This window comes from Helianthus annuus, chromosome 5 (assembly GCF_002127325.2).
Source record: "Helianthus annuus cultivar XRQ/B chromosome 5, HanXRQr2.0-SUNRISE, whole genome shotgun sequence".
Lineage (NCBI taxonomy): Eukaryota > Viridiplantae > Streptophyta > Magnoliopsida > Asterales > Asteraceae > Helianthus > Helianthus annuus.
Genome location: NC_035437.2, coordinates 157,139,912 through 157,284,090, shown reverse-complemented (window position 1 = coordinate 157,284,090; position 144,179 = coordinate 157,139,912). Strand labels below are relative to the sequence as shown.

General features: G+C 36.2%; 3 protein-coding genes and 1 long non-coding RNA gene across 4 annotated transcripts; 3 read left to right on the top strand and 1 right to left on the bottom strand.

The window, feature by feature from the left end:
• The first annotated feature begins 39,282 nt into the window (after positions 1-39,282).
• LOC118492195 (11-beta-hydroxysteroid dehydrogenase-like 2) lies at positions 39,283-83,625 on the top strand. Its single transcript, XM_035990029.1, has 6 exons — positions 39,283-39,553; positions 39,654-39,846; positions 53,626-53,711; positions 77,048-77,179; positions 83,222-83,350; positions 83,422-83,625. Exons 1-6 carry the CDS (start codon positions 39,308-39,310, stop codon positions 83,623-83,625), a joined length of 990 nt encoding a protein of 329 aa, XP_035845922.1. The 5' UTR covers positions 39,283-39,307.
• Positions 83,626-89,721: 6,096 nt separating this feature from the next.
• On the top strand, positions 89,722-93,023 carry LOC110939301 (11-beta-hydroxysteroid dehydrogenase-like 2). Its single transcript, XM_022181011.2, has 6 exons — positions 89,722-89,971; positions 90,071-90,263; positions 90,421-90,506; positions 92,068-92,199; positions 92,376-92,504; positions 92,572-93,023. Exons 1-6 carry the CDS (start codon positions 89,795-89,797, stop codon positions 92,809-92,811), a joined length of 957 nt encoding a protein of 318 aa, XP_022036703.1. The 5' UTR covers positions 89,722-89,794; the 3' UTR covers positions 92,812-93,023.
• Positions 93,024-98,091: 5,068 nt separating this feature from the next.
• LOC110941611 lies at positions 98,092-109,199 on the bottom strand. Its single transcript, XR_002594198.2, has 3 exons — positions 108,884-109,199; positions 98,702-98,796; positions 98,092-98,391 (listed from the first exon to the last, which is right to left on the bottom strand). It is a non-coding gene; the product is annotated as an uncharacterized LOC110941611 (long non-coding RNA).
• Positions 109,200-124,914: 15,715 nt separating this feature from the next.
• Positions 124,915-125,810, top strand: LOC118492194. Its single transcript, XM_035990028.1, has 2 exons — positions 124,915-125,698; positions 125,806-125,810. Exons 1-2 carry the CDS (start codon positions 124,915-124,917, stop codon positions 125,808-125,810), a joined length of 789 nt encoding a protein of 262 aa, XP_035845921.1.
• Positions 125,811-144,179: the final 18,369 nt, after the last annotated feature.

The following is a 144,179-nucleotide window of genomic DNA, read 5'->3' as shown; positions in this document are numbered from 1 at the left end:
TGATATATGGTTTAAAAAGAGTTCTAAACATGTTATGATTGAACTCCATAGGAAAGGACGCCGGAGCGTCAAGTGGGCAAACAAGTGGCGATCTGCGTTTGAAGGGCTTACTTTGAAGGTATGTAACTTGACCCGTTACATTAAGCGAATTGTGTTAAATTATGTGTATTTACATTGTAGGATGGTTATGGTGTTGATTGTAGCGACCATGATCGTTACTTGAATTAATAGACACGAGAGTGATAGGAAACTGTTTGGTAGTCATCACATTGGAGGATTCCGTAAGATGAGCCAACGGGTCGAATAATAGCGTAAATTGTAGTATTAGTATTCTAATTTGTTAGCTATGGCAAGAATAATCACAAGAGAATTTAACCATGAGATTGGTAAAAAATGCGGGTGATAATAAACCCCGGATGTTTGGGCATAGGGTGCCATAGGCTTATTAGTATAATGGTAATAAAATGAGTAATGTTAGAATGGGTCAAATAAATGCATAGCGACATTTAATCGTTTGGCCCGTAAAAAAATTTTCGGTATCATAATTGTAATAGGCATGTCGGTAACGAATTTACAGACATATAGGAAAAAGAATCACCTAAAACGGACTTACGAGTCAAAAGTTATGGCCAAACGAAGTTAAAAATCTGGATTTTCGGAGCTGGCAACAAATGCAGGTCATAAATCTGGACCTGCTGGAAAACCGACTCCCCCGAGCCACGCGAAGGGAGCACAAGGCTTTGGCGCGACAGGCGGGGCCTCCCGTGCCACGCGAGGACCTGTCGCGACACGCGACAGGGTGACTTTTATTTATTTTTTTTATTTTTGCATGCTTAAATGCTTGGAATCGTTTATACCCTTCAATTAAATGTCAAAACTAACATTTTTGGTGGTTTTGATCTTAGGTGACTACGGTGAACATACGGATGGCGGTCAAGCAAATGTCGAAGAACCAAACACACTTTTGAAGCTTCCGCGATATCTAAATTTTAATAGACTATGTTATGGGATGTAAACAAATTGTTAAACAACTTACAAATGTTTTGAATTAGTCGTTAGTTGACTAATGTTTTGCCACTTATGAACCATATCTATGGAACTTATGTTATAATTTAGACATCTTTTATTTAAAATGGTATTATTATTATTAAATTCTAGTAAAAAAAATTAAACGGGTGTCACACGCGCCCCACGACAGCCTAATAAATTTTGTTTTTATTTGTTTTTCGATGTTTTAACGCATTTTGGGCTCGGTTTTCGCATACGGGGTATATTTTAAGACATATTGGGATATTTTAATATATTTTTAGGGTGTCGAAAATATTTCGAGGGTGTCGGTTTATTTTAGGGTTGTTATATGATGCCTCCTCACTTTTAATAATAATATTACATATTAATTTTTTAAACATAAAATATTATAATATTAATTAATATAGTTAGAGATAAACGTATAAATTCGAATTTAATTAATAATTATTATCTATAACTAATATAAATGTATCAAATAATATAATATAATATAGTATAATACCGAACTATTAATAAAAGATTTCAAATAATGTCATATGATATTCTCTCCGTTAGTTTAGTAATAAATATTTTTAATATTATTGATTAATAATAATAATAAATAATATTTTAGGTATTAATAATAATAATAATATATAATATAGTGGTGGCTTAATCAAGTTTAAATGAATGTGGGGAAATCAAGATAATTTACATAAGTAAATTTAGATTAGGAAATTTGTTTGTGTGATTTATTAATATTATATTAATTTATATATTTTATTTTTTATATTTAAAAGTTCCAGCATCACATTTATTTATTTATTTTTCCTCTTGTAACTTTAGAACAACTTTAACGAAATTTTGAGTATAGTGTTGTAACATATTTATTTTAATCTATGTTCAATATAAGTTTTATTAAAAATTTTATTGTTAATTACACGGATTATAAACTTGTGTATTACACGGGTTTTAGGATTAAAATTATATAATTTAATAATGTATGCACAAATTTACATAACTAAATTAATCTCAACCATGCAACTTGAGGGGCCATGGAGGTAGCAAATTATGTAACTTTATTTCTGGTCGTGACTTCATCTAAAAAAGTTACAATAATATGTAAAAGTTATATATAACGAAAATATAACAAGAATCAAATCAAATCATAACAAAGCCAAACTATGTAAAAAATAGTAGTAGTAACATAAAGCAAACGTGTATCTACATTGGCTTAGCAACTCCATAATAGACTGGAGAGTAACATGAGAACATAATTATTATATTATGGACGACTTATTAAAAATGATTAGATATAGTTATAAGAATGTTGTGTGAGCTAAAAAATTAGAAACATGCAAAATAGTTTAGAAAAGCCAATAAAATCACGTAATTAAGAAAATGAAATGATTACCATAGTAAATATGGTATGGTTAGCATATATTTGCGATATTTGATTAAAAAAGTAAATATGACACCTATATCGGTCGTGTATATGAGCATATTGCTAAAAAATATCGTGTATCATTATTAAGTTATATAATTTTTATCCTCAAACCCGTGTAATACACAGGTCTATAATCTAGTTATATAATATAAGTATGAGTAAATTACAAAAATCGTTTTTTATGTTTACACTAGATTGTAAAGTGTGCCATTTCTTTTCAAAAAGTACAAAAAATGTACTCGATTTTGCAAACCCTTGCATGTTGTGTCCTTTAGCCCTTACTCAGTTAGTTTTTATGGTTAAATCAGGGTAGGTTTGTAATTTTACTCATATATTTAAAATCTATTTAATAAATAAAAAAAAGAATTTTGAAATATTAAAAATATATATAAACAATAAATATATTAGTCTTGTCTCTCTCTAGTTTATGTTACCACCAGCACCACCACTATAAACCACCCTCCCTCAACTCACCTATGTCTCTGTCTACCGGTGGGATTAATCTACAAAGGATCTCAAGGTTTATTAAAATTAATTTAGTTTGACTTTCAATTTTCATTATCGCAAAGCATGTCAGAGAACCAAATAACATTTCTTTTATTCCTTTTTGAGAAATCACAAACAAATACCTTTGTAACTCTCTATTTCTTATTTCTGATTTGCAACAACTCAGATCGAAGAACAAAACTAACCTCACCTATCATTCCCTCCAGCCACAATTAAAATCAGAGATCATTGAGATTTATTTCTTCATCTTTCACTCTCACTGGTTAATTAATCTCAAACTCGCCATTAATTCATCTTGTACTATCTCCGATCGAACACACAGCTACAACCAGAGGTCTTGCGAAAATATTTTTGCTTCAGATCTGAATGAACACTGAGCTTCAACCAGAGATCTCCAGCCGGCCACTCTCAGAACGGGTCTACCACTTCTCCATAACCGCCAACCGACCACCACCGCCGGCCACCGCCACCCGAGAACCACTAGCTGATGTCGCAACCCCCGACCCCTACCTCGGGAGCGGGCAGCCAAGAGAACAGTATCAGTGGTATCGGTGTTTATTAATTTGGCAGCGGAATACATCAGGACCGTAGTTAGGAAATAGTTTATCATAGTTAAAACACCACACTTTTTATAAATAATAAATACATGGGAAAAACCCAAGTTTCCATTACAACATGTTTATAGGGATAAACCCTAATTTATTGAAATAAAACTTCTTCTTTATTTAGGTAACTTTTATAACCATTTTTTTCAAGCCTTCAGTGCTCTCCAGCTGGCTTCTATTTGGCTTTCACATTTTGTACCTGATACGCGTTTTAAAAAGTTTTATCAGCAAGAATTATTGACGAGTGCATCCCAGTTTAATCAAAACAATATTTTATATCTTTACGGTATTGAGAGCGATTACAATGTTTTTATCTATCCAATTACCACCCACGGTACTGTCAATCCTGATTTGTGGTCATGTTACTACTCACAGTGTAGTAACAAGTAATGTATACAAAACCCAAACATACGGACAGTAATTGTAGATTACATAGACTCAATCACTGCTAAATATACTTTAAAACAATTGAGGTTTTGGTAAAACAGTTTGGTAGAAAAAGAGAATCACTCACTTTGCTATTTTAGGTAATACTACTGCTTTCTGGTGATTTCCTGGTTATAATCTATTAAAATTAAACAATGCACACGTGTTAGTAAGATAACCCAATTTACATTAGCTATACTCCTGAGACAGAACTCCAACGACTAAGTCAGGTAGAGCCTTGACATGCGTTACGGAGCTCTAGATCAATCGGACAGAGTAACTAATACGTAATCGGAGGTTATAATACTTACAACGAGGCAGAGTTTCGCTTTTTAGGGGTATTATATCGAGCAATACTATTGCTATTATAGGGGCTTTAGAGAAGAAAAGAATTGAACGAGAATGAATGAGGTGGAGGCCTCCTTATATAGGTCTGGTCGGGGTTCTCTCGCGCCCCGCAAGAGTTACAAGGCTAGGCCTTCGCGGCCCCCGAGACCACTAGGCTAGGGCCTAGCTTGGTCGAGTCAATGTCTATCCTCAACACGCGTTGGGCTACGTGGCGGTCTGGGGTGCCGCCTGGTGGCACTGGGTCGCGGCCCGCGACTCTTCGGCTTAACTGGGTCGCGCCTCGCGAGAGCCCTAAAATGTTGGTTTTATTTGATTTTTGTTAATATAAAGATATTTTAAGCTCGTTTTCCGCATACGGGGTGTATTTTAGGGCGTATAGGAGTATTTTAATGATTTTGGGAGAGTTGTTATATCCTCCCCACCTTGTTTTAGATCTCGTCCTCGAGGTCTACTGGAACAGGTGTGGATATTTCCTCTGCATCTCTGACTCGAGCTCCCAAGTGTATTCTGGTCCTCTCTTGGAATCCCATTTCACTTTGACTAGAACTAATCTCTTGTGTTTGAGATTCTTGATCTTTTGGTCTTCAATCTGTAGGGGTCTCTCTACAAATTTAAGTTTCTCATTTACCTCTATGTCCTTAAGAGGTACCATTGAGGATTCATCTACTAAGCACTTCTTGAGATTTCATACATGAAATACATCATGTATTCCTGCCATTTCCTCTGGCAGTTGTAGCTGGTAAGCTACTGTCCTATTCTTTTAATAATCTTAAAAGGTCCAATATACATGGGGCTTAGCTTCCCCCTCTTTATGAATCTAACCACTCCTTTCCAAGGAGATAATAACATCTTATCTCCTACTTGAAATTCCAACGGTTTTCGCCTGTTATCAGCATAACTCTTTTGGCGATCGCGTGCTGCTTTTAGTCTTTCCTTGACTTGAATAATCTTGTCTGTTGTCTGGTCCAAATATCTGCTTTTCACCAATTTCTGCCCAACAGACTGGAGTTTGCCACTTTCGTCTAGGGATGAGCAAAAAGGACCCGATACCGGTACCGAACCGGGTACCTTTTCGGTACCGATTCGGTACTGAATTTTGACATTTTCGGTACCGGTTCGGTACCGGTCTGGTACGGTACCGGTTCGGTACCGGTATTTACCGGTTTTTACCCTTAAATACCGGTACCGTACCGGTACCGAACCGTACCGTACCGGGCATATTCGGTGCCGGTACCGGTGCCCACTTTTGAGGATTTTCGGTACCGGTACTTTCGGTTCCGGTACCGGTTCGGTACCGGACGGTACCGAGCTCATCCCTACTTTCGTCCATAAAACGCTTCAAATGGTACAACATTGATACTGGTATGATAGCTGTTATTGTAGGAAAATTCTATTAATGGTAAATGATTGTCCCAATTTCTTTCGAAATCAATTACACAAGCTCTAAGCATATCCTCCAATGTCTGAATTGTCCTTTCGCTTTGTCCGCCCGTTTGAGGATGATAAGCAGTGCTTAGATTTAACTTGGTTCCCATTGCTTTTTGGAAACTAGTCCAAAAATGAGAAGTAAAACGGCTATCTCTATCAGAAACAATAGATAAAGGAATTCCATGTAATGAAACTATTTCATTTACATATAATTTGGCTAACTGTTCCATACTGAAAGTTTCCTTCATCGGTAAGAAATGAGCAGACTTGGTTAATCTGTCTACAATCCCCAGATTATATCATTTCCTTTTCGTGTCTTGGGTAATTTGGTAACAAAGTCCATTGTTATCAATTCCCATTTCCATATAGGCATTTCTAGTTGCTGCAATAAACCGAAGGGTTTCTGATGTTCGGCTTTAACCTGTGAACAGGTTAGACACTTGGCAACATAGGTTGCTATATCCTTTTTCATTCCTATCCACCAGAAATTCTTTCTTAAGTCTTGATACATTTTATCATTACCACGATGTATCGTATACTTAGACTTATGAGCTTCTTCTAAAATCCGGTGGCGTAGGTTTCCTTGTTTAGGTATCCAGATTCTTTTCTTATGGAATCTCCAAATTCCATCTGTTCCTTGTTCTAATTCCTTAATCATTCCTTTTAATTTTTCAGTATCATCCTTGATTACTGATTTCTGTATTTCTCTAATTTGCTCGTTTAAATCTATCTGCAGATTTAATTTGAGAGAACGTACTCTCCTTGGCTTTTCGTGATACTTTCAACTTAAAGCATCAGCTACTACATTAGCCTTTCCTGCATGATACTGAATATTACAATCATAATCACTAAGAATTTCCATCTAGCGTCTCTGTCTCATATTTAACTCCTTTTGCCCGAAAATGTATCTTAAACTCTTATGATCGGTGAAGACAACAAATTTATTTCCATATAAATAGTGTCTCCAAATCTTAAGGGCAAAAATTATGGCTCCTAATTCTAAATCATGGGTCGTATAATTCTCTTCATGATTCTTAAGTTGTCTAGAGGCATAGGCTATAACCTTTTGACGTTGCATCAACACATATCCATAACCTAACTTAGAAGCGTCACAATAGACTATAAAGTCTTCAGCTCCTTCTGGTAACGCGAGTATGGGTGCGTTGGTTAACCTTTGCTTAAGAATCCTAAAGGCTTCTTCCTATTTTGGTCCCCATTCAAACTTAACTGATTTGCAAGTCAGAAGTGTAAACAAATGCTCTGCATGATTTTCTTTACTCTTAGAGTAAATTAGAATATCATCTATAAAGACAATAATGAATTTATCCAGATATGGTTTACATATTTTGTTCATCATGTCCATAAATGCGGTTGGGGCATTGGTTAAACCATATGGCATTACTGTACATTAATAATGACCATACCTTGTTCTGAAAGCAGTTTTAGGAATGTCCTCTTCCTGTACTTTCAATTGATGATATCCTGACCATAAATCGATCTTAGAAAAGAATCGAGCTCCTTGAAGTTGATCAAACAGATCATCGATTGTCGGTAGTGGGTATCGATTTGTAATCGTGAACTTGTTCAATTCTCGGTAATCAATGCACATATAGGCATCGATCCGTCCTTCTTCTTGACAAACAAGATTGGTGCTCCCATGGCGATGAACTAGGCTGTATGAAACCTTTCTCCAGAAGTTCATCCAACTGCTTCTTTAGTTCTTGCATTTCCGCTGGTGCTAAACAGTAAGGAGCCTTGGCAATCGGTGTTGTCCCTGGTAGTAGGTGAATTCTGAATTCAACCTCTCTATCTGGTAGTAGTCCAGGTAGCTCTTCTGGGAAAACATCTGAGAATTTAGATACTACAGGAATATCTTTTAATTCTTTTCCTTTAGTGTTAATGATTATGGAAATCATATACACTAGTGATCCTTTCCTTGCATAGCTTGCCGTTTTCATCACAGAGATGAATTTTATGGACCTAGTTGGCTTATCTCCTTTAATTGTGATCTTTTCACCCTTTGGTGAACTTACTCGTATTGACTTTTGATCACATGGAATACTGGCATGATTGGCTACTAACCAATCCATTCCTAATACGATATCAAATCCAGCCAGATTAATTGGGTAAAGGTTAGCAATAAAACTATGGTTTAAAATTTCTATTCTTGCTCCCTGCAAGATTTCAGTGATCTTAAAGGATTCTCCATTTGCTGTTTCTACTAGACATTCTTGTTGAAGTTTAGTTAATGGTTGATTGATAAGTTTACAGAACGAAGTATTAATAAAACTTTGGTTCGCACCAGAGTCAAATAATACTTTAGCAAAAATATCATTAACTAAAAACGTACCGGCAATCACATCTGGAATCAACTTGGCTTCTTCAGCTGTCAGAACAAATGCTCTGGCATTCTTGGTAGTCTTTTTGTTTGTTGCTGGAGTTAGTTTTGGACAGTTCGGTTTGATATGCCCAGTCTCTCCACAGTTGAAGCATAGCTTATTACTGGGTTTTCTCCTACAGTCTTCTTCTTTGTGTCCAGACATCTTGCAGGGCTTACTTTGAAGGTATGTAACTTGAACCGTTACATTAAGCGAATTGTGTTAAATTATGTGTATTTACATTGTAGGATGGTTATGGTGTTGATTGTAGCGACCATGATCGTTACTTGAATTAATAGACACGAGAGTGATAGGAAACCGTTTGGTAGTCATCACATTGGAGGATTCCGTAAGATGAGCCAACGGGTCGAATAATAGCGTAAATTGTAGTATTAGTATTCTAATTTGTTAGCTATGGCGAGAATAATCACAAGAGAATTTAACCATGAGATTGGTAAAAAATGCGGGTGATAATAAACCCCGGATGTTTGGGCATAGGGTGCCATAGGCTTATTAGTATAATGGTAATAAAATGAGTAATGTTAGAATGGGTCAAATAAATGCATAGCGACATTTAATCGTTTGGCCCGTAAAACAAATTTTCGGTATCATAATTGTAATAGGCATGTCGGTAATGAATTTAAAGACATATAGGAAAAAGAATCACCTAAAACGGACTTACGAGTCAAAAGTTATGGCCAAACGAAGTTAAAAATCTGGATTTTCGGAGCTGGCAACAAATGCAGGTCATAAATCTGGACCTGCTGGAAAACCGACTCCCCCGAGCCACGCGAAGGGAGCACAAGGCTTTGGCGCGACAGGCGGGGCCTCCCGTGCCACGCGAGGACCTGTCGCGACACGCGACAGGGTGACTTTTATATTTTTTTTATTTTTGCATGCTTAAATGCTTGGAATCGTTTATACCCTTCAATTAAATGTCAAAACTAACATTTTTGGTGGTTTTGACCTTGGGTGACTACGGTGAACATACGGATGGCGGTCAAGCAAATGTCGAAGAACCAAACACACTTTTGAAGCTTCCGCGATATCTAAATTTTAATAGACTATGTTATGGGATGTAAACAAATTGTTAAACAACTTACGAATGCTTCGAATTAGTCGTTAGTTGACTAATGTTTTGCCACTTATGAACCATATCTATGGAACTTATGTTATAATTTAGACATCTTTTATTTAAAATGGTATTATTATTATTAAATTCTAGTAAAAAAATTAAACGGGTGTCACACGCGCCCCACGACAGCCTAATAAATTTTGTTTTTATTTGTTTTTCGATGTTTTAACGCATTTTGGGCTCGGTTTTCGCATACGGGGTATATTTTAAGACATATTTGGATATTTTAATATATTTTTAGGGTGTCGAAAATATTTCGAGGGTGTCGGTTTATTTTAGGGTTGTTATATGGTGCCTCCTCACTTTTAATAATAATATTACATATTAATTTTTTAAACATAAAATATTATAATATTAATTAATATAGTTAGAGATAAACGTATAAATTCAAATCTAATTAATAATTATTATCTATAACTAATATAAATGTATCAAATAATATAATATAATATAGTATAATACCGAACTATTAATAAAAGATTTCAAATAATGTCATATGATATTCTCTCCGTTAGTTTAGTAATAAATATTGTTAATATTATTGATTAATAATAATAATAAATAATATTTTAGGTATTAATAATAATAATATATAATATATTAGTTTAATCTAATATATTATATATTTATATAAATTAATAATATAGTGGTGGCTTAATCGAGTTTAAATGAATGTGGGGAAATCAAGATAATTTACATAAGTAAATTTAGATTAGGAAATTTGTTTGTGTGATTTATTAATATTATATTAATTTATATATTTTATTTTTTATATTTAAAAGTTCCAAGATCACATTTATTTATTTATTTTTCCTCTTATAACTTTAGAACAACTTTAACGAAATTTTGAGTATAGTGTTGTAACATATTTATTTTAATCTATGTTCAATATAAGTTTTATTAAAAATTTTACTGTTAATTACACGGATTATAAACTTGTGTATTACACGGGTTTTAGGATTAAAATTATATAATTTAATAATGTATGCACAAATTTACATAACTAAATTAATCTCAACCATGCAACTTGAGGGGCCATGGAGGTAGCAAATTATGTAACTTTATTTCTGGTCGTGACTTCATCTAAAAAATGGTTAATTACAATTTCATAATTAACCACTTTGATGTTATGGTTTTTATATCTGAGAGAAAAATAAAATATATTTATAAAAAAGTTACAATAATATGTAAAAGTTATATATAACGAAAATATAACAAGAATCAAATCAAATCATAACAAAGCCAAACTATGTAAAAAATAGTAGTAGTAACATAAAGCAAACGTGTATCTACATTGGCTTGGCAACTCCATAATAGACTGGAGAGTAACATGAGAACATAATTATTATATTATGGACGACTTATTAAAAATGATTAGATATAGTTATAAGAATGTTGTGTGAGCTAAAAAATTAGAAACATGCAAAATAGTTTAGAAAAGCCAATAAAATCACGTAATTAAGAAAATGAAATGATTACCATAGTAAATATGGTATGGTTAGCATATATTTGCGATATTTGATTAAAAAAGTAAATATGACACCTATATCGGTCGTGTATATGAGCATATTGCTAAAAAATATCGTGTATCATTATTAAGTTATATAATTTTTATCCTAAAACCCGTGTAATACACAGGTCTATAATCTAGTTATATAATATAAGTATGAGTAAATTACAAAAATCGTTTTTTATGTTTACACTTGATTGTAAAGTGTGCCATTTCTTTTCAAAAAGTACAAAAAATGTACTCGATTTTGCAAACCCTTGCATGTTGTGTCCTTTAGCCCTTACTCAGTTAATTTTTATGGTTAAATCAGGGTAGGTTTGTAATTTTACTCATATATTTAAAATCTATTTAATAAATAAAAAAAAGAATTTTGAAATATTAAAAATATATATAAACAATAAATATATCAGTCCTGTCTCTCTCTAGTTTATGTTACCACCAGCACCACCACTATAAACCACCCTCCCTCAACTCACCTATGTCTCTGTCTACCGGTGGGATTAATCTACAAAGGATCTCAAGGTTTATTAAAATTAATTTAGTTTGACTTTCAATTTTCATTATCGCAAAGCATGTCAGAGAACCAAATAACATTTCTTTTATTCCTTTAAGAGAAATCACAAACAAATACCTTTGTAACTCTCTATTTCTTATTTCTGATTTGCAACAACTCAGATCGAAGAACAAAACTAACCTCACCTATCATTCCCTCCAGCCACAATTAAAATCAGAGATCATTGAGATTTATTTCTTCATCTTTCACTCTCACTGGTTAATTAATCTCAAACTCGCCATTAATTCATCTTGTACTATCTCCGATCGAACACACAGCTACAACCAGAGGTATTGCGAAAATATTTTTGCTTCAGATCTGAACGAACACTGAGCTTCAACCAGAGATCTCCAGCCGGCCACTCTCAGAACGGGTCTACCACTTCTCCATAACCACCAACCGACCACCACCGCCCGGCCACCGCCACCCGAGAACCACTAGCTGATGTCGCAACCCCCGACCCCTACCTCGGGAGCGGGCGGCCAGGAGAACAGTATCAGTGGTATCGGTGTTTATTAATTTGGCAGCGGAATACATCAGGACCGTAGTTAGGAAATAGTTTATCATAGTTAAAACACCACACTTTTTATAAATAATAAATACATGGGAAAAACCCAAGTTTCCATTACAACATGTTTATAGGGATAAACCCTAATTTATTGAAATAAAACTTCTTCTTTATTTAGTTAACTTTTATAACCACTTTTTTAAAGCCTTCAGTGCTCTCCAGCTGGCTTCTATTTGGCTTTCACATTTTGTTACCTGATACGCGTTTTAAAAAGTTTTATCAGCAAGAATTATTGGCGAGTGCATCCCAGTTTAATCAAAACAATATTTTATATCTTTACAGTATTGAGTGCGATTACAATGTTTTTATCTATCCAATTACCACCCACGGTACTGTCAATCCTGATTTGTGGTCATGTTACTACTCACAGTGTAGTAACAAGTAATGTATACAAAACCCAAACATACGGACAGTAATTGTAGATTACATAGACTCAATCACTGCTAAATATACTTTAAAACAATTGAGGTTTTGGTAAAACAGTTTGGTAGAAAAAGAGAATCACTCACTTTGCTATTTTAGGTAATACTACTGCTTTCTGGTGATTTCCTGGTTATAATCTATTAAAATTAAACAATGCACACGTGTTAGTAAGATAACCTAATTTACATTAGCTATACTCCTGAGACAGAACTCCAACGACTAAGTCAGGCAGAGCCTTGACATGCGTTACGGAGCTCTAGATCAATCGGACAGAGTAACTAATACGTAATCGGAGGTTATAATACTTACAACGAGGCAGAGTTTCGCTTTTTAGGGGTATTATATCGAGCAATACTATTGCTATTATAGGGGCTTTAGAGAAGAAAAGAATTGAACGAGAATGAATGAGGCAGAGGCCTCCTTATATAGGTCTGGTCGGGGTTCTCTCGCGCCCCGCAAGAGTTACAAGGCTAGGCCTTCGCGGCCCCCGAGACCACTAGGCTAGGGCCTAGCTTGGTCGAGTCAACGTCTATCCTCAACACGCGTTGGGCTACGTGGCGGTATGGGGTGCCGCCTGGCGGCACTGGGTCGCGGCCCGCGACTCTTCGGCTTAACTGGGTCGCGCCTCGCGAGAGCCCTAAAATTTTGGTTTTATTTGATTTTTGTTAATATAAAGGTATTTTAAGCTCGTTTTCCGCATACGGGGTGTATTTTAGGGCGTATAGGAGTATTTTAATGATTTTGGGAGAGTTGTTATATCCTCCCCACCTTGTTTTAGATCTCGTCCTCGAGGTCTACTGGAACAGGTGTGGATATTTCCTCTGCATCTCTGACTCGAGCTCCCAAGTGTATTCTGGTCCTCTCTTGGAATCCCATTTCACTTTGACTAGAACTAATCTCTTGTGTTTGAGATTCTTGATCTTTTGGTCTTCAATCTGTAGGGGTCTCTCTACAAATGTAAGTTTCTCATTTACCTCTATGTCCTTAAGAGGTACCATTGAGGATTCATCTACTAAGCACTTCTTGAGATTACATACATGAAATACATCATGTATTCCTGCCATTTCCTCTGGCAGTTGTAGCTGGTAAGCTACTGTCCTATTCTTTTAATAATCTTAAACGGTCCAATATAGATGGGGCTTAGCTTCCCCCTCTTTATGAATCTAACCACTCCTTTCCATGGAGATAATAACATCTTATCTCCTACTTGAAATTCCAACGGTTTTCGCCTGTTATCAGCATAACTCTTTTGGCGATCACGTGCTGCTTTTAGTCTTTCCTTGACTTGAATAATCTTGTCTGTTGTCTGGTCCAAATATCTGCTTTTCACCAATTTCTGCCCAACAGACTGGAGTTTGCCACTTTCGTCTAGGGATGAGCAAAATGGACCGGGTACCGGTACCGAACCGGTACCGGTACCGAATTTACCGAACCGGGTAACTTTTCTGTACCGATTCGGTACCGACTTTTGACATTTTCGGTACCGGTCCGGTACGGTACCGGTTCGGTACCGGTATTTACCGGTTTTTACCCTTAAATACCGGTACCGTACCGGTACCGAACCGTACCGTACCGGGTATATTCGGTACCGGTACCGGTACCCACTTTTGAGGATTTTCGGTACCGGTACTTTCGGTTCCGGTACCGGTTCGGTACCGGACGGTACCGAGCTCATCCCTACTTTCGTCCATAAAGCGCTTCAAATGGTACAACATTGATACTGGTATGATAGCTGTTATTGTAGGAAAATTCTATTAATGGTAAATGATTGTCCCAATTTCTTCCGAAATCAATTACACAAGCTCTAAGCATATCCTCCAATGTCTGAATTTCCTTTCGCTTTGTCCGCCCATTTGAGGATGATAAGCAGTGCTTAGATTTAACTTGGTTCCCATTGCTTTTTGAAAACTAGTCCAAAAATGAGAAGTAAAACGGCTATCTCTGTCAGAAACAATAGATAAAGGAATTCCATGTAATGAAACTATTTCATTTACATATAATTTGGCTAATTGTTCCATACTGAAAGTTTCCTTCATCGGTAAGAAATGAGCAGACTTGGTTAATCTGTCTACAATCACCCAGATTGTATCATTTCCTTTTCGTGTCTTGGGTAATTTGGTAACAAAGTCCATTGTTATCAATTCCCATTTCCATATAGGCATTTCTAGTTGCTGCAATAAACCGGAGGGTTTCTGATGTTCGGCTTTAACCTGTGAACAGGTTAGACACTTGGCAACATAGGTTGCTATATCCTTTTTCATTCCTATCCACCAGAAATTCTTTCTTAAGTCTTGATACATTTTATCATTACCACGATGTATCGTATACTTAGACTTATGAGCTTCTTCTAAAATCCGGTGGCGTAGGTTTCCTTGTTTGGGTATCCAGATTCTTTTCTTATGGAATCTCCAAATTCCATCTGTTCCTTGTTCTAATTCCTTAATCATTCCTTTTAATTTTTCAGTATCATCCTTGATTACTGATTTCTGTATTTCTCTAATTTGCTCGTTTAAATCTATCTGCATATTTAATTTGAGAGAACGTACTCTCCTTGGCTTTTCGTGATACTTTCGACTTAAAGCATCAGCTACTACATTAGCCTTTCCTGCATGATACTGAATATTACAATCATAATCACTAAGAATTTCCATCTAGCGTCTCTGTCTCATATTTAACTCCTTTTGCCCGAAAATGTATCTTAAACTCTTATGATCGGTGAAGACAACAAATTTATTTCCATATAAATAGTGTCTCCAAATCTTAAGGGCAAAAATTATGGCTCCTAATTCTAAATCATGGGTCGTATAATTCTCTTCATGATTCTTAAGTTGTCTAGAGGCATAGGCTATAACCTTTTGACGTTGCATCAACACATATCCATAACCTAACTTAGAAGCGTCACAATAGACTATAAAGTCTTCAGCTCCTTCTGGTAACGCGAGTATGGGTGCGTTGGTTAACCTTTGCTTAAGAATCCTAAAGGCTTCTTCCTATTTTGGTCCCCATTCAAACTTAACTGATTTGCAAGTCAGAAGTGTAAACAAATGCTCTGCATGATTTTCTTTACTCTTAGAGTAAATTAGAATATCATCTATAAAGACAATAATGAATTTATCCAGATATGGTTTACATATTTTGTTCATCATGTCCATAAATGCGGTTGGGGCATTGGTTAAACCATATGGCATTACTGTACATTAATAATGACCATACCTTGTTCTGAAAGCAGTTTTAGGAATGTCCTCTTCCTGTACTTTCAATTGATGATATCCTGACCATAAATCGATCTTAGAAAAGAATCGAGCTCCTTGAAGTTGATCAAACAGATCATCGATTGTCGGTAGTGGGTATCGATTTGTAATCGTGAACTTGTTCAATTCTCGGTAATCAATGCATATATAGGCATCGATCCGTCCTTCTTCTTGACAAACAAGATTGGTGCTCCCATGGCGATGAACTAGGCTGTATGAAACCTTTCTCCAGAAGTTCATCCAACTGCTTCTTTAGTTCTTGCATTTCCGCTGGTGCTAAACAGTAAGGAGCCTTGGCAATCGGTGTTGTCCCTGGTAGTAGGTGAATTCTGAATTCAACCTCTCTATCTGGTAGTAGTCCAGGTAGCTCTTCTGGGAAAACATCTGAGAATTTAGATACTACAGGAATATCTTTTAATTCTTTTCCTTTAGTGTTAATGATTATGGAAATCATATACACTAGTGATCCTTTCCTTGCATAGCTTGCCGTTTTCATCACAGAGATGAATTTTATGGACCTAGTTGGCTTATCTCCTTTAATTGTGATCTTTTCACCCTTTGGTGAACTTACTCGTATTGACTTTTGATCACATGGAATACTGGCATGATTGGCTACTAACCAATCCATTCCTAATACGATATCAAATCCAGCCAGATTAATTGGGTAAAGGTTAGCAATAAAACTATGGTTTAAAATTTCTATTCTTGCTCCCTGCAAGATTTCAGTGATCTTAAAGGATTCTCCATTTGCTGTTTCTACTAGACATTCTTGTTGAAGTTTAGTTAATGGTTGATTGATAAGTTTACAGAACGAAGTATTAATAAAACTTTGGTTCGCACCAGAGTCAAATAATACTTTAGCAAAAATATCATTAACTAAAAACGTACCGGCAATCACATCTGGAATCAACTTGGCTTCTTCAGCTGTCAGAACAAATGCTCTGGCATTCTTGGTAGTCTTTTTGTTTGTTGCTGGAGTTAGTTTTGGACAGTTCGGTTTGATATGCCCAGTCTCTCCACAGTTGAAGCATAGCTTATTACTGGGTTTTCTCCTACAGTCTTCTTCTTTGTGTCCAGACATTTTGCAGAAGTTACAGTATATGGAACATCTTCCCGAATGCTTCTTCTTGCAGTACTTACAGTAAGGTGAAGAAGTAGAACCTGTACCTTTCCCACGGTTGGAATTACCGTAGCGAAATTCCTGGGTAAGTTTTTGGGCTAGGTTCTTTCTCTAGTTTTCTTCTTGCGTACGTATTAATTCATCAGTCAAGGTATTGGCTAGTTCTACGGCTTCTTCTTTGGTTTGTGGTCTAGCTGCCTTGACTACATGTCTGATTTCACTAATTAATCCCCATATGTAACGGGAGATTAATACTGGTTCAAGTGAGGCTAGGGTTGGCACTATTCTAGCATATTCGAAGAATACGGTAGTGTAACCCTTGCAGTCTATTCCAGTCATTCTAAGATTTAAGAACTTATTAGCGATTTGTTCTTTTTCATGAGGAGGACAAAATTTCCTTTCAACTATTTTCTTAAAATCAATCCATTCTATATTATAAACTTTGTCACTTCCTCTAGACTGAAGAATAGTATTCCACCATTCTAAGGCTGCATTCTTAAAAAGATTAGAAGCAAACATAGTCTTATATTTGATGTGTGTAAAATGCAACATATAAATCACATCAATTAAGGCATAAAACTAACCCTTTTTAAGTACTAATGTTGGAAAAAGAGTGTTTTTGTCTTCCTTTTGTATTTTCAGGATGAAATGAGCTCAAATTCACAAAAGAAGCAAAAAGACAACTAATTCTAGCGTAAATACAAGGAAAGGAATAAAAGTATGCTGCCCGGACCCTCAACGGCATACTCCAAAGCAAAGAAGAGAAAGCAGAAGTCTGAACACGCCCCGTGCTCAGCCAGCACGGGGCCGTGCCCAAGAAGCAGCATAAAATACAAACTTATAGAAGCTTCCATTGCCCACCACGGGGCCGTGTCCAGCGGGCACGGGGGCGTGGTGAAAGTACAGCAGGCGCATTAATTGTAATTGCGAATTACAATTAATGAGGAGAGAGAGTGTCAGACGGGCACGGGGGCGTGTCCAGCGGACACGGGGCCGTGCCCAGCCTTCTGTTCAGCCTATAAATAGGGGTGCTTGGTTTCATTCCATCTCATCCCTTGGCACACCACCTCTCTCACACTTCATCCACCACCCACCACCACCATAACACCATCATCCACCACCATCATCCATTGTCCATCGTAGAGTGTGTGAGTCGTCTCGGGATCCAAGATTGATAGTAAGAGTTCTTGACAATCAAGGTCATGTTTGCCTAAGTCTCTTACATCACTTGGTGAAGACAAGTGTTTAGTATAATACTTTTTATTTTTAATCTTTTGCACTTTTTATTTGGTTTTGTATTAATGACTTTAATAACTAGTTACTTATGTTGAAGGTGATCTTTCCTTATCGTTTGTCCGTGGTGTCTTGGCATTATTTTACTGTCTATATAAAATAAAAGATTTTCACCATTCATATCTCCACGGTCTATATAGGGGTATGTTGGCTACCTGGTCGGGGGTTAAGGGAACGGTTTGGTAAGGGTCTTGCCCTTGTTCAGCGTTTAGAGGTCCTGCTTGGGACCTGGGTCAAATTTAGTAGGATCTCCTTCAATGCCCATATGTATTGGATGGCGGGGATCCAAACTCTTTGACCCCCTCATAAGTTAACTACTATTAATACTATAACCCGGCTATTTAGGACTGTATCCCTGCTGACTCAGACTACTTAGCCGAGGGTAACGTCACCGCCGAAAGCGGGGCCTACCACAATTTGCATTAATAACTTAATTCATTATCTTTCAATAATCCGACCCTTTAGGATTGTATCCTTGCTGACTCAAACTACTGGGTTGAGGGTAACGTCGCCTTCAAAAGAGGGGCCTACTACAATAACTAAGATAATCTCTTAAACAAGTGCAAAGTGCGAAAATAATCAAAGGTTATACTAATACACGTGTCGGATCCAAGTGATTCATCTTGTCTATCTGTTTTTATTTTATTTTATTTTTCAGCATTTAGTTAGTTTTTATTTTTCTTAGTTTAAAACATTTTTCTCACTTTTTGATTTGATTAGACGTTGAGGATAAACCGGTATTAAAAGCTCTTGTGTCCTTGGACGACCTCGGTATCTTACCAACACTATACTACGTCCACGATGGGTGCACTTGCCCATATGTGTGTTTAGTGTTAGTGAATATCGTGTTTTATAAATTTAAAACTTGGCTAAAGGTGTAAAAAGGGCTTAATTATACATTAAAAATATATTACACTACACACGCATCATCTTCCTCTGCACATTTGCTTATTTTTAAGACTGCTTCGGTTTTTTCTATCCAACGTAGAGCTGCAATGGCTCCTTCATTGCCAGAGAATTCTATTGGTTTGCAAGACCAGAATTCTTTGTAAGACCAACCATATGACATGGTTCTTCTTCTTTTTGGGATAGGTAATTTGAGTAGCGGTCCATTATTCACGCTATGGCTGGATTCAGTAGTAGGTCGTTTACTTCCACTGTTAGTTTTATTATTTTCTGCTTCTTTAACAGTCTTGATAATATATGGCATAGCGTCTACAATTCCTTGTGCTACTATGTGTTGGATGACACTGTTATCTATTTGGTTTCCATTATTATCATTATTCTGGTTTTCCTGATTTACTTCATCGTCCATCTGGATTACAAACATTTATCAGGTATTAATATCACAGAATAAGATTTAATGCAAACAATCATGCAAACAATTTGATCAAAATCGTCGAGCATTGCGACTTTTATTCTTTTTTCATATATATATATATATATATATATATATATATATATATATATATATATATATATATATCTATTACAATCTACAACGGGAATTTAAACACACTACTAGTTATGCATCTATAGATATTAGGTCACCGATTTTAGTTGATTTGATATTTTTTTCAAACTACACACATTTATATATATATATATATATATATATATATTACTATTATTATTATGGGTCATTCATCCAGAATTGCATTTCTCGCTCGTCGTATTTCCGCACGAGCTTTTCTCCTATTTGTTTTATCCTCTCTCCTTCTTCCACTAATTCCTCACCAAATGTGCGGAGTTCTTGCACATTCTCTTCACTCATGGATGGCAGTGGTGCGGGTACTAGGTCAGGGTACTGAGGTATAGGTTCTCCATATGGGTACGGGTTGTCTAGTATCTCCTGAACATACTAATCGGCACTCCAATATGGATCTAAAGGATTAAGGTTGGTATACTGCGCTATGGGGTTTGGTATCGGTTATCCCTGTGGATAGAGTTCCTGATATCCCCTATGGTCATCTTCCCATGGATCATATGCTAGAGGATTAGGTGCTGGGATTCTAGGTATCTCATTAGGGTCAAATGCTGGTATGGGAATTTGGTTTTCTTGGTTAAGTTCTATCTCCATTGGTTGGGTTGGAAATAGTGGCAATGGCTGTGGTGCCATTATCTGATCTAGGTTTGGGTCTGCTGCAGTGGTGGCTAGTATATGAAAGTTTACCAACCGTCTATTTACTATTTCTTGTGTCTGAGTGTTCATTTCCCTATTGGCTGCTGCAAACGCTCTTTGTTGTTGCAATTTTGTTATTCGCTTTCTCCTCTCATGTGCTCCCCGACTGAACCATCCTCTTTTTTTCGAAGGGAGTGGTTCTTCGGATTGCGCCTTAAAGATGAAGATTTCTTCTTCTGTATCAGCAGAATACCCCGAAGGAGTAGGCTGTGATGAAGTTCCTTCACTTTTTGGAGAACTAGCTAGGTGACGATAGGCGTCAGACGTACCTTGCTCACTCATGCTGTAAACTAACAGATTGTCAAATAACACAAAACAATAATATACATGTATACACATAATCACATAGATTATTTCCTAACATAACTGATAAAATCGTGGTGTCAGCAGAACACTTCTGTGGTTAAAACCAGTGGCTGTAGCTCTGATACCACTCTCTGTCGCAACCCCCGACCCCTACCTCGGGAGCGGGCGGCCGCGAGAACAGTATCAGTGGTATCGGTGTTTATTAATTTGGCAGCGGAATACATCAGGACCATAGTTAGGAAATAGTTTATCAGAGTTTGAAACACCACACTTTTTATAAATAATAAATACATGGGAAAACCCCAAGTTTCCATTACAACATGTTTATAGGGATAAACCCTAATTTATTGAAATAAAACTTCTTCTCTATTTAGGTAACTTTTATAGCCACTTTTCCAAGCCTTCAGTGCTCTCCAGCTGGCTTCTATTTGGCTTTCACATTTTTTACCTGAAACGCGTTTTAAAAAGTTTTATCAGCAAAAAATACTGGCAAGTGCATCACAGTTTAATCAAAACAATATTTATATCTTTACAGTATTGAGAGCGATTACAATGTTTTTATCTATCCAATTACCACCTACGGTACTGTCAATCCTGACTTGTGGTCATACTGACATAACTGTAGATTACATAGACTCAATCACTGCTAAATATACTTTAAAACAATTGAGGTTTTGGTAAAACAGTTTGGTAGAAAAAGAGAATGAGTCACTTTGCTATTTTAAGTAATACTACTGCTTTCTGGTGATTTCCTGGTAATAATCTATTAAAATTAAACAATGCACACGTGTTAGTAAGATAACCCAATTTACATTAGCTATACTCCCGACACAGAACTCCAACGACTAAGTCAGGCAGAGCCTTGACATGCGTTACGGAGCTCTAGATCAATCAGGCAGAGTAACTAATACGTAACCGGGGGTTATAATACTTACAACGAGGCAGAGTTTCGCTTTTTAGGGGTATTATATCGAGCAATACTATTACTATTATAGGGGCTTCAGAGAAGAAAAGAATTGAACGAGAATGAATGAGGCAGAGGCCTCCTTATATAGGTCTGATGGGGGTTCTCTCGCGCCCCGCGAGAGTTACAAGGCTAGGCCTTCGCGGCCCCCGAGACCACTAGGCTAGGGCCTAGCTTGGTCGAGTCAACGTCTAGCCTCAACACGCGTTGGGCCACGTGGCGGGCTGGGGTGCCGCCTGGTGGCACCGGGTCGCGGCCCGCGACTCTTGGGCTTAACTGGGTCGCGCCCCACGAGAGCCCTAAAATTTTGTTTTTACTTGATTTTAGTTAATATAAAGGTATTTTAAGCTCGTTTTTCGCATACGAGGTGTATTTTAGGACGCATAGGAGTATTTTAATGATTTTGGGAGAGTTGTTATGGCCGACCATCTCCACCGAGAATGTCATACCCCCAAAATACCACATGCAGTAACCCCGCTAGGCGTGAGACGTACCAGGATCTAGCGATCAATCACATTGAACTAACCTTAAGTAGAACATTCATAAAACATATTCCAAGTTAAATAGTGTCAGCGGAAGCAAATAGTAAAACATTGTTCAAATGTTTCAAAAACCAATGTATGCGAAATCAGGAAACAAGTCCTGTAAATCCAAGCGACACGAACCATGACCACTCCAGCCATCCAGATAGCAAGTTCCCCATCCAAAGTACCTACGACCTGCGAGCATGCAACAAATGTGTCAGACAACGCTGGCGAGTTCATAGTTTTACGAAAACGTTAGTTACCAAATGTTTAGTTCAGTTCATTGATTACAATGTTGATAATACCCCGAATACAAGATGGCTCCAGATTTATTTTGCCCGTTCCCCAATGCTCCTATCAAAGCATTGGGCATGACTGAGTTATTAGTTCACACCCATCCTCTCAGGTATGGGGTGAGGGTGCCAAACCTAGATAGCGCTACCAACTAATACTCCGTTACCTCTTAGGTAACAAACAAGATGGGACTTAAGGGTGATTGGATGAGTGTATTATCCAACATTCCCGATTTTACCCAACAAGACATATTCCTCTCAGGAATACCCAACTGATTTACCCAAACCTATCCCTCTCAGGGATACCCAATGACTGTCCCAACCACCGGGACGCATGCTCAAGAGAAATGAACTCACCTTTGATTTGCTCGGTATGTTAAGTTACCCGTCCAAGTTGGTCAATCCAAACCCTACCGTGGTTATCAAACCATATCAGTTTCACAATCATTCAAATCACACGTTTACACATAGTAAGTCACATAATTGTACACAGTTTGCATCTATCACAAGATACCATAAATCATATATCAACACTGCGTTCTACCCATGCGCACATCTCATGTGAGATAACATTTCACAAATCCCAAGTATACAATATCACAATGATACATTTCGCAATCACACGTGTACAATATCACAATAATACATTTCACAATCATTCTAGCTGTTCACTGTTCAGACCAACTACCTTCTCGGTGAAAAACCCTATCGACGAATTACCTATCTTTCGTCGAGATCACATGTGACGAATCACCTATCTTTCGCTGAGATCATATGTGACGAATCACCTATCTTTCATCGACGTCTGGGGTGACGAATCACCTATCTTTCGTCGACATCATAGGTGACGAAACACCATAGAGATTTGTCAAGATCACAAAGTAACTGCTAACATGTTTTCAACGGGGTTTACGGATCAAAAGTCGGTTTCTTTACAAGTTCCACAACTCTAACTACTGTTCAATCAACAACTAATAATCCCACAACCTTAATATCGAAATACAACACCACGGATTACACAAGTCTTGATTACATGGTTCCAATCCAACTAATAACATTCCATTCACAAACAAATTAGATTGTCAGTTTCATGGCTATTAACGTGTTTAGACCATCAATCATCATCATGCAATTTCTAGATTTAGATGCTATTCAAGAACCTAATCTTACACAAATCACAACAACATAATTTCATCGAATAACAATATTAAACACTAACCGATATGAAAAATAGCACGAGGGATCTTGAGGATCAGGGAGAGATGTTCGAACGATCGAGAGCTTCACAGGGGATCAAGTTTGCCGTCGAACAGGAAGGAAAGGAGTACTCTAGGGTTTTTAGTTTACGTAACAGTTTTTAAACAACTAGAATATGGGCCGCAAACTATCCTGGGCCGAAGCCCCTTAACGGAGAAAGACCCCTTTGATGAAAGACCAAGTTTCGTCAAGGGTGCTGGTGACGAAAGACTGGTTTTTCGTCAGGACTAAAGATGATGAAGAACTTTATATTAAATCTTAATTAAACTGCATTTAATAATACTAACACCACACATACAACCACCAAACATAACACATAACACATAAACTGTTAATCATTCACATAACTACACTTGACACCACATGAATCAAATTGTAAAACAGGATTATGAAATCAGTGATGTGTATGGGAAAGACCTTGAAATCTCGGGTTGTCACATCATCCCCAACTTGAAAGAAATTTCGCCCCAAAATTTGACAAGTAATCCAAAGCGGCAAGATGTTAACTCAGGATGACTGTGGATTTTCCGTAGGTGCCACATCATCCCCAACTTAAAAGGGAATTTCGCCCCGAAATTCACCAGTTGTATCAGATTTAGATTGATCAATTGGGAATAAGTGAGGGTACTTGAGCTTCATCTGATCCTCGCGTTCCCATGTGAACTCCGGTCCACGTCTTGAATTCCAATGAACTCTCACAATTGGAATCCGACTATGCTTATGGACCTGAACCGCCCGGTCCATGATTTTGATTGGTTCCTCGACAAACTGCAATTTGTCGTCGATCTTTAGCTCTTGGGGGGGGGGTACCACAAGTGTTTCATCGGACAAACACTTCTTTAATTGCGAAACATGGAATGCATCATAGACGTTACCCAACTCAGCAGGTAACTCGAGCTTGTAGGCCACTTTACCAATACGCTCCAAAACTTTGAATGGACCAACATATCGTGGATTAAGCTTGTCGCGCTTCCTAAAGCGCACCACACCCTTCCAGGGTGAGACTTTCAACATAACACGATCGCCTACAGCGAATTCCAAGGGTTTCCTACGCTTGTCAGCGTAGCTTTTCTGACGGTCTCGTGCTGCCGCCATACGGTTTCTGATTTGGACAATCTTTTCTGAAGTTTCAAGAACAAGTTCCAGACCTGTGACTTGGCTATCACCCACCTCAGCCCAACAAAGGGGAGAACGACATTTCCGGCCGTACAACGCTTCAAATGGAGCCGCCTGAATGCTAGTGTGGTAACTGTTGTTGTAGGAGAACTCTATCAACGGGAGGTGTTTCTCCTAACCCTTGCCAAAATCAATCACGCACGCTCGCAGCATGTCTTCGAGTGTTTGGATGGTTCGTTCACTTTGAACATCCATCTGTGGCTGATAAGCAGTGCTCATGTCGAGATGTGAGCCGAACAATTTATGCATCGACTGCCATAAGTCAGATATGAAACGCGGATCACGATCAGAGATAATAGAGGTTGGCACCCCGTGCCTAGAAACCACTTCTTTCAGATAAACAGCAGCGAGTTGAGAGAACTTATCTGATTCCTTGATCGCAAGGAAGTGCGCAGATTTCATGAGGCGGTCAACGATCACCCAGATGGTATCATTTCCATTTTGAGTCCTTGGCAAACCAGTGACGAAATCCATAGCAATTTGCTCCCATTTCCACATGGGTATTTCTGGTTGTTGAAGCAGGCCTAAGGCTTTCTGATACTCTACCTTGACTTTTGCACAAGTCAAACACTTGCTCATATACGTCGTGATGTTAGCCTTCATCTTCGGCCACCAATACAAAACCTTGAGGTCCTGATACATCTTGTCTGAACCCGGATGAACAGAGTATCGAGACTTGTGCGCTTCGTCCATCACAAGATCTCTAAGGTTACCAAATAAACGGATCCATATTCGTTCCATAAAATAACAAATGCCGTCTGATTTCTTCTCAAGTCATTTCTCCATGCCCCATAAGTATTCAGCTTCCAAGTTTTCTTCCTTCAATGCTTCAGTCTGAGCCGAACGGATCTGATCAGGAAGATTTGAGTGAATAGTGAGCTGTAAGGCTCGCACACGCTTAGGTTTCGTCTCCTTTCGACTAAGGGCATCAGCTACAACGTTAGCTTTGCCGGGATGATATTTAACAGCACAGTCGTAGTCGTTCAAGATTTCTACCCAGCGACGTTGTCGCATATTCAATTCCTTCTGGTCGAAAATATGCTGGAGGCTCCTGTGATCGGTGTAGATAGTGCATTTGGTACCGTACAGATAATGCCTCCAGATTTTCAACGCGAAAACCACGGCCCCCAACTCTAAGTCGTGAGTCGTGTAATTCTTCTCATGAACCTTCAGTTGTCGAGAAGCATAAGCTATCACCTTCTCGCGTTGCATCAGCACGCAACCGAGACCCTGGATGGAAGCATCACAATATACCACAAAATCCTCGGTACCTTCAGGTAAAGACAAGATTGGTGCACTGCAGAGTTTCTGTTTCAAAAGTTGAAAGCATCTTCCTGCTTCGTCCCCTAAGAGTATACAACGCAATTCTGTGTCAACGAGGTAAGAGATTATGCGATCTTCGAGAAATCCTTTATAAATCTTTGATAATACCCAGCGAGACCCAAAATTTGTCGCACCTCTGAAGGATTCTTCGGTGCCGCCCAATTTCTGATAGCGTCAATCTTAGCAGGATCCACGTGTATTCCCGATTCATTCACAATGTGACCAAGGAAGTGCACTTCTCGAATCCAGAAGTCACACTTAGAGAATTTCGCATAGAGTTGCTCCTTCCTCAGAAGCTCCAAAATAAGACGTAGATGCCGCTCGTGATCCTCCTTGCTCTTAGAGTAGATCAGAATGTCGTCGATGAACAAAATAACGAAATCCTCAAGGTACGGCTTCCATGCACGATTCATGAGGTCCATGAATACCGTCGGTGCATTTGTCAACCCAAATGGCATAACTAAAAACTCATAGTGGCCATATCGTGTTCGAAAGGCTGTCTTAGGGACATCCTCCTCTCGGACTCTCATCTGATGATAGCCCGATCTTCAATTAATCTTCGAGTAAAAACTTGACCCTTTCAATTGGTCAAACAAGTCGTTGATACACGGTAGAGGGTAGCGGTTCTTGACTGTCACCTTGTTGAGTTCTCGATAATCTATACACATTCGAAAAGACCCGTCTTTCTTCTTCACAAACAAAACTGGGGCTCCCCAAGGCGAAGAACTAGGTCGGATAAATCCTCTATCCAGCAGTTCTTGAAGTTGATTAGACAGCTCTTGCAACTTTCCTGGTGCAAGACGATAAGGAGCACGGGCAATCGGAGTTGCTCCTGGCATAAGGTAAATCTGAAATTCCACCTGACGATGTGGAGGTAAACTAGGTAACTCTTCAGGAAACACGTCAGAAAACTCACGAACAATTGGAAGGTCCTCGATCTTCCTTTCTTTAGGTTGCGAATCGGTAACAAGAGCTAGAACAGCAGGGTAGCCCTTTCGTAGATACTTCTGAGCTTTCATGGCTGAGATGATGCCAACCATGGCACCACTACGATGACCTTGAACCGACAAAGATTCCCCACTGGGGAGAGGGATACGCACGATTTTCTCTTTTCAGAGAATTTCCGCTTGATGCTTAGATAACCAATCCATGCCAATGACCACATCAAAACTTCCTAGAGTAACGGGGAATAGGTCAATGTCGAACATTTGACCCATGAGATCAAGTTTACAACCAAATAGGACATGAGAAGCTTCAATCGATTTACCATCAGCTAATTCTACTATATGCTTATTTACAAGAGGTGTGGGAGACAACCCTAACTGACGACTGAACCCCAAAGACACATAACTCCAATCGGAACCAGATTCGAATAAAACAGAAGCAAAAAGATCGTTCACAGAAAACGTGCCGGTCACAACGTTGCCATCATTGCGAGCTTCCCCCGCGCCAATGGTAAACACTCTCCCACGCGCACTGTTCCCACCATTGTTCCCGTTGTTATTATTCCCAGAGTTGTTGTTGCCAGTATTCTGATTGAGCTGAGGGCAATCCCGTCTGAAATGACCCTCGTCACCACACTGAAAGCACCCCTTACGATTTCCCTGATTCTGTTGAGGCTGCTGCCTCTCTTGTTGTTGTGGCTGCTGTTGCTACTGTGGAGGTTGCTGCTGCTGCTACTGCTGTCTTGGAAGTGAGACCCTACAGTCTCTAGCCATCTGGCCCACTTTGTTGCACCTGTGACAGACTCGGGTGCACGGCCCATGATGATGAAAGTTGCACTTGCTACATTTAGGCTGCTTCCCTGCGTATGAGCCTTGATTCAAATTGTTGCTCTGATTCTGATTCACAGAAGATGACTGGCTAAAGATGCGGTTGATACTGTTATCTGGCTTCTTTTGTGACTGATTCGAATTGGACCCCTTGTCCAAATCATTCCATTTACGTTTGCTATCAGCAGCCGGAGTAGTAGTTGCAGCAGTGGTAGCAGTAGTAGAAACACGCGGAGGTAGCTAGCCACGCTCCACCTCTTGATCTGTGATCTTGTGAGCTAAGCGGATGATCTAAGCTAAGTTGTTGAGATTCGCTGCAGTAACCAAGCCTTTAACCTGTGGAACCAATCCTTTGATGTACAGCTCGATTCTTCGATGTGGGGGTCGTGATAAGTTCTGGCACATATTAGCTAACTCATGAGACCGTTTCGTGTATGCCTCGATCTCAGACCCCACCATTTTCAAATCACAATACTCGTTCTCCAGTTTCTGCACCTCGTCACGAGGACAGTAATCTTCACGCATCAACTCTTTAAAATCGTCCCAAGTAGTCGCATTCGCCATCTCAATACCCAACATCTGGACCTGGGCATTCCACCATGTCAAGGAACCATCCTCGAGTGTGCCTGTAGCATACTTCACTCTGTCCCCAGCAGGACAGTTACACATTGCAAACACCGATTCCGCCTTTTCAAACCAATGCAGTAGCCCCACAGCCCCTTCAGTCCCACTGAACGTCTGTGGCCTACAATCCATGAGCGTCTTAAATGTACATGCAGGCGGATTGTTTTGATTCGGATTGGCTTGCTGACCTAGGGACGAAAAGAAATACAACACCCGGGTAAGAGTCGTATACGCGACACAAGAATAAAGGGTAATTGGCACATATCGTACCAGCTTGGTAGGCTGCCAAAGGCTCAGCCACACGGGTGTTGATCAAATTTGTCAACTCAGCCTGGGTCATCGCAATGTGACCACGTCCATGACCTCGTCCGCTCATGATTCTATATAAGAGAAGGAGAAGGGTTAAGAGTCGAGATAAGGTAAGAGTCACACCTCACGATGACTCCTACGAACTACTAAGTTACATCAAGCAACAGAGCGGAATCCCTTTCACATTTGTTAGATCTCACTGGGACTCACATGCACCCCTCATCATTATTATGTTTGCACCCATAATAATCATGTGATTTGCATGTTTATCTCAGCTCCTCCCAACTCATGCAAAAAGGTTCCTCAAGTTCTTGCAACAAGACAAAGCACCACAAACATAAACCACGGAAAGCTAACGAGATATCGCACTGTGACACTATCAATCACATAACTCAGGAAAATACTCATAAATTTAGCCTGAAATGCTAAGTGTGTGCAATTGCATGCAACATCATACATAAGTGTATACTAGATATACTAGAGAATAAATAAACGAGAGACGAACCTTGCAATCTGGAGCTGAGTGTCAAGGTCGCTTTCTGAACTGTTCGGTTATAGTCTGGTTTTATAAAAAAGTTTTAAAACCTAGTTAACTATAACCAGTGGCTCTGATACCAAACTGTCACACCCCCAAAATACCACATGCGGTAACCCTGCTAGGCGTGTGACGTACTAGGATCTAGCCACCAATCACATTGAACTAACCATAAGATAGTTAACAAAATTCCCATTCATTAAGTAGAACATTCATAAAACATATTCCAAGTTAAATAGTGTCAGCGGAAGCAAATAGTAAAACACTGTTCAAATGTTTCAAAAACCAATGTACGCGAAATCAGTAAACAAGTCTTGTAAATCCAAGCGACACGACCCATGACCACTCCAGCCATCCAGATAGCAAGTTCCCCATCCAAAGTACCTAACGACCTGCGAGCATGCAACAAATGTGTCAGACAACGCTGGTGAGTTCATAGTTTTACGAAAACGTTACCTACCAAGTGTTTAGTTCAGTTCATTGATTACAATGTTGATAATACCCCGAATACAAGACGGCTCCAGATTTATTTTGCCCGTTCCCCAATGCTCCTATCAAAGCATTGGGCATGACTGAGTCATTAGTTCACACCCGTCCTCTCAGGTACGGGGTGAGGGTGCCAAACCTAGATAGCGCTACCAACTAATACCCCGTTACCTCTCAGGTAACAAACAAGATGGGACTTAAGGGTGATTGGATGAGTGTATTATCCAACATTCCCGATTTTACCCAACAAGACATATTCCTCTCAGGAATACCCAACTGATTTACCCAAACCTATCCCTCTCAGGAATACCCAATGACTGTCCCAACCACCGGGACGCATGCTCAAGAGAAATGAACTCACCTTTGATTTGCTCGGTATGTTAAGTTACCCGTCCAAGTTGGTCAACCCAAACCCTACCGTGGTTACCAAACCATATCAGTTTCACAATCATTCAAATCACACGTTTGCACACAGTAAGTCACATAATCGTACACAGTTTGCATCTATCACAAGATCACCATAAATCATATATCAACACTCCATTCTACCCATGCTCACATCTCATGTGAGATAACATTTCACAAATCCCAAGTATACAGTATCACAATGATCCATTTCGCAATCACACGTGTACAATATCACAATAATACATTTCACAATCATTCTAGCTGTTCACTGTTCAGACCAACTACCTTCTCGGCGAAAAACCCTATCGATGAATTACCTATCTTTCGTCGAGATCACATGTGACGAATCACCTATCTTTCGCCGAGATCATATGTAACGAATCACCTATCTTTCGTCGACGTCAGGGGTGACGAATCACCTATCTTTCGTCGACATCATAGGTGACGAAACACCATAGAGATTCGTCAAGATCACAAAGTAACTGCTAACATGTTTTCAACGGGGTTTACGGATCAAACGTCGGTTTCTTTACAAGTTCCACAACCCTAACTACTGTTCAATCAATAACTAATAATCCCACAACCTTAATATCGAAATACAACACCACGGATTACACAAGTCTTGATTACATGGTTCCAATCCAACTAATATCATTCCATTCACAAACAAATCAGATTATCAGTTTCATGGCTATCAACGTGTTTAGACCATCAATCATTATCATGCAATTTCTAGATTTAGATGTTATTCAAGAACCTAATCTTACACAAATCACAACAACATAATTTCATATAATAACAATATTAAACACTAACCGATATGCAAAATAGCACGAGGGATCTTGAGGATCAGGGAGAGATGTTCGAATGATCGAAAGCTTCACAGGGGATCAAGTTTGCCGTCGAACAGGAAGGAAAGGAGTACTCTAGGGTTTTTAGTTTACGTAACAGTTTTTAAACAACTAGAATATGGGCCGCAAACTATTCTGGTCCGAAGCCCCTTTACGGCGAAAGACCCCTTTGACGAAAGACCAAGTTTCGTCAAGGGTGTTGGTGACGAAAGACTAGTTTTTCATCGGGACTAAAGATGATGAAGAACTTTATATTAAATCTTAATTAAACTGCATTTAATTATACTAACACCACATATACAACCACCAAACAAAACACATAACACATAAACTGTTAGTCATTCACATAACTACACTTGACACCACATGAATCAAATTGTAAAACAGGATTATGAAATCAGTGATGTGTATGGGAAAGACCTTGAAATCTCGGGTTGTCACAGAGAACCACCAGCCGACTACCGCTGTAAGCACCACCACCGCCCATGGTTGTAAAAGTCCCGACTAGGCTCCGAGTACTCCCCGAGTACTCGCTACAAGGTAGGTTGCCGAGGCACGAGTACTCTTCTCCCAGGCCAATTACTCCCCGAGTACTCCCGAATACTCCCGAGTACCTCCCGAGTACTCCCGAATCCGACTAGGGAGCGCCTAGCGACTTTTGCAACCATGCCACCGCCTAAACAATCTATCTTTCTCCCTTTTTTTTTCTTTCCTTGTTCGATTATGGCACTAGATGAGAGTTGATTTTGATGGTGACGGACCAGATCTGTAAATCGCAACTAGATCTTGGTCGGAGGTTGGGACTTGGGGTTCTGATAGTGGTCGCAACCCATACCAAGGGGTGGGGAGGCGACGCGTGACATCTGGGGGGTGGCGCGTGACTAGATTTGTTAATGCTCTGCTAGTTTCGACAAATAGTGGTGGTTTAGTGGTTTTAAGAATGAGGTAGGAGGATTTGGGCGGTGGAGCTTCACCGGAGGAGTTGGGCAGGATGAGACACCGGAGTTGAGCGGTGGTGCTTCACTGGAGAAGAAGACCATATGCTTGGGGTGGCAGGTGGGTGGTGATGGTAGGGTAGTTAGAGAGATGGGGTTTACACATGTGTGTTGTCTGTGTATATAGTTAAAAATACATATATGTAATATTTTTCTATCATAATTATTATATTTAGAGTAAAATGACCAAAATATCCTCATGTGAAGTTCATTTGATCAGATTTAACCATAAAAACTAACTGAGTTAGGCCTAAAGAACATAATATGCAAGTGTTTGCTAACATCAAGTACGTTTTTTGTAATTTTTGAAGACAAATGACACGCTTTGCAATTTAGTATCAACATAAAGGACGATTTTTGTAACTTACTCCATAAATATATATGTATTATATATTTATCTTAATTTTATATTTTTTTGTACTGAACTCCGTGTATCAGAAGGGTTTATAACGTAGTTTTCTAAATAAAAAGGTAGTCATTGGTAGCTAGAAATATGCAAGAATGAGATGCGGTTGCTATGTTCTTCCAAGTAAACAATGATTTTATACTTGATGGGTTTAGAAACTGCTTCTCATCTTTTTCGTACACTTTCTTTTCTCTTTCTCGCCCCGTTTTTTATATTACAGGGGTCAAAACAAAGCTAAATCGAGTGAGAACGATATATCGGTAACCATTACAACTTTCATGATTTCATCTAAAACAATCAAAAATCTTACAGGGGTATTTTTTTTTCTTTAACTTAGATCAAGTCCCATAAACGACATAGATTAAAAGAAATTTGGCTTAAAAAATTAAATACATTAACAGAGGAAATTAAAATCTTCTAAAATAAATTTTAATTATAATAAATAACTATAATTTGGTTTCTTAAAAAAAGTTATATGAAGAAGATTAATAGTGTCCGGTTTTTTCATAAATGAACTGAAGATGTTTGAGTGGGTTTCATCCGAAGACTCACTTAAGTTTCTTAAGAGACCCGGATAATTAAAAGAGTTCAATTCGTGGTGCTGTGTAAATTTTTGGGGGTCTAAGATTGGCCTTGTCAATGGAGGGAAATAGTAGCGACAGTATGAACAAACCCTAGCCCCCGGATCCATCCCCTTATCAATGGTCAGATTAAGCACTCACACGAGCACATGGATCATTAGAATTAGTGGCGGGCGACACATGGTAATTGATAGCGGCGACAAGCCAAGTGTAACGCAAATGTTAAGTGTTATCGCTAATACTGTCTCCGCTAAAGCCGACATTTCTTGTGGTGGTTGTTAAGAACGTCGTTATGCATACAGCTGGGTCGACAATTGAGGTAAAGTTTATATCATAATCATAATTATAAAAACCAAAGGGACTAAACAACAGTTATGTAAATCGAGTAATAATTATTAGGTAAACATGAAAATGGTTGCATGTATACTTTTATAGGTAAGAAAGATTAAAAGAATACATATAATATGTTACTAAACAGTTTTAGTCCATGATCGATAAAGTGATGATAGTGACCTGAGCTTTAATGGTGGGATTTACCAAAGCAAAATATTTCAACTAAACAAATGCTTTTAGAGTATGTTTGCCACTAACCCTTCTTCCTAGTGAAGTAAGTTCATTTGTTGGATTGAAATATACAAATTACGTGGTTCCCATTGACTTTACTAAAGATTATTTATAAATTTAAATTTAACTTATATATCTTGAACATTTAATTTTAATTTTAATTGTAATTTATACATATAAACCCTAGGGTTTATATGTTTAACTTTCAGCGCTAGACAATATCATTCAATTCGATCTTCAAGAAATATTCGGGAAAAAATAAACTGAAAACGGTTGAATATGATATTTTTAATTAATTAAGATATTAGGATAACAGATATCATCATCATACACATACAAAGATATATAGTGTATCTGATGGATGTTACCTAGTCAATCTTTTAATATTTATCTTCTCCCTTAATCTTCCTAAAGATTTGAGGTTATCTTGTACAACCTTATTCTAATCTTAAAAGATCTCACCCATCTTTTAATCTCTAAGGAAGATACATATCATATTTACAATGTCTTTGTAATTTATAGGTCCTTATAATGATCTTGTATAACCTATTTCTTGTTGTTAATGCATAAACAAGTGCGAAATCCAAGTTTATACACAAACCAAAGCAAGAACACAATCAAAAACACAAGTATATCACTTTAAAGTTCACTTGTATTGATTTCAGCAGAGTGTCGTTACAATGAAAAACATGAAATGCTCTTCACTATCTGAAATGTGCTCTTTTACATTTAAAATAACAAATTGTTGTATATATAGTCAATACAGCAGCTTCCAAGCGAAAGTGGACCAGGATCGATGCGAAGGTTGCCAAGGTTAGACGAAGGTCCACCTTTGCATTCCATAATCAAACGAAGGTGACCATACACATGCGAAGGTCCACCTTCGTATCATAGAGACTAGATGAAAGTCCATCTTCGTTTAAACGAAGGTCAATCAGGACTCTCGGCTGTTCACTTTTGCTTGTATATCAACTTAAACAATTTAAACATAGTGGCCAAGTCAAAGACATGAGGATGTCTTGACTTGGTCAACTTACATCAAAACATAAACATAAATGTGTAAAACTAAGAACGTACTATTGCAAAACAACAAACTACAAGCTACAGACACAAAATGTGTCAACAAACTCCTCCTTGGCTGCAGCTTGTGTTCTTCGCTCTTTAATTCTTTGGGTCTTCAACCAGCCCTTGATGTGCCTCTATCCATGTACTTCCCGAGTTGATGCCATAGTAAATGCATATACGAACAACTTGAAATTTCATCGCTTGAAAGATGTCTTTGTCTTCAAAATAGATCTCGTTATTGAGCAGCATCCATTTATCATCATGAGACATGTTTGCTATCCACATAGGAACTAGCATACGAAAATTTGGTGTATCATCGTTGAAGATAATTACAGCTTCATGTGTATCTGCATCATAACACCACAACTTCACGTTCTCTAGAAAGACTTGATTCATCTTCATCAGCGAAATCTTCTTCATGACATTAGGAGGTTGATACTTTAACTTGTAACGATTTGTATCAGGATCCAGAGTATAAGGGATCTGAAATCGCTGCAGGAATTGAGGTTTCTAGAGTCCATCTTTCCACCTGATCCTCTTTTCCATTCTAAGCTTTTTATGAAACAACTTTACACCAGGATCCTTTGCGCAATTGATTACCCCGAGTCGAGCCAATGCGAATACATCATAGTGGGGTAGGGAGAGAATACTTAGCAATGATCTAAAGTATTGGATTCATGTTCTCTCTTGACTGTCACGCAGTGCAGCTCCTTCACGAACATCCAGCAAAGAATATTTCCATTTGACCGATTTTTTCCAACTCCATATACTTAGCCTGAATAGGAGGATGTGGAGGTTTAGGATAGCGTTTAACAAAATCCGCCTTCCATTCTTTGAAGGTCACTTCCCGGTCGGTTGGAGCATTTGATACGTCACGTTCTTTCATTCTTTCTTGGATATCCTTCTCGGAATTTGTCACACCCCCAAAATACCACATGCGGAAACACCGCGGTAAGTGTGACGTACCAGGATCCAGCCACTAATCACATTGAACTATAACAAGTATTTAATTAAAACATTCCATTCAATTCATAATATAGTTCCAAATCATAAGTTAAAACCAAAGTAAACGTTCAGCGGAAGTATAAGATTATTCGTTATTCAAGTGTTTCATAACAATATGCTAAACCAAGAATTAATATCCAAGAGTTGTAACCCATGATCACTCCAGCACTCCCAGATAGCAAGTCCCATCCATGAATCAAACAACCTGCAAGTATGCAGACAAGTGTGTCAGGCGACGCTGGTGAGTTCAAAGTTTGTTAACACGTTTTAGTTACCAGATATAAGTATAAAACATTTCAATGATTTGATGTTGTTAATAACTCGATTACCGCCGATGGCTCCAGATTATTTGCCCTATTCCCCAATGCCTCTATCAAAGCAATGGTCAAGACTGGGGTCATTAGTTCACTCCCGACCTCCCCGGTACGGTGTGAGGGTGCCAAACCTAAATAGCGCTATTAACTAATACCTCGCTACCTCCCCGGTAACAATCGGTAGAAGGGACTTAAGTGATAGATATGAGTGTATTAACCAACATCCCAATAACCCGACATTCCTCCCCGGAACGTTTACCAGATGTCCCTCCCCGGGACGCATGCTTGGAAAAAGAGCAGTGAACTCACCTTTAGATTTGCTCGGTATTTAACAAGTTACCCGTTCTAGTTAATCAACCAACCCTACCGTGGTTACCAATGACATCAGTTCCGTAATCAATTAAGTCATGCATTTTCACAGTTCACAGTCATAGAAAAGACCATCGTATATCACATAACAGATTACTCAATCCATACAGGTCCACACTCATGTGCATGTCACTTAGTGGCATTTAACAAGTAAATTAGTTATTTACAAAGGTTAATTCAAGTTCTTCATTTCTAATTGTTGTTGTTAACATGCATCAATTGTATAATCAGCACATTGACCATCATGGGCATCAAGAATTATTTGAAACTCTATGTCATGAACACATCCACTGATCCTACTGTCCTGTTTGTTTCATTCACAGCGAAAGACCACGCGACGAACCACCATTCTTCGTCAATCATGGGTGTGACGAAGAACCCAAGTGTTTCGTCGAGGCCAGCCAACAAGGAGTCATTCTTCGTCAACCATGGTCCTTCGTCGGGGTATTCCTTTGCCGCACCACAACAGTTACAAACCCTAATCACTCACACGATCCCAATGAATCGTTATTTAATAACATTATCACCTAAGTTCTAATCGTGTCACCGTAATACTCAACATGATTAACAGCAAATCCATATATTTGAATGTAACAACTACGGTTCCGTATTATTGAATCACATACTCATGTAACAACTACGGTTCCGTATTATTGAATCACAATAACTTAAAGAAATAAGAAAAAAAAGCCACATGTTATGGAAAACCTACTAAAATAAGCCACTTTTTCTTCTCTATATATTCCACCATCACAAGGGCTCTATGTTCAGTCATATAAAATACAAAACCACAAACAATCCATAAGTAACAACCTTTTTTTTCAAATCTTTCTTCTGAAAGATTTGTTTTCGGTTTGTAAAACTTTAAAGAATGAATCCTTTGAGGATACATGCTTACAAGACTCGAGCGAACAAGAAGCATAAGGGCAACCAACTATTAAACGAATTCATCTTATACTCTTTGACTACATTAGCGTGTACCTCGTTTTGTTCTAGTCCCTTATGGTACCCTCCATTTTGTGCCACCTTTAATGTATTTTTCTTTTACTCTCTTCCTAAGATAGCGTCGTTTTTCTTCACTAGCAAGGCTTTGTTCATTGTAGGCAACCTCATTGTCATCTTCCTGTTGGGTGAGTCAAAGTTTTTTTCCTCTAAGTTAGATGCTTACAATGACGTTGGTCATAGTAAGTATGAATGCAAGCGTCCAGATCAACTTCAAGTTCACCCGTCACAAGAACACAAAGGTAAGAAAATCAGCAAGGACACTCCAAAACAAGAGATGCAAGTGAAGATACTTGAATCAAAAACTTGTGAAGAGGGTGACAACGATGAGTTTTTTGAATTACATTGTGATGAGGAAACTTGTGAATCAGAAGTTGATCAAATGGCCGAATCATTTGATCATGACATGGAGGATATGAGATGTTTGGAGTGGGAGGTAAAAGTAGTTGATGAAGAAAGACATGAGGGTATAGATGGAGATGGGGATGGGGATGTGAGTTTGCCTGCTGAAGTGTTGAACAAGTTGGTTGATGATTTTATTGCTAGAATCAATAGACAAAGAAAGCTTGAAGCTGAATTTTGTAGGGTCTAAGGTTGTAAATAGAATGATAGATAAGGGTGGAGAGTATGATTTCTAGATATACTAGAGGGTGGTAGAAATTAATGGTGCATGAGAAAAAGAAAAAAAAAATATAAACTAGTTGCTATGGTATTTTGGATTGGATGATAAAAATAAAAACCTTGCGTGTTTACTCTTTAATTTGCTCATGCAAATGGCACCCTTTCGGTACAAATTTACACCCTATGTGAACACCCACCCTTTTGAAATCTAAAGACGTTATTTAAGACTAAGAGTACAATTTATTTTATACTTTAATGTTTTTAAATAAAGTTTTAGTTGAGGTAACCCGAAAATGGGAAAATTAAAGGTGATAATCATTATAAAACATTAAATTTTATACTTGTTACATACAAAATCTAGTTATTCATATTAAAAACTATCAAAGTAACTTTTTCATATGTTATAGTATGTACTGTTTGCTCACATATTTGTAGGTACTATAACCTACATATGTGTAGGACATGCATACACACACCCATATATCTATATTTATATATAATAACCTTCAAAAATCGTTTTTATTTAACTTTAAAAAAATTCTTATTAGAAAAATGTTTTTAACTAAAAAAACTTTGTGTTTTTATAGAAAGTGTTTCTGAAACCTATTTTTTAATAATAAAATTTTCAGAGGTGAATATGGCATGTTAAATATGATTTTTTTTTCAAAGGATGTGTGACAACTAAGAATAGTAGTATATTTAGCCTAACCCAAACTTAATACCATAACCTGGATTTAAGAAAATTTATTACAAGTTTCTATTAGATGAATCGAATTTCAAATCAATCGAAATCACACATGTCATTACACCTATAATAACATTTTATAACTGTTCTTAAGAAAGTGTGATTTAATAAAAGTTATTACATGTTTCTATTAGATGAATCCAATTGCAATGTTGGGGTGGCCTCGTATTTTTGTGAAAAGTGAAGTGTCGGTGACGTAAAATTAGCTGCCGACTTTGTGTTTTAAGATAGATTGAATACGGAGAAAAGAATTATACCAAAAAAAATCTAGCTTTTTAACTTTATTCGTCATAAGTGGACCTAGCCTCTGTTGTTTTAAGGCTGGATCCGCCCATGATCATTGGTATAAAATTTCACAGGCCATACACTCAAGATAACTACGGAGTTGTGACTTGATTTTTTTATAAAATCAACAAAGAAAACCCATCGTAAAATAAATAAAACTAATACACGGGGTCATAGTTTAAAGTAGAAAACCACACGGGTGTTTCTGCAATTTTCAAAAGATCACATAACAATTGAAAAATAGTGTTCCTCACACGTTCAACTTCACCATGTATCATGGGCAATTATTAATTACTACCTATAAATTTCATTATCGTTGGTGTAATAAATTCCGTCTCAATTTATATGTTCATTTATAGTTTTAGTTTCCTCATATTCAAAGAACAAGACATCTACTCCAACACATCTTTGGATATGATTCACGCGATTTTAAATGTCGTTTTTCCTCTTGTTTCGGTCATCTTGTTCATCGTCTTAGTTCCTGCATTTTGGTTGTTCAATCTCTTAAGGTTCTGCTTCAAATCTATGTATCCCGAACAACTTGCAGGAAAAGTTATACTCATCACGGGTGCTTCAACTGGTATTGGCGAGGTAACATATGTTTTCACCTTCTACTCGTAATTAGTTGCAATCATATACGACGGCATCCATAAATATACACACATGATTATTTAGTTTGAATTTTTTGAAGCAATTGGCGATTGAGTTTGCGAAAGAAGGAGCGTGTCTAGCGTTAGTCGCAAGACGAGAGAAGCAACTTAATCTTGTAGCACAATATGCGAGTTCAATAGGATCACCAAATGTGATTGTGTTGCCTGCGGATGTTTCCAAGCTTGAGGATTGTAAAAGATTTGTTGATCAAACCATCAAACATTTCGGTAGATGTAAGTACATCTTTATGTTCATCACTCTACTTGTCAATGTTTTTGAAGGCTTAATTGCAAAATGATCGATAACATCCAACTTTGTTTTAAATAACAAATTTGGATAAATATACGTCTAAGACAATGAGTAGTGGTCACCCATTTGAGAGTATTTGAGATGCCATTCCAAAAAAGCACATATATCATTTTTCTAGTTTTGATTAACTATCGAATAAGTTGAAGAGAAAATATCATTAAAAGAAAACACTATAATTTCTGTTTGTTTTTTTAACAAAGTCATTCAACAATCTGTACATAAAAAACACCATTTTCTGTTTTTTCTCTTAAAATTTACTCAATAATTTGAGTAAATTACTTTTTGAGTCCCTGTGTTTTAGTGGTTTTAACCACTTGAGTCCAAAATCAAAAAGTTTAACGTCCTGAGTCCCTAGCCATTTATTTTATAACGTTTTGAGTCCAATTTTGTTTATTTTATAACGATTTGAGTCCAAAAAATTGGACTCAAAAGATTAAAATTTGGACTCAAAAGGACTCAAATGGTTAAAGAAAATGCTTATAGGGACTCAGATCGTTAAACTTTTTGCTTTTGGACTCAACTAGTTAAAACTACTAAAACACAGGGACTCAAAAAGTAATTTACCCCAATAATTTTTTACACATAAAAGTTCTTGCACATGTTAATTTTCAACAAATTTGTATTTTTTTTTATTTTAGATAACCTGGAACTAGAACAACCGATTGTGTTTGCTTGTAATGCACATTGTAGTACACATATAATGCATATGTGCAGTACAAGTAGTACAAGTTTTTTTTTTTTTTTTTGAAATCTTTTATATATAAAAAATAGCGATTTTTTTATAAAAAAAATTGATATGTTTTTTAGCTTTTTTAGTTAGTTTTCTAGTTTTCTCATTTATATGTAGTTTTCTTATGATTATATATATATATAGAGAGAGAGAGAGATGTCATTCCAAAAAAGCACATATATCATTTTTCTAGTTCTGATCAACTATCGAATAAGTTGAAGGGAAAATATCATTAAAAGAAAACACTATAATTTATGTTTGTTTCTTTACAAAGTCATTCAACAATTTATTTTACACAAAAACACCATTTTCTGTTTTTTCTCTTAAAATTTACTCAATAATTTTTTGCACATAAAAGTTCTTGCACATGTTAATTTGGAACAAAATTGTATTTTTTTTTTTAGATAACCTAGAACTAGAACAATCGATTGTGTTTGCTTACATATGCTTTTGTTTCCAGGCCCTATATAGGGTTGAGTTCATTTCAGAACTCTAAATAACTAAAGAACTTTCAGAACTCCTAATAAACAATCATTTTATATATAAGTTTTTGTATTTAAGATCTTTTTATCATCTATTATATGTATTTCTTTGATTACATACATGTTAAAAGTAGTTTACATATGTTTAATTGTCAAAATTATATATATATGTGTCATAACTAATTACATATATGTAAAAAAACTAGTTTACATATGTGTAATTATAAAATTACATATAAAAAAATGATAAAATTACTCTTAACATGTATGTAATCGTAAAAATACACATAATAAGTGATAAAATTATCCTAAACATAAAAATATATAAATAAAAAGATTATTTATTAGGAGTTCTGCGAGTTCTGTAAATATTTATGGTTCTGAAAATATATATATATTATTATGTGTATTTTTACGATTACATACATGTTAAGAGTAATTTTATCATTTTTTATATGTAATTTTATAATTACACATATGTAAACTAGTTTTTTTACATATATGTAATTAGTTATGACACATATATATAATTTTGGCAATTAAACATATGTAAACTACTTTTAATATGTATGTAATTAAAGAAATACATATAATAGATGATAAAAAGATTTTAAATACAAAAACTTATATATAAAATAATTGTTTATCAGGAGTTCTAAAAGTTCTGTAGTTATTTAGAGTTCTGAAATGAACTCAACCCTATATATATATATATATATATGTATATATATATATATCCTTAAAAGAATTCAAAATGATGAAGTTGCTTAACAAAAAGTTAAGTACTACAAACAAGTGTATTGTATTACATCAACTAGAAAGTGACCCTTAATGTGTTTTTAATTTTTTTTTCTTGGTTAATAATTGATGACTATTTAAACTAGCAAAACTAATATTATTTTGATTGCATTGAGAGTATTTTTGCTATATAATTTGTTACAAAAATACATATATACTTACAAAGTATAAAAAAAAAACCAAAAAAAAACCAAAAAAAAAAAGAAATAACAATAACCACAACACAAAAGAAACCAAAATGGTCATATAATTTGATTATTTGTCCATTTTTGGCACATAGATTGTATATGTTAGCATAGTATACCTTAAATGTGTGTCGCATAAACAATAACAAGTTATTGTAAGTGATGTCATAGTTTTGTTCTAAATTGGCATGTGCAGAATTTTATAAATAAAAAATTGTTAAGTGACTTTTTTTAGAAAAAATAAATAAATATATAGTGTTTTTATATGCAAAAAGATATTGAGTGACTTATAAGACATTGTTTTTTATCATATTCTGTCTTAAGTTGCGACGGTAAAAGTATTCAACATGAATTAATCAAATTCCATAAATAGGATCATACAAAATTCCTTGTGCAACACTGATATTAGATGTTTATTGTTATAAAACTAATAAATATACGAAGATATTTTGTTTTAACAAACTTAAATCAAGACTGTTATAAACGATACTCGTCTAAAAAAGGATCTTTTAATATTTTTTTCGTATATCACAATTTACGAAATTCCATTCTATTACAATGAACTAGTGGTTGGAATTTGATCCTTATATTCGAATTTTCATATAGAAAAACATCTACATAAACTTTTATATATAACTAGGTACGTCGTGCGTTACGGTGAACGGAGCAAATGATTTTGTAAACAAATGCTATTTGAAAATGAAGCATGTAGTTTAAAAAAGCCAAACCGTCATAATCGGATTAATTTATCATCATACCATTTTACGACACCAAATAAATACTATCTTTTGAATACAACTTCATTTTTAACAAAACTTATACTGTAATGTTGAGGGGAAAAGGTAAACATAACTACGTACTTACGTTTTTAGAAACAAAATTAACGAACTTAAGTTATAAGTGAAATTTCAAATTATGTGATAAAACAAATATGATTTAAAAAATAAAAAAGAATTATTAAAAAGGAAAATTTACGAACATAAGTTATCAGAGAAATTTTAAATTATATGATAAAGAAAATATGATTTAAAGAAGTATTAAAAACAAAAAAAATGATAAAAGAAATATGATTTTAAAAAAGTAAAAAAAAAATAAAAAGATATGTTAAAACTTAAAAATAAACATAATAATAAACTATTGTAATAAAAACATAATAAAATATTAAAGAGTTATATATTATTATCATAATAAAATCACAATTCATGGTCATTAGAAAAATAATTAATAAACATAACTTATTAAAGAAATATCAAACTAATTGATAAAGGAATATGATTTAAGAAAAAAATAGAAAACCAATTTGCAAAAAAATGATGAATGAAAAAGAAAATACAGTTTAAAAAAAGTAAAATAAAAATAAATATATTATAAAACTTAAAAGTGAATATAATAATAAAATATTAAAAATCTATATATTATTATATAAATAAAGTTCAACTTCATTTTTAACAAAACGTATATCGACATATTGAGAGGAAAAAAGTTAAATACAACTACGTACTCAAGTTTTTAGAAAGAAAATTAACAAACTTAAGCAATTAGAGAAATCTCAAATTATGTGATAAAGGAATAATAATTAAAAAAGTAATTATTAAAAACAAAAAAATAGATGATAAAAGAAATATAATTTTAAAAAGGTAAAAAATATATATATAATAAAAATATCTTAAAACTTAAAAGTACATATAATAATAAACTATTATGATATTAAATAATAAACTACTAAAAAGATAGATATTATTATCAAAATTAAATCACAATTCATGGTCCTTAGAAAAACAATTAACAAACATAAGATATTAAAGAAATATCAAACTAATTGATAAAGGAAATATGATTTAAGAAAAAAGCATAAAAAGAATTTGTATAAAATGATGAATGAAAAAGAAAACATAGTTTTAAAAAATGTAAAAGAGAAATAAAAATATGTTAAAAACTAAAAGTGAATATAATAATAAAGTTTTATAATATTAAGTAATAAAATACGAAAAATCTATATATTATTATAAAAATAAAGTTCAACTTCATTTTTAACAAAACTTATACCGAAATTTTGAGGGAAAAAATTAAACACAACTACATACTTAAGTTTCTATAAAGAAAAATAACAAACTTAAGTTATTAGAAAAAAATCCCAAATTATGTGATAAAGGAAATATGATTTAAAAAATAATTATTAAAAAGCTATATAAACATTAAAAACAAAAATATAAATGATAAAAGAAATATGGTTTTAAAAAGGTAAAAAAAATAATAAAGATATGTTAAAACTTAAAAGTAAATATAATAATAAACTATTATAATATTAAATAATAAAATATTAAAAGGCTATATATTATTATCAAAATAAAATCATAATCCATGATCCTTACAAAAACAATTAACAAATATAAGTTATTAAAGAAATATCAAATTAATTGATAAAGGAAATATGATTAAGAAAAAATAAAAAAGAATTTATAAAAAAATAAGGAATGAAAAAGAAAATATAATTTAAAAAATTAAAATAAAAATAAAAATAGGTTAAAACTTATAAGTGAATATAATAATAAAGTATTATAACATTAACTAATAAATATTAAAAGCTTATGTATATTATTATAAATATAAACTTACTATACATAATCCTTCATCAACAATATATATATATATATATATATATATATATATATATATATATATATATATATATATATATATATATATATATATAGGGTGGGGGTTCTAGAGTGAACATTAGTGTATTTGCGAACTAACTGAACAAATTCTGGCCATTGATTTACATGCGTGTATGGCTAGGATTTTATCATCAAATCGTAAAATACACTAGTGTATTTCATCATCAAATCCTGGCCATTGATCTACACACATGTATGGCCAGGATTAGTTCACTCAGTTCGCAAACTACACTAGTGTTCACTCTTGAACCTAATAATATATATATATATATATATATATATATATATATATATATATATATATATATATATATATATATAGGGTGAGAGTTGGCTACAAAGTCCATTTTTCCAACAAAGTGTAAAAAGTTATAAAACACCATAATGTCAACCATAAAACACACTTAAAACCCACAAATAAGATAGTGGAGATTACTAAAACGCCATATTTGTGGATTTTGTGTTCTGTTTTGGATGATAGAGGAAGGTTAACGTACATTACGGCTTAACGTACATCACGTACGACAGGTAGTTACGCACGTTCATTTTAAAATCACGCTCGTTATAATTCAAAAATCCAAAATCACGCATGTTGAAACACAATAATCACACATATTGAAAACATTAATCACGCATGTTATAGAACAAATCACGCACGTTGTTGTACGTGAAGTACGTTAAGCCATAATGTACGATATACTTTATATATATATATATATATATATATTTATATATATATGAAAAGAAAAAAAAGGAAAAAGGAATTAATGAAAACAATTGATAAATGAAAAAGAAAATATAGTTTTAAAAAAGTAAACTAAAAATATGTTAAAACTTAAAAATGAACATAATAATAATGTATTATAATATTAAATAATAAATATTAAAGAGCTATATATTATCATAAAAATAAAGTTGCTATTCATTAAGGATTGTGGTACATCAATAAATAATAAGTCCATCGTTCATAACTTTACTAAGCCAATGCTACTTATTTTTATTTTTTAACCTAACTTACATCGTTATCGGTAGCCTATCCTCACTACCAACAACCAACCTAATTTCAAAATTTTGGTCTTTTGACAAATTGATAGTTTATTAATTTGTAGCTTAGTAGTTTTGATGTGAAAAAATAGTTAGCTTATAGTAGTTTTAAAAACAAAAGTAAATAAACTATTATTTAGGGTGAATTTGAATTAAATCGTATTAAAATTGGATTCGAGTTGAATCAAATTCGAATCGAAAAAAAAAATATAAATCGAATACGAATTCAAACTAAAAAAATAAGAATTTGAAAAATTCGATTCGATTAATTCAAAAATTCGTTATTCTATTTATTGAACACTTTCTAGATGGTGATAGTTAATGGCATGAAGATAGCTCTCACGATTAGATATATAAAGATGTCAGACAGATATGGAAAGAGAGGAGGGAGGGAGATAGATTGAAATGGGGTGTGCACTTGTATATGTAGGAAATGGACGTATCCAGAATTTTATAGTTTGCGATAACACGCAAATAAAATGAATTAAAAGTTGTAAAATCTAAGAAAACTAGCATTTAGGACCAGCACTTTGCGGCGAGACTGTTAAATCGAACCAAAAATATACGTAAAAATGTTGAACCATACCCTCGCATTGCGGTAGTCAACTCGTAGAAATTTGACCGAAATGTAAAATATATAAAAAATAACTAAGTCGGCCTATGATTTGTGTGTATGAAAAGTATAGAAAAATAAAGTTGAAATTAGAAAAACTACTAGGGTTAAAAGAGAAAAAGAATTTAGGATAAATTTGTAAAACTTGAAAAGAATGATGTTAACAGTAAACAAAACTAACAAAAGTCAAAAGAAAAAGTCAAAACAAAATGAGCAGTCAATATGTGAGGGAGAGAAAAATTTAATTACTAAATTATAGATTGGTAGTAATTGGTAATTATAGATTGGTAATAATGGTTGGCCTAAATTTTTATACATCTCCTATAAATTAAAAAAAAAGAACGAAAATTTTTTGTTTATGCATAGAACTAGGGATGAGCAAATGGCACCGGGTACTGATACTGAATCGGTACCGGTACTGAATTTACCAAACCAGGTACATTTTCGGTACCGACTTTTGACATTTTTGATACCGGCTCAGTACCGTTCTGGTATAGTACCGGTATTTAGCAGTTTTTACGCTTAAATACCAGTACCGTACCAGTATCTAACCGTACCATACCGGGTATATTCGGTACCGTTACCAGTACCACTTTTGGAGATTTTCAATACCGAACGGATATCATGCTCATCCCTACATAGAACCTTTACACATGTGTTAGAGTAACCTCACGTGATTTTTTTTTTTTTTTTTGTCTTTTTGTTTTTCTTCTACCCTTTAACATTTAATATTGACACTTATAACCTCTCAATTTTGTAAAGACTTTATAACTTTTTTTTATATATCAGTATAAATTCCAGTTGATTTTAAGTTTCGACATAAATTTTTTTAGAAATAACTAGGCTCGGATATAATACGTTTTTGTGCTTATTTTTATGTACGTTTTTAGTTTGTCTACATTTTGACATAAATTTTGTTCAAAAACAAGTCGGGTCAAATACAATATGTTTTTATTAGATGATATAAATTCGAGTTATTTTACGTTTTGACGCCGCCACAACGCGCCGTACCTTTATTTAACTAAAAAACACATAATTTTCTTACGTGCTTATTTTGATGTATGTGTCGGTATAAATTCAAGTTAGTTAATGTTTCAACGTAATTTCTTTCATGAATAAGTTGGGTCAAATATAATATGTTTTCGTGCTTATTTTTATATACGTTTTTAGTTGATCTACGTTTTGACGTAACTTTTGCTTGGAAGCAAGTCAGGTGAAATATAATACGTTTTCATTAGACGGTATAAGTTCAAGTTACTTTACGTTTTGATGCCGCTGTTACGATAAGAAGTTTAGATGTACAGTAACTTCACATGCCATTTTTTCTTTTTCTTTTTTTTTTCTGTTATTTTCTTTTTACTCTTTTAGTGTTTTTTTTACTTTCACACTTTAATATTTCATATGGTTATTTACAACCTCTCAAGTTTATAAAGGCTTTATAAAAATTTTTATGCGTTTACTTTTATGTATGTATCGGTATAAATTTAGTTGATTTACGTTTTAATGTAATATTTTTTTGGAGATACGTGGACTCAAATATCATACGTTTTTTTGTGCTTTTTATGTATGTTTTTTAAGTTGGTTTATATTTTGACAAAAAAATTGTTTTAAAACAAGTCGGGTCAAGTGTAATATGTTTTCCTTATATGGTAAAAATTCGAGTTACTTTACGTTTCGATGCTACCGAAATGCTGTGTACCATTTTTTACCTTAAAAGATAGTTAATTGTCTTACGTGCTTATTTTTATGTACGTGTCGGTATAAGTTTAAGTTGGTTAACGTTTCAACGTAAATTTCTTTTGCAAATAAGTCGGATCAAATATATAAGTTTGTGTGTTTATTTTTATGTACATTCTTAGTTGGTTTACATGTTGGGATAAATTTTGTTTTAAAACAAGTCGGGTCAAGTGTAATACGTTTCCAATGGTAAAAATTCGAGTTCTTTACGTTTCGATATTGCCGAAACACGGCGTACCATTCTTTCACTTAAAATAGTTAATTTTCTTACGTACTTATATTTATGTACGTGTCGGTATAAGTTTAAGTTGCTTAACGTTTCAATGTAAATTTCTTTCGCAAATAAGTTAGATCCTATATAATACGTTTTCGTGCTTATTTTTATGTACATTCTTAGTGTCACACCCCAACCGATGGCGGAAACATCGGGGCGCGGCACTGAGCGAAACAGATTGTCCAGAAGTTTCCATAACAATTACATTTACCAAATATTTTAAGTAACACGTCCCATACCATGTCATATAAGATAATATAATTATTACAGTACAAATCTAGGCAAATTGTTCTGTTCCGACAACTCAGGTTTCATTAGTACAGACAACTATTTGTTGGTCTCTAAGACTCTTTCCTAGTCTTGATTTCCAAGCAAATAGACACCTTAAGCACCTGTCACATACGTTAAAATAAAAGTCAATACACATAGTGTAAAGGCGAGCATACAAGTTTGATAATAGCATATAGAGTTCGAAATAGTTTACGCATAACCAGCACGTACACTGAGTAAAACGAAGCATGTTAGTTATCGACATGAACCTATCGATACTAATGACTACGGGTTGACTGCCCAAGGCAGTTCGTAATACATGATCACCACTGTAATCCATGCAAATAATTGTCCTTAACAACCCCCGTGTGAACGGGTGCTGATTCCAAACTATATTACTATCGTTGTTAAGGCAGGTAGACAACATTCCATGTGTAAACATAACAAACAAGCATTCATTAAGTCACATATAACATGCGGTAACAGTTAGCATTTAAAAGTATTGCGTAGTGTGTTCGATGTGATTTCGTATAAGTAACGTATGTAACACCCAAAAGTGCGTAAAGCAAAAAGGGATCAAGTATACTCACAGCGGTTGATGGATTGAAGGGAGCACTTGGGAGTAAGGTTAGCCTGAATAGTTTGATAGCATAATGATAAGTGACGCGTAAAACGAAAACAAGTGTTGGTGGGTCGAATAGCTGGTCGATTGGATGGTAGTCCGATCAGACAGCTGATCGTGCGAGTGACAGTCCGTTCGGACGGCGGTCCGGTCGGATGGCCGTTCGAGTGGATTGTTTCTTCCTTTAGGAAGGATGTGTTTGTGTATGATGGTTTGACTTTTGAAGTTTTTGTTGTAGCATTTGAAAACATTGAAGTATCTCTACCTTTCAGGTCGGTCGATCGGACGGTCGTTCGATCGGCCGGCAACCCGTTCGGTTGGACACCTCAGCGAGAACAAGTTCACAGCAGGTTGTCACTCGATCGGACAGCAGTTCGATCGGGTGGCATTCCTAGTGCATCGAACATGTTGAAAATTGTTTAAGTGTTGAAGTTTAATTGTCACATGTTCGAGCGGTTAATCCGATCGGATGGTAGTTCGATCGGACAACAACTCGTTCAATGATCAGACTTCAAATGTTGGTGAATAGTTTAAGTGTGGGACCCAAGATGCAAGCCATTCGGTTTGGCCAGTCAATCGGATTGGCTGTTCGATCGGACAGCAGTCCGATCGGACGACACTCCGATCGGACGGCACTCCGTCCTGGTCGACCTGTTCGTCTTACACTTGGTTGTTTTTTATTGTTTGTCGTTTTATCGAGGTGTTGTGATATCGCAACACCTCGATAAAAACGGCAAACAATAAAAAACAACCAAGTGTTTAGTTGATTAGATTAGTTCGATTAGTGTTGTGATATCGCACTTTTGGGTGTTATATACGTTACTTATACGAAACTTTGTCAATACTTGGTTCTCCTGATCGGACAGGAATCACCCAAATCCGATTAGTGAACTGTTCGGGATAGTGTTTCACGTTTAACCCGAAATCGGTGAACCTCGTGGATAGAACCCGGATCTCGAGCCACACAACCACTAGAATGAGTAGTAGGTCGGCACAAGCCTCGTTTCTATCAGTTTTGAAGGCATTGAGTGTAAAAGAGTTGGAAGAAAGTTTGAAAACCATCTTTCAATCCTTTTTATTGTGAATATGTTTAGATCTATGATAGTTCTTTGTTAGTTTATGTGGAAATCGGTTAGATCTAAGTTGTTCTTGGTGGGTTGAGGCCAAAACATGAAGTTCTTCAAGAACACATGATGACGTCATCCTAGAACACCTTGAATCTTGGTGATTTCACGGTTAAAAGTTAAGATTCAAAAGATAGAAAGGTGTAGGAGTGCGTGTAGATCAAGAAAGTACAATATTTAGGACGAGATCTTACCGGAATCGAGAGAAATCTGAAGAAAAGTGAGGAGAATGCGCTGGTCAGAGAGAGAGTTGCCAAAAGTGGAAAGAATGAAAGTGACATGGGGTGTTTATAGGGTTACCCAAAGAGGAAAGGGCTGGTCGATCGGCCAGGCAGCTCGATCGGACAGTCTGTCCCATCGGACGGCAGTCCGAGCGGACGGCTGGTCGATCGGCTGGTTGCCTGATCGATCGGTCGCCTGATTCGAGTGTTCGGTGTTACGAGTTTTGCTGTTTCGATTTCGATTGCGAGCGTTGCGAAGTGATAGAGTTTCTTAGTCAAATTACTTTTAATCCCAATTACTCATATCTTGCGCTATCTCTTCTCCACCAATTATCATACTATATCTACATACAGGCATCCTTATTTCGTATTCGTTTTGCGTTTGCGATTCGATTGCGATTGAGTTCGATTGCGTTTCGATTGATTACCACACATAATATAAATAAACATGCACAAGTAACACATAAGGCGCACACACACGTATAACAATCACCAAAATGCGAAATTCGAGTTTGCGAGTGCGATGTTGATTAGATTAGCTCGATTAGCGTTTAGTTGCCTTTATCGCATCGTTACTTCCTATTGTTCACAGTCGTAAAGCGATTCGTAGCGATAAATATTCGTCGATTGTTGTGATTATAATTAATTACTCCACATGATACAACTAACGTAAAACATAAAATAGACTAACTATGGTCAAAGAAGTCAAAACAGGAATTGAGCAAGGAGTGACAGATCGCAATTGGCAACCCTGTCTCCCTTTGACTTCAATCTTGACTTTGACTTTCGAAACACGGGGTGTTACACTTAGTTTGTCTACGTTTTGACGTAACTTTTGTTCAGAAACAAGCCGTGTCAAATATAATACGTTTTCACATATTCGAGTTGCTTTACATTTCGAACCCGCCGCAACGCGCGGAAAAAGTTACTGGTTTTACCTACAAATGTATAGTTAAATAGTTATAAATTCGTAAAGATATGAAAAAATTCGTTTAGTCTCAATTTCATTAAAATGATGTTATAATAACGTTATATAGGGGTCTGCAATAACCGAACCGTTAACCGAACCGAAAAACGACAAAACCGAACCGAAATTAACCGAAACCAAATTAACCGAAAGTCGGTTAACGGATATTTTTTTTACCATCGGTTAACCGAAATTAACCGAACCGAACCGAATCATTTATTTCCTTATATATTTCTAGCTTTTTTACCTCTATTTCATGTATTTCATGTTTAATACTTTCATTTCATGTAATAATATCTCTATTTCATTTATTTATGCCTTCATTTCATTTATTTATACCTTCATTTCATTTCATTTCATTTATTTATACATCCATTTTATGTATTTAAACATCTATTCATGCATTTATACCTCCATTTCATTTATTTATACATCCATTTCACGTATTTATACATCTATTTCATGTATTTATACCTCTATTACATGTATTTCTAAGCAAAACAATTAGCCCTTGTTTGAATTGGTTATTAACCGAACCGTACCGAAAATCGACAAACTAACCGAATTAACCGAACCGATTAACTGATGACTTCGATTACGGTTATGGAAATGCTAATAACCGAACCGAACCGAACCGTGCACACCCCTAACGTTATACATCAATTCTTAACATTATAAGAGTTAAATGCCATTTTAGTCCCTTTGGTTTGGGCTATTTTACAATTTAGTCGAAATGTTTCATTTTTCGCCTGTGGGTCCAAAAAGGTTTTATCGGTGCCATTTTAGTCTACTGGGTTAACTTCATCCATATGTTTTATTAACGAGAAGGCCAATTCGGTCATTTTATATGTAACTCTGTTAACTAGAAGGGCAATTCGGCCATATAAAATGACCGAATTGTCATTCTCGTTAACGAAAATAATGGATGAAGTTAATCTAGAGGACTAAACTGACAAAATGGCCCAAACCACAAGGACTAAAATGACATTTAACTCACACTATAAATACGTGTGAGTTTTCTATACAAAATTAATTAAAAAATAACAAATAAAATGTATTGTGTTGGTTCTGCAACATCAAAACCAGAGTTAAATAATCATTACGTAAGTTTACACTCTTAAGTATGTATTAATATAAAACTAGTTATCTAATCACAACAAAAACATGTCCAAATGTAAGCAGAAATCAAGCATATTTTCTGATAGCTTACTTAAATTGTTAATTCAGCTTTTGGATTGTTTCATAATAGTTGTCACTAAAGTGGTACCAGGGGCGCAGCTTAGGCATAGCCTGAGGGGGCGCCCGTCCCTCCGAACTTTTCGATGCGTAGTGTTATAAAGGGTACTTTCGTATAGAAATTTTTTAGGTATATACGGTTCCGCCCCCTCAGTTTCGAAAAATCGAGTGGGGGCGGGGGAAGCTTCGCCAATGGTGGCTACGTAATGAATTACGTAGTGATTTTTCTAATACGAGGCAAACGAAATCATATTGGTCCGGGTTCATACATTCTTTTTAGTTTAGAAACATACTATTTTCCCTTAAAAAATATTCCTACTATCATTAAGTTTGTATGATTTAATAACATTTTTACTTAACTAATTTATTCAGTTTTTGACATTTAAATTTTGGACGAAATTTCACCGTGTTTCCTTCGTAATACATGACATTTCAATGCATTTATATACGAACATATCATGTTGCATGTATAATTTATTTTTTTCGTGGGTGACTTTTGACGTAAATTATCGATGAAGGTTTTAACTTGGAGGTATGTTGTAAAACTAATATTTTTTTAAACGGTAATCTAATCTAGTTCTAGTTCTTTTTCATTCGTCTACTGTGGGACTCGAATGCTCGACCTTTAGAAACGTGTATCATTTTACATAACATACCGTTAGACCAAGTGTCGGTTGGTTGTAAAATAAATATTTTAAGTGTGAATATGTTGTAACGTACAGTGGATTACCTCGTAAACAATGCTGCTATTTCGACATTTGGTTTATTTGAAGACCAAACTTGTGCCCTCGATCACGTTTCGGTAATGGTATTTATCTTTCTTTCTCTCTTTTGAATTTTATATTACAGCTATCATTTTGTTTGAATATTAGTTAACTTTTCATCAATATAATTAGGTAATTATGTTTCGTAAACATTTGATTACGTTTCGATCATGGTTTTTCTCATGTTGGTTTTTATTTCCATATGGATGTTTACAGGTGACCTGTTTATTTATAGGGTAAATTACATGTTTTGTCATTTATCTTAACGTCATTTTTCAGGTGGTGAAAGCTGACGAGTTTTATACTTAATGTTTTAAATTTTACACGTTACGTCTTTTGACCTTAATCCTGTTGGATTTCCTTGCTAAATATGGTCAAACGGAGGTAGTTTAGTTTTTGTACTCATCACTTTTATAAATCCTTTTAAGATCACGCGTAGTCGTTGGGGTGAATAATGTCCCACCCTTGGGCGTTGTGCGTCATGTGGCACTGTGGCAGCCCGGTCAGCGATGGAGCGTTTTTCTAAAATGGGTGTAGTGGGGATGTGGGCATTATGTTAATAGTGGTGTAAAGAATTAAATAAATTAAAAAAGCATGAAAAAAATTGATTGGCCAAAGGAAAAGGAGATAACTCTCATTGGTCCATCCATTTCTTCTCCGGCGTGAAATATAAAACGCCTCAACTCATTATTTGCAAAAAAACGCCGGCAGGGGTTGGGGGTTTGGCGTTTTCGGGCGTGTTTTGGGGCAGAAAACGTCGGATAACGGCGACTACAGGTGGTCTAATAAAAAAACAAAAAAGAACTTTAAAAAACTAATAACATCTTTATACACACACAAAACTCTCTCTCTCTCTCTCTCTCTCTCTCTCTCTCTCTCTCTCTCTCTCTCTCTCTCTCTCTCTCTCTCTCTCTCTCTCAACCTTCATCTACCAGCACCACCATCTCCCACCTCCCACCACCACCACAAGCATCTGCCACCACCTCTCTTTCTCTCTCTCCTATCAGATTCTCCACCACCACCATCAACCACCACAAGCCACCCCCACCAGAATCGACACCATTTCTTCTCAATTTCCCCAACTCTCCACCAAATTCCCCAATTTAACCAATCAATCAGTTTCAAACCCTAAGTTGAAACCCTAGACACAAATATCAACTCAATCACACAAAGATTGAAACCCCTCTATGATTGAACTAGTCCATCCCCACTTTTCTCATATCTGCTCCAATGCACAACCAGCACCCTAGCTATTGAAAAAAAAACGAAAGGTGTTGGTGGTAGATGTGTGGGCAGCGATGGCAGATTGTGTAGGAGGGTGGGGGACGGTGGTGGTCGATGGATTGCGACACCAATGAAGGATGGCGGTGGTAGGTGTTTGGTTGGTTGATGGCAAGCTGGTGGTTGGTGGGTGGTGGTTGTAGGTGGGTTGATGGTGGGAGGTTGGAGGTGGTGGTGGTGGTGGTGGTGGTGGTGGTATCTGAGTATTCGTGGGAGAGAGAGTTGTAGAGAAAGGTATAATAATAATAATAATAATAATAATAATAATAATAATAATAATAATAATAATAATAATAATAATTTTCAAAAATATTTTGTTTTATTTTTTATATAATATTAGACAAATGGTAAAAAGACTAAAATACCCTTGGGTGACCAGATTTAACAAGGAAATCTAACTAGGTTAGGGCCAAAGGTCGTAACGTGCATGATTTTGAAACATTAAGTACAAAACTCTTCAATTTTCGCGTCAAATGATATCTCCTGAAAAGTGATATTAAGATAAAGAACAAAATATGTAATTTACCGTATTTATTATTAATTTTAAATTGTTAGTGGATTTATGATTTTATCCACATGATGGTTAGTAGTTTAAAAAAACCGCTTACTAGTTCAAACTTTGTTTATGTGAACATGTTTTAGAGACTTAGGTTGAATAATGTGGGATAAAGCCTTTAGAAATTTTATCATGTCACATCAGTGCCACATTAGTATTATGGCAACAATAACGTCCCCCTTTAACATTGATATTTTTTAGAAAGACAAGCAACTTTGTTAACATAAAACGGCACTTATGTCCTAGAAAGGTAATAGGAACAAACCACGTACAACATACAGTAAGAACTAAAAACAAACAAAAGAATTACACACAAGATACAGGAGCAGATAACCACAGATGCCAACTTAAACACTTGTTTCGATCTACTTCTAATCCACCCGAACTAGTTCAATATAATATCTCCCACAATTGCCTCCAACAACCTTGGCTCGCCTTGTTAAACACAACTGGATTTCTAGCCTTCCAGAGCAGCCACAATTGCCTGCAGCGCTCTCCTCGACCCACTCAAAACCTGCTCCTCCGCAACCCCCAAAAGCGACCCAAATTATCGACGTTGTGGAATAAATCCCCCTTTAACTATATATAACAGAAAAAAATTAAAAACAAAAAGAAATCTGATTAAATTCCATGCAAGCCCCCCACCCCCCCCCCCACTCCACTGCTACCTTTAATGCTTGTTATGTTGTTGGAGAAGTTGTGCACCCCCCCCCCCACCCCTCCCCTGCAATAACGACGAGGCAGTGGTGTGTGGGGTGCTATGAGGATGATGTGATATGGGGCGTTGCTCCACACCATGTAAACTTATAACGCCGTTTACTATTTATGAATCAAGACATCAAATCTATATGATATATTATTTCCCAAAATAAATTTTGAAGTTTAGAAAAGATTTTATATATTGTTTACTATACCATACTTTAGTTGCATCTTTGGAGCTAGAAAACTAAGGGTGTGTGTATGTTTTGAATCTAAATAGTCACTAGAAAATTCATTGTTTTAACAAATATGTGTAGAAAAATTCATTGTTTTAATAAATCTATGTAGAATATTTCATTCTTTTAACAAATCTATGGTTATAAAAGTGGTTCATCTAAAATATACAAACTTACAGAAAACAATCTTTATGTATGTTTAAACTTGCAGGTTATCCTTTTCAGTTTAAAACCTTTTACATTATTTTTTGTTGTCAGAATTAACCTTTTACATAAACTACGTTTATTTTCTTGGTTAAGTTACCTCACATGTGAGGGTATTTTAGCCTTTAACATCCCCGTTATTTTTTTTAACAACTTGAAAACATCACCATCTCCACCACCGTTCACCACCAACTAAACAACCAACACCATCACCATTTCTGATCTGCAACAACAACCATCGTACACACCCCACATGTCACCAATCTTTAATGCAGAAAACCCACCCTTTGCAACCACCGATGAAATGCGACCACCACCTTCAACCTGAAACCCTGCTCCTCCGTTCACCACCAACCTACAAACCACCATATGTGAAACCTTAGCTCAAACCTCACCGTCGTTCAAACACTTCTCCCATCTTTGTCATTTTCAAAACCTGTGTCCACCATTCAAACCCTAGAACCAGACCACGACTGTAAACCTCCGACCCCCCCCCCCCAACTAAACCATTAACCACCACTTCTCAACCACCCACCGTACACCATTACTTAAACCCCCATGTGTGTATGTTTTAAAGATGGGGATCAGATAGAAGGTAATGGTGGCTATGGTAGAAAACATGTATATGGAGAAACTATAGGACTACAGTGTTCACCGATTGCCGGAAACAAGTGGATCCTCTAATGCATTAAAACTACTTCGGAAACTTACGTTGTGTTCCCAAATTTCATTTAACGAAGGAAAAGAAAGGATTTGGAGAAATTTAAAAAAAATCGTGTTCCATAGTTTTTTTAAGGAAGGAAATGAAGAGAAATGAAAGGAAAACTTAAGTAATTTTTGTAGATCCCAAAACGAATCCGGATCACAGTGGTTGGTTGTTTTAACCCAAAACACCTATTGATTAGGTGTTTGAGATATGAAAAGTTAAGAAAGATCAAAGATGAAGGTGAAGCTAATGGATTAATAAATACAACAAGTGTTGTATTGAATCCAAACAATAAGATATAACAATAAAACACCTTGGATATCAGATTTGAGCACAAGATCAACACAAGAATGTAACAACACCAATATTCATTCAAGAGCCAAAAGCTTGAGTTGGTTACAATGTGTGGGCTATATATAGTGTTCCTGATTAGCCAGCAAATTTATAAATTTGCTGGAATCTTATCTACACTAGGTCAGGAACTTTACTTTTAGAGAATTATAAAATAAGCCCTTGTACATTCAAAATAGCTACAAACTATGACTAAACTAATCCTTCACAAGTATCAACGATCTCAAAAGTTCTAACAATATCCCCCCTAGATCGTTGCATACTTGTCTTTTCACTCTTCAGTTGTGACCGCTGGATTCTCTGTAGCTTGCTTTTCAGGCTCTTTGGGACTGTCTTCATGCACTGTCGTTTCTGGTGGTGCTTGAGTCTCGGTTGGTGTAACCGGAGTTTCTTGAGTAATTGCAGCTTCACAAATAGGTTGATCCTCCATAGTGGCCTCATATGTGGATGAGGCCAGAGGTGGTGATGTTGTGGTGGGTTCAGTTGTTGAAGCGGAAGATTTTTCTATCTTGTGTTCATGTTTCTTCTTCTTCCTTGCTTCCTTCTTCTTTTCATCAGTTTCTTTCCTCTTCTCAGTCTTATCTACCAGATCCAACATTTCCGTTTTCAACTTCCAGGCTCGCTCCACCGCTCTCTGAAATAACGCTGCCTCCTTCATGTTTGCATTACCAGCTCCCACGTTTATACGGCTAGTGTCGCGACCCCCGACCCACCCTGGACGGAATCGGGAGCCGCGAGCAGTCCAGTGATATCCGGGGTATCTGATTTATGCGGCAGCGGAAGTCTTTTATTACAGGATCTTTTTACCGTAAAAATTTCTCGTTTAATATATTACACAAAGTTGTTAGGGATAAATTCCCATAATTTACAATACGTTGATTTCACACAGAAATCATTATTTGCCAAAACATGTTTTATTTATTTATTCACAATGAGCCACTTCTCTGAGCTTGTAGTGCTTTACTGCACTTTTCCTGGATCACACAGATCACCTGAAACATGTTTGAAAAAGGTTTTGTCAGCGGGGAAATACTGAGTGAATCATTCTGTTTTCTAAAACGACCCGTTAGTTATAAATTACAGTATTAAGGGGAGTTACAATGTTTCTGATATCAAACCAACTACCCACGGTATTTGTCACTCGACCAACCATTGGCTAGCCCATTTGTCCAATGGTGTCTGTGACTGTGGTCAGATCACCCCTTGGCCACCCGTTTGTCCAAGTGTGACGGGAAATAAGTAATGTATACAAAACCCCACATACCGGCTGTAATATGGTGATTACATAGACTTAATCCCTGTAATTATAACCTTTGAAAATAACTTGGAGTTTTGTAAAGCAGTTGACTCACAAACTGTGAGAAAAGAGTTTATAAAAGAGGAATGACTCACATTGTAGATTAACGAGCAATAGATATAAGCCTACTGATTAGCCTTGATTAAACCTAGTTTAACACAATGCACACACAGGCAGGTTAGTAACTAATACAGCAGTTACGTCAATTCACGAGATTAAACCCTCACAACGATTAATCAGTGCAATACTCGATAATTCAGTCGGATTCACAACGAATAACAGAGCATAGTCCGAATTCGAACAGCACTCTAATATTCAAGTCGAAATCACGACAAATAATCAAAGTACAAGCTCAATTCGAGCAGCACCCGGACTATCGTTGGATAGTTATAATCGATCGGACGTTGAATCGTAATAGCGATCGAGTTATTACCCTGATTGCGGCAGCACCTCGTGATCGTGTGTGTGTGTTGTGAACTGTATTGTATGTAACTCGACGTACACACAGAAGTTTTACGTCGTTTTAACTTCACATTTTAAGTGCCAATGTCGGCTATTTATAGCCAGAAATTCGACTCGCTTACGGACCGTATGCCTAACCCCTTACGGTCCGTAAGGGAACCTGGTCTGCTTACGGTCCGTAAGGACCAACCTTTACGGTCCGTAAAGGGTGCAGCCTACTTCCTAGCCTAGCTGAGTTCGGTTGTCGCCTTGGTGAATCAATAATTTTAACCAATCAGCATCTAGCAACGGTTTAAATTAGATAATTATCATTTAGGGTTTGCCCCCCTCGAGTTTTAGGGGCCCTGATCCTGATTCCGATTATTCCGGGAATTTCAGGGTTTATGCCAAATTACTTGGGTGTCTCAATTAGGGTTTTCTTATTGAATAATTATTATTCTAATTACCAGTTTTATTGACAGTTGTTACATCCTCTCCACCTTAAGAAAAATCTCGTCCTCGAGATTTATTGGAAGAGATGAGGATACTTTCGCTTCATTTCTGATTCCAGCTCCCAAGTGTATTATGGTCCTCTCTTTGAATTCCACTTGACTTTGACCAATACCAGTCGTTTATGCTTGAGGAATTTAACTTTTCGATCTTCGATTTCTAATGGTTTCTCCATGACTTTTAATTTTTCGTTTACTTCTACATCTTGAAGAGGGACTACCAAGGATTCATCTGATAAACATTTCTTGAGATTGGATACATGGAATACATCATGTACTCCAGCTAATTCTTCTGGTAGTTGTAAACGATAAGCTACTGGTCCGATTCGTTGAATTACGGGGAATAGTCCAACGTACCTTGGACTTAGCTTTCCTTTCTTACCGAATCGTACTACTCCTTTCCAAGGAGAAACTTTTAAAAGTACTTTATCTCCTACTTGAAATTCTAAAGGCTTACGACGATTGTCTGCATAGCTCTTCTGACGGTCTCGAGCCATTTTCAGTCTTTCCTTGATTTGAGTTATCTTGTCAGTAGTTTCTTGTACAATTTCAGGACCTGATAATTGACTTTCTCCGATTTCTGCCCAACATACTGGAGTTCTGCACTTACGTCCGTACAGTGCTTCGAATGGTGCAGCTTCGATGCTTGAATGATAACTATTGTTATAGGAGAATTCAATTAATGGTAAATGGCTATCCCAATTACCACCAAAGTCAATTACACATGCCCGGAGCATGTCTTCTAGAGTTTGTATTGTCCTTTCACTCTGTCCGTCTGTTTGTGGATGATAAGCAGTACTTAGATTTAGTCGAGTTCCCATTGCTTTCTGAAAACTTTTCCAAAAATGAGAAGTAAATCGACTATCTCTATCCGATACAATGGAGAGCGGGACTCCATGTAGGGATACTACTTCGTCCACGTACAGTTGTGCTAACCTTTCCATGCTAAAGGTTTCTTTCATTGGTAGAAAATGAGCTGATTTGGTTAATCGATCGACAATTACCCAAATAGCATCATTACCTTTTCTGGTTCTGGGTAACTTAGTAACAAAATCCATTGTTATGAGTTCCCATTTCCATACAGGCATTTCTAACTGTTGGAGTAGTCCTGAAGGTTTCTGATGTTCGGTTTTAACTTGTGAACAAGTTAAACACTTGGATACGTATTCGGCTATATCCTTTTTCATTCCTATCCACCAGAAATTATTCCTTAAATCTTGGTACATCTTAATATTTCCTGGGTGCATGGTATACCTAGATTTATGAGCTTCTTCTAAAATCTTATTTCTTAACTCTCCTTGCTTAGGTACCCAAATTCGTTTCTTATGAAATTTCCAAATTCCATCATTTTCTTGTTCTAGTTCTTTTAGGTAACCTTTCATTCCTTCAGCATCATCTCTGATTGCTGTTTTCTGAACTTCTTTGATTTGTGCTATTAAATCTACTTGTAGATTTAACCTCAGAGCACGGATTCGTTTCTGTTTCTCATGGTACTTACGACTTAAAGCATCTGCAACTACATTCGCTTTTCCTTCGTGATATTGGATATCACAGTCGTAATCGCTTAGCATCTCCATCCATCTTCTTTGCCTCATGTTTAACTCTTTTTGCCCAAATATATATCTTAAACTCTTATAATCTGTATAAACAGTAAACTTACTTCCATACAGATAATGTCTCCATATCTTAAGGGCAAAAATTATGGCTCCTAGTTCTAGATCATGAGTCGTATAATTTTCTTCGTGCTTTTTCAATTGCCTAGAAGCATATGCAATTACCTTCTTGCGTTGCATTAACACACATCCATAGCCTAATTTTGAAGCATCACAATATACCTCAAAGTCTTCTGTTCCCTCGGGTAAAGCTAAGATTGGTGCATTCGTCAATCTATGCTTTAAAATCTTAAAAGCTTCTTCTTGTCTAGGTCCCCATTCAAACTTAGCGGCTTTACAAGTTAACTTAGTTAAAGGTACGGCTATCTTAGAAAAATCTTTGATAAATCGTCTATAGTATCCAGCTAAGCCTAGAAAACTTCTTATCTCCATAGCTGTTTGTGGGACTTTCCATTTTGTAATTGCTTCTATCTTAGCAGGATCTACATGGATACCTTCATGATTTACCACATGACCTAAGAATTGTACTTCTTGTAGCCAAAATTCACATTTTAAGAATTTGGCATAAAGCCTTTCTTTTCTTAACAAAGTTAAGAGAACGTGTAAGTGTTCACAATGTTCTTTTTGGCTTTTGGAATAAATAAGTATGTCGTCGATGAAAACGATCACAAATTTATCCAAGTATGGTTTACAGATTCGATTCATCATGTCCATGAATGCTGCTGGGGCATTCGTTAATCCAAAGGGCATGACTGTAAACTCATAATGACCATACCTAGTTCTGAAGGCAGTTTTAGGTATGTCTTCTTCTTGTACTTTCAGCTGATGATATCCAGATCTTAAATCTATCTTAGAGAAATACCTAGCTCCTTGCAATTGATCAAAAAGATCATCAATCCTAGGTAATGGGTATCGATTCTTAATCGTAACCTTATTCAATTCTCTATAATCGATACACATTCTCATCGATCCATCTTTCTTTTTCACAAACAATACTGGTGCACCCCAAGGGGATGAACTCGGTTGTATGAATCCTTTGCTTAATAATTCATCTAATTGCTTTTTCAATTCTAGCATTTCCGTAGGTGCTAATCTATATGGTGCTTTGGCTATTGGTGCAGTACCTAGAATTAAATGAATTCTAAATCCTACTTCTCTATCAGGTGGTAATCCAGGTAATTCTTCTGGAAAAACGTCTGGGTATTCTGAGACTATTGGAATATCCTGAAGTTCCTTATCTTTAGTGTTAATGATTACTGAAATCATATACACCATTTCCTGCTTTCTCGAATAGCTTGCCAATTTCATTACTGAGATAAATTTCAGTGGCTTTCGAGATTTATTTCCAGTAATTATAATTACCTCTCCTGAAGGGGTTTGAATTTCTACTGCATTTTTATCACATAGGATTCGTGCATGGTTGGCTATTAACCAATCCATTCCTAATACTACATCGAATCCGGCTAAATTCATTGGTAACAGATTTGCAGAAAATTTATGGCCTAATAGTTCTATTTTTCCTTCTTGCCAGATTTTATCTATTTTCACAGAATTTCCTTCTGCGGTTTCAACTGTGAAAATTTGCCTAAGAGTGGTTAAAGGTAACTTAAGAGCTTGACAAAATGAAGTATTAATAAAACTTTGGTTCGCACCAGAGTCAAATAATACTTTTGCAAATACGTCATGTACTAGGAACGTACCGGCTATCATATCTGGAATGAGTTCGGCTTCTTGAGTGGTTAGCTGGAATGCGCGTACATTCTTCTTGGTTGCTCCTTCAGCGGGTTTAGCTTTGTTGTCTACTGGTTTAGTTAGCTTAGGACATTCGGATTGAAAATGTCCCCTTTCTCTGCAGTTATAACAAATTCTTTTTTTCTTCCTGCAGTCTTCCTCACGATGTCCTTTTGCCTTGCAAAAATTGCAAACTATATTGCATTGTCCATAATGCTTCTTTTTGCAATTTCTGCAAAAAGGAGGTGATGAGGATTGCCCTGTTCCTCTTTTCTTGATATTACCCGTACGAAATCCTTGGGTAATCTTCTGAGCTATTTCCTTCTTCCGGTCTTCTTCTCTTGTGCGCACCAATTCATCCGTTAGGGTGTTAGCTAATTCTACCGCATCGTCAATGGTACGAGGTCTCGCAGCTTTAACGATGTTTCGGATTTCACTAATTAACCCCCAGATGTAACGGGAAATAAGTACCGGTTCTGGCGAAGCCAGTGTTGGCACCACCCTTGTGTATTCAAAGAATGTCGAAGTATAGCCCCGGCAATCTACCCCTGTCATGCGGTGACTTAGGAATTTGTTTGCCATTTGATCTTTTTCATATTCGGGACAGAATTTTCTTTCTACCAGATTCTTAAATTCTCTCCAACTCATGGCATAGGCTATCCTTCTTCCTTTTGCCTGGAGGACCATGTTCCACCATTCTAGTGCTCCTTCTTTGAACAGATTTGATGCATACATCACTTGATCCTCTTCGGCACATTTGCTTATTGCAATCACTGCTTCGGTTTTCTCTAACCAACGCAGTGTTGCAGTTGCCCCTTCGTTACCTGCAAATTCAATAGGTTTGCAAGCAAGAAACTCTTTGTAAGTGCAACCAGGCATTGCAGCTTTTATCCTCTTAGGGAGTGGGGCCTGTTGCGGATCATGATTGTCATGATTGCCGCCTCCATTTATGCTGTTACTGCCGTTATCTTCTAGAATACGTTTACTAGGAATTAATTGTGGTTCGGCAGGTTTTTGAACAGCAGCCACAATTTCTGGAATAGCATGGGCTATTCCTTGGGCGATAAAGTGCTCAATATCTTGTCGGGTTATATATTGATCTTCCGGTTCTTGCTTAGATTGATTTACTTCATTAATTGGTTCATTGTTAGCGTTTTCCATCTGCTAATTAGTAGAAATTTATTAGTGTCTAACTTATTACTAACAAATTTAGCACAGATAAACACATAAATTACTACAACATACAAACATAACCAAAATTGTCGATTTCTCGACTTTCATTTTGTTATTGTATATTGTATATGCCTCCGTACACACCGTATCTTACAAAGTTTTATTGCCCATTTTACAGAATCAGTTTTACTATATTAGTTATAATACAGACAAACTTTTTCCAGCCCTTCCTATCTTTTGGTCTACTGGTAGTTTCAGTAACGACGCTCCCTCTCGTCGTACTTCCAAGAGATCTGCTCTCCCATTTCCCGGATCCTATTCCCGGTGCCTATCAGTTCTTCACCAAACTGACGTAACTCAGCTAAATTTTCATAGCTCATTGGCGGATTAGGGATAGGTTTTGGATCAAACTGTGGGAGAAAACTATAGGGACTATTAACTATATTTTGGAATTGCCAGTCATTGGTCCACCATTCCTCCATTTGGCCTAATGGTCTGGTGTGAACTAGTGGGTCTGGAATAGCTGGTCCTAGGTTTAGTGGGAATTGGGCTGTAGCCGGGTAAGAGAAGAGATTATCGTTGATAGGCTCTAGAACATCACAATTATCCAGTAGGCGGTCTATTTCGTCCTGGAACGTGATTTCCTCAGACTGTTTAGAGCTTTCTCCGATCTCTATTCCCTTTTGCTTTAGGTCTATTCCTAATTCCTTTTCTGGTGGTTTCGAACTTTCTCCAGTTTCTATTTCCTTTCCCTTGTTCATGCTCACAGGGTTTTCTATTTTGGGAAGTCTCCTAGTGGCTGGTTTCCTACGACGTACTTTCCTCCACCCTACGTATCTTCTCTTCTTTTTAGGTTTGGCTTTTTCCAGCGGTGGAGCTTTGAATTCCACAGGTTCTTCTATGTCAGCAATGTAACCAGTAAGGTCGTAAGAGACTTCGATAGGCACTGGATATAAGTTGAGATTCTGGAATGCTTCCGACATCTCATTCATGCTGCATAGTATATATGCAAAATACAAGAATGTAATGTTAAAACTTTGGGACAAAGTTTAACAAACAAACACTGAAGTTTTATTGCATAATTTATACAAAGGACAACAGGAATCAACACACTAGGATTTTATTTATTTACTGGATTGTGATTTCTCTAACTAGACCCAATTTATCAGATATTTAGAGGTTGGCATTTTCTGCTACAGTAGCTAGCATATAGAGATTTGCCCATTTCTTGTCTATTTTATCTTCCCAAGGTGTACTATTACCCAATTCTTGGACTTCTGGGTTAAACCTAACTCTCTTGGTTCGGGGTTTCTTTTTCTCCTGACTCTTTTTAAGTATCGAATCCCTTTTTCTCTGGGGAAAGAGGATTCTCATAGTTTGCCTTGCGGACAAACATTCCTTCTTCTAGGTTTACTGGGTTTTTAGAAGAAGATGCAATATCTAATTTGTGATAGATAGCAGACAGCTTTTGTTTACCCATACTGTAACTAACAAATAATCAGTTAATACAACAAATAATCTTAGAATGATAACTAGTAAAATTAAGTATTTTGTCAAATACTTAATTCCATAATAGGCTTAAATCAGTGGCTCGATCAGTGGCTCAATAGTTATTAAATATTAGCTCTGATACCACCTTCTGTCGCGACCCCCGACCCACCCTGGACGGAATCGGGAGCCGCGAGCAGTCCAGTGATATCCGGGGTATCTGATTTATGCGGCAGCGGAAGTCTTTTATTATAGGATCTTTTTACCGTAAAAATTTCTCGTTTAATATATTACACAAAGTTGTTAGGGATAAATTCCCATAATTTACAATACGTTGATTTCACACAGAAATCATTATTTGCCAAAACATGTTTTATTTATTTATTCACAATGAGCCACTTCTCTGAGCTTGTAGTGCTTTACTGCACTTTTCCTGGATAACACAGATCACCTGAAACATGTTTGAAAAAGGTTTTGTCAGCGGGTAAATACTGAGTGAATCATTCTGTTTTCTAAAACGACCCGTTAGTTATAAATTACAGTATTAAGGGGAATTACAATGTTTCTGATATCAAACCAACTACCCACAGTATTTGTCACTCGACCAACCATTGGCTAGCCCATTTGTCCAATGGTGTCTGTGACTGTGGTCAGATCACCCCTTGGCCACCCGTTTGTCCAAGTGTGACGGGAAATAAGTAATGTATACAAAACCCCACATACCGGCTGTAATATGGTGATTACATAGACTTAATCCCTGTAATTATAACCTTTGAAAATAACTTGGAGTTTTGTAAAGCAGTTGACTCACAAACTGTGAGAAAAGAGTTTATAAAAGAGGAATGACTCACATTGTAGATTAACGAGCAATAGATATAAGCCTACTGATTAGCCTTGATTAAACCTAGTTTAACACAATGCACACACAGGCAGGTTAGTAACTAATACAGCAGTTACGTCAATTCACGAGATTAAACCCTCACAACGATTAATCAGTGCAATACTCGATAATTCAGTCGGATTCACAACGAATAACAGAGCATAGTCCGAATTCGAACAGCACTCTAATATTCAAGTCGAAATCACGACAAATAATCAAAGTACAAGCTCAATTCGAGCAGCACCCGGACTATCGTTGGATAGTTATAATCGATCGGACGTTGAATCGTAATAGCGATCGAGTTATTACCCTGATTGCGGCAGCACCTCGTGATCGTGTGTGTGTGTTGTGAACTGTATTGTATGTAACTCGACGTACACACAGAAGTTTTACGTCGTTTTAACTTCACATTTTAAGTGCCAATGTCGGCTATTTATAGCCAGAAATTCGACTCCCTTACGGACCGTATGCCTAACCCCTTACGGTCCGTAAGGGAACCTGGTCTGCTTACGGTCCGTAAAGGGTGCAGCCTACTTCCTAGCCTAGCTGAGTTCGGTTGTAGCCTTGGTGAATCAATAATTTTAACCAATCAGCATCTAGCAACGGTTTAAATTAGATAATTATCATTTAGGGTTTGCCCCCCTCGAGTTTTAGGGGCCCTGATCCTGATTCCGATTATTCCGGGAATTTCAGGGTTTATGCCAAATTACTTGGGTGTCTCAATTAGGGTTTTCTTATTGAATAATTATTATTCTAATTACCAGTTTTATTGACAGTTGTTACAGCTAGCGTTCAACATTGTTAGATCTGAGAGCCCAAACATAAAAACATCCATCGGATCCAGAATACGAATATCCACATTTTCATTGGATCTTATTACAGCTTCACCAGTCCTGCTGTCGTAAAACCATTTCTTAAAGTCGTTGAGGGTGACAGGTACTTCTTCCGGAAGCTTGATCCTTGTGACAACTTTGGCAGGGTTGATCAACCACGTCACTTTTCCCTTTCCGGTTACTGGATCAATAGTTGTTTTTGAAACTCTGCGTCTTGGACGCGGCGGAGCATGATTGGGGAAACCCTTTTTGCTTTCTTTGGCAATTATCCGCTCGAAATCCCTCCCGATTCCTCTTTCTTCTGGGTTTAATATGTCTAGACGACCAAGTTCCCGCAGATCCCACCTAGGAAGTGTGAAAAGATCAAATCTGGTCTGGAAATACTGGATTACTCCACCACGTCTTTTCACCACAAACATTCCTCGAAGATTGTCGTACATCCAGCTGATGATCTTATCAGTAGCTTCACTCTTTTCTACTGTTATTACTTGATAGAAATCTGGGAGTCGTTCTCTCTCAGTCTTGAACCATTCAGGGTGCTCACGAGAGAATGTTTTTCCATTATCTTGTTCATAGAGAACTTCTTCTTCAAGACCCCATTCGAGAAATTTTGCCGGCATATCATCTCGATCCACTGCCTCTTCATCACTTTCGTTTCCCTCAGTTACTTTTTCGACCGATTCCAAACGCTTTTTCTTGGCTTCAGCCTCCTTTTCCTTTCAAGCATTTTCTTCTTCCACGAACCCCTCAAAGTCGAAGATTTCTTCAAAGGAAAACATGGGTTTCACTTTCATTTGCTCACACATTTTTCTCATCATTCTATACATTTTCTCCAACCCCGCTTGCTGGAATCTGAAGAACTTGGATTGCTTAGCCATGTAGGCATTCATTTCTTTGTTTTTCTTCCTCTGATCCTTGATCTTTTCCCTCAGAAAGTTCGTGTCGTTTACTTGATTCTTCAGCAGACAAATTTCTTTGGCAACTGAGGGCCCAGTATCTTTGATCCGTTTGTCGTAAAGTTCTTGAAAGGGTCGAACCCTTTGTGGAGGTACTGGAGGCTTTGAAACCCTCGTTGGCTTCACAGGAGACACTTTGGAGGGGCCCTTGCTTGTTGAAGCTTCATCAGGGTCAACAATCATTGCATCTACGAAATCATTCAACGATTGAACTTCCTCAGTCACTGTCTCTGGTCTTTCTGAGACTGATATTTCCTTTCTTTTGCGTTTCTTTTCCCTCTTTTCCCTTTCTTCCATTGCGTGAATCGCTTTCAAATCTTGAATGTGACGACGGTGCTCTTCAGACTCTCCCGCTTGGATGCCTGCACTCATGAATTTTTCAGAATCTTCGGATCTCTTTTTCTTCTTCGGTTGCTCATCTTCAGCAGCCTGTTTCTCTTTCCGTTTTCCTTTCGAGCGCTCTTCTTTTGCAGCTGCCTCGGCTTGAGCTTGAGCAGCTCGTTGTTGTTTTTCTCTAACTGCCTCCTTGTACTTTTTATATGCTTCCTTTACCAGAGGCAATCTCTCAGCTCGATACATCCAGTCATGCAACAGCACCCATTCATTAGTCTTGATCTCAGTGTACTGACGGCTTGTGGGGACGTGAAACTTGTAAAGATTTCCATCGTTTGGAAGATGTTACACCCTAACACGCTTTAACTGAAAAGACGCAGCGGAAAATACGTACCATAAAATTTCTTTCATTATGAACGTCTTAACTTACTTGAAGTTCATTTTTAAGGTGACACATTTACAATGAATACATCAATCGAACTCATTTACGAAATAGAAACATAAACTATTTTACTAAATTAGTTATTCAAACATTCCCGTACAATCTAACTTGTGACTCGGTCTTCGATCTCCACTCCTCAGTGATCCTCCGTGACTCGTACAACCTACACTTACCATACAAATTCAAACGTTAGTACACATCATGAACGTAACAAGATTCATACACTTTTACTTTCTATCTCGTTATTCCTTTGCACTTAGGCATTTCCGTCTGAGTATCCACTCCCCGGTGAGACTTCAACATTGTACCTGCATTATTCTTCATTCTCAAGGTAGACTGTTGTTAGCATCAATACTCAATATTATTGAAAACATATGAGCATACGTACTTACCTACTGGCATACGGTTATACATGCATACTGGCATCCACATATATACGTTCACACCTACACGCATATACACCTTCACACTTAAATACATAATACTTACGCCCATGCATATTTACTCGCATACACACCTACACCGTTACCTACATATATACCTACCTACATACATATCTACATACATACATACATACATACCCACGTACTTAATTCATTACCCCGCATACTCGCTTACATACCCCGTTCTTATTCGCACATCTTAAACGCTTTCAAAATATCTATCGGGTATGTTTCTGATCTGAAAAATGAGTTTCATACTCATCCGTAACTTACCAAGCCATTTGGTAGGTTAAGGGACATTATAAAAACTTAACGAGGCTTGGAATGGGTTCACGGGGTCCGAATTCGAAGAAAAACGAAGAAATTACATAAACAATACTTTTACACCTGACCTCCACCGTAAGCTACGGTGGCTACCGTAGCTTACGGTGGCCCCAAAAACTTACGGTAGAAGTAAACTGCCTTACGGAAGAATTAAATGCCCAGCACCCACCATAGCTTACGGTGGGCACCGTAAGCTACGGTGATGCCCAGTTCAGCCTTCGTTTTTAATACTAAAACTCGCATAACTTACTCGTTTTTGATCCGTTTTACCCGATTCTTTTTCCTACGCGACCGTAATTTAATTCTCCATCACATGGAGTAAAAATCCAATATTTGGACTACCTAACTTTATGACTCTTATGCCTTCGGCTTATTTCCCTTTTTCCAAATTTTGACCCGTTCATGCATATCTCAACATAACTTGTTTCTAATTGTCCGTAAAACCTTTCCCTGCATTTTAGACTAAGAATCCTTGCCCCGGGTCCGTAATCTTTACGAATTTCATTACCGCTACCTTACTTATACATAATTATTCGACCCGTTTAAACCCATCAAATTACCTTAATGCTTTCATCATTACATAACCTTACATAATTTCCCCACAATCATGAACATGAAAATTCTATATACATACTAAGAAGTGAGTCGGAAGTCACTTACCTTGAGCGTCCAAGTTCAAGCATAGGTTCCATGCTTTCTTTTGACCCGTTAGCCTCCGTACTTGAGCCCGTAGACATGCTATCTATCCTTACATGACCATACATTAATACCCTTGTTAGTAAACAAGGCCACACATAGCATCAATCATGATAAATCTATGCTCAACAATTGACTATCATTAGTGGATTTCTTGCAACTCATAGCATAGATTAACAATTAGATCCTTTTTACTCGCATAATATAAACACGCCATTACATATCTCGCTATGAATATACCGTGCATCACTTTGACCTCCTAAACCGTACATTTATGATAAGAGATCCACCTTACAACATTCCTACCATTGTTGACTTTCCATAAAGTCAACCATCAAGCATTTCAATTTCCAACTTAGACACACATTCATTCACAAATTAACATGTTAGAACATAGTCATTATGCCATCTATGCTTCATACTCATTTGGTAGGACGTATTTGGTCGCATAATCAAATAGTTACATATACACATATACATACCATTCCATTCATAACAACATCTTCATAGTTAACGCCAATATCATTTAAGTTTACTCTTTTCTAGGATTCTCATTCGTTCCATAACTATTCTTAAGTCGAAACTAATACGATCAAACAATCCATATATATTCATCACATCATTCAAGCTTATGGTACGGATTTCACATATTATTGTCGTTTAGGCATTTCATCAAACACCTTGTGTGCGTACTACCATCTAAGCTTAATGTACAACTAATTCATGCATATCCTTCTAACCTCATACATAATTCACCAAAATCCCTCCTTCTAATCATCATGAATCATTTCTACATAATCATTAAACATACTAGTATCACATTTCTTTCAATTCCTCTCACAAGAATCTATCGTGCATGCCAAAATACATCAATATTAAGCAAGAATTAGACATGGGTGATCATTCAAGTTGTCATCATCACCATAACCAAATGGGTTTCACATATAAACATCAAATTAACCCAAACCATGCATAATTCATGTTCCAAATGAGGATTCTAACACATACTCATACTCAATTTCATACAATTTCGAAATTTACAACATAACCCACTTCGGGCATAATCATAAATCTAACTTTAAAGACATACCTTGCGATCCCCTTGTGAAGATGATCAATAATCCGTGCTCGGTTATGCGTTTAAGCTTCATTTAACCTTTCAATTTGATGATTTCTTGATTAGGGTTCTTGAGCTCTCATGGAGCTTCCTGGCTCCTTCCAGAACACACGTACGTGTGTGTGTTTGTGTGCATATTTCATATATAACCTCAACTTTCATTTTACCTCACTTTAGCCCCCCATGTTTGATAATTAAACATAATTGGCACCATTTTCATATTTCCTTAGCTTTTTACCTTTCCCTTAACTAGGTTAGTTAGTCTAGTTACTTATTTCATAATAAATCCTAAAGGAACATACAACAATATAAACATTCGGGTTTTGGGGTGTTACAGAAGATCCTTGTATTGGTCATTGATCAGCATCTGAACGAATCTTGGATACATCGCCCACGTTGGTCCACTTACATTTTCAAGCATATAGTTGAATATTAAGCCAGAGAGATTAAACTTCTGATTAAGACACAGATTTATCATAGCTGCCAACCATTCCAAGTTCAAACCATCATAACCACCCTTTCGGTGTGCCAGACTCATAGAAATAACATGAACAATGAATCTCCAGTCTCTGGTGAGTCCTCCTCTCTTAATTTCTTTCTTTTGACGGAAATCTCCAGCGTAACCCATTCCTCGAAAACCATCAAGAATATCATCTTTGCTCAGGCTTAAAGGATCTTGATCATTGTCTAGTAGCTTCAGAACCTGGCGGATCCTGTCTTCAGTTACCTCTACTCTTTTGTTGCGAACCGTTGACACTATCCCTCTTTTGTTGTTGATAGTTTCAGGTTTTGCGTTTTCCCAGAATTCTTGTATGTGAATCTTGTAAACCTTAACGAATGTCTCCACAGCATAACCGATTCTGCTGGAACGCACCCATCTAACTACATCTTCAAAATCTTGAGGCACTTCATCCAGTTTGATGCTTTGATTATGTTTCAGCGTTTTATCCCACTCGAGGTTCTTCACCATACTGCATATGTCACGTAAAACGAGGCAAGTTAGAATGGATATTTACACAAGAAACTATGCACAAAACAGTATTTACAAAAATTAAACGAGATTATATTAAATATTTGATTAAAAGAATTAAAAGAATTTGAAAAATTAAAAAAATTAAGCTTAATTTCGCTGCCAGGCCATGGTTTGTCATCGCTGATGCTGGTTATCGGGATCAGAGACTAGATCAGTCAACGAAGATTGATCATCGCTGACTTCGCTGGCTGACCAGACACTGATTATCGACATAATCGCTATCATCACTCGTGTCATCGATGAACTCGCTAGTAACCCGGTTATCGAGTTCGGATCATGGACATTGTTCCCAAGGTAATTTCGCTAGCGAACTTAGCGATGACAGAGTTTTGTTTCTGGAAACAGTCTACCAGCGAAGACAACATGTTAAATCGCTACACGAGCGAATTAGATTGTCTTGCTGGTTGCTCGAACTCGCGTTCGAGACTTTTGATCTTCCGTGACCAGGATTATTTCGCTACCTTCGCTATCATCAAATCTAATTCGCTGGCACCATATATTTCTTATTAAACCCTTTTAAAAACCCTAACAGTTAACATCCAAACGGTCAAGCATGAGTTTTGCACAAATCTGAGCATATGCAGTCACTGTAATGTCGGATTTTACTCGGTTTTATACTTGTATCATCTAACATAATCAACAGATTTGTAATATATCAAGAACAAAATAGAGTTAATCACAACTGAAACCCACACAATGTTTAAAACCGAAACCCACACAATGTTTGAAGCATGAACCATTAATCCGAACCGATCAAGAAGTGAAAGCAGTGATTGAGTGAAGGAGATTACCTGATAATCTTGATTGGATTTGAATCTTGTGTCGATTTTATTAGAGTGTCCGGTGATAAGTAAGAGAGAAGATGAAAACCGTTTTTGATAAGATTTGAAAAATTTGAAAGTAACTGAAGGTTAAAAAAATATCTATATATATGTGAATTTTGATAACCAGCGAAATTATAATTTCGCTGGTATCTTAATCCCGACGCCAAAAGTGCGACTTCAAACAATTTTAATTTCGCTCGTTGATTTCAAACTTTCTCGTAAAACGTGCCCATTTTTGTTTAAAATATTGTTTATTTCGAAATATTCACAATTTTGCTAAAATTTGGGCTATTTTGACTCCGAACTTCAAATTTCTTGCTCTGGGAGGTTCCATTTAATGCAAATTTCCTTGAAAAATTTGACGCTCACCGAACTTGCCTGTAGAAGATCATATTGCCATGGTTAAGGCAGCATGAGCACGACGATCGCATTGGATAAGAGCCTTGTCTTCATCAGTAAAGGTAGTTGCATCATTGTTGGCAACTACTGCATCTCCTCGAACAACCGTTGAAATGTGGGGTCCAGCGGTGACAGAGAGCCACAGATTGTAGTCCGTGTACTCGAAGAATGATTGAATGCGAGTTTTCCAAGTGCTAAAGTCTTCAGCACCTTTCAACTTTGGTGGTCGAGTGGTGGTTCCAGTCTCAAGTTCCGCTTGAGCAATTGGACTTAGTTGATTCAACGACATCTTTGCTTGTTTTAGACAAAATGGGGCTGATCAGAAGTTAATTTCGCTGACAAGTCACAGATGAACAATAACAGAGTTAATTTCGCCGATAACCAAGGAGACTCGATCAATTTCGCTAACAGATCTTCGAACTTCGCTGATGCTTTAGGTAGTCCTGCACGAGCGAACACGATAATTCCGCTGACAAAACACAACACAGACGATGGTTAGATTAATTCCGCCGATTACCGTGATAAGAACGATGTGGTTCAGTATCACAGTTCTCGAAGTCGCCTTCGATAATTTCGCTCAAGGGTCACTTGACACTATTTCGTTGATGATCAGTAATTTCGCTCGAATGATGATCGTCGAAATTAGTGATCCTGCGATGAGTTTCTCAACGATTTGATTAAGTTCGTTATATTCAACGCTGTGTTCGCTGTATTCAAAAATTAATTTCGCTATATTCAAAAATTGTTCGTTGTCTTCAAGTTAATTTCGCTGGACAGAGGGTTTAACACGAACTAAAACCCTCTAATCACTCAAAAACAGCTCAAAAACAGCTCAAAAACCATGTTTTGATGTATCAAAATGTCCAAAATGACTCCCTAATCATGTATTAACAACAACCTATCGATTAAACACACCAAATCAATCCATTTTAAGTCCAAAAATTTGAAAACTTTGAAACTCTTGAAAAACCTTCAAAACTATGAAAAATCTCAACAAGAACACAACAACCAAGAGCACTAAGGCTCTGATACCAAATTGTAGATCCCAAAACGAATCCGTATCACAGTGGTTGGTTGTTTTAACCCAAAACACCTATTGATTAGGTGTTTGAGATATGAAAAGTTAAGAAAGATCAAAGATGAATGTGAAGCTAATGGATTAATGAATACAACAAGTGTTGTATTGAATCCAAACAATAAGATATAACAATAAAACACATTGGATATCAGATTTGAGCACAACATCAACACAAGAATGTAACAACACCAATATTCATTCAAGAGCCAAAAGCTTGAGTTGGTTACAATGTGTGGGCTATATATAGTGTTCCTGATTAGCCAGCAAATTTATAAATTTGCTGGAATCTTATCTACACTAGGTCAGGAACTTTACTTTTAGAGAATTACAAAATAAGCCCTTGTACATTCAAAATAGCTACAAACTATGACTAAACTAATCCAGCACAAGTATCAACGATCTCAAAAGTTCTAACAATTTTCCTTTATTTTAAATCCTTCCAAATTGGAGAGATTCGGAAGGAAAACATTTTTAACACATAAAATCTTTAGTTTTCTTTTTATTTCTCTCGAACTCGGGAACACGATATTTAATTAAATCTTTTCTTTCCACTCATTTTCTTTTCTCTCCTTAATTCATTTACTCTTCTTTTCTTTTGTTTATTAAACTGGGAACACAATGCTAATTTAGCGCGATTTTCACAGCCAATACCGAACTGTTGCAAACAAACTCTTCGGAATTCGCGATGGCGTTGATCTAGAAAGAGACTAATTCGCACGATGCGAAGGAGATCGAAGCCCGAAACAAGGAATGGGAGAGTAATCCGATCATATTTCAGTATAAGGACACCATTGTGAACTGCGTGGCGGTTAGAGGCTCCCCTAGGTTTTAAAATGTATGATGTGCATTTCGGGTTTGCTAAACTGGAAAGTGTTTGGAGCGAGGCGAATAACCAGTTTGATGGAATGGCTTATTTGTATGCCACAAAGGAGGGTTGAAGGGGGATTGATGTAGAGATTAGTTTGGAAGCAGGTGCAATGGAAAACCTTGAAAAGGATAAGGAGGTGGTAGTGGTAGTGCCTAGTGGTGGTGGTGGCTATGGTGGAAAACAGGTAAAGAAAGAGAGAGGGGTAAGAGATAAAGAGAGAAAGACATATTTATATATATAAAGTTTTTGTTTTCATTTTTTATGGAAAAGGAGCAAAATACCATCACATGTGTTGCGTGTGAGGTGACTTAACCAAGAAAATAAACGTAGTTTGTGTAAAATGTTGATTCTTGCAAAAAAAAAAAAAAAATAATAATGTAAAAGGTTGGTTTGGTCGCTTTTTATATTGAAAGGTATAACCTAGAAGTTTAAGTATACATAAATGTTGTTTTTTTGTAATGTTCTTAAATATTTTAATGGAAAATATAAAACCTAATAAAACAAAACCCAACATTACAAAATATGAGGATTAGACCATTGATAGTACTACATGCCCAGGGGCATGGAGGAAGCTGAATCATACTCAATGTAGCATCACTTTTAAGTGTGGAGGGAGCATGGAGGGGGGGGGGGGGGGGAGGCATGGTTCTAACCATGGCTAAAGGGGTGTTTTGTTGCTTCACCTATGATGTGGCATGGAGAGGTTTCAACGTGGCATGGATCTCATACCTTGGACATAGATCACTACACATGGTCTTATATTATTTGTTACAAGTAGTTTTACCTGTTTGAATGAGTAATTTATTTGCATTATGTTTATTATTGACCTGCAATTAACATCCATAACTTAACGTTTATTGGAATTTCAGGATGTAAACTTTTGGGGATCAGTGTACACCACGCATTGTGCACTTCCACATTTACGGCGGAACAAAGGGAAAATCATCACGTTATGTTCTTGTGGGGGTTGGTTCGCCACCCCAAGAGCAAGCATCTATAATGTAAGTTTTGAATGATTTTCATATATCCTTATTTAAATTGTCTTTGATCAATAATCATAGTTAGCATTTGCTCTAAGTATATTTTAAAATGATTGACACTAAACACTTTTTATCCATAACAAGAAAAGGGTTCACTGTTAAAATGACATTAGCAAAATCAGGAGCGGATCCGACTCTTTAGGATGGGGAGGGAATGTCCAGCCCACATAAGCCCACACAAATTAACCTCTTATATACAACCTACGGATAATCATATATGTGTTATTACACTTGTTTTTGTGTTACTAGTTTAAATTATAAGGGTGTAAGGGGTGCTCACCTCTTACGTGAGTCCCCCCTCTTACACATAACCAACCATAAAATGCCACGTCAACTCCCCTCTAACACTCCTCTAATACCCCTTTTTGATGGCGGCACTCCCCTCTTAGGTGAATTGGTTTTTTTAAAAAAAAAAAAAAGAAGAAGAAAAGCATTGATTGGTGGAAAAAATGGACCCCACACCCTCTCTCTTCAATCTTCATCGGTGAACGACCCACGATTTCACTCCCCTAATTGCCTCACCTAAGGGATGGCGGCGGTGTTCCCCTTAGGTGAATGGGGTCACCGATTTCACTCACCGCTTACGCCCCTTACACCCTAATGTTTACCCTCATCTCATTTGTTTGTGTATATATAGGATAAGGGTCATTTCAGAACTTAAAAAAATTGAAGAATTTTAAAAGCTTTTAACAATAAATCATTATATTTTATGTATTTAATATTATTTAAGGGTTATTATAGAAAACCCAAATTTATAAATATTTAATTAATTAAAAACTTAATATAAAGGTGAAAATAAAAATTAAACAAAAATAATAAACATACTATTCGTTAATGCTTGTTTTAAATGTGTATATATATATATATATATATATATAGGATAAGAATCATGTGAGAAGTAGTAGGCTATTTGAGAAACTTGAGAAGCATTCTGAACCACACATTTTCCCTAACAAAAAAATGCAAAAAAAATGTAAAAAAAATGTAATTTTTTTTTTTTTGGGAAAAATCGAAGCTTTTTCTTTAAAGATTTAATTTTTTATTATTTTTTTTTAATTTTTTTTTGGAATTTATACACATGTGTATATTGTTAATCTTTTAACTATACATATATGTATATTGTCATTTATACATATATGTATATACATGTTAAAAATTGAAAAATAAGTGTTATTTTGGGTTTAGCATTAGTATTTAGGGTTTAGCATTAGGGTTTAGGGTTTAGCTTTATGGTTTAGGGTTTAGCTTTAGGGTTTAGCATTAGGGTTTTACCAAAAAAAAAATTTAATCCTTAAAGAAAAAGCTACGATTTTACCAAAAAAAAAATTGCATTTTTTTCACCTTTTTTTGCATTTTTTGCTTAGAGAAAATGTATGGTGCAGATTGCTTCTCAAATTTCTCAAATAGGGTGGACTTCTCTTATATAATATAAGTTTTCTTATCTCTTTTAATATACAATAATAATAATAATAATAATAATATTAAAAGCAATATTAATAAAAAAAATTAGTAATTATATAATTTAAAATAGTAATAATCCTAGTAAACGTATTGAATGGTCCATGCGGTGTGTTTTTTATAACAAAGGTAAAAAGGTAATTTAACATCAATTTAACATAAAAACTAATTCCAGTGACCATTTGGACCAAAAGTGAGAAAGAAATGAAAACCCACTTGAGAGCTTTTTTTATCTAACTATACATACATATATATACATATATATATATATATATATATATATATATATACATATATATATATATATATACATGCATATTCAAGGGAATACAAAAATGAAAACTCACTTGAGTTAACAAAACCATGAAAACCCTTGTGTATCCCCTCTACAATGTTATATATGTATATAGTGAAGGGTTTAACCGAGAAGAAATTCTTTGTAATAAGAAAAAAAGAAAAAAAAATTGAACTAATAAGAATACTTGATTTTGCTTTATTTAATATTTGTAATTAATTTTATTATAAACGTATTTTGGTAAACTTACATGGATCATTAATTTGTATTTTTTCTCTTTAATAGCTAACTTTATTAAATTTGTAACTTATTTTACAATTATATATTTTTTCGTTAAGTAAATTAATTTAGAGTATGATAAATTACGAGGCGTGTAGGGTAAATTACGAGCTGTGTATGATAAAGTGTAGGGTAAATTTCAAAATGTGTAGAGAAAATTTTGATGTGTGTAAGCAAAAAAAAAATTAGTGTTGAGGATAATAGTCTTTATAATTAATTAATTAGTTAAAGATAATAATAATGTAACACCCGTCTCATTTTATAAGAATTTAATATAAAATACACGTGTATAAAACCAAAATACTTCATTAATAATTTATACCAAATGGAAGTTTGCATATTGCTAGTATTCTAGTTAACTACTAACTAGTACAATCATCCCAAAACGAATAGTAAGTTTCTACATTATAAACATTGTCTACAACAAGGTCAATTATACGCGAAAGCTTCAAAAGGTTGTGTTCGGTTCTTGAAAAATTGCTTGATCGCCATCCGGATTAAGCCCAACAATCACCTGAGGTTAAAATCACATCAAATGTTAGTTTTGATAATGTTAGAATGGGTATAAACAAGTTCCATGGGCCAAAACAACAAAAAAATAAAAATTTTCCGGAACTAGGGGGCGTCGCCTGACGCCTAGGGGCCTCGTGTGACGCCTAGCCCCCTTTTTCACAGCATGTTGCTTAAAACTGTTGCTGCACATTCCCAGCTCAATGTTTATTCAAATCCCAACTTAAAATCGCCATAACTTATGATCCGTAAGTCCGTTTTTAGTGATTCTTTTTCCTACACGACCGTATTTAAATTACCGACGTGCCTACCATAATTATTATCCCGAAAATTTGGTTTACGGGCTTAGTCACTAAAATCTCTATTTAGATATCCGACCCACTATATTTACACAACTTTACTACCATACAATAGCAACCTTGAGGCGTTTTCACCCAACATCCGGGGCTTAGCATCACTCGCATTTCCTTACCAATTCCATGGTTTAATGCTCTTGTGATTGATCTCGCCATTGCTAACTAATTAGACACTAATACTACAATTTACACCATTATTCGACCCGTTGGCTCATCTTGTGGAAATTCCTCCAATTTGATGACTACCAAACAGTTCCTTATCAATTTAACTCTATTAATCCAAGTAACAATCATGGTCACTACAATCAACACAATTCCTATTCTAAAATGCGACTACGCATAATTTAACAACAATTCGTTTAATGTAATGGGTCAAGTTACATACCTTCATAATTCGTCGACATTGCTTTCTAACCATAGTTACCCATTCCCAGGCTTGTCGACCTTAGTGTATCCCTTCTAATCCACGGTTTCTGCTTTTATAACTCAATTTAACGAGTGATGTTCGAGTCACTCCAAACACTACCATTTCGACCATTATTTTAACACATTCTTCATCTAGTGAATTACATCACTTTACTTGCATCCCATTATGACTAATTAAGCGATATTATCAATAAACATATCTAACCAACTATTTCTTTTGACCCGTTTGGTTTGTCAAGTGAATTCCATCACTTCTTAGACTCACCAAAGCAACTATTTTCGCTATAACAACATTAGACATATTTACGACTAGGCTTATCTACATAAATGTAACGAGATGACAAGTCGCGTACCTTCAAAACATTTCTTTCAAGCGCGTATCGCCCCCGGCTTGTCCGCTTGAAGACTCGGATTCTTTGCCTATAGAGTTCAACCGCAACCGTTTAGAACCCTTTTTTATAACACACAACGCATAATTTTCCATATCAATCAAACATGCGTTTTTGTCCGAAATTTCAACATTTTGCTTTCTCTTAGGCATTTTATCAAACACCTAATAAGCATGATTTTTATCAAATTAGAAAATCTAGTTTCATGACTAGTTATTTTACCAAGTTTAACATCCTTTTCCAAATTTGGTGTCTAATTAGGTATAACATGAACATAAAGGTTGGGTTTGGCTGATTTCATAGTGAAAGGTATGAAGTGCAATTTAGGTATAACATAAAGGTTGATTTGTGCAATTTAGTCTATGTTTAATTGCCAAAATTATATATATGTGTCATAACTAATTACATATATGTAAAAAAAACTAGTTTACATATGTGTAATTATAAAATTACATATAAAAAATGATAAAATTACTCTTAACATGTATATAATCGTAAAAATACACATAACAAATGATAAAATTATCCTAAACATAAAAATATATAAATAAAAAGATTGTTTATTAGGAGTTCTGCAAGTTCTGTAAATATTTATGGTTCTGAAATGATCCTGGCCATATATATATATATATATATATATATATATATATATATATATATATATATATATATATTTTAACCAGCAGCAACTTCAGTTTTCAACACATAATGACCTGAAAAATGCAAAGGTCTTAACAATCAATTGAAACGCAGATAACGATCCAAATCAATATCAAATAATGGCCGATGAGAACGCCGAGAGACTGATTAGCAACACAATAAGAGGAAATGATTATATGAGGCCCAGATCCGTAAATACTGCACAACTGCACTGCTAATGAAAACTAAAGCAGGTTACTCGAATGTATCTACTATTAGACTATTACCTAATAGTAAGCAAAGACTCCGCTGATTCAAATGTACCTACTGTGATGAATCTCAATGGAAATCTAGTGCTTTAAATATATAAAAACAAAGATTATTTTGGTGGATTCTCATTTTTCAGATAATGAACTTTATTTAAAAAAAAAGGCAACCCAGTTTCAAAAATACTGATAAAGTAATCCAAATTTCCAAAGGTATAATTTAGGGTAAAGTGACCTGGTTACGAATCAAAAACCATGACAACGGGTTTTCATAAAAAAAAAGACAAAAGAAAAGGCAACCAATTTTTTTATATATGTGTGTATATATAAATATATAATTATTAACAAATAATAATGCTTTTGAAAAAGAAAATATTCTACTATATATAATAATAATATTTTTGCACAAATCAACCATTATGTTATAAATAATAGTTTCGCACAAATCAACCTTTATGTTATAAAAGACCATAGTGCCCTCACATGCAAAGCATTTAAGATAACTTAACTGAGTTTTTGGACGACGTTAGTTGTAAAGGTTATAGAATGTAACAAAACATGAACATAAAGGTTGGGTTTGGCTGATTTCATAGTGAAAGGTATGAAGTGCAATTTAGGTATAACATAAAGGTTGATTTGTGCAATTTAGGCTATGTTTAATTGCCAAAATTATATATATGTGTCATAACTAATTACATATATGTAAAAAAACTAGTTTATATATGTGTAATTATAAAGTTACATATAAAAAAAATGATAAAATTACTCTTAACATGTATGTAATCGTAAAAATACACATAACAAATGATAAAATTATCCTAAACATAAAAATATATAAATAAAAAGATTGTTTATTAGGAGTTCTGCAAGTTCTGTAAATATTTATGGTTCTGAAATGATCTTGGCCATATATATATATATATATATATATATATATATATATGTATGTATGTATGTATATGTACACACATATACACACACTTTTTGCTCTTTATTTATTAAATTTCTAAAAACATATATTACTAATTCTTATAGTAAGTTATAAAATAAACCTTTTCTTTTTACATAATTTTCATTTTTTTGAAATTTGATTCTATGTTTTTTTTTATGAAAGAATTAGGTATTTATTCGAATCTACTTATTAATTACTTCATGTTATATTTTTTAAATCTACTTTTATTAATTATGTTTTTATGAAAGTATTGGGTATTTGTTCAAATCTACTTATTAATTACTTCATGTTATTTATTGTTTTTCAATCTACCTGTTTTAGCCTAACAAATGTTGCTCTTTTACCGAAAGATTTTGGATCCACAACTAGAAAAATCATTGTTTTTTTTATCTAAATATAATTGATCGCTAACTATTAGAGAATGGTCTCACAGGCAAGTAAAGAGGCATTGCTAAGTTTCTTTGAAACTTTGAGGATTGAAGTCGGTTCGAATGTTGGTATAACAGTAGTAACTCCAGGATTGGTCGGGACACAATTAACCAATGTGGAACGATTAGAGGAGGTATTTCTTTTATGCATATACCCCTCACTTTGTTTGGTCTTGTTTGATCTCTTCTTCGTTTATATGACTAGTCAAACGCGTTGTGGATACCAAGGTTGTCAGTTAAAAAGTGTGCAAAGGCGATTGTTAGTAGCGCTAAACGCGAGGATAAATATTTGACTGTGCCTTCATGGACGAAGACAATATTCCTATGGAAGATATTATGTCCTGAAATTGTTAACTCAATTATGAACTTTGTGTTCATATCCTTGGCAAAAAGAAGAAAGATTCAATAACTCAAGTTTTATTCAACTTATGAAAGCTAGAGTGTGATAAAAGAATTGAAGTCATGTCGTGTTTAAATCCAATTCTATTGTAGTTATGTTATTTAACATAAGATTTAATGTTAACTACTTTGTCCAACAAAAATAATTAATGAGCTAGTTTTAGTGCATATTACACGTGTTGCGCAAATTAGCCACTTTCTGTGACTTATTTGCTATAAACAGAATATACAACTATTTTTTACTACCCAAATAAATTTGAGACAATTGCATATTTCCCCTTCCAAATCACTTTAATTGTATATTTACCTAGCTCATATTTTAACTGCATATTTCCCCTTCCACACACAATATTTTAACGGCATAATGTATACTTATGAAGTGACAGAGACCAAGATTTTCGTGTAGACAAAACCTAACCACACGCAATATTCACAGAGTAAGTGGAATTGAATTCAATTACAATTTACACTGATTGAACAGATGGAATCTCATCCCACTTCTCTTAGTTTCCTTTTCATTCAAAATATTTTATTTGGTACCAAATCTCAATTGGGGGCTACTAAACGTACCCCCTCTTGTTACTTTTTATACCCCCTTCCTATAAAATCACATTTAAACTTATCATATTTACCCCCTATACATGTCATCATTTTTTAAAAGTATTATTTTTGTTACAAAACAAATTCAAAAGTGTAAAAAATTATTGCAGACGTTTTTTTTTCTTCAAAATTTTTGTTTTTTTTATATATTATTTTAAAAAAACATATTTTTTAATGTGTTCACTTCGATCGAAAGTCTTAAACTGGTTTTAACTTGCTTATAACATACTCCTTACACTAATTAAATTTGAACTTATATAGATTGTTAATTTATAGTTTGATAAAATTATTTTAGTACCTATTGTTTATTTGTTCACTTACATAGATGGTTTGAATGATTAATATGTGCTAGGGCTATAAACATTATTTAAAAAAAAACTTTATTACTCTTTAATAAATAAAAATTGTTAATTATTTTATAAACACATTTAAAGTATTAAAAATTATAAAAGTAAGACCTTTAGACGCGGGAAAACATAATATAGACCTTTTTCTAAAACGAGAGTTCAAAACTTTTTTTTTATAAAAAAATGTTATTATTTAATTGTAAAGATGTTCAATAAAAAAGCATAATAAAAATACTATTTGAGAAAGTGTCTTTAAAAACAATATCCAAGAACTTAAAAAAAACGTTTTTTAAATAAAAATTAAAAAACAATATTGTTTTTTGAAAAAAAAAAAGTCTGTAATCTTTTTTTAAACTTTTGAATTTGTTTTGTAACAAAAGGAATATTTTTTAGAATGATAATTTGTATAAGGGGTAAATATTACAAGTTTTAATGTGATTTTATTGAAGGGGGGTATAAAAAGTAACAACAGGGGGTACGTTTAGCCTACCCCATCTCAATTTTTGGATGAACAACTTTACAAAAATGAGAACCAGTGTTCTGCCTTCGATCTTGTTGATAAACAAAATCAAGATTTATTATTAGACTGACAAAATTGACTTTACCACGCGTTATTTTGTATCCATCAGTTGTGGTTTACTGGTTGGAAAGATTTGGGTTCTCCTTGAAGACCCAAATTTAATCCCCACTAGTGTTATATTTGGTGAATAAAGATAATGAAGGTTGGTTCTCCCTGACCCTAGGTCAAGAGTTCGAGCCCGAGCCACCCCGTGAGTCCACCGTGCGTTACGCCAAAGAGATTCTTTCTTGTGCCAGCGCAAGCCCCTGACACTGGCAGTGGGTGGTATGGTTTCCCGGGGAGCACCGTTAGCCAAACTCTCACGCCAGCGTGGACCCGGTTAAGACAGCGTAGTCTGGCAGAGTAGGGTTAGGACCCTCTGTTTAGGAGGGTGTGAGATCTCTCTCACAACAAGTTAAAGATTCTAACCGTTCAATAAAAGCACGTTATTTTGTCATATTTAGGTTATTACGTTATATTTCTATTTTGATTTAAATTTGATTTTGGTCCATGAGACTTGACAAATTTTATAATTTTCATCCAAAAATTAAAAACATCGATTTACTTCTAAAAGTTTCATCAGCTTTTTTTTTTTTTTCATTTTTACCACACCTCTAATATCGTTCATTCCTCTATTAAGTGTAACTCATGTGTCTGTCAAGTGATGGGCATCTTGGTCATTTTGTTTTTCACCGACTAAACTCAAGAAATCATCGACAATCCAAATCCTACCCACTGTCGTTAGTTCATTCCAAGGAAAACAAAACAGAACCAGTTACATTCCAAAACACATAAATGTTAACGAAGGAAATGGATGTTGTTGGAGGTTTGAATGAAAATGAAACAATTGCTAAAACTTTTGAAGGTAAATCGATCTTTATAATACTTTGTAGGAAAATAGTTATATTTGTGAAGCTCGGGAAGGAAAACCAAGTTTAACTCTTCTCTTTTTCTTCCCTCTACTCAATTCCTTTTCATGAAGGTATGATCCAAAACGACAAAAAAATCAACATCTTTCAAGTACAACCTATCTATGCTTGTATAGTTGTAGTCAAGGATGACTAAGGTGGTGTTTGTTTTTTTGCCAGAAGTGCTTCTGGCCACTTATGTCTGCGTCGCGCAGACGCGCGCAGACGTTTGATGTCTGCAGCTTGTTTGTTTTCCGGAAGCACTTCTCATCAAAAAGGTCTTCCCTACCTCTTCCTCAAGCAGACATGTCCCAACCTCTTCCAACCTCTTCCAACTTCATCCGCCGCCTACCCCTGCTCCGCCACCACCTCCACCCCCGACACCACCTCATCTGCCACCACCTCCACCCCCGACACCACCTCATCCGCCGCCCACCCCTGCTCCGCCGGCTACCAGATCTTTCCCTCTTCTCCCTCATCTTGTGGAAACCCTAATCAGACCTAACCAGCCGCACCCCCTTGCTTCTCCTCCTTTCTCTCTCTGTTCGGTGACCAGAGCCGGTTGCCGGCTCCCCTTCTTCTCCGACGAGCCCCCCACCACTCCACCTCCTTTCTTCTCTCGACGAAGCCCCCATACCCCCCACGTCACCTGCAACCCCCTTCTTCGTTTGGCAGCGACGACAAGAACGAGAGAGAGAAGCTGAGCCATCTTCACGGTGGTGGTGGTGTTGGTGGGTTTCCGGTGACGGTGGTGGCAGTGGGTGTTCGGTGGAGGAGGTGGAAGTGAGATGGTGGCGGTGAGTGTTAGGTGGTGGTAGTTGCGATGGGGTGGTGGTGGCTGCGACGGGGTGGGTGGTGGCTGAAGTGGTGGTGGTTGGTTGTGGTGGTGGAGGTGGACGGTGGTTGTGGTGGTAGAGGGAGGCAGGTAGAGAGATGAGAGAGAGAGAGAGATGTTTTGTGTTGTGTGTGTGTGTGTGTTTAATGTGAGAAGAGCTTTTTATATATAAAAAAAAAAACCCTCTTCTCCTTGCAGACTGCAGACATTTGGTCCACCTCTTCTCTTGCAGACACCTGCAGATGTGGTCCGCAGACTGCAGACCTTTTCCCGCAGAAAAAACAAACAGCACCTAAGAAAAGTGTCTCAACCCCTTATTCTTAAAGTTTGGCAGCATAGTAGCTACGTCCTATATTGACACCATCACATAAACTCGATATTTAATTAGTTTAGGTCGAAACTCGATATTTAACTACACTAGTTGATTTTCCTTCCGCACGTTACGACGGAGATCCAATGACTGCAAAACGCGTGTCAGCAACGGCAAGCAGATACCGAATATCAAAACATAAACAAAAATAACATGGTAAAGATAGTCACTCCGTCCTAAAAAACGATTTTAAATAACCTAATATATAATAATAGTACCCACACGTCCTACACGTTGAAAATTCGGTTGTTTTCAGTTCAGTTATTACGGTGCTAACACGCTAAAATATGGATGAGCTCGGTACTGGTAACGGCACCGAAAGTACAGATCCGAAAAATCATCGAAATTAGGTACCGGCACCGAAAATGCTCGGTACAATACAGTATAGTATTTGAAGGTAAAAATCAATAAATACAGGTATGGTGCTAGACCGGTGTCGAACCGAAAGTAACGATTCTGAAAACGCCAAAAGGTGGGTACCAAATTGGTACCGAAAATGATTTGGTATAGTAAATTTGGTACTGATACGATACTGGTTTGATTACAGGATTTGATACGATTTGCTAATCAATAATCTAAATATCAAAGTTAATTTTACATGCTACAATTCACTCATTACAGAAAAAGAAAAAAAAAAGAAATCAAAATAAGTTGTTGTGTAAATAAAACCTGAGTCAAACGAAATACAATTTACTTACTGTGCGTATGAAAAGTAATCTAAACAGTGCAATTACTTGCATTGCTATGTTGCTACATTATCTGATGAGCTCGGTACCGAAAATACCGTTACCGAAATCCCCAAAAGTGGGTACCGGTACCGAATATACCTGGTATGGTACCGGTCGGTACTGGTACGACACCGGTATTTGAGTGTAAAAACCGGTGAATACCGGTACCGGTACCGAATATACCTGGTATGGTACCGGTCGGTACTGGTACGGCACCGGTATTTGAGGGTAAAAACCGGTGAATACAGGTACCGAAAATACACCCGGTTTGGTAAATTGATTCTAGTACCGGTACCCAATACCATTTACTCATCACCTATTCATGGTGTACTGCCATGTGGCATGTAACACTATTCAAAGACTTGTGTTTTTAATATATAGGGTAATGCATGTGCTTTTCATCAAAGAAATTACACATAACTATTATAATAAATACGATTATAAACGATACTATTACAATGGTAAGTTTACTTTAGATAAGATTATTTTAGAGGTTTTATTACCTTGAAAATACAATGTGAATATCTTGTGTTGCAGATGGCAACACATGTAACGTTTTTCATAAATAAAACTCACACTTTACCCCCCAATGATTGGTAGAGTGGTTCATAAATTTGACTACACATGGACCATAGTGATAGTTTAAAGTAGAATAGCACATGGGAGTTTATGCAATTTTCAAAGATTACTTAATAATAGAAAAACAGTATCTATAAATCTCACTCGTTCAACTTTTTCCGTGTATCGTTTGCATGACAAGGGCAATTATTACTTAGCAAATTACTAAAATAGTCAAGAAAAAGTTTGACTTACCAAAATAGCCACCTCATAAGTTTTTGGAGAGGGGTATCACAGATTCAAATGCGCGGGATGCCTCTTTCAAGTCCCCTCATGCGTCTTTAAATATGGAAGTGACACGTGTCTCAATGATTAGGTAGACTCCTGCAATGCCTCAGGCAGACTCATCCAATGCCTCATCAGACTCATCCAATGCCTTCATCCAATGCCTCAGCAGACTCATCCAATGCCTTAACAGACTCCTCCAATACTTTAAGAAAATACTTTAAATATTTAAAAAAAATACTAAAAATATATTTTTTTAAAATTTAAAAAAATTACTTGTTTAAATTTATATACGTAAAGATATCTTGGCTAATTTTAAGAAAATACTTAAAAAAAATTTTAAAAAATACTTTAATAAAATATTGAAATTAATTTTTTCAATTATTTTTTTTAAATTAAAAAAATATTTTAAATTTATATACGTAAAGATATCTTTAAAATACTTTAAAAAAATACTATACGTATATAAATTTAAAATACTTTACGTATATAAATTTAAAAAATATTTTTTTAAATTAAAAAAATATATATTTAAAAAAATATTTTTAGTATTTTTTTAAAATACTTTAAAGTATTTTCTTAAAATATTTGGAAGAGTCTGCCTGAGGCATTGGAAGAGTCTGCTGAGGCATTGGATGAAGGCATTGGATGAGTCTGCTGATGCATTGGATGAGTCTGCCTGAGGCATTGGATGGGTCTGCCTGAGGCATTGGAGGAGTCTACCTAATCATTGAGACACATGTCATTTCCATATTTAAAGACGCATGAGGGGTCTTGAAAGAGGCATCCCGTACATTTGAATCCGTGATGCCCTTCTCCAAAGACTCATGAGGTAGCTATTTTGGTAAGTCAAACTTTTTCTTGGCTATTTTGGTAATTTGCTCATTATTACTATCTATAAATTTCTTTGTTGTTGGTTTAATAAATTCCATCTCACTTTATAAGTGCATTTCTAGTTTATATTTTCTCACTTGAACACATCTTTGGATATGATTCACACGATTTTAAATGTCGTTTTTCCTCTTGTTTCGGTCATCTTGTTCATCGTCTTAGTTCCTACATTTTGGTTGTTCAATCTCTTAAGGTTCTGCTTCAAATCTTTGTATCCCGAACTACTTGCAGGAAAAGTTATACTCATTACAGGTTCTTCAACTGGTATCGGCGAGGTAACATTTTTTTGCATTTCGTACTCTAAGTATACATGTGATAGTTACAAATACACACATGCACATCACATGATTCATTAATTTAAATTCTTTTTGAAGCACTTGGCGTATGAGTTTGCGAAAGAAGGAGCATGTCTAGCGTTAGTCGCAAGACGAGAGAAACAGCTTCATCGCGTAGCGCAACATGCGAGGACAATTGGATCACCAAATGTGATTGTGTTACCTGGGGATGTTTCCAAGCTTGAGGATTGTAAAAGATTTGTTGATCAAACCATCAAACATTTCGGTAGATGTAAGTACACACCTTTTTAATATTTATCACTTTGACACTAATTTCCTTATTGTTTTTAAAAGGGTTATTGTTTGTTCCATTGGTAACAAACATATGACATATATTTCGTTGAAAATATAAATTTAAAGTGTGAATATATATATGTTGTAACGTACAGTAGATTACCTCGTAAACAATGCTGCAATCACAACATTTGGTTTATTTGAAGACCAAACTTGTGTCCTCGATCACACTTCGGTCATGGTATGTATCTTCCTTTTACTCATTGCATTTTATTTTGCGTCTTTCATTTGTTTTGATGTATAATAATGGATTATTGATTTCTCATGTGGGCTTTTTATTTTCTTAAAGATTTTTAGTTAGTTGAATATGTTTCAGACTCGGAGGTTTTTATTTGTTCCATTGACTTGTTTTATGTACTTCTGTTCAAATTTGGATTCCATTTTTAGTTGGTTTAGGCTTCAGATTTGATTTTGGTTTACATGACAACAGTTCAAAAAAGTAAATTTATAATTAGAAAAAAAAATCTTATTTATTGTGTTTTATTAAATACTTTTGTTAAATATTTGGAGAGAGAAAATTACATATTTTATTTATTTATTATTTTTTTAATGACGAAACTTGCTAAAATATGAAGATTGAATCATCACCTTCTAATGACTAAACTTGCTAAAATATGAAGATTGAATCATCACCTTCTACCCTAAGCTTTATCTAATTTATCAACACTCTAGACTATTCCAAAATGGATAATTACAATTAGCGTATCTTGAATCTAAATATTTTTTTTACTTGAATTTACAAAATACATTGCAAGATAAAACTCTAGAAGCGGTCGTAGAAAGTTTCATTACTTTTGACAACTCATTATAACTTAACAAAAACTCTAGAAGTGGTTGTGGAAAGTTTAATTATTTTTACTTGAATTTACGAAATACATTGCAAGTTAGAACTCTAGAAGTGGTCGTAGAAAGTTTCATTGTTTTTAACAAATTATTATAACTTAATATAAACTAGAGTTGTCGTAAGTCCGTGCTTTGCGGCGGGCAACAACTTTTTCGCATTCCCTCATGCGATGCGATGGTAATTCGCAACGAGGGTGTAGATGCAGTGGAAATATGCAAGGCTCAGTTTCAACCATGTGTACATTAGTATTCACCCCGTAAAAAAACTAACGTTTGAAAAGATGATAAAAATAAACAAGTTCACGTGAAAATGGCAATAACAGATATGCATTACAAAAGTTCAGGGATAGAATTGTAAACTGGGTAAAGAAAAAGAAATAATACAACTTGACTAAAGTCTAGGGAATAAAACGAAAAGCGATTAAAAAAAGGCACCCGGTGCACGTTAGCACACCCACACCATTGAAACCTCCCTTCTTTTATATATGGTATAATAGTTAAAACGAAAGATATAAAACCTCAATAGAATCATATATTCAAAGCGTCTTTGGCCTATGGTATCGAGGTGTGTAAAATGATGTCTCTATGAATAGGTTGAGAGTTCAAATCTCATAATATACAACAACGTAGAATTAATAAGTTAGTATCATATCAATAATAAATGACTTTTGATGATAGTTTATTAGTGTTTTTTTTTTACCGTAAAGTGGAGCTCTATCCTTAACACCAAAGGTTTTGTAATTGTAATTGAAACCAACACCCCCACCCATGATAGCATATTTGTTACCCTTTGTTTCACCCGTTTAAATAAGTTATAAATTTGTGTGTGGTTTCTTTAATGTTAGGCAATTAACATATCATTAATTAACTTTATGTATTATATATTGTATAAATTTCAGAATGTAAACTTTTGGGGATCTGTCTACACCACGCATTTTGCACTTCAACATTTAAGGAGGAGCAAAGGAAAAATAATCACAATATGTTCTTGTGGGGGTTGGTTCGCCACCCCAAGAGTAAGCATCTATAATGTAAGTACACACATTTAGTTGAGTGCTTTAAAAATATTCAAAAATTCTTAACATCCTTTTTATCCGAAACTTTACAAGCAAGAAAAGGGTTCCTAGTTAAAAAGGCAATAGTTAGAAAACTCATTCCTCACATCTAAACATGACCCATTGTTAACTACTACACAATGGTGTTGCAGGCAAGTAAAGGGGCACTGCTAAGTTTCTTTGAAACTTTGAGAATCGAGGTTGGTTCAGATATTGATATCACGGTAGTAACTCCAGGATTGGTCGATACGAGATTAGCCAACAAGGAACGGCTAGAGGAGGTACTTCATTGATGCATTCATCCCTCACTTTTTTTTCAATTTGCTTGATTCTCGGCTATATGACTAGGAAAACGCATTGTGGGTACCAAGGATATCGGCTAAGATGTGTGCCAAGGCAATTGTTAGCAACACTAAACATGGAGATAAATATTTGACTGTGCCTTCATGGATGAAGACAATGTTACTATGGAAGACATTATGTCCTGAAATCGTCAACTCAATTATGAATTTCGTGTTCATATACTGGCCAAAGATTTCATCAAAAAGAAGTAAAATCTCCCAACTCGGATTTTATCCAACATACTGATATAGAGTACAAGCTAATGATTGCAATATTAATGGAGGTGGCTTTTAAAACTACTAAACCCATGATGCATAAATATGGTTATATAGTATATTTTGAAAGCTTGATTAAGTAATGATGTTTAAATAATACAACTTATGGGTGTTTAAATCTAGATCTATTGTATTTGTGCTACTTATGGTATTTTATAGTTAAGAAAGTTGATTAAAAAACAATAACACTTGTGAGTTGATTAGTACATATTACGGTATGGTTACTAACCTTCATTTTTATATATAAGGGTAAAATATATTGGTAATATAAATTTTTCATTTTGCATTAACCAAACAATATAACAAATAACCTAAATTTTCTTAGGAAAAGTTTTTAAAATGTCCCTTTGACCACTTTCTTTTTTATTCTAAAATGTCCCTTTGACTATCACTTCTCACAAAATGTTGTTTCAAACATAGGCTCTTACGCCCATGTGTTACGGTTAATCGTTGGTAAGATTCAATGAAATCATGCCACGTGATCATATAAGACCAGAAACGTCCATATATTTAGTAATGTATGCACCTCCCAAGGTGTTTGTGTGGTTGATGTCAAGAGTGGTGCCGCTTGTATTACACCCCTGTCACGGGCATCTTACCAGTATTATGTTTACTGATTTCATGGGCAACATTCAAGTCACTTCTTGAGCTAGACATGAAAGATCTAACTTTGTCGCATGTTAAATCTTACTTGCGGGTTAATTTAGCCTCCGTACTTTCTCCTATGATTTATCGAGCTGGGGATCTCACTGGAAGCAGCCTTTCTATTCCTATAGGGTATAGGTAAGACTATCTACATCTTACCCTCCTCAGACTCTACCTTAGCTTTGCTATTGGTGGGATTTACTGAGTATGATGATGATGATGATGACTTTTTCCTATGATTTAGAAGAATATTTTGGAACATAACGTCAATGCTTTGCAAGATGCATTTTCTGTCTATTGGGGGGGGGGGGGGGGTTATTGCACGGACCTCCCGGCCGCTGGAGTGATCCCACTCCACAAGCTAGCAACGTCCCAATGCTGCCTGGCGGTGAATACCCCATCCCGAGCTGAGTCCGTTTCCCTCTGGGAAGAAGGTGGCAGAATACCCCCTGCCTGGACTCGAACCCGGGTCTCTATGAAGAGTAGAGGTGGGACTGGCCAACTGGGACAATAAACAAGAAAACCTACTTTTTACGTTTATTGATATTCTTGTAAACATGGGCGTCCGGTGGCAAAACCTAGTCGTCTCCAACAACAATAAACAGGTGTCCGACGTAAAAATATGAGAGTTGATACTCATGTTTGAAAGGACTTTTTGTGAGAATGGATAGTTAAAGAACATTATGGGGCAAAAAGGTGGTCAAACGAACATACACTTTCTTTCAACTAAAGTGATAACATTCCTTGTTATCAACATGAATCCTACAATGACATTCATCTTATCTCGACAACCATGATATAGCTTTGATTTGTTGGGCGAGTTTTGTAATTTACTAATTTTATGGATTGCCAAATTTGACTTAGGGTACAAGCAGCACCTCCCGGGTGTCTAGGGCTGGCAATTCCTGACATGTTAGATTTAACTACACGCACTCTACCAACGCAAGTTACAGCGAGCAAATGCGTTGACCGGCTCTCAATTTCTCCGATTATATCACGTGTATTAGCGGTTGACGATGGTGCATCGGCGGTGGAAGATCCGTTACATGATTCCCGGTGAGAATCTATCCGCATGAGAGAATGATAAAACTCCACTACCTTCAGTGGAAGATTAGCCATAACCACATAAAAATACAAAGAAAGAATAATAATTAGACAAATAGAAATCTACATAGTCTTATAAGACAAAAAAGTACTTATCTACCGGACATTATGGTAATAATCTGACAAAATAGGCTCGTCTTCATTTTTTGAAACCATTATGTGTGCCTTTAAGTTCTTCTTTCTCGTAGCTAAAATCTTTACTATTATCACTACTAATTATGGAAGTCCTTTTTAAGAAGACAAAGAATAATGTCCTTGTTTAGTGTTGCAGGTGTTTGATGATGTGCCATTTCAGTATTTTGAAAGATTTGTTCATCATCATCATCCATGCCTTCATTTACGCATGGAAAACATGACTTGGCGTCATACACGAGTCATTAACATCTAAAATGACTGGTAATAACCTATAGTGACTCATTGTAAACAACTCATTAATCCTTAATACGGCTTCTCAATACACACGAACAAGGACTTAATGGATTAAATCAAAAAAAGGTATTAACACCAAAAATGATTTGGTGTAACCTAATGTAACAACTCATTAGCACATAATAAAGCCTATAAAGACCCAATGAAAGTAACTTAATGGACTTATTATCACACATAAGTCATTAACACTTACAATGTCTTAATAAAACCAAACACTAATCATTAACATATAATAAAGCCCATTAAGAACAACACTAATGAATTAGTATATTTATCATCAAACATAAGTCATTTTTAGGATAAACTAAGCTATTTTAGGTAGGGCTGTAAACGAACCGAACGAACACGAACAAGGCCTTGTTCGTGTTCGTTCGTTAAGGAAATAAATGTGTTCACGAACGGTTCATGAACTCTTACCGAACGAGATTTTATGTTCGTGTTCGTTCATTAAGGAAATGAGCATGTTCATGAACGGTTCACGAACACAGACGAACAAAATAAATTTGGCGAAAGCGACGAAGGATAAAGATAGATGGCCCAGGGAGTAGCACTCGAACTTAAATCCCTTATTGTGGAACGGATGTCGATCGTATTCGCCGGTGTAAATAATGAGAAATAAAAGGGAAATGATGCATAAACAAGGTGAAGGTGGGTTTCCTAGTTTAATTGTTAGGGTAATAAAATAAATAAAAGTTTAATAATATAAAAAGTACAAATAAAATATAAGAAAGTACAAAGATCTTCAATTAAAACACAAACATACGAATATAAACGAATGCAAATCAATGAATGTTCACGAACACGTTCACGAACACCTTACCGAACGTTCACGAACACAATCGAACGAACGAGACCTCTGTTCATGTTCGTTCATTTAACTAATCGAACGAAATTTCTTGTTCATGTAATAAACGAACGAACATAAACGAACTTCCCGCCGAACGGTTCACGAACTGTTCGCTGAACGTTCGGTTCGTTTACAGCCCTAATTTTAGGTGTAAATGACTGAAGTTTGATGATAAGTTATATGGCCTATTAATAGTTGTTTTAGGCTACAAACTATATTTAGGTTACTCTAAGTTTTTTAGGTGTTAATAACTTTTGATTAACGATAAGTCCGCTAACCTATCGTTATTGGACGTTGTTAGGTCTTATTATGTTTTAATGAGTTGTATTATGTTACACTAACCATTATGTGTTACAACAAGTCATTAGATGTTATCGAATTATCTTTGATGATAAATATACTAATTCATTAGTATTGATCCTAATGGGATTTATTATATGTTAATGATTAGTGTTAGGTTGGGATTGCTTATTTAACTATTAAAGTGCTTTTTGTCAAAATTGTTTTTTTGACTTATGACTTATTCAAAATAAGCTTTTAAAAAAGTGTTTGAATTAGCTTTTATGGTAGGAAAAGTTAATAAGTTTTTTTTTTTAATGTTTGATTTAACTTATCTATAATCTATAATCTATATCTATAATCTATAATCTATATCTATAATCTATAATCTATCTATAATCTATAATCTATAACCTATATCTATAATCTATATCTATAATCTATAATCTATAATAATAATAATATATATAAAGCATCTCCTATGTACAAAATAGTAATTTCCATTCAATTTTTTAAGATGGTATATGAAGGGTTACCTTAAAATGCCTAATTTTTTACCATTTTGTTCCCTTTCTGCCCTTCTCACATATAATCGATAGTACAAGATTAATCAATCTAGATCTCTCTACGCCTGTTCCCTTCTCATTCAATGCCATTATCAGTTTCTTCAACTCAACCGTTCCTCTTTCAATGCAATCATCAGATTCTTGAATTCAATAGCCCTGTCCGTTTGTATAAGTCCTCCTGAGATGACGCTGGGTCAGTGATGATGGTGTTCGGATGATGGCGGTGGTAGGTTGTGGACAAAGCGAAGCCCCAACAATAATGGCTTTAGGGTTCTATCGCAAGTCAGTCAAGGGGTTATTAGGATTCGGGCAGATGAATCTTGTGGTAGACGATCCTTCTTGATTATGTTGTTTGGGGCGATGGCAGTGGTAGGTAGTGAAAAATCGAAGCCTCAACAGTGGCGGCTTTTAGGGTTCCTTCATAAGTCAGTCGGGGGCGGTTAGGATTCCGGCAGAGGAATCCTCAGATGGTGAAGTTGAGGTTTGGTAGTGACTATGGTGGTGATTGATGGTGATTACAGGTAAAATTGCTTGATTCTCTTATTGATTTTGGATTACGAACTTGTTTTTTTATCTGATGAGGCCTTGAATAAGTTTCTCCAAACACTACTAGAAAACTGTATCCTTTGTGACAGCCAAAGTTGTAGGAAATTGGTCTTATCCACAGATTTGCTACAAAAAATTTCGTGCAAAATAAAATTGTCGAAAATCACGTTAGCTACAAAACTATGACAAAATTTCCCACAAATTTTTGATAAAAATCTATCGTCACAAATGTTGCCACAAAATACCTACAAACCGTCTTTTTATGTTTTTCCTACAATTCTTCCACAATTATGCCTATTTTTGTATTTTATTTTATGATATTTTACTTTAAAATTAATAACATTAATAAGAAATATTTTCCATAATTACAAATAATTATTTTTATTTTGTGACAAAATTCCTACAAAATTATAAAACTTTCTCTTAATAGTTTGCTACAAATTTCCTACAAATAAAAAAATATATTTTTATGATAATAATAATAATAATATTTTTTATTAATAACGATAATATTAATGTTATTATATGTTTTTTTAATTTCTGACAAAATACCGACAAATAAATTCTAATTTTTCCTACAAATTTTCGACAAATAATTTCTTATTTTTCTTACAAATTTCTAACAAATAGATTTTAAATTTTCCTACAAATTTCAAACAAATAAGTTCTAATTTTTCTTACAAATTTCCCACAAATATTTTTCTTTAAATTTTCCAACAACTTTTTGACAATACACTAATTTTCGGTTTCCTACGAATTTCCGACAAATAACAAAAAAAATCTAAAAAAAAATAAATAAAAATCAGTTTTTTCAGCTAAAAATGCAGAAAATATCTAATACAATCTTGTTTACGAATTAACCAAAGATACAATAACATAAACTCAAGTTATCACATATTACAAAACTAACAATTTTTAACATATTGATCTAAATAGTACACAAAAAAACTACCTTTAACTACACGGACAATCTAATTTTCTCATAACACCTTTCAATTGTTTTTGCATTCGTTGCTTCCCTTAATCTCTTTCAGCCCGCTCACGTAGCTTTCTTTCTTCACATTCTTTCTTCACATTTGGTTTTCCAAATCTTGTCAAGCCTCCCATTCTTTATCCAGTTGTGTTTGAAAACCAACTAAAAATGATAACAAACACAATAAAGAACAAAATGCTAGAAGTTTTTATATAAAAAAAAGACAAAAAGTTAATATTTTTGGTACATGGTGCATTTTTACATCAAATAAGAAAGCAAAAGTTTCGTTCCAACTGCTAATGCATCTACATGTGATACCTAGCTAATGCTATGAAGATGCATGCAAGATAGTGCCATTTCAACTCAAATATGATAAAATATACCTGAAACTTTTATATGGGTCATTTTGGATCATTTATAAGATAGTATGGGTGGGTTTGCATAAAGTAATTTAAGTCAAAAGGAAACTTACACAATGTAGACATGTCCTCCCCAACCACTTAAGCAATCACGGTCAACTAACGATATAAGTGCTTAGGAGATGGTTTCAAACAGCTCCTCATGATCCTACATACACAATAACAAGTAGAGATTACATACTTATATAACACATTCAGTTTTAATCACCTAAATGGATAACTCAAAAGCATTTTAAACAACATATACGACTTATACGTATCTATCAATTGTGTATTATATAGAAAGAAGTCTGGATATCAAATAGAGTGTGCATCAGACTCGCAACATATAGATTATATTCATGACTGTCACTACAGTTCGGATTGTTGGTAATCATAATTGAATATGAACCATTTCTTCTTTAACATCTATCAATCAATATAATATAAGCAACCTAAATGAAAAGACGAAAGCAAATTCACTCCAACATATATAAATAAGATCTAAAATCGCTGGATAAAAACTTATTACAAAAGTCTGCATTTTAAACAGCATATCCAAATCTAAATGAAGCACTACAAATTCTTGATGCTAATATATTTGACCTTCAAAGTCAAACCATGATCCGTTTGAAAGAAATCTAAAACATTAAAATAAGTGTGAAATTGTATACAAGTCCATTTGACCTTAAAAGTCTAATTACTAGCTCTTAACTTTTTTTTGGTCATACCGAAGTAAATACAAGTCCCAAATTGATTATGTTTTAATAGGGGGCATTTTTGACCCCCTGAGGCGCGCATCAACCGTTTTTAAAACCATGACCCGAACTAATACATTTGACCCATGACCCGACCATGTTTTGACCCATGACCCGACCCGACCCGACCCGAATTCCAGGTGTCTGTTTTAACATAGTTCAATTGTTTTAACACAGTTGAAAAGTTAGAATTTATAAAAGTAAATTATTAGTATCCTAAAAAAGGGTTGTTTTGGTTTGGGTTAAAACGTGTTCGGGTCGGAATGGGTTCGGGTCAGAACATGTTCGGGTTGGAGCGGGTTTCGGGTCGGGTCAGGTTGATTTAGGAAAAGGCTTTTGTTGTTAAAAGGACTTACGACTTACACGTCGTGTGTGACAACCCAAACTTTTGAGGCCGTCCTTGAGTATTATACTTTCTTTCAATGATTCGCTCATTCCATGTCTTTGAGTATTATACTTTCGTTATACGTGTTGTATGTTGTGTAGTCGAGTGAATAAAGTGTTTGTATGTTAGTTGGGCCGTCCTTAGTGTTTAGTGGTTATTTAGTCGGGCCAAGCTTGTAACGGGCCACACAAACACAACTATACCCAAGTGAATACATGGCTCCCAATCCGCAATGTTGGGGCCAACTTGGGCTGTTTCTATCTTGATTAGTGATGCACCCCAACCCACTCGGACCACACCAATCGAATCAGGCCGAGGCCCATCTTGTTATGCGTATAATATAAGGATTAAGGGGGGTATTGTTACGTGATGGTTGCAAACTAGTAAACCCTAAGATTTTAATTCTCTTCTTCCTCTGATCGGTGGCAGAAGTTCTTTCATGGCTATCGTCTCGTGGTCTAGGTATTGTCACACATCTATTACTCAATTAGTTATCATGTTTGTTTAATGAGTTTGCAAGGTGCTAAACGAATTAGTGCATTACTCGTGACATATGTTCTGATATGATTTGTGAAGCACATAATTAATCTTTGTAACCCAATTAGTTTAGTTGGTAGATATGATCTCATGCTAGTAATCGGTAAGTGGGTTTATTGTATTGAGTGTGACTGGATATCATCATGAAGTTGAGAATGAATATATGTGTTGATTGATTTTGATGTACTGATCTGCTAGAGTAGGTGTATTTTATAATTGTTCGAAACCACTAAGTGTATTCGGTCCAATTAGAATGATCAACAATTCAAAAAAAAAAAAAAAAAAAAAAGAAGTCAAGCCAATCAATTTTATGTCAGTGGTAATTTTGGTCCAATACATTTAGGGGTAAGTGGGCTTACAAGTTAATATAATAAACCTTTATTAAAAGTGGCGGCTATGTATTAATCGAATATGAATGCCATTGTTAGTCTAGGGTATGTTGGGTAATTATTAGTCTTGTTTGTCCCTTATGGATACTTGTTGATGTATAGATGTATATGTGTGGGTTTTAAGTTGTTAAAATTATGATTCTTTGCATGAGCTCTGTGGCTTTGAGTTAAGTAAGTTTCAAAAATAAATTGATGATACTGATGTGGTTTAAGGTGGGTGGTTCGGTTTAAACCTTGGGGGTACAAATATTATAGTAATGCTATTCTGTGACGAGGTATGCATGGGGGATAGTGTTGAAACTGAATTGCTTATCATATGGAAACAAATAACGAATCACACACATTTAGTTGGGCCTTGCATCACTTAACTGGGCTGCATAGTTCATGAGGTTCACATAAACAAGAAAGGGCCGCACACTCAAATCAGTCTACTAGTTTTGGGCTACACATTCTGGATGAAACATACAATTGAATCACACACTTCCTTGGGTTATGGGTGAGGTTGGACTGGGTAATCTGAGGGTTGCACGAGACCATGAATAGTGGCTCAGTTATGCATATGTGAAGAAAATATATGAACTATCTAGCCGAATACATGAAGTAGGAGAATGTGATACGATTTCGTATTTGGCTCAAATGTTAAGACGTGTGATGAATGTGGTATATGCTATGAACAAGTGTGTGGCATGCTAAATTGCTATTAATTGCATGACTAACTGCTATTTATTTCATGATATGATGTGTGTGCTATTTATGAAATATGAAAAAGGAATATGTGTGAGTATTACGAAACTGATTAGTAATGGAAATTATGCTAGGATTGGTTGAATCAACTTGAACACGTATTTAGTCTTACCGAGCAAATCAAAGGTGAGTTCACTGCACTTTTCTCAAGCATGCGTCCCGGTGGTTTGGGACAACTGGTAAACATTTGGAAGGGAAACATTGGGTAAATAACTTAATCGGTTTTGGTTATTGCCTGGAGGGCAATGGGGGTGATTAGTTGATAGCGCTATTAGGTACTAATTATCTGGGTTTCACTATGGTTGTTTAGAGGCACACTCCTCGGTTACGTAAGGGCGGTTCCCCTAGGGTAACTAACCGGACAACATAGTGGGTTGCTTAGAGGCACACTCCTCGGTTACGTAAGGGCGTAGTCCCTAGGGTAATTTAACTTGAGCAACATCGTAACATATCATTGAATCGTATTAACACATATCTGGTAACACTACGCGTAATAACACTTTGAACTCACCAGCGTAGTCTGACACACTTGTTTGCATGCTTGTAGGTAGTTAACCTTGGAACATGGACTTGCTATCTGGGAGTGCTGGAGTGGTCATGGATCGAGACTCTTGGGTGACTTATAAACGTTACATTGATTTTGAATGTTATCATGAAACTATTACTAAACGAATTAATACATGCTTCCGCTACACAACTTTTGAGAATTGATAACATGTGGACATTTTATATTAGTAGTTAATGCCACGATGTATTTAATATCTATCATTGGTTCAATGTAATTGGTGGCTCGAACTCTGATGCATAACACGCCTCGCGGGGTTTCCGCAGGTGGAATTTTGGGGGTGTTACAGTTGGTATCAGAGCCACTGGTTATAGTGAACTAGGTTTTAAAACGTTTTATAAAACCAGACTATAACCGAACAACTTCGAAAATCGATCATGACACTCAGCTCCAGATTGCAAGGTTCGTTTCTCTCTCACTTTATACATTACTTGTTTAACAGTCACACACTCACAACGTATATGCACTGAAACGTTTAACACCATAGTGACTTGATAGTATGACATTGCTCTTTGACTCATGTAAACCATAGAACTGTGATACCATCTGTTGTGTCGTTTGAACGGGGGAAACTTCGAGCGTAAGCTAAGAGGCACTGAGATAAGCATGCAAATTGCCTTATTATTATGGGTGCACACTTAATAATAACGCGGGGTGCATGCGAGTCCCAGTGAGGCTTATCGAGCGTGAGGAGGGTTCTGCCTTACTATGTGTGAACTTGGTAGTACGTAAATATCAGTATGATACTTGACTCCTATCTCGTTTCGATTCCTAAATCGGTTTATTCCCAACTATAGAACATGAGTGGACGAGGACACGGACGTGGTAACATCACCATGACTCAGGCTGAGTTGACTGATCTAATCAATACTCGCGTGGCTGAGGCTTTAGCAGCCTATCAAGCTGGTCAACAAGCGCAACCTCAACCTAACCAGCCTGCGTGTACATTCAAAATGTTTATGGACTGTAAGCCACAGACCTTCACCGGGACTGAAGGGGCTGTGGGACTTCTAAGATGGTTCGAGAAAGCGGAGTCTGTGTTCGCTATCTGTAACTGTCCCGCTGGGGACAGGGTGAAATATGCTGCGGGTACCTTGGCTGATGGTGCCCTAACGTGGTGGAACGCTCAGGTACAGTTGTTGGGCATCGAGGCAGCGAATGCCACAACTTGGGAAGATTTTAAAGAACTGATCAGGGAGGAGTACTGTCCTCGGGACGAGGTCCAGAAATTGGAAAACGAATACTATAACTTGAAGATGGTTGGATCTGAAGTCGAAGCGTATGTGAAGCGATCGTATAAACTGGCCGGCATGTGCCCAAACTTATCCCGACCTATGTCCCGGAGGATTGAGTTATTCATCAAAGGGTTGCCTTCGCGTGTGAAGAGCTTGGTCACTGCAGCCCATCTCAATGATTTGACACAGATCGTTCGTCTGACTCACAAGATTGTGGATCAAGAGGTGGAAAGCGATTCGTTACCTCCGCGTATTTCGGCCGCTACTGCTGCTACACCCACTGCCACTGCGTCCACTAATGATAACAAGCGAAAGTGGAGTGATTATGACAAAGCATCTGGTGCTGGCCAGACCCGGAAAAGGCCAGACAGCAGCAGTCGCAACATCAGCCAGTCGTCTTCTGTCAATCCAGGCCAGGGAAGCGACCACAGCCAGGGTCCGTATGCAGGGAGGAAGCCACGATGCAACAGGTGTGGCTATCATCATTGGGGGCCGTGTGGTCGGACGTGTAACAAATGTGGTAAGGCAGGCCATGAGGCCAGGGATTGTAGGGCCTCACAACCCAAACACCAGCAGCAACAGAACCAGCAAAACCAAGGACAACAGGGGCAACCACCCCAGCAGAACCAGGGCTTCAGGAAGGGGTGCTATCAGTGTGGTGATGAGGGTCACTTTAAACGGGATTGCCCTCAGTTAAACCAGAACGCCAACAAACAACAACCGCCATAATAACGACAATGCTGGAAGCAACAACAATGGCAACGAGGCAAGAGGTCGAGCTTTCGTGTTAGGACAAGGGGGCGCGATGAACGATATTTGAACTTATAACTTATTTTGGGTTTTCATTTTTTTTATGCTTTCGCTACTCCAACAAAGTTTGGTTTGAACATCAATCGTATTGGGTTTTATGAATTATTTTAACTACTATACTTTATGTTTGATGTGATGGATGGTTTGATATTATTGAACGCACCTGCCGAATTTATGGACCGTATGAACAGGGCGTGCAAACCCTAACTAGACAAGTTCTCCATTGTCTTCATCGACGACATTTCCAATCTACTCCAAGAGTCAGGAGGAACACGAGCAGCATCTACGCCTTATTTTGAAACTTCTTCAGAAGAAACAGCTGTGCGCTAAGTTTTTGAAATGCAACTTCTGGCTTCGTGAAGACTACTTTCTAGGCCACGTAGTGAACAAGGATGGGATCCATGTCAACCCATCCAAGGTGGGCTCGATCAGGAACTGACCTGCACCACGTACGCCAATGGAGATACGCCAATTCTTGGGTTTGGCAGGTTACTACGGACGGTATATCAAGGATTTCTCGAAGATTGCGCAGCCACTTATACTACTGACACGGAAGGGTGTCACCTACCGTGGGGAGATCCCCAGGAGACTGCTTTTCAGCACCTGAAGGATAGGCTTTGCGGCGCACCTATTCTCTCATTGCCAGAGGGCACGGACGATTTCGTAGAATATTGTGACGCATCCATCCAAGGTCTTGGATGTGTGTTAACGTAGCGCGACAAGGTCATTGCTTACGAGGTCCATGAACGGAACTACACGACACACGATTTAGAGCTGGGAGCTGCAGTTTTTGCGCTTAGGATATGGCAACACTACCTGTACGGTACCCGGTGCACGATTACACCGATCACAGGAGTCTCGAGTATACTCTTAAGCAGAAGGATTCAAACATGCGTCAACGACGATAGGTTGAACTACGGAACGATTACGAAAGCACTATCAAGTACCATCCAGGCAAGGCCAATGTTGTGGCTGACGCCCTCTGTCGGAAGGACACTTTACCTTGGCGCGTGCGAGTGCTACAGCCTACGATTCAGCCTAGCCTTCCAACACAAATACGAAATGCTCAGATAGAAGCATTGAAACCCGAAAGTGTCAAAGCTGAAGTCATACGTGGCCCACGACAGCGATTAGAACAGAAGGCAGACGGCGCTTACTACATAACCGGACGCATTTGGGTCCCATTCTTTGGCAACTTACTTTACGACGCGTGAGACATTCGGATTACTGGAACAACGGTGACTTGGCTCACAAACTCAGGCTAATTGATGAAATGGAATAACTATCGTAATGGTATGTATGCTTCAGGTTTAAGGCAGTGGTTGCCTGATGAAACCCTGGTAATACTCTTGCTGGAATTTGAGGCCATCAGATCAGTTGTATATACCTGAGAACCTATCGAAAGCATGGACTAAGAGGTCAAGGTCCGCTAGCATGAGTCATATGACAATCGTGAGAGCTTGTTAAGCTTCGTTGCGTGGACTGAAGTTCACATAGGAACAAAAGAATATGTTAAAACTTCAATGTTCTCAAATTGTTCAAAGGATTGAACCAACTCTTGATATCATTGGCGAATTTCGGGACGAAATTCCCTTTTAAGTTGGGGATAATGTGGCACTTGAGCAAAATCCACAGCAATCTTGACTTCTCACTTCATTTCCCTGTGCTTACTTATCAAATTTCGGGACGAAATTTCTTTCAAGTTGGGGATGATGTGACAACCCAAACTTTTGAGGCCGTCCTTGAGTATTATACTTTCTTTCAATGATTCGCTCATTCCATGTCTTTGAGTATTATACTTTCGTTATACGTGTTGTATGTTGTGTAGTCGAGTGAATAAAGTGTTTGTATGTTAGTTGGGCCGTCCTTAGTGTTTAGTGGTTATTTAGTCGGGCCAAGCTTGTAACGGGCCACACAAACACAACTATACCCAAGTGAATACATGGCTCCCAATCCGCAATGTTGGGGCCAACTTGGGCTGTTTCTATCTTGATTAGTGATGCACCCCAACCCACTCGGACCACACCAATCGAATCAGGCCGAGGCCCATCTTGTTATGCGTATAATATAAGGATTAAGGGGGGTATTGTTACGTGATGGTTGCAAACTAGTAAACCCTAAGATTTTAATTCTCTTCTTCCTCTGATCGGTGGCAGAAGTTCTTTCATGGCTATCGTCTCGTGGTCTAGGTATTGTCACACATCTATTACTCAATTAGTTATCATGTTTGTTTAATGAGTTTGCAAGGTGCTAAACGAATTAGTGCATTACTCGTGACATATGTTCTGATATGATTTGTGAAGCACATAATTAATCTTTGTAACCCAATTAGTTTAGTTGGTAGATATGATCTCATGCTAGTAATCGGTAAGTGGGTTTATTGTATTGAGTGTGACTGGATATCATCATGAAGTTGAGAATGAATATATGTGTTGATTGATTTTGATGTACTGATCTGCTAGAGTAGGTGTATTTTATAATTGTTCGAAACCACTAAGTGTATTCGGTCCAATTAGAATGATCAACAATTCAAAAAAAAAAAAAAAAAAAAAAGAAGTCAAGCCAATCAATTTTATGTCAGTGGTAATTTTGGTCCAATACATTTAGGGGTAAGTGGGCTTACAAGTTAATATAATAAACCTTTATTAAAAGTGGCGGCTATGTATTAATCGAATATGAATGCCATTGTTAGTCTAGGGTATGTTGGGTAATTATTAGTCTTGTTTGTCCCTTATGGATACTTGTTGATGTATAGATGTATATGTGTGGGTTTTAAGTTGTTAAAATTATGATTCTTTGCATGAGCTCTGTGGCTTTGAGTTAAGTAAGTTTCAAAAATAAATTGATGATACTGATGTGGTTTAAGGTGGGTGGTTCGGTTTAAACCTTGGGGGTACAAATATTATAGTAATGCTATTCTGTGACGAGGTATGCATGGGGGATAGTGTTGAAACTGAATTGCTTATCATATGGAAACAAATAACGAATCACACACATTTAGTTGGGCCTTGCATCACTTAACTGGGCTGCATAGTTCATGAGGTTCACATAAACAAGAAAGGGCCGCACACTCAAATCAGTCTACTAGTTTTGGGCTACACATTCTGGATGAAACATACAATTGAATCACACACTTCCTTGGGTTATGGGTGAGGTTGGACTGGGTAATCTGAGGGTTGCACGAGACCATGAATAGTGGCTCAGTTATGCATATGTGAAGAAAATATATGAACTATCTAGCCGAATACATGAAGTAGGAGAATGTGATACGATTTCGTATTTGGCTCAAATGTTAAGACGTGTGATGAATGTGGTATATGCTATGAACAAGTGTGTGGCATGCTAAATTGCTATTAATTGCATGACTAACTGCTATTTATTTCATGATATGATGTGTGTGCTATTTATGAAATATGAAAAAGGAATATGTGTGAGTATTACGAAACTGATTAGTAATGGAAATTATGCTAGGATTGGTTGAATCAACTTGAACACGTATTTAGTCTTACCGAGCAAATCAAAGGTGAGTTCACTGCACTTTTCTCAAGCATGCGTCCCGGTGGTTTGGGACAACTGGTAAACATTTGGAAGGGAAACATTGGGTAAATAACTTAATCGGTTTTGGTTATTGCCTGGAGGGCAATGGGGGTGATTAGTTGATAGCGCTATTAGGTACTAATTATCTGGGTTTCACTATGGTTGTTTAGAGGCACACTCCTCGGTTACGTAAGGGCGGTTCCCCTAGGGTAACTAACCGGACAACATAGTGGGTTGCTTAGAGGCACACTCCTCGGTTACGTAAGGGCGTAGTCCCTAGGGTAATTTAACTTGAGCAACATCGTAACATATCATTGAATCGTATTAACACATATCTGGTAACACTACGCGTAATAACACTTTGAACTCACCAGCGTAGTCTGACACACTTGTTTGCATGCTTGTAGGTAGTTAACCTTGGAACATGGACTTGCTATCTGGGAGTGCTGGAGTGGTCATGGATCGAGACTCTTGGGTGACTTATAAACGTTACATTGATTTTGAATGTTATCATGAAACTATTACTAAACGAATTAATACATGCTTCCGCTACACAACTTTTGAGAATTGATAACATGTGGACATTTTATATTAGTAGTTAATGCCACGATGTATTTAATATCTATCATTGGTTCAATGTAATTGGTGGCTCGAACTCTGATGCATAACACGCCTCGCGGGGTTTCCGCAGGTGGAATTTTGGGGGTGTTACATCGTGTGTGTCGTTGTTAAAAGTATTAGGTGAGGTCGGCCCAATTATCTAAAATATATCTCATTCCTATTTATTCGCATATAACCCAATTACATATATGGTACCAAAGACATAGTTGTATTCTTAATTTTTTATAATAATCGATCTATCGGTTGTCATCAATCTGTGCAAGTTTAACTAGTGACATGCTTAGACACAACATCTAAAAGAATAATGATCACACATTCTAGAGCATACTTACTAGAAAACCAAAACTATAATATTTTCGAACTCTTTTAATTCATCATATATGTTACTTTAAAGTTTACAATTAGCTTAATCTTGTGCACAAAAGAAGTAATCAGTTTTAACCTTTTATAGTTGCATACGTTAATTAACATTATTATACAATAGCTTAATCAAATTCATCACATTAATTAACATTATTATACAATAGATCCAAAGTCCCACAATACACAGAATACGAAACCCTTAACTGAGCCAAAATTCAAAGCAACAACAACAATTTTTTTCTCATATATAAGACAAACAAATCATTAAATCAATTCAAATAAGACATAAATCACAGATGCATATAAACTTACAGTGAGATCAGGCAAGTAATCAGCGAAGAGAGAGGGCTTTGGGGGAAAATTCAGTGGTGATGGAGAGAGAGATGTACCATGGTGGAGAGAGCCGGTGATGGTGGTTCATCGTTGGGGTGGGTAATCTTGGTAGGTGGCGGTCGGCGTTGGTGGGCAGCCGCGCGCACAGAGGGAACGACCCAAAAAAAGTGATGGTATGGAGAGAAAGTTAGGGATTTGGGGGAGAAACTAAACCTAATGAAAATTGTGGAGGGAAGTACAAAATATTTGACAATTTGATGGGGGGAACTAATGAAATTCAGGAGGGAAGTTCAATTAACTTTTGAGATTTTTGGAAGTTAAAAGTCTCTTTTCAATCACCTACAATTTTGTCACAAAATATTTAATAATAATTAGTGGGTTACATCCGCGCTTCGCAGTGGGACGACATGATTTTTAACTTTTAAATAGCAAGCATCCGGTCAATATTGGTTCGGTTTATTACGGTATGACCAATAGGATATCTAGACATTTTTACATCGATTGTAACTAATATCAATACGGATATCGTCGTTCGGTCGATATTGGTTCGTTTCGTTATCTACACAATTAGTTAACCAATAATATGAAGTATGTGATTTTTTTGTTATGTGTATAGGTTTCTTATTTTGTTTTTTCAAAAAAAAAACATATTCTTATCTTAGTTCCTCTAAAAAATTAAAATAAAATATATTCCACATCAACGTCAACTCAGCAAGTAGCTCCATTATTAACTGTCTTGCACTGAGATAAAGCTCGTGTCATCATTGCTTAACTATTAATATTTTTTAAGTTAGATTTATATTAAAGTTAAACAAGTAGAATAAATATATGAATTTTAAATTCAAACACGACACATTGCACTAAAAATATATTATTGCTACTCGTTATTACGTAACCATTTTCATTTTATTTTTATTATTATTTTTTTAGGAAAATCGGGTTATACGCGAACCCCTTGGAAGAGTTATAGTGTTGTTTGTTAATATCTTATTATATGGTATCATATAATATCGCATCCTGTTGTATCTTAGTTATAGTATGATATAGCCTAGTATAATAAAGTCTAATATAGTATGGTATGGTATGGTATGGTATCGTATCGTATCCTATAGTATAGTATCGTAGCTTGGTATCGTATTGTATAGTATCGTATAGTATAGTATAGTATTGTATAGTAATATAGTGTCGTGTGCAGTGCAGTACAGTGTAGTATCGTACAGTACCGTATCGTACCATACCGTATCATATCGTATCTTACCGTATCGTACCGTACCGTATCGTATCGTATCTTACCGTATCGTATCGTATAGTATAGTATAATATAGTAGGGTATCGTATCGTATAGTACAGTGTAATAGGGTGTCGTAGGGTGTCGTATAGTGTCGTATCGTATAGTATAGTATAGTATAGTATAGTATAGTATAGTATAGTATATAGTAAGTATAGTATAGTATAGTATAGTATAGTATAGTATAGTATAGTATAGTATAGTATAGTATAGTATAGTATAGTATAGTATAGTATAGTATAGTATAGTATAGTATAGTATAGTATAGTATAGTATAGTATAGTATAGTATAGTATAGTATAGTATAGTATAGTATAGTATAGTATAGTATAGTATAGTATAGTATAGTATAGTATAGTATAGTATAGTATAGTATAGTATAGTATAGTATAGTATAGTATAGTATAGTATAGTATAGTATAGTATAGTATAGTATAGTATAGTATAGTATAGTATAGTATAGTATAGTATAGTATAGATAGTATAGTATAGTATAGTATAGTAGTAGTATAGTATAGTATAGTATAGTATAGTATAGTATAGTAAGTATAGTATAGTATAGTATAGTATAGTATAGTATAGTATATATAGTATAGTATAGTATAGTATAGTATAGTAAGTATAGTATAGTATAGTATAGTATAGTAGTAGTATAGTATAGTAAGTATAGTATAGTATAGTATAGTATAGTATAGTATAGTGTAAGTATAGTATAGTATAGTAAGTATAGTATAGTATAGTATAGTATAGTATAGTATATAAGTATAGTTAGTATAGTATAGTATAGTATAGTATAGTATAGTATAGTATGAGTATAGTATAGTATAGTATAGTATAGTATAGTATAGTATAGTATAGTAATAGTATAGTATAGTTAGTAAGTATAGTATAGTATAGTATAGTATAGTATAGTATAGTAGTATTAGTATAGTATAGTATAGTATAGGTATAGTATAGTATAGTATAGTAATATAGTATAGTATAGTATAGTTAAGTATAGTATAGTATAGTATAGTATAGTATAGTATAGTATAGTATAGTATAGTATAGTATAGTATAGTATAGTATAGTATAGTATAGTATAGTATAGTATAGTATAGTATAGTATAGTATAGTATAGTATAGTATAGTATAGTATAGTATAGTATAGTATAGTATAGTATAGTATAGTATAGTATAGTATAGTATAGTATAGTATAGTATAGTATAGTATAGTATAGTATAGTATAGTATAGTATAGTATAGTACTGTGTAGTGTATTGCAGTGGTATGGTATGGTATCATATCGTATTGTGTTGTATAATATCACATAATATAGTATTGTATAGTATAGTATAGTATCGTATAGTATTGTGTGGTGTAGTATAGTGTCGTGTTGTATGTGTTGTATGGTATATGATCGTATGGCATCGTACAGTATGGTATATAGTAATACAGTGTCATGTTGTATGGTATAGGATCGTATGGCATCGTACAGTATGGTATATAGTAATACAGTGTCGTGTTGTGTGGCATAGGATCATATGGCATCGTACTGTATGGTATATAGTAATACAGTGTCGTGTTGTGTGGCATAGGATCGTATGGCCTCATACAGTATAGTATGGTATATATAGTATATCATGGCATGGTATGGTATCATATAGTATTGTATGGTATGGTATGGTATGGTATGGTATGGTATGGTATGGTATGGTATGGTATGGTATGGTATGGTATGGTATGGTATGGTATGGTATGGTATGGTATGGTATGGTATGGTATGGTATGGTATGGTATGGTATGGTATGGTATGGTATGGTATACTATAGTATAGTATCGTATAGTATAGTGTAGGATGGTATAGTATAGTATCGTATCGTACAGTGTAGGATGGTATCGTATCGTATCATATAGTATAGTGTACTATGGTATGGTATGGTATGGTATCGCGCCCGTAATTCTTCCTCAACAGGGGTCAATTGCTACAAATTATTGTTAAATTTAACATTTTATTTTTTAAAATTATATGATTTTTTTATAATTGACAATTAACGAATATAATATTGTTTTTATAGGAAATCTGTAGCAACCGGTGATAATTTGCTACACATTTCTGACAAATTTAAGATTTATTTTTTAAAAATACATGTTTTTCTAAATTTGATAAATAGCAAATTAAATAACTTTCTGTTTGTAGGAAATCTGTAGGAACTGTTGTCAATTTCCTATAAATTATCGACAAATGTAAAATTTTATTTTCAAAATTATATGTTTTTTATAATTGATAACTAACAAATAAAAGTATATTTTGTTTGTAGGAAATATGTAGCAACTGGTGTTAGTTTGCTACAAATTTCTGACAAATTTAACATTTTATTTTTTAGAAATATAAGTTTTTCTAAATTTGATAAATAGCAAATAAAATAACTTTCTTTCTGTAGGAATTTTGTAGAAACTATTGTCAATTTCCTACAAATTATCGACAAATGTAAAATTTTACTTTCAAAATTATATATTTTTTAAAAATTTGATAAATAAAAAATAAATGTATATTTTTTTGTAGGAAATCTGTAGCAACTGGTGTGTTAGTTTGCTACAAATTCCTGACAAAATTAACATTGACAAATAAAATAACTTTTTTGTAGGAAATCTGTAGTAACTAGTGCTAATTTGCTACAAATTTTCGACAAATTTAACATTTTTATTTTTAAAAATTATTTATATTTCTAAAATTGATAAGTAACAAATAAATAAATTTTTTTTGTCGAAAATCTGTAGCAAGTGGTGTCAGTTTGCTACAAATTTTAGACAAATTTAACGTATTATTTTAAAATTATCTATTTTTCTAAAATTGAATACTAAAAAATAAATTAACTTATTTTTTGTAGGAAATCTGTAGTAACTAGTGCTAATTGGCTACAAATTTCCGACAAATGTAACATTTTATTTTTAAAAATTATTTATTTTTTTAAAATTAATAAGTAACAAATAAATTAACTTTTTTTGTCGAAAATCTGTAGCAAGTGGTGTCAGTTTGCTACAAATTTTAGACAAATTTAACGTATTATTTTAAAATTATCTATTTTTCTAAAACTGGATAATAAAAAATAAATTAACTTATTTTTTGTGGGAAATCCGTAGCAACTAGTGTAAATTTGCTACCAATTTCCGACAAATTTAATATTTTATTTTAAAAATTATTTGTATTTCTAAAATTGATAAATAACAAATAAATTAACTTTTTTTGTCGAAAATCCGTAGCAAGTGGTGTCAGTTTGCTACAACTTTCAGACAAAATTAGAAATTTTATTTTTTAAATTATTTATTTTGTTGTGGGTACAAATAATACAAGATTTTAATGTTTTTTGTCGAAATTTTGTCGAAAAGCCAATTAATGTTGTGACGAAAATGCTACAATTGGTAGTTGTGTGACAATTTTGTTGGAAAATTGAAGAAAAGTTTTGGATTTTTTTTGGTTTTCTTTTTTGTGAGAAAAGTGTAGAAAAATTGTAACAAAATTTGAGTTGTGGGAAATTTGTGGGAAACTTTTGTAGAAAAATATGTAGTTTTCTAGTAGTGAAAATAAGCTAACCCAAACACCCCCATAGTATTCTTTTTATTTAATAAACCCATGTCAGCCAGGAAAATCAAAGCATTTTGGCTTCATTCAGTTTGCATCTCCGGAGGTTATAAATATAGTCCTTAGGTAACCTTTTTTTACAATTTTTTTAATACATTACCAGGAGATGTTAACCTGATGATTATAAATAAGGGCAGAGGGCAAAGATTGTTGCTGAAACCATGCATAACTTTCTCTTCGTTGAGAATTTGTTGCAAGCACAGATCATCCCTCCTGAGCGTGTTCATCCCAAACTGTAAGTACATTTTTTTATGTTTTTGTTTGATTAATTGTAACTAGAACTTGAAAAGTTTAGATTAGTGTTGTAATAATATTCTATTTTTATAATCATGTTTATTGTATTAGTTGTTTATTGAAAAATAGAAAGATGAACAGATCATTACCCACCTAAGTTATGATTAAAGGTTCGTTCTTTTTATTGATATCCGTAGGAAAATTATCATATTGATTGCAGGTGGAAAGGCGTTAACCGTTTCTATAAACCCTTCGACTGGGTCCATATCGAACGTAAACACCATAACAAGAAATGGTATGAATAATTAAACTCAATTTTCTTTTTGTGTTCTCAAATTTATTTAGAAAAATGGCACCACTTTTTTAGGTATAACGTGATGACTATTTAGAAAAGGACGTATGAAGAACACAAGAAGTTGGTAGATGGAATTTTGAAAAGAGACCAGAAAAGGCGGAAGAAGTTTGAGGCTGCTGGATACATGTGGCTATACATTTTGATGGATACATGTAGCAGTTATGATCCATTTACATTGAATGTGTTGATTGATGCTTAATTTTTGTTTACTATGGTAAACAGGTGGAGAGTGGTGTGCCTGCAGCAAATAAGATCAAATTTGAAGACTAACATTACCCGCGGACTTGAATATGTCATTGTAGGTAATAATTTTGTCTCTTTTAACTAATTTTTATGACAATTTTCTTGTAAAGTAAGGCGCTTTAAACCCTTCCCAGTACTTCGCAACTTATTGTTAGAGAATGATATTGATTCTGATATCATCATAGACGGCCAAAATGTGCAAAATAGGTTTGAGTCAAAACGGGTAAGGTCTGGTGCGAGATAACTCAATCTAATACTCTTTTGTTCCTGAAATGACCCAATTCAAGGCGAACTCATTTCGGCCATGACCTGTCTTGACTTAAACCAAATTGATAAGTTTTTAAAGCGGCAAGTTTTAACCCGCACCTGCTTCGACCCTTTACCTGACCTCTGTTTTGCCAGCCTTAAATGTGATAATATAGTGGTATCCCAATATTTAAAAAAAAATCGTATAAAGAATGAAACCTCGATAAGAACTTTACTTTAATTCCTTTTGTTTATTTTGATTGTTTGCATAGGTGGATAATGAGAAACACACCTAATATATTATAATTTTTTATTGTTGGTTTGAATTATATACTCGTCCCGTATTATCGACTCCGTAGCAACGCGCGAGTTTCCCACTAGTAATATATAAAGCATTTCCTATGTCTAGAATTGTAATTTCCCCAACAATTTTTAAGACGCCATATCCAGTCATGGCTAATTTCCCCCAATTTTCATCCTCTGCTCCCATATTTGCCCCTCCATTCAATGAGGTTTCAAAGATTCTTCAGTGTTTCCTCAAATCAGCCCTTCTTTATTAATTGCGATCATCAATTTATTCAACCCAATCGTTTTTGCTTCAATGGCCCGTCCGTTTCTAGCAATCCCATGTATTAAAAAGACGTCATTGAAATCAGGCACAAATCATTGATTCAAACCACGCCTGCAGATCGGAAATTGGAATCAAAGGCAACATCCAGGTATGTTGTTCTTTGCTTTCCTTTGTACAGGTATAGGGTAAGGTATGAGTTTAAAGATTGAGGCGTCAAGCGTATTCACCTTACGAAGAGTTGGTATAACATGATTAATGGAATGGAGTATATGCCATCACCAAAAGGTATTATTATACATTTCATAACATCACTGAATGGGTAATGTAAATGGTTATTGTGAAAAGGAAGTCTCTTATACATATTACGGTTATTAGCGAGTTATCCTTTTTGCTATTTTTCAAAGATGTTAACATGGCATCTTATTTTTCATTTTAATGTATATGATTAGTAGTTATTTTTTAGATTCAAGTTTAAAGAGTCACTTTGTTTTTCAAACTTTGCAAGTAAAATTACTTTTAAGGTTGTACCCTTTTGGTATAAATATGACATAATGTACATCAATGTCATATCAGATGATTGCTGCACAAATTATACTTGCCTCCTTTCCCGGTTTCTTTCTTTGTGACGGAGCTTGGAAGATCATACAACAAGCAAGAAAGTCATCAGATTGGCAAGTCTTCATTGCTTCAAGATTCTTGCCTCCTGCAGTCCTGCACCTGCATCTTATTATGTGTGGCATTTGGTTTGTAAATTGGATTGGAAAAGGGTTTGGCTTTGAATGAAAAGGGGAGAGAATCTGTTTTGGTAGACTCTCATTTTAGGGTGTCTTAATTAGTTTTAAAACCTATACTTTTAACCCAAATGCTTCCTATCACTTTCACAGTTCACACCCACTTTTATATTCCAAACTCTCAAACCAACATACCCTTAACTAGCCTATTTAACTACTTGAATATATATTCTAGATCATGATCCTGCCGATGGCGTCTCCATTGATCCTTCTAAGCTCAAGGTCATATCCTAATTTTCATATTAATGTTTTTTCATATTATTATTGATTGATTGATTCAAGGATAACTATCTTTCTTTTATAAATTTGAAGTTTTATTAGAAAACCATGGATTGCGGCAGGTTGTTCCTCCTGATTTTGCCATCTTTATACTTAATTACTCAACGTCTTCATGTTTATCAATCACTGGGGAGTAGTTATGCAGAACCTCAAGGCAACTTACATTGGTATGATGTATATGTAACTTATATTTGATTCAATTCGAAAGTGGATCCACTAAAAGCTAGAACTTTGTTTACAGATAGGTTGGGAACCCAAGTTAACAAGGACCATGTATAATAATAATTTTATAATCTACCTTCTAGAAAAGGGTATGAACTAATTAATTACTATTATCTTTGATTGTTCTGCAACTGTTTGATTGTTCTTGGCTGGTGCAATTCTATTATCTTTTTATTAATTAAACTAGGTAATTTGTATTGGTCCAGTAATTTTATTGAGTTTTGGTTTAACCTTGGGTCTGTGTTTAAGAAATTGGTTTTACTTGAGTAAACACTGAGACTGGCTCGAGACCCAAGACTGTTAAAAGTTCAGAACCGATGCACATTTGATTACTATAAATTCGGGTAAGGTTTCTGGCGTTTTGGGGCTGGTTAGGCTGGTTTGTTGGGCTTCTTTTAGTTACCCTAAAATAGGTCACCCCTAATTGTGTGTTATATAGTTTTCCTGCCATGGAAGGATTTAAATAGATTCTTGTCTGCTCTATCACGTTTTTTAAATCAAATAAACTATTTTTTAGTTTTTGGAGTATGGACGAAGAATAATGTTGATATTTTTATCTACTGTTTAAAATAAGCTGCTTCCAATATAAAGTTTAAGATTAACTGAAACTGAGTATTTCAACACTCGATTGAGAACAAGTTCAAAAATTCTAATATGTTAATGATGGTTCAGTTCTGTTTGTTCATGAAGGAAAACAGTAAACATACCTGTTATAGCCGATAGTGCAGTGGAGAATCCAGTGAGAGAAGACGACATGGAGTTCGACATCTTTGTCAAGGTGATCTGGTTCCTCCTTAGGGTGCTAACTGATGATGGGGACTTAGAAACCGAAAAGGGATATCGGTTAGGAGAGGAGGTTGTTCGTGATGATGTTATGGCTAATGGGGTGTGTGAATTGTGTAACTGAGTAACCCTTAAACCTCCACATAACTCTCCTTTTATAAGCACCCAGGAGGAAACCTAATTAGTTAATAAGGGTAATATGGTCCATCAACAATTACCAACTAATTATTTAATAGGTTCTAATATATTTTGATCTCTATAATGTAAATGATTATGATGGCTATAGATTAAATATTAATATGTAATATATTTAATCTTACATTCTCCCACTTAGCCGAGTAATCATTTACTATGAGTATTAGATAAGCCTGATCAGGAGTTAACACTCATTTTAGCCTTAAATAAGTACTATAGCAGAAAAATACAGCCGTTGAATCATTATGCGACTCAGGACCCCCATTAATCATACTATAGCCTTAATTTAAAACCTAATCATCATGATCAAAATACGCGTAAGCCCTTTGTTTGATTTGTAACTTTTATTTGTCTATATGCCATTATACCGGTTGAACATATTCTAACAGACATACAAAATCAAACTTGAGGAAATTTCATTAATCATAAAACATAAGCTAGTACAATATGCTCAAATAAGGTCTTTACTAAATCCCATATTCCGAACATGTTCTTCGTAAACCTTAGGAGGGAGACCTTTAGTCATCGGATCCGCAAGCATACCCTTAGTACTAATATACTCGATACAAAGATTATTTTCCTCAACTCGTTCACGTACAAATAGATATTTCGTATCGAGATATAAACCAGCTCCAGTCGAACTGTTACTGTTCGAGAAACTAACGGCAGCTGAATTATCACAGTAAAGCTTCAATGGTCTAGAAATGGAATTAACGATTTTGAGTCCAGTGACCAGGTTTCTAAGTAACATTCCATGACAGGTTGCGTTATAAACAGCAATGTACTCTGCCATCATTGTGGAAGTTGTGGTCAACTGTTGTTTATGACTCTTCCAAGAGATAGGGCCGCCTGCTAACATAAAGATATAGCCCGAAGTGGATTTCTTGTCATCTTTGCATTTGGCAAAGTCAGAATCAGAATAGCCCACCACTTCTAAATGATCACTTCTTGTATAAGTCAGTTTATAGTCTTTCGTCCCTTGCAGATATCGAAGTACCTTCTTAGCTGCTTTCCAGTGATCTAGGCCAGGATTAGTCTGATAACGGCCTAGCATTCCAGCAATATAAGCGATATCTGGACGAGTACAGACTTGAGCATACATCAAGCTCCCAACTACTGACGCGTAAGGTATCTGGCTCATTTGCTCCTTCTCAACCTCTGTTGTCGGACACTGAAACGAACCGAAAACATCTCCTTTAACTACTGGAGCGACGGAGGGTTTGCACTGTTGCATGTTGTAACGTGTGAGGACACGATCTATGTAGGCCCTTTGGGACAATCCTAAGATCCCTTTGTTTCTATCTCGGTGAATTTCGATGCCAATGACGTAAGAAGCATCTCCGAGATCCTTCATGTCGAAGTTATGCGAGAGTAAACGCTTCGACTCATGCAACATGTCTAAACTATTACTTGCCAATAGAATATCATCTACGTAAAGGACAAGTATAGTAAAGTTACTCCCACTCATCTTGAGGTAGGTGCATTGATCCACTTGATTCTTCATAAAACCTTGCCTCTTCATGACTTCATCAAACTTGAGGTACCACTGACGTGATGCTTGTTTTAACCTGTAAATGGATTTCTTCAACTTACAGACTAGATGCTCCTGACCCTCAGGTTTAAAGCCTTCAGGTTGTTTCATGTAAACATCTTCGTCCAAATCTCCGTTAAGGAAAGCGGTTTTAACGTCCATCTGATGCAGCTCTAAATCGAAATGAGCTACTAGGGCCATAACGATCCTTAATGAATCTTTACGAGAGACAGGTGAAAACGTCTCTTGATAATCAATTCCCTCTTTCTGAGTGTAGCCCTTTGCAACCAATCTCGCTTTGTAGCGTTCAACGTTCCCATTCGGATCCAGTTTTGTTTTGAACACCCATTTGCATCCTACGGGTTTGACTCCGTTGGGTAATTCTACCAAATCCCAAACGTCATTTTTCTTCATGGATTCAAGCTCATCAATCATTGCTTTATTCCATTCAGAAGACTGATCACTGCTAATTGCTTCATTGTAAGAGATAGGATCATTGAGCTTTCCGGGATCCATTTCAGTCAGGTAGGTAACATAATCATCCCAATTAGTAGGCCTTCTTTGCCTGGATGATCTCCTGAGTGGATTATCGGGTTCAGCGTTGTCTTGGTTTTGAGCGTTTGATGTGCCTTCGTCATGAGGTATAATGGGTTCTGATTGTGGAGGTGAATTTGGAGTTGGTGCAGTAGTTTCAGGTGCAGTAGTTGCATTGGGTACAAGAGGAGTAATCGGAGTAATGGTAAGCGACGAGTCTCTCCCCCCCGCGTCTTGTACTTCTTGCAATTCTTCGTAAGGGTTGGTACTGCTCCCACTGACCTTGAAATCCTCCAGGAACGCGGCACGCTTGGTCTCAACAATACGGGTGACATGGGAAGGACAATAGAAACGATAACCCTTAGAGTTCTCAGGATACCCGATAAAGAAACAGGTAACTGTTTTAGGGTTAAGTTTCCTTAGGAAAGGATTGTAAAGTTTTGCTTCAGCAATACAGCCCCATACTTTCATATATTTAAGACTCGGTTTCCTTCCTGTCCAAAGTTCATAAGGAGTTTTAGGGACAGACTTAGAAGGAACTCTACTGAGTATATGAACAGCTGCTTTTAACGCTTCAGTCCAGAGGAATAATGGTAAATTAGTGTTGGCTAACATACTGCGCACCATGTTCATAAGGGTACGGTTTCTTCTTTCAGCGACTCCGTTCTGCTGAGGTGTACCAGGCATGGTATATTGGTTCACAATCCCCTGGCCCTTACAAAACTCATAAAATGGACCAGGAGCTTGACCCACATCAGTATGTCTTCCATAATATTCACCGCCTCTATCTGATCTCACAACTTTAATCTGACGATCTAATTGCTTTTCAACTTCAGCCTTATAATCTTTAAAAGTTGTTAGAGATTCAGATTTCTCCTTAATAAGATACAAGTACATGTAACGAGAATAATCATCAATAAAAGTGATAAATGAAGTATGTCATGTTATGCCAGCGATTTGGTAGGGACCACTAATGTCAGTGTGAATGAGTTCTAATAAATTAGAGCTCCTAGTGGCACCTTTCTTATTCGCTAATGTCATTTTACCTTTAAGACATTTGACACATGTTCCAAAATCAGAGAAATCGAGAGGAGGTAAGACTTCATCCTTTACGAGACGATTTAATCGTTCTTTTGAAATGTGGCCTAAACGCTGATGCCACAACATGGATGAAGTCTCTAAGTCTCGTTTCTCTTCCATCTTTGTGAGTGATTCATTAATGTTATATGACAACAAAGATTTGGAAAAGTTATCTTCTAGTTCTAATCTATAGAGACCACCATCCAGAACACCAGTACCATAAAGAACAGAATCATAGAGGATAGAGAGTTTGCGATGACCATGGGAAACAATAAAACCGTCCATGTCTAACTTTGGTCCTGATACAAGGTTCCGAGTTACCTCAGGAACATATAAGGTATCATAAAGTTTAATACATAAACCAGTTTTCATAACTAATTGTAATGTTCCAATGGCCTTCACTTCTAATTCTCGATCATCCCCAACCTTAAGCGTTCTTTGGTTTCTTTCCAGCTTCCGGATTGAAAGGAATCCCTGAGTAGAATTGGTAACATGAACCATAGAACCAGAATCAAACCACCAAGAATTAGCAGGAACACTTAAATTATAGGACTCAAGTATCATAAAATAATCGTTACCTTTCTTAGCCAGCCACTCCTTAAAGTCAGGGCATTCCTTCTGCATGTGTCCTGTCTTTTTACAGAACTTGCAGCGGATACTGCCTAAGGAGTTCTTAGAGCTGGAAGGTGCACTTGTATTATGATTAGGATTAGGCCTTTGGACTTTTGAAGCATCCTTCCTCTGATAATTGTTCTTCCTTTTCTTAGAGTTGGAGGTAGTGAAGTTGGCAACATCAGTAGTGCGATCCATCCTCATGCGCTCTTCCTCCTGTACGCACATGGCGACCGGCTCACTCATCGTCCATTTTTCCTTCTGAGTGTTGTAGTTGATCTTAAATGCTTCAAAGGATGAAGGAAGCGAAGTGATGATAAAATGAACGATGAAACCATCACTGATTTCCATTTCCAGCCCCTTCAGCTTATTGGCCATGTCATTCATCATCATGATGTGCTCGCGAATGCCGCTCCTCCCATCATATTTAGTTGTCACCAGCTTGAGAATAAGGGTACTAGCGTGTGCTTTAGAAGTCTCCTTAAATTGTGCCTCCATAGAAGCCAGGTAGGTTTTAGCATCTTCAGAATCAGGAATAGCTCCCCTGATAGCATTGCTTATGGACTGCTTCATAAACATGAGACACATGCGGTTACACCTAGTCCACTTTTCATGAAGTATCTGCTCAGCGGCAGTACTCTGAGTGGTAAGGTCCGCTGGCTTATTCTCCCTTTGAGCATAGTCGAAATCCAGCAGCCCAAGCGTAAGCATGAGAGCATCCTTCCATGCAGCAAAGTTATCACCAGTCAAAGATGGAATTCCCTGATTGGGCGCTGATAGTGGAAATAAGATGAGCAAAAAATTATGATACTAAGGAAGAAGTCCTAATGTGATCTAAGGGCACGTTAAACTAAGGCAGGCATAAATAATGACCATTTTACATTATGAAGCTGTGATAATGTCTATTACTAACATCAAAATAATAGACTTAGTTAAAATTCTACTTAAATGAAGACAAAACAGCTTTGGCCAGAAGTGTAATCATTTAAGCATATGTGCAAAGTGGTTGTAACAAATCAGCTTTGGCCAGAAATTGAAACAATCACTTTAGTTATGCACTTGTTAAGTATGCCATCTATGAAAGAATTAAATCAGCTTTGGCCAGATATTAAAACATTTATGCTTATGATGCACACTTAACATAGCTTTCATAATACTTGAACGATAAGTAGATGTATCAAGTCAGCTTTGGCCAGAAATGATACATCAGAAGCTCATTCAAGTTAAGCTATTTTGGTTTTGCAAAACATTACATTATCTGATTCTGATTATTTAACTAAGAAATTACAAAACCAATTTATTAATAGCAAACCACCCGTTAGCGCGGATCGAACTATGACGTTATGGTCTCGAGTCGAGACCTTTGTCTCGAGTCATCACGTTATGGTCTCGAGTCGAGACCTTTGTCTCGAGTTGTAGACCTTTTGCTCCCTTATGATTTCGAGTCGAGACCTTATGGTCTCGAGTCGAGACCTTATGGTCTCGAGTCGAGACTGATGGACTCTAGTCGCAAACTGATGATCTCGAAACTTCCTGTTACAGCTGTTTATTGTGATAACATAACTGAAAATTCAAAATCTAAGGGATTATGAGATATTATTTCTTGTTTTAAAATGATCTAATTTTATCAACATGTTTCGAAAATATGGTAACTGTTTATCTAATAACAGTTTCGTATAAAATTAAAAGATAAATTTAGATCAAACATGGAAAAAACACCCATTAATCCTAAATCATTCCAAAACATAATAGAATTTTCGAATTTTCTCATGAACATGATGAACCCTAATCATAAAAAATAAAATTCTGGAACCCGAAACCTGAAACTTTTAAGACTTCTAAACAGATTTCGGCTAAGAAACATAATCCAGTTAATTCGGTGAACATATAATTAATTGTTTTCCCGAAAACAGAGATCTCGAGTCGATCTCCATGACTCGAAATCGGCTGTTAGGTTCATAAGGTTTCAAAAAATTCCGTTTTCCAAGTTTCAATCCCAGAATTATGGATACGAAAACAGAACTGACTAATCAACATATGCTCTGATACCACATGATGGTTCAGTTCTGTTTGTTCATGAAGGAAAACAGTTAACATACCTGTTATAGCCGATAGTGCAGTGGAGAATCCAGTGAGAGAAGACGACATGGAGTTCGACATCTTTGTCAAGGTGATCTGGTTCCTCCTTAGGGTGCTAACTGATGATGGGGACTTAGAAACCGAAAAGGGATATCGGTTAGGAGAGGAGGTTGTTCGTGATGATGTTATGGCTAATGGGGTGTGTGAATTGTGTAACTGAGTAACCCTTAAACCTCCACATAACTCTCCTTTTATAAGCACCCAGGAGGAAACCTAATTAGTTAATAAGGGTAATATGGTCCATCAACAATTACCAACTAATTATTTAATAGGTTCTAATATATTTTGATCTCTATAATGTAAATGATTATGATGGCTATAGATTAAATATTAATACGTAATATATTTAATCTTACAGTTAATAATAATTTTTTGAATCTTTTTTGTAGACTAGAAAACTCATGTTTGTAGATGGTATACTAAAGTTGGCTAGCTATGTTCTTCCTTCCTCCTTCATTCATAACACATCTCAAGGTAGTTTTCTGCCTAAATCATGCAGTGAACAGCTAACCACACTTTCGGAATGAGGCACATATAAATGAGAATGTTTTAGTCACCTCACGCTGTGATCCCTCTACAAGACTATGGTGGAAGGTATGGATATTAATCTTTAGGCGACCTGCTTAAATCTGCAAGTGCCTCTTGAATATGTTATTTTTATTGATTTACCTATAGCATGTGTTGAGTAGCAGCGGCAATGTCGGCGATTAGAGATGTCGTTGGCAGTGAGAGTAGCAACGGTTTAGGGTTCTTACACAGGTAAATCAGTGGTTGTTCAAGGAGCAGGGTGGATGCCATGGCTCCGACAGTGGCGATGTGAGCTCCAACCGAACCACTTTGGCGATAATTTAGGTCCCTTTCAGGCATTTGCTTCCTTCAAGTTCTCTATTGATTTTTGATTCCTCATTCGGTTGCTTAAATCTGGTGTCGTTTGTATTGGTTGATGTGGCACTGTTGAAAAGTCAGATGTTGACCGAATAAAAGGGGCCCAACGTTCATGTGTACGTTGGAGGAAGCAGTAAAAGAGATCCAAAATTTTAGCACACTTAGTTATTTTATTGGCTATTTAACGTAACAGTAGATTTTGTTTTATTTATCTGTCGAAAACTTCTTTCAATTTCTTTTGTTTTGTACTGCAAAAGCTTTCGTATTAATAAAGTGTGCCGACTGATTCATTCATAACAGTTGTTCGTTTGTTATAACCCACCTCTGATCACCAACATTTGGTATCAGAGCTTCAGTTCTGATCCACCTGTGTATGCCTAAAAGTATAAGATCCGATACCATGACAACCCTAGCCACTACCTCTAATCCTCCAAAGGAGAATCCGATCACTTTTCAGTACCCTACACTCACCTCTACGAATTACACTACCTGGTCTATTAAGATGGAAGCGATTTTGGATGCCCAAGGATTATGGGATTCAATCGAGCCGCAAACCGGTGTGGTTCCTGATGAAAAGAAAAGTAAACAGGCTCGAGCTTTCATTTTTCAGGCGATACCAGAAGAGATTTTGATGCAGGTTGCGAAGAAGAAGACTGCCAAGGAGGTTTGGGAGTCTTTAAAAACGAGATTTGTAGGAGCTGAAAGGGTGCAGAAGGCCAGATTGCATACGCTGAAAAGTGAATTTGAAGCTTTACGTATGAAGGACGGTGAGACCATCGATGAGTATGCAGGAAAGCTCTCCGGGATGATATCGAAATATAATAGTGTTGGTGCAACACTTTCAGATAAGGATTTGGTTAGTAAGTTGTTAGACACGGCAACAGAGAAGTTTATACACCTTGTAGCCTCAATGGAGCAATACTCGGACATTGAAACGATGCCATTTGAAGAGGCTATAGGACGTTTAAAGGCATATGAGGACCGGCTGAGATTGAGAAAAGGAAACGTTACTGGAGAAAGTACTCTGTTACTTACCAAGACAGATGTGCAGGCAAGTAATAAAGGATCGGGTAGATCAAGTTCAGAAGGAAATCGAGGCCGCGGTTGGAATAGTGACAGAGGTGGTAGAAGCGGGTCACGAGGTGGTCGTGGTTCCGGTAGAGGTCGGGGTGGTCGAAATGGAGGCAAGAATTATCACGAAGGGAATAGTTCGTATCGCAAACCACGTGACAAGAGTCACGTAAAATGTTTCGAATGTAACCAATATGGTCACTACGCCTCCGAATGCAAGAATGAGAAGAAGCAAGATCCGGAAGTACATTTAACAAGAGAGACCGAAGATGAACCCACCTTGCTACTAAGTGTTTGTGGTGAGGAAGCTCAAAAAATGGTCCTGTTAAACGAGGAAAAGGTGTTTCCTAAGCTGCATGAGAGACGGAACGGGTCGAACGAAGATACGTGGTATCTTGATAACGGAGCAAGTAACCACATGATGGGTAGAAAAGACGCATTTGCAGAATTGAATGAATCCGTAACGGGTCAAGTACGGTTCGGAGATGGATCAAAAGTTGAGATTCGAGGTAAAGGTTCACTTATGTTTAGTTGTAAAAATGGTGAGCAATTGCTAGTTCCTGACGTGTATTACATACCGGCGTTAACTAGCAACATTTTGAGCCTTGGTCAATTAACAGAAAATGGGTATGATGTGTGGATGCATGAGGAGTTTCTTAGGGTGTTTGATATCCATAAAAGACTGGTGATGAGGGTTCAAAGATCACCAAACAGGCTATACAAAATAGTTTTGAAACTTGCTAAACCAATCTGTTTGAAAGCTAGTCTAGATGAGGAAGCATGGACATGGCATGCAAAGCTAGGCCATGCTAATTTTCACGTTGTAGAAACAATGGCAAAGAAGAAACTAGTGAGAGGATTGCCATGCATCTCGCATCCCGAACAGTTGTGTGAAGCGTGTCTCGTCGCTAAACAGACTTGGAAAAGTTTTCCAAAAGAAGCACAATGGAGAGCAACGAAGCCATTGGAGCTATTGCATGCTGACCTTTGCGGTCCGATAACGCCACAAACATGGGGAGGTAACCGGTATTTTCTTTTGATTGTTGATGATTTCAGCCGTTATATGTGGGTATATTTGTTAAAAACAAAGAATGAAGCATTTGAAAAATTTAAGATTTTCAAGACACGGGTCGAGAAAGAAAGTAAATATAAGATCAAGATGTTAAGAACGGATCGTGGAGGGGAGTTTAACTCACAAGTTTTTATAGATTTTTTCAATGAAACGGGTATCAAAAGACAAACAACGGCTCCCTATACTCCACAACAAAACGGCGTTGTGGAGCGTAGGAACAGAACCGTGCTCGGAATGACGCGGTCCATGCTAAAGTCTATGAATGTTCCTGAGCCGTTGTGGGGAGAAGCTGTACGCCATGCGGTATATCTACTAAACAGAATAGTGACGAAGGCAGTGAAGAACAAGACTCCATATGAGGCTTGGAAGAAGAAAAAGCCAAATTTAAAATACTTAAAGGTATTTGGGTGCGTTGGATATGCTATGAAGCTAACTGGTCGATTTCATAAGCTAGAAGATAGAAGTCAACCATTGATTTATTTAGGAAGGGAACCAGGAAGTAAAGCTTATCGTTTATTTAATCCTACCGAGAAAAGGATTGTAGTATCATGTGATGTCTCTTTTTATGAGAAAAAGGCATGGGTTTGGTAGAAGGTACAAGTTAACAATGCACCATCAACATGGACCTCCGTACAAGCTGGAAACATGGAGCATGGAGACAATGCATGTGAAGATGCAGAGCGGGTCCCTCCCACACCTACCTTTAATAATCTGTCTTCACCAATTCATGATAATGCATGTATACCTCATGCAAACAGTGGGAAAAATACACCAGAGAATGAGATGAGAATGTTGGAACTTCAAGTAACTCAAGTACTGATTTCACAGCTCCATACGATGACTCGCCATTTCAAGGATTCAGATCGGTTGATGAACTGTATGAAGAAACAACACCGATGAATGAACAAGAGGTCCAAGATATGTATGAACGGGATGAGTTGTTGTTACTAAATGATGAACCAAGCTCGTACAAAGAAGCATCAAGCGAAGAAAGTTGGAGGAAGGCGATGCAAGCTGAGCTAGAATCGATAGAGAAAAATCGAACATGGACTTTAACTCCGCTGCCCTCAAACCAAAAGGCAATTGGGTTAAAGTGGGTTTTTAAGTTGAAGAAAGATGCACACGGGAACGTAACGAAGCATAAAGCTCGCTTGGTGGCTAAAGGGTATGTGCAACAGAAAGGAGTTGATTTTGAAGATGCTTTCGCGCCAGTAGCAAGGATGGAAACAGTTAGGTTGATAATTGCAATAGCGGCATCAAAGGGCTGGCCTGTTCATCATTTAGACGTCAAGTCCGCGTTTTTAAACGGCGATCTTCAAGAAGAAGTTTACGTAGTCCAGCCGGAAGGGTTCAAAGTTAAAGGAAAAGAGCACTTGGTGTACAAGCTTCACAAAGCCTTGTATACGGGTTGAGACAAGCACCGAGGGCATGGAATTCAAAGTTGGATAAGACTTTGAAAGAACTTGGTTTCAAGAAGTGTGTCCATGAGCAAGCAGTGTACACATTGAATAAGTCAGGCTCTCAATTAATTGTTGGTGTGTATGTTGACGACATAATCGTGACAGGGTCAAAGATATCAGATGTTGATAATTTTAAAGAAAAGATGAAAACACTTTTTGATATGAGTGATCTGGGTTTATTGTCTTATTATTTGGGTATTGAGGTGCAACAAAATGATAAAGGTATTACTCTCAAACAATCAGCCTATGCAAAGAATATTCTAAAACTAGCAGGCATGGCTGATTGTAATGCAGCTCAATATCCAATGGAAAACAAGTTGCAGCTGACCAAAGAAGGAGAGGGGTGACCCGACTCATTACCGAAGGCTCATAGGGAGTCTCCGATATGATACGGGTCGGAAGCGTACTCAAATGGCTCAAGAACAATCGATTAATCAAAGACGACAAATTGAACCAACGGTTCCAAGAACAAAGTTATTTTTATAATAATCAACTCAAAAACTGACTAAACAATAAACCCTAGCTCCTAATTTATAATGAATAAAATAGATAAACTAGGAAATTCAAATCCCCACAAAATAGGAAACTAAATAAAAAACATTAAAATTCAAATAATAAAAGATTATAAATTATTTGGGTTTGACTCAAGATGCTCCTGCATCATACCCCTCCTCTTCGAAAAAATTCGTCCTCAAGTTTAGTCTTTGGACCGAAACCACCTGGGTCGAAGGGAACATCAACCCGATTCCCATTTACTATTATCATCATGACCCGTCTAAGCAACCTAACTCTATGGGTCGCCATGTCCGGTTCCTGACCAGTACCACCCGAGTCAAATGGAGCATTGGACCACCTAGCGTTCGCTGTTGACTTGAACCGCTCAACATGTATATTTTGGAGTGGCGTCCTTGTAAATTTACATTTACCAACCGAACCCTTAAGATTGTTGATATTAATTCCTTTACCACATGTATGGATAACCTTCTTTTGCTCACTATTTGAATAAAGGTTATCAGTATTTTTTTCACAAAGTCTCATTGTTGCCGAGTCAACATTTTGAATCAGTTTATCATCTTTTTCTTGAAGCCAACGTATGAATTGCATGGGACACATGCTATCACGTAATATTATTGGACCCACCATGTATATTAAAACCTTAATATCTCCAATTTTTTATAAGGAAATACCGAATTAGTAGCAGTAATCACCAAAGGTTTATGCATGGCAACCGCAATATTATCTTCTTGAATTTTGAACTTGATGTAGGATCCCGTAACTTGCGGCAACATGATTGGGACGTCCAAAACAGGCTCATCACCATCAACATTCACCCCAAATCCACCAATAACCACCGCATCTTCACCCAAAGCCACCGTGGCGTCAGCGTTTTCTATCGCTGTAACACCAACCTTACGACTTTTGAAACCCGATTCATCTCCCAATAAGCTTCGATATGAACCACAACGATATGAACCACCGGTTGCCCAAGCATACCACACATCATCCTCATACTCATCAAATACGGGAGACGAATCATAGATAAGGTCAGGATCCTCGTTGCTTCGGGCGGCGAATCTACGGGGATGATAACCATCACATGATTCACGAAAGTTTTCATGGTCCACAATCTCGTTGCCTCGGGCGGCGAATCTACGAGAATGATCACCATGTCCTCGCGGATTAAAAGGAACTCCGTCGTTGCCTCCGGCGGCGAATCTACGAACGAAAGTTTCTTCTTTTCCACGTAGAGCCATTTGAAAACCAAAAGCTCTGATACCAAATGATACGGATCGGAAGCGTACTCAAATGGCTCAAGAACAATCGATTAATCAAAGACGACAAATTGAACCAACGGTTCCAAGAACAAAGTTATTTTTATAATAATCAACTCAAAAACTGACTAAACAATAAACCCTAGCTCCTAATTTATAATGAATAAAATAGATAAAATAGGAAATTCAAATCCCCACAAAATAGGAAACTAAATAAAAAACACTAAAATTCAAATAATAAAAGATTATAAATTATTTGGGTTTGACTCAAGATGCTCCTGCATCGCGATATTCGCTGCATACGCGACCAGACCTTTGCTACTCAGTTGGAGTAGTAAGCCGGTACATGGAAAATCCTAAACAGTCACATCTCACAGCAGTCAAGCACATAATACGGTATATTAAAGGGACGATTCACAATGGGCTGAAGTACCAAGCCGGGGAGATGGAAGACTAGTCGGATATAGTGATAGCAGTTTTGGCACCGATGTTGAAGACCGAAGAGGCACATCTGGTACCATATTCTATTTTGCAAACAATGTTATCACTTGGTCTTCTCAAAAGTAACGCACAGTTGCACTCTCCTCGTGTGAGGCGGAGTCAGTGGCGGATCCAGGAATTTTTTCTACTGGGTTCACTTTTCTAGATGCTCCAATTTCATATGACCGAACATAAAAAATTTCGGGTCAATTCGACAGTTCGGATCGGGTAAGGCTCATCACATAATAAAAGTACAATACAATAATAAAAAGAACATCGTCGTTAGAAATTTAAAAACGCGTAATATAAAATACGGTGGTCTACAGATAAAAAAACTACCTAAAGTTGATCCCTACGAGTTTTCATCTTTTGAAAACGTTGCATTACTCTCTATGATCCCTACGAGTTTTCATCTTTTGATTACTCTCTACTAATAAGGGTTCCATTAAATTAAAGGGTGATTTACACATATCCCCTTCCTGAGATCATTAATTACATATTTACCCAATCTTTAAAATCAATTACATATTTTTATCGACCAATCCTTAATGAACTTATAACTAATACATAATTAATATTTATCATTTTTATTAATAGCTAACTGATAAGTATTTGATTTAACACCCAATCTCCCATCTTTAATCGACCTAAAATAAGTTTTGATTTAACACCCAATCTCCCATCTTTTTATCGACCTACAATAACCTTGAAGTTAAACACAAATATTACACTAACGGACGATTAGCATACCAATCTACTGATCTAAACTGAGCAACTAATTTGCACTCCCTTGTAAACATTCATCTCATCACTCAAAATTCAAAAAATCAATTTTGATCACATGCTTGTAGCCAATCTTTTCCTCTGTTTCTTTGGAAGTGCAAATTAGTTCTCTAAGCCATTCGTTCTATTTAAATGCATACAAGTAATCACTTTCTATTAACTTTTCCAATCGTTCACTTTCATCAGATTCATTAGTTTCACACTTCACAGTATCATAAGGATCAAATATTTATATTACAAAAAGGGTAATTGGGTAATTTCACAAGAAAAGGGGGGAAATATGTAATTAATTTTAAGATTTGGGTAAATATGTAATAAAGACTCTTAGTATGGAAAAATCGAAAAAAAACGCAAGAAAATGGCTTATGCAAGATTCGAACCAGAGGTGCCTGGGAAAAGAGGCACGCATTTAACCAGTGGAACACTAGAAGATTTGTGTTATGGGTTCCTCCAATATTTTACTTATGGGTTCCTTTTCAGTTTGTCTTATACATTTACACTAAAAATTGAAAACCGAATGGGTTCCTGGGAACCCGATGTTCATACATAAGTCCGCCCCTGGGCGGAGTTCATGGCTGCCACAACTGCTGCGTGTCAAGCCTTATGGCTGCGGATTTGCTAAGTGAGGTCAGTGGAAGTGAGTCGCAATGCGTAGAGTTGATGGTCGACAACGAAGGTGCGATAGCTCTAATGAAAAACCCGGTTTTCCATGGCCGTAGCAAGCATATAGATACTAAATATCACTTCATACGGGAGTGTGTGGAACGAGGTCTGATCGTTGTGAAACATGTCAATGGTAATTTGCAAAAGGCGGACATATTTACTAAATCACTTCCAAGGTTGAAGTTTGCTGAAATGAAGAACTTGATAGGAGTGAAGGAATGTGAAGAGTTATGTCCACATCAGGGGGAGAATATTGGTTGATGTGGCACTGTTGAAAAGTCAGATGTTGACGGAATAAAAGGGGCCCAACGTTCATGTGTACGTTGGAGGAAGCAGTAAAAGAGATCCAAAATTCTAGCACACTTAGTTATTTTATTGGCTATTTAACGTAACAGTAGGTTTTGTTTTATTTATCCGTCGAAAATTTCTTTCAATTTCTTTTGTTTTGTACTCCAAAAGCTTTCGTATTAATAAAGTGTGCCGACTGATTCATTCATAACAGTTGTTCGTTTGTTATAACCCACCTCTGATCACCAACAGTTTGTTTTGATTATGTATATTCAAGTTCTTAAATCTCAAGTGGGATTTGAAGACAACTGAGATATGTGTTATATATGTGTGTGGACGTATGCATGGGTTTTGTGAGTTCAATTAATTTCCATTAAATTTGTCCAAAACTTAGTTCGGCATTGTTATTTAAGCATCATTGTAGTATAGTATTATTTGCTGCATTATTCGATGGAAAAAAAGGGTTATTGCATAATATTAAGCTGGATATTGTTGTCTGCAAACGTTAACTCATGAAGTTAATTATTTTGTTTTGTTGTGCAAGGTCTGTAGTTCTGTTTAAAAAACTAAAGCAAGTCGACGTTTGTTAACTACTAATATGGTGGTGCAATTTAACTTTACCAAGATAATGTTGGCATTCTATATTTATTGTAAAGATAATTTTATTATATGTGTTTATAATGATACTTGATTGTTTCATCTATTTTATTTTATTTATTTATTTATTTTTTTTTTTTGAGTTACAACGAGTTTCGTCAAGCATGTTCAATTGGTATAGAATTAATGACGCTGTCGCTTTAATTGTAGAATGATCTTAGTATGCCAATGTCAATTGGGTACCATTTCTCTTTTAATTAGATTCACATAATCCCGCATTTCAATACTTTATTAGTAATACTTTATTAGGGGTAGCGGCGCAGCTTTTTGCCCGTTTACCAACTATCTCGATGTAAATTATCTGTTTATTAGTACACCGTTTTGAATAAAAAAAAAAAATAATTATAGTAAAGTTGAATTAGCATTCGTTTTTTCAAACTTAAAAGAGTGGTGTTTGTTTTATGCCCTTTTTGATTTTGATTATAATATAGAGAAAGTGAGTTTCAATCAACGGACGGGTGTATTATATGAATAAATAAACTAACACAAGTACCTACAATGAGTACCACAATGTAAATTTCCGCCGTCCCGCCGTCGCATCGCGCGAGTTGCCTACTAGTTAATGTAAAATGACCAAAATGACATTGTTATATTAATATCAAAACCAAATGATGTCATACTACATTTGTCCCCACGAAACGTAAAAGAAATATGTATAATACATTTTATACTTCAAGTTAAGCTAGCTACGGTTGCTATTGTATTCCCGTAACCATGTATAAATTATGGCTTTAGGTTAATATTGTTTAAATACAAACTAATTGAATTTACAACTTAATTTAACTTATATACAACAATATTAACATTCTATTCTATATAAGATTAAAACGCTATGTCGGTTTTGACTTTTACTACTTAGGTTTTTGTTTTTTCTTCTTTTTTTTTCCTTTTTTTTTTTGTTTTTTTCCTAGCAACTTCTGACTTTTCTTTTTTTTTTTCTTTTCCTGACAACTTTTTAGGTTTTTTTTTAATTTACATTTTCAGCCTAATGCTTTGTGTGTTGTTTCTTAAATACCAACTTTTTTTGCACTTTATCGTTTTCGTCAATTTTTTAACTTTACGTTTTTATCCCCTTGCAATAATTTTTTGTGGTTTTGTTTTTTATGTATTTTTTCCAATATCTTTTAATGTACGTTTTCGGTCCTTATGCTTTGTTTGTTGTTTCTTAAATACCAAGTTCTTTTGCAATTTACAGTTTTCATCAACGTTTAAACTTTACGCTTTTACCCCTTTCACAATTGTTTTTCTTTCTTTTTTCTTTCTTTTTTGTCGTTTTGTTTTTTTACTTATAACCTTTAATTTTCAGCATTGACTCTTACAACCTCCTAACTTTCTAAATACTTTTTAATTAACTTTTACGTCTTTATTTTTATTTACATGTCGCTATAAACTTAAGTTGATTTATATTTCGACATAATTTTTTTTTGTCTTTTCTCAAGTTTCAGCATTCACACTGACAACCCTTTTACTTTGTAAATACTTTCTAATCGAGTTTTCCAGTTGATGTAAGACACGTGTCGACATACTTTTGTATCGGATCAAAAATCAGGTCGCCCCGCTGCGAAACGCGGGTGTAACACCCTAGTTCACTTAAAATACGAAATAATATAATATGTATTACTGAAATATAAATAATCTTCATGTCCACATTCTCCTATATATTCTCCTATATATTAAAAACTTAATGAAATGAACAGTTATATATTAAAAACTTAATGAAATGAACAGCAATCAACTGTTTTGTCTAAGAGAGAGAAAGTGAGAAACGAGACAAAAAGAGAAGGAGATGTGAAATGAACAGTAATCAACTGTTTTGTCTAAGAGAGAGAAAGTGAGAAACGAGACAAAAAGAGAAGGAGATGTGAAAGAAAGACCGAGTGTTAATCAGGATGAGATAAAGGATCTGCCGGGATCCAACCATTCCGGTCATCTCCGTCGGCGAGTCTCCGGCGACTGGTCCGCGATAAAGAGAGAGAAAGACTCGGTAGTTCTGGCTCTGCCCGACACGCTTGGATACGGCAACTGCCGGTGGCGGTTTGAAGTCATGGTGAAGTCGGCGTACAGGTGGGCTCATACTCCAGCAACGGCACACGAATTCCGGTTAACTCCGGTGAGAACCCGGTGTACGGTTGTTGTGATTCTACCGTCCAACCACTTGAATACGACAAACGCAGGAGGCGGTTTGAAGTTCTGGTAGCAATTCAAGACTCCAGATATGTAGCAAGATCACCACTTTTACAATCTCAAGATTCATCAGTTTGGCCCCAAATTTCAAGAAACAGAGATACTCAGGCGCTGTCAATTTTAATTTTTAAAGTTTAATTACAAGATTTTATTATAAACTGCCCCCATGCTTTTAACTTCTTTTTTATGTAATAATATTATCATTCTAGATCCCTGTTGAATTACCGAGTTGTTGTTTTTACCGATTTGTTAAATAAATTTTCAAGATTTTGTGCTTAAATTCGTATGGGTGTTTGATTTGAATTGGTTTTGTAATCTAATTTGTGAAAGTTATGATTGAAAAAGAATAAAGATCAACGTGTTTAGTGAGGCATTTGTGTCTTGCATACCAAGTGTTTGTTGTTATGTGTCAATGACGCCTGTCTTCATCAATTGGGTATTAGTATGTAATGGAGAATTTATAAAAAGTATATGTTTGTTTTGATATGTGGTTGGGTATTCTACCTTCTTGGATTTGTGTTTATGCCCTACCAAGTTGAGGGACTCGGTGGTCACTGACCACTGTTCGATCCAGGTGATTGTAGCTGTGCAACATGAACATACCAGATCAAGGCAGCCTTGAGGGGTTAGCGTTTGGTATGGGTCTACGGCGGCTGGAAGTTTTAGGATTTCCACGAATTCCGGTTAACTCTGACGAGAACCTGATGACCTGAACCAGGTATGCATGTATCCTTTTTAGTTTGATTGGGTCTTGCATGTTTTTATTTCTAGCAGATTACACGTTTGGGTATACTTTGGGTTGCGATTTCGAAAGAGATTGTAGACCTGACAGAGAGTTGTGTGATTTGTTCGTATGAGTTTGACGTCGAATATGAGTATCTAAACTTATATACCAGTGATTGTAACTGTTCATATGTGAAATAAAGATAAAAACATTAGTAGGTAACTAGGTGTATGAAATCACTTTTTTTTTAAATTATACCAACTAACAAATACTAAATGGTAAGAAACTAAACAGTTGACTATGATTGAGTTTCCAATGGACTATACTTAAATTTTAATAGTCAAATATGAAGAGTAACATTGTTTGAATGCTGTAATAAGGACCAAGGTGTATGAAATCACTTTTTTTTTAAATTATACCAACTAACAAATACTAAATTTTTTAGCTATGAATCAATGATTGGTGTCGCTGAAGGGTGGTAGCTGTTCACTTGCAAACTCTTTTGCAGCCATAGTCGGGGCATCGTTTTGTTGACTCTGAAGACTTACGGAAGGAGATTTTTCATCGTTTTGATGACTAGAGAAAAGTTATTATGGATAGCCTCATAATGTTTGATTTTGTCAAAGCGAGTGCCCAAGCTTCCAAGGACCAAGGTGAGTGTGATTTTCAGAATCCAGTACCCTACGTATGTTGTTGAAGATGTGCATAATGACACTTCGGGTTTTGGTGAGTTTCCATTGTAGGGAAAAAGACTGTATACCGTCACTGAATGTTGTACAACTAACGCTGGCCGCAACGCACATAAGAATATAAAACATCTTATTATATTAGGCAGACACTAAACAACAATGATTATATGTTGGCTTATTGGACGTTAACTTGATTAGAATTTGAGACAACGACAAATCAAATTACCCGATTTTATCACTTTAACACAACTTTTTATGTATTTGCTAATAAAATTATGTGATTGCTTTAGCTTATGATTTCAAAGCTCTGGACAGCTGCAACCTATTGGACTCGACTTTTTTTTTTCGTTTGGTAAAGTTGTGATCTTAAAACTATATGATTGGTGAATGTGGACGGTTCCCACGCACGCGTTGATGGACGATGAACTTGCTACACGTGTTGGTCCACGTAAACCCTACAAGGTACGTGTCTTAGTATCTTGGACTCCTCTTCCTTTTTATGTTCTTTCATCGTTTCACATAAGAAAAACCATGGAAATCCACATTTTTATCACATTAATTCATTTTGTATCATTAGCGATATCGGTGGTGCTGACTCAATATTATCGATGTTGGTCCAAGCGATTGGCGCAAGAGACAATTTATAGCTCTCCCAGGTAACCTAATTTGTTGTAACTGGTTTATTTGAGAACTTCGATCGGTTCGGGTGGTTGTCCACATGTCTGACTACACTAAAATGATGCAATTTTAAGAACTTGCATCCTGTCAGGTCTGAAAGCTTTACCAACCAAGATAGAAATTTTAAACAAGCAAAATAGGTTTACTTCTGTGACTCCATATTGTCTGTATGTCCCGGATATCTTTTGTAACATGGGATTGGGTCGTATGACCTATGATTCAATACTCTCCGTAATTGAGCGAGTAAATTTTACTTATCACATTAAATTTTTCCAGGATATTAAAAAATATAATTATTTTTAAAATTCGGTTTTAAATTAGTAAGTTTGGAACGGACCAGAAGCCCAGGTTGAAATAATAAGATTTAGCCAGTTTATTTGAAATAATATGCTAAATTTGAACTTAGGACTTTGTTGGTTCTTATCGGGAGACCTTCTCAAGCAATATTTACTTGTACGTTGTTTGCTTAAGGTGAGTCTTTGTTATAGCAAAATGATGCAATTTCTTTTTAAGGTTAAAGATGTGATACTTTGGTCTATATATGATTTTCCCCTTTTAGAGGACTTCGTGTATATTTTGGAATTTGGCGGATGTTAATCAATAACTTATGTGACCTCTTTTATAGCAGTACCCACAATTATGTCTCGTATGGTCTCCTTTTTTTTGAACGGCCAACAAAAGATATACTATATATTAATCACAAGGTTAACATTGGTTAACCCAAATTACATTCACCCGTTTTTACACCTTCATACCAATTAAATCAAAATTACACCAATCCTCCCAGGTAAGTGTTAACGCCTTTGCCCGGTGTTTTAGCCAAAGAAAGCTCAGAACTTTGATTTCCTCCACGACATTCTTCACCACCATCCTTTTATTATTAAAGAGTACATCATTTCGCGTATGCCAAATGCACCATATCGCCGTTTGGACTATCGAGTACATAATCTTTTGCCATCTACTGGACCCCCGGCAGTGAGTGTGACAAACAAGCACATCCTTCGCACAAAAGAAAAAAGGAGCAGCGATCCTACACCACCGGAAAACCTCTTCCCAAATTCCTTGTGTAAACGAACATGCCGCGAACAGATGGTCACACGATTCCTCGGCTTCTTCGCAAAATACACAGTCCGAACTCGTAATCTGGAAATTCCTTCTCCGCAACGCCTCCTTTGTCGGTAGTCGATTGAGAAACAGTCTCCACGTCAAGAAATTTACCTTAATTGGGCACCACTTATTCCAGCAATGCACTATACTCGGAGCATCATTCAGATTGGGCCGAAGCAGTTTCCTAAACCCACAGACCGAATACAAACCAGAATCCTCCAAAGCCCATCTCCATGTGTCATTATCGCCAGTAATATTAATGTTTTCTAATAATCTCGAAAGCTCGGACATCTCCTTAATTTCCAGCTGAAGACACGGGGCCCGAACCCAACTAAAAGCCACAAACCCCACATTATTTTGTACCTTAATTTGGTCAGCCACGAGAGCTCTTCGGTTGCTTTCAAGCTGGAAAAGAGACGGAAACATGACACACAGCGGAGTGTCTGTAATCCAGCAATCCATCCAGAACGCCGTACCCAACCCATTCCCAACTACTGCCCGGAAGGCTGTACTCAAGTCCACACCTAAAGCCACCAAGTCCTTTGCAATTCCAACTATCTGCTTCCACGGGCCGGGCATAGACAGCTTGATGGGTACCGGAGACCAAGACCTGTTATGATGATGAATACTCCAGACAACCTTTTTCCAAATGCTATTATTTTCCATCTTAAAACGCCACCACCATTTCGCCAATAGTGCGTAATTGGCTTCCTTTAAAGAACCAAGACCCGCCCCTCCCAACTCTTTTGGAGCCATAATGTCATTCCAAGCTACCCATGAAGCCCGTTGATGCTCAGGTGTACTTCCCCACAGAAAGTCTCTTCTTAACCGCTGCAGTTTCTTAACAACCTGTAACGGTGCTCTGAATAAAGAGAAATAATAGGTTGGTAAAGCATTAATGTTTACCTAAGTCAAAAGTATTTTATGAATCTTAGCAAAAAGTGATTTGTTTGACCATTTAAACATGTGATTTATTGCTATAATCTTTACGGAAATGTAACTTGGCTGCCACATCAGATGCCATACATGCAAAAATGATATTCTGTTACCAATGTATGTTGGAAAATATTTGTTAATTGGGAATCGGTTCAGAGGGTTAATGAGCGAGAAATTGAGGATGAATTTCACACCTTATTGTCATTCGCAAGTAAGCATATATACAGTTTTTGAAGTTTAAGATGTTATTGAAAAATTGTTTGGTGTAACCTGTTAACATGTGAGGTTATCTTGGAGGGGAACTACTAGGATTTATGTTATTTTGAAGATGATGTTATTCTCTTGCCAATTTCATGATTAAATAAATTTTTGTTATGCTTTGTTTGTAGGAGATGAACTAGGGCAAAAACACTATATGTGATGGTGCGCCTTAGTGAACGTGCCAATGGCGGTGGCGGACGTTGACGTGATGTCGTGGTCACACTCAAATTTAATCCAAATTACTACTAATAGCTAGCGGTAAGTGGGTATCGAACACAGGGAGTTTGTGGAATATGTGTTATTTAGAAGTGTATCTAAGTTAACTAAGATTAAACTAATTGCAATAAAAAGTAAATTCAGAGAATTGGATTGTTTGTTTGGTTTTTAAAACTAAAATTACTAATTAAATCGCGAATTGAGAATTGGTTTTGTAAACAATTTAGAGACAAATGACCATCCTAAGTTTCTGGTTTGCTTTGACATTCATGTTAATATTCAACTAGAAAGAACCACATAGACATGATTCATGTGTTATTACTTGTTGTGATGAAAGGGAACTAAGTACTCGGATTCCTAGAATGCGAGGTTGTTACCCGATGACCAATTAATCAATACCCAATCCTAATCCCGCCCATGATATCTCAATTGCCAACGGCACCAAGAACGTATGGTTTAGACTAAGATTAACATACAAATTAACAATTTACGAACAAGCAAACAACACACCATAATAAACAAACCATCATAGCAAGTCTATTACTCTAGAAATAAGAATCAAAACATAAATGTCTCAGACAAACATTCAACCTAGGATGATCACCATAAATTTAGCCGGACATTGTTCGGTTGATCATCATAACATCCAAATTCAAGTTCATACGAATCAAAAACAAGAACCAAATGTTTAGAATTGTTTAGAACAAGGTAGAACCAGCCAAAATCGCCCCCAGGATGATAAGAAAACGTCCAATGATGAATAATGTGAAAAGACACCCATAAAAACCGTTTAATAGGGCAGTTACACTTTTCCTCGCAGCCTCCACCGTAATTTACGGTCTCCACCGTAAATTACGGTGGACATCAAGATGATACAGTGGATCTTTACTGAGTTACGGCAGGCACATGTGAGTTTCAGGGCCACCGTAAATTACGGTGGCCACCGTAATTTACGGTGGAGCCCTGAATGTTGGGTTTTGTTTCTTCTTTTGTTCCATGCATGACCCGTTCCATTCCAAACCGTCCAAAGCTGCGTGTTTTCCATTTTTAGCTCCCAATCTGTACCTGAAACATATGCAACTGTAGTTATCTAATTCAAGATAATTACGCGATCAAGTGAAGGACAAATTTGTCTTTTAACATCATTAAGGGTTGTCCTATGGACCACCCATCACATCCCCACACTTAACCGTTGCTTGTCCCAAGCAACTCATCAAAACGTTTTCAAAACAAGCGATCACATACACCAAGCATAAACATGTAGTCCTTTTACTAACCCTTTCTTAACATGCAAAATAATGCACCCCTCGCTATGTCTCTCCTCTCGGCAACAAGTAAGCACTAGCAACTATAAGCTAGACACACAAAGGCTAACGGGCGGGTCACAATTATAAGCTTGTACCTAAATCGATCCTTCTCCTACAACGTGTCAAACATGAATGCAAATCAAAGGGACTTTTAAGGTTGTAACTTGGCTAGGTGTACGGGTAGGAAATGGAATATATATGTAGTAGCGAATAACTTAACCCGGTCTTTTATTACACAATGAAACAAACAAATAACTACCAAACTTAAACTTCTATATACACGACAACTCAACATCAATTTTTTTTCAAAGCAAACAAATTAAATTATATACTACTAAACAACCACTAATACCATAAGACCGGGTCAAATTTGGGTAAATTTTTAGGTAACTAGCTAGGGGTAACAAACGATAGGCTTTTAGGCACAAAATTGGGCAACTAAATGTCCAAACCCCCGCCCCTCTTGCACCCATGCTCATATATATCATTTATGAGGTCTAACCCCCCAAATCCCACACTCACACACACTAAAGACGAGGCTACTTAAATGCCCTTATCCTTTTCGCATTCATATCCAACTAAAGACTCAAACCGCATTCAAGCACAAGTTCTAATGCACCCCCACCCGTTGCCACTCTCATCAAAGATAAGTATTATTTATTTACATGCGTGGCTTCAACTCTCACCAAGAATAAAGGGTATTAAGGGTTGCCGGTGCATCATTTGGGGTTAATTCAAGGTTCAAATTCTCACATTTTTCGCTTGATTTAAATTTTTTTCAAATATCTCAAAAAATTCCCCTCATCCCCACACTTGGGATACATTGACCCCAATGTATGGTTTTGAGAGGCTTTGATCGCTTAAACTTTTCAACATCACAAGAAAGCTCAACACTCAAACCCCAAACTTCTTTTTGGTATTGTTGATTTTTACAAAAGCAAACTAATAAACTAACAATATTTCAAAGCTAAAGAACATGACAAGTCTAAGGAAAAAGTACATTGACCTGGTAAAGTTTGGCACAACAGGTATTGTAAATGATCCAATTTCCTATCACCACCTTCACACAAATATCCGCACATCTTCCCCACACTTGAGTGTTGTCATGGCCCTGAAACATAAAAAAACCAAAGAAATAACAAGATCAGTGAAAAACCTCGGGTTGCCTCCCGAGCAGCGCTAAGTTTTCAGGTCTTCAGCCAGACCGTACCACCCCCATTTATGGTGGCTCAAAGAAACGGTTCCTGCCATCTCCATCACTTCCTCGTGCCATTAAGCAAAATGCATCCGTCTCGTTTCGACTCGGTGGGTAATCAAATACACTCTTGCTTGAACCCATATGTTTTTCTTCACGGTCTGGTGGGTGATTTTTTCTCATTCTTTGAAACACCTTTTCACTAAACCCGCTATCCTTCGCCACAACAAAATCGTAACTAATCATCTTAGTCTGAACATCAAATGACAACTTATGGTTCTTTTCGGTCATGGTAATGATTCCTTCTCTACAATCGATTTGAGCGTTTGCCGTATAGAGAAACGGTCGACCTAAAATCACCCTTTGTTGCGACGCCAACTTGGTAGTAGCATAATCTAAGACCAGAAAATACACCGGGTATTCGAATTCTCCCAATCGAATCATTACATTCTTAACAATTCCCCGTGGATGCCTCCAACTTTCATCCGCCAAACTCACCATGGTGTCTACATCCTGAAGCGGACCAAAATCATACATGTCGTATAGGTCACCTGGTAACACACTCATGCTCGCCCCATAATCCAATAATGCATGAGGAATTTTTAGTTTCCCCACTCGGATAGGCACGATTGGCACTCCATACTCTTTATCATTCTTGACTTCCGCATCTTTTTCCAAACCTGCATTCACTTGATACGAAGAAGTTAGCAATGTTTCATTAAATTTAGTATTTGGAACGGTGCTTATCACATTGATGTTAATGCTTTTTGTGTTCTTTGTAACAACTCTCACTAAAATTATTACTTATTATGTTAATTGTCCAATAAGGAAACCCTAATTGAGAAACCCAAGTAATCCTGCATAACCCCTAAAATTTTCAGAACAATCAGAATCAGGATCAGGGCCCCTAAAACTCAATGGGGGTAAACCCTAGCTTACGATTATCCACATAACTTGCTGTAGAAATAGAATTTATCATTTTCGTCAACTCATCTAAGCTAGTTAGGGACGTGGCTACCCTATGGTGTCGGGTGACCCCTCGCGTCACGCGACGCCCCCACGTAGACCCCTCGCGTCACGCGAGGGGGTCAAAGTTTCAGTATAAATAGAGGGCTTTGGGACTTGCATTTCGGCGTTGGAACGACGTTCAAATTCCAATTATACGCTGAGATATCGTCCAAATACTACAAACACACACAAATCACTACACGCTGCCGCGATAACAGGGTAATAACTCGATCGCTATTACGATTCAATGTCCGATCGATTGAAACTATCCAACGGATGTTTAAGGGCCGCTCAAATTGAGTTTATACTTTGTCATTCGTCGTTAATTCGATGGATGTTTAAGTATTGCACTTTGTCATTCATTGTGAGGGTTTAATCTCGTGAGTTGTCGTAAATGCTGTATTAGTTACTAACCCAGTTCGTGTGCATTGTTATTTAAATTAGGTTAAACAGGCTAATCAGTAGACTAAACTCCGCCCGCATAAATCTGCAATGTGAGTCATTCTCTTTTTACCAAACTTGCTTTCAAAATCATGTTTGTTTTCAAAGTTATAATTACAGGGATTAAGTCTTTGTAGTCTTCATTACAGCCGGTATGTGGGGTTTTGTATACATTACTTGTTATCCATCACCATTGGACAACAGGTTAGCCAAGGGGTGACATGACCATAGTCACAGACACCATTGGACAACGAGATAGCCAATGGGTGGTCGAGTGACAAATACCGTGGGTATATGGTTAACATGTAGAAACATTGTAATCGCTCTTAATACTGTAAATTATAACAATACATCGTTTTAGACAAAAAGAATGATTCACTCAGTATTTCCCCGCTGACAAAACCTTTTTCAAACATGTTTCAGGTGATCTGATATGATCCATGAAAAGTGTCGTGAAGCACTACAAGCTTAAGGAAGTGGCTCAATATAAATAAATAAAGAAACATGTTTTGTAAAATAAAGATTTCCCAGTGAAATCACTTTATTGTAAATTACAGGGTTTTATCCCTAAATTATGTAATAAAGTAAACGTGCATTTTTAGTATTAAAAGATCCTGTATTAAAGACTTCCGCTGTCACCTAAATTAAATACCACGGGGTTCCTGCCCCGCGG

Excerpts from the sequence above, each read along its gene's own strand:
- LOC118492195 (XM_035990029.1), top strand. The coding sequence starts at position 39,308 with ATGTTCATTTATAGTTTTAGTTTCCTCATATTCAAAGAACAAGACATC. Across the intron at positions 53,712-77,047 it reads TCGATCACGTTTCGGTAATG|GATGTAAACTTTTGGGGATC; the intron begins GTATTTATCTTT and ends TTGGAATTTCAG. Across the intron at positions 83,351-83,421 it reads ATGTGGAACGATTAGAGGAG|TCAAACGCGTTGTGGATACC; the intron begins GTATTTCTTTTA and ends TTATATGACTAG.
- LOC110939301 (XM_022181011.2), top strand. The coding sequence starts at position 89,795 with ATGATTCACACGATTTTAAATGTCGTTTTTCCTCTTGTTTCGGTCATC. Across the intron at positions 90,507-92,067 it reads TCGATCACACTTCGGTCATG|AATGTAAACTTTTGGGGATC; the intron begins GTATGTATCTTC and ends TATAAATTTCAG. Across the intron at positions 92,505-92,571 it reads ACAAGGAACGGCTAGAGGAG|GAAAACGCATTGTGGGTACC; the intron begins GTACTTCATTGA and ends CTATATGACTAG.
- LOC118492194 (XM_035990028.1), top strand. The coding sequence starts at position 124,915 with ATGACAACCCTAGCCACTACCTCTAATCCTCCAAAGGAGAATCCGATC.